The following is a 144,179-nucleotide window of genomic DNA, read 5'->3' as shown; positions in this document are numbered from 1 at the left end:
GCCCTGCCCCAGCTTTCTGCTTTTTCTCAAAAACAGGTAGCTCAGCCTGCAGTGATCTTCAAAACATGAAGAAAAGGTCATCATTCCCTTTGTTTCTCCTTCAACTCTGCAGGGTTCTTTAAAATTTTCGTCATCACTGATCTGAGTATTTTCACTGTTTTTTACACAGACTAAGAACACTGAGACTATCCTCCCAGATTAAATGTCAGAAGACTGAAGTCCTCTTCTCCTCCAGCCACCACTAACCTCACTCTCTGCCATCTATCTTAGGCTTGTACGTGATAAGGTAACAGCCTATAATTCAGTACTCTCCCCCACCACACAGACTGCAGGGCTGACTGTGGGGCTCTGCAGCTGGCTTGCCTGCTCACCACTTAGCAGCCATGTAACCTTGTATAAGCTCCTGAACTCCTCTAGGCCTCAGTGGCCTCAGCTGTCAAATGGGAATATGAATGGTACCCATCTCATAGAGGTGTTGTGAGGATGACATTAAAGAATCTACCTATGTAAGTTGCTTAGCTCAGTACCTACATTTGTACGTGCTCAATAAATGCTGTATGATTACTCCCAAAGTCCTTTTACTAAAATCTCTGCTTGTGAGAGGCCTTTTGATTTTGATTTTAATAACTGTGCAAAGCATGGCATTTTGATTTTAGTAACAGTGCAAAAATAACTGATACCTTGTATGAAAGAGTATGAGTTTGTTTCCAACACAATGATGCTTTCTACTCCTGGTTTCTGCTGGGGCCCCAGAGATTTGCTCTCCTCAGGAGCCAGTCTCACACATAGATGAATGGCATTAATTCTGTCAAGATCGCCCAGCCCTGTGGAAGTCAATCTTCCACCTACTTTGATCCCTGAAATCCATTTCTATTAAAGCGGAGTTCCTCATCACTTACTTAATATAATGCTTACATTGTAAAAATTCTCTTTCTATACATCCCCTCTGCCCTGGCACTAGGAACACTATGAACACAGGTTATCCTTTGTTTTCTTTTAAAATTAGTCTCAGTATCACTATAGCAAAAGTGGAGGCAAGAACCTGAAGGGGAAAAAAGTGTATACTATACATTCTTAGCTGTCTGACTATTCAGACAAAGATGGTAGCATCTCTCTTCCCTGTTGTCTCTTCTACAAGTAAGAGCCAAGGGGAAAAGGCCTTCTCTTCTCCTTGTGGTTAAACCCAAATAAACACAAACAGTGAGAACCAGCTAAGTCTGGTCTTTTGAGAAAGCTCAGCGGAAAGACTGACAATTCTATGCAGGTGGTACAAGGAAGACAGTCTGCCTCAGTAAAAGTTCTGACATTCTGCAAGCCAACCATGAAAATCTGGAGCGAGACAGGAGGAAGAAACTGCTGGCACTCGATGAACGCCGACCACTCGGACTGCCACAAAATCCCAACTCATATAAGCACACAAGATTTACAAGTATTTCAAACTTTTGACGGGACGTCTTGGCAGGGTCTGAAGAAGCTCCCTGTAAAAGTAGCTCAACTACAGAATCTTAATTTCTCCCGCAAAAGCCAAGGAAATTGGAGACTAGGAATGAACAGTTTAAAGATACTTGCAAACCAAACAATTGAAGGAAATACTGTGTATTTTTCTTAACTGTTTTAATGAGGGTTTCACCCCGTGGTGTAACTCTATGCACCACCTGGAAAAGAGGAAAGAGGCTTAAACTTTACTTAGAGAATATTGTTCTCCACTCTCGACCCAGCAGCTGTTCCTTACATCTACTTTTTGTTATTGTTGCTGTTGCAAAGAAATGTATCCTGCACAGGCGGAGGAATGTCCAGTGTTAAATAACAGGAAAAAGTAACAATTCAGGAACATTTACAGACACAGTACAGATTTTATTACCAGACCGTGGACCAGTACAGCCTCTAATTCGAGCTGCTTCCTTCTGTCCCTCTACTGCGGCCCCTGCCTCTGCCCCTGCCCCTCACCAGTTTTCCCCACAGTGAAGATTGCAAGCAACAGCTGTTTCGGGATCAGAAAACCTCTACTCCACTTACTATGTCTACTGTGTCTGCTGTGTCTACTGTGCCACTGGTTAAGAATAATACATATGATATCAAGACATCTCTTAATGAAAAGTACATTTAAATGTATTTTTCCTTCAGATTTTAATAACACCCTTTGAAGTGACCTTTTTTCAGCAAAACCGTATTGGGAATCACTAACATAGTATACATTCGTTGGATTCTAAATTTCCTCTTCAGGAAGCAAGTTCTTTCGGGGAAACATAACAGCTCTACAACCCCTGATCCAGCCTTCCCAAATCCCAAAAGCTCTGAAAGCAGAAAGTTTTTCATGACACAGTTGGCACCAACGCCTGCCCTGACCCATTTGAAGTCAAAACCTGACCTTAACTTGCATAAGCCTATTTATAGTTTTCATTTATTTCACTGTGTATTGTAATTGTAAGCATATTTTGCTGCAGAAATATTAATATGCTTTATTACCTACCTAGTGCTGCCCTAGACCTCATTTTACATACTATATGATATATTACCATTCTAAAATCTGAAAAAAAATCTTAATACTGAAACACATCTGGCCTTGCAAGTTTATGATTCGGAATCATGGTCCAATAAATATTTGTCAAATCAATACACAAATGAACTTAGGACTTCGTGAGTGCACAGTTTACCATGCTAGCCCAGGTCAGCTTCTGAGCAGTGACTATGAGCCCCTTTGCCATCTCACTGGACATTCTTCCAAACAGAGAGGAGCCCTGTGCCTTTGGCATTTGCCCACAGCTCCCTCGGTTTCTTCTGTCCTACAGAAATGGATGGAGGTTGAGCCGTGGCACCCGCTGCATTGTTATACTTCATTATCCACTGAAACACTCACTCCTCCATTCATCCACCGATTATTTATTAAGTGTTATCACTAGGCACTACGTTAGCATAAGAAGTACAAGGGTAAATGAGACTTACTCTGTGCCCTCTAAACACTCCTGTTTGTATACTGAGAGCAGACTGGTGGCTGCCGGAGCTCAGGAGTGGGGGATGGGCAAAATGGTAAGCGGGGTCAAGTGTAAAAACTTCCAGGTATACAGTAAGTAGGTCATGTACAGCCTGGTGGCTATAGTTAATAATACTGTTGTGCAGATTTGAAAGTTGCTAAGCAAACAGGTTTTAAAAGTTCTCATCACAAGAAAGAAAATTTGTAACTATGTCCTGTGACAGATGTTCACTGGACTTACTGTGGTGATTATTTATTTTTTTATTGTGTAAATGCCTTTATTTGAACTACTACATTGCTATCAAATTATATCATTTTTCAGACTTGGAACAATATTATGATCTTGAAAGCTATAGCAAACAGCTTGACAAAGCAAGAGTACTTAAGTCCTACATCCATGTTTTTATTTTTTAGTGACTGTGTTCCCTTGTCTTAGGTGTAAAACTAGGAAGTCTGTTGTATACTTGGCATGCTTGGCCTACTGCAGCCCACCTGCGTTCCGAGCAGACTTTCTCTTTGAAAGTGTCAGATGCAACAGCATTTTAAATCTAAAGAGAGAGTTTGATGGCACAGGTTTTAAAATTTATTTCATAATTATATAAATAGCAAATCATTTTGCTGTACACCTGAAACTAATAAATGTCATATGTCAACTACACCGCAAAAAATTAAAATTTTTAAAAGTGAAAGTAAAATCGTGAGAAAAAATGAAAACTCCTGTTTATAATATTAATATTATAAAACAGAATACTAGAGATCTAAAATTATCTTCTCTTATATAAAATATTCATTCTTTCTAACATACATTTATCCAATCCTACACTGTGCCAGGCACCAAGGATACAAAAGTGAACAGACCTTGTTGAGAGCACTGAGTATAGTGGAAGAGGCTGACACTTAGAAAAAATTGTCCTTTGCAGCCATCCTTACATACTGGGGGGAAATCTTAGCCAATCTCTGGCTAAGAAGTCAAAAAGCTTTCCAAAGGTGGTGATATCAAAGCCAGAGCAGGTGCTTATTGAGGGAGACAACCAGAGAAAGGACATTCTAAGGAGAAGGCACAGCATATGCAAAGCACTGGGCACAGAAATAGCTTGGCCTATAATAGAGTCCATTTGGAATGGGTGCAGTTCAAAGTGCTATGGAAATAGCCCATTTTTATATTGAAGGAGAGAGATAGATCATGAGAGGACTATGTTCTAATCTAAGTTAAAGAGGGTCCACATTTTCCTCTAGGCAATGAGGAACACCTGAGGAATATTTAAAGTACCCAAATGACAAGATTAGATTTGTACATGAAAGTCCTCAAATAGAGAACAGTTTGAAAAAGAACAAAGATACTGAGTTTGTTTCTAGCAAGATGCCCTTAGAATATTGAAGAAAGAAATATTTGTCTTGTACCCCTCCCTCACATACAGCATCACAATGAAGCAACATAGGTTGCCACACCCTGGTGAACACGTAAGGCTCCACCCCTTGCTACATACCAGGTGTGCAGAAACAAACAAAAAAACAAAAATATATGGCCTAAATAAAAAAAAAAAACAGGTCAAAGCTCCAGAAAAAATACAAGTAATTGACAAAAAGAGAGCCAATCTATCAGATGCAGCATTCAAAACACTGGTTATCAGGATGCTCCAGGAACTCACTGGGTACTTCAGCAGCATAGAAAAAGACCCAGGCATCAATGAATGTTGCATTATGTGAAATTAAAAAAAATCTTCAGGGAACCAACAGTGACAGGAAGGAAACCAGGACTCAAATCAACAGTTTGGAGCAGAAGGGAAAAAGAAACATTCAGCCAGAACAGAATGAAGAAACAAGAATTCAAAAAATGAGAAGAGGCTTAGGAACCTCCAGGACATCTTTAAACGTTCCAACATCTAAATCATAGGGGTACCAGAAGGGAAAGAGGAAGAGCAACAAGTGGAAAACTTATTTGAACAAATAATAAAGGAGAACTTCCCCAATCTGGCAAAGGAAATAGACTTCCAGGAAGTCCAGGAAGCTCAGAGAATCCCAAAGAAGTTGGACCCAAAGAAGTACACACCAAGGCATAAATGCTAGGTAGAAAACAGACAGGGGAAGGATAAGAATAGTATAGGAGGACAGAGTAGTATAGAAGCCAAAGATCTTATACATACAACCCATGGACATGAACTAAAGGGGAAGAACGTGAGTGGGAGGGGTTGTACAGGGTGGAAGGGAAAAAAGGGGGATATGGGACAACTGAAATAGCATAATCAATAAGTTATATTTTTTAAAAAATAAATATTTGACTTTTAGTACTGGCCCTAAGTAAAAGCTACAAGGCCCTAAGTGAAATCATAAAGAAAGCAAAGTGGTTTTTCACCACCCTTTGCCACCCTACTTCCCTGGGTCTCACTTCCCCATGGAAATTTCTCAGTGACACTGGCTTACCCAAACTGGCCAAGCTGCATTAAGGAAAAAAAATACAATCGCATTTCTTTTAAGTGGAAGGGTAATATACTTTCCCCTTGAAATATTTTCTGCAGCAACACTAAATAACATAATACCACCACCACAACAACAAAACCCATCATTTTCTCCTTCCTATTTGCTCAGTTACATTTCACACATTTTAAAGGCAGGGGGCATCCGAAGAATAAAGTGGTAACTATGGATTGTTCACATGCAGCCCCCCAAAATCTAACACAATAAAGTGACAAGTCAAACGATGACCTGTCAATTGCTTTTTATAAGTATGGAACAAAGGAGTATTACTAACTCTCCGGGTAGAGCTCAGAAGGCCCGAGGGGAAGGAAACATATATTTGCATCCTTTGATAGTACAGTATTTAAGAATGACAAATTTTATTTTTTATTTCCTGGTCTAAAAATTCTCTCTAGCCTGTTATGGGCTTCAAAAGGAAGGGATGTGATTGACAGGACCTTTCATGTCACTTAGTGTGGCTACAGTCACATGGGCATCTTAATAAACAAGATGAGGATACCGATACAGTTTAATCTACGAGGCTCTTCTGAATTCATTCTTTCATCTGCATACCATGTGACTCCCCTGAAAAGGAAGTTGGAATGTTGCCCTATTTAGGTGTCCCCTTAAAATTTATTTTTTTAGCTTTTTAAAATATATTTTATTAATTATGCCATTACAGTTGTTCTATTTCCCCCTCTGTTCCCCTCCACCCTGCACACCCCCTCCCAACCACATTCCCCCCCTTTAGTTTATGACCACGTATCTCAAGTTGTTTAGATTCTGTATTTCCCCTACTATTCTTACCCTCCCCCTATCTATTTTCTACCTACCATCTATGCTACTTATTTTCTGTACCTTCTCCCCCCTTCTCCTTCTCCCACTCCCCTGTTGCTAACCCTCCATGTGATCTTCATTTCTATGGTTCTGCTCCTGATCTAGCTGTCCTCTTAGTTTGCTTTTGTTTTAGGTATGGTTGTTGATAACTGTGAGTTTGCTGACCTTTCACTGTTCATCTTTTTTATCTTCTTTTTCTTAGGTAAGTCCCTTTAATATTTCATATAATAAGGACTTGGTGATGATGAACTTCTTGAATTTGATCTCATCTGAGAAGCACTTTATCTGCCCTTCCATTCTAAAGGAAAGCTTTGCTGGATAAATTAATCTTGGATGTAGGTCTTTGGATTTCTTGACTTGGAATAGTTCTCTCCAGCCCCTTCTTGCCTGTAAGGTCTCTTTTGAGAAATCAGCTGACAGTCTGATGGGAACTCCTTTGGAGGTGACTGTCCCCTTACCTCTTGCTGCTTCTAGAATTCTCTCCTTCACATTTTAATCTTGGCTAATGTAATGATGATGTGCCTTGGTGTGTTTCTTCTTGGATCCAACTTCTTTGGGACTCTCTGAGCTTCCTGGATTTCCTGGAAGTCTGTTTCCTTTGCCAGATTGGGGAAGTTCTCCTTTATTATTTGTTCAAATAAGTTTTCCACTCGTAACTGTTCCTCTTCCCCTTCTGGATGTTGGAACGTTTAAAGATGTCCTGGAGGTTCCTAAGCCTCTCCTCATTTTTTTGAATTCTTGTTTCTTCATCCTTTTCTGTTTGGTCATTTTTTTTCCTCCTTCTGGTCCACTCCTTTGATTTGAGTTCCAGTTTCCTTTCCATTACTATTGGTTTCCTGTGCATTTCCATTCATTTCAATTAGTTTAGCCTTCATATGTTCCTCTAATTTGTGACTAAAATCAACCAGTTTTATGAGCATCCTGATCACCATTGTTCTGAGCTGTGCATCTGAAAGTTTGGCTATTTCTTCATTGCTTAGATTTATTGGCTCTGGGGCTCTGAGTTGTTCTTGAGCCATGTCTTGATCTGTTAATGCCTGTTACTTATGAAGAACAGAGCTTTAGTTGTTCACCAGGGTGGGGCCACCCAGGTTGCTGGTTTCTGATGCTGTATGTGTGGGCGTGGTCAGAGAGGGGCCACCCAGGTCGCTGGTTTCTGACGCTGTATGTGGGGGCGGGGTCAGAGAGGGACAATGGCGGTTCCCAATGGCAGTTCCCTCTGCTGCTTCCTGCTGCTGGGGCCTGCGTGGTCCGTCTCACTGCTAGCTCCTTCACAGGTTTATCTGTGCATGAATGTGTGACTGGGATCAGTCCTCCGTGGGTCCACCGCCTTGCGCCCTCAGTGGGTCCGCCCACAGCTGCTGGCGCGCCTGGGTTGCACACCCTGGTCGGTCCAGTGGATCTTTCCTGCCTGACCCCGCTCTGCTGCTGGCTCTGCCCCTCTTACCAGTTTGGCTGAAGGGTTCATTGTTGTCAGACTTCCATGTAGTCAGACTTCAATTTTCTGTGGTTTGGCTGTGTTTTTGTTGCTAAAACTTTGTTGTTTTTAAACTTAGTTGTGCGAGAAGGTGCATTGCTTCCACCTACGCCTCCATCTTGGTGGAAGTCCTCCCCTTAAAATTTAGATGCCTTGGAATGAGTCCCACACAAATCCTCATCCAGTTAGTGACTTTGAGTCACACAGCTTACTTGGAAAAGACTAGAATCTAAAGCTTAATTTCTCATTTTCTATTTATCTACAGCCGACACTTCCTATCGCCTGGTTATAATCTCGTAAAGAAGCCTGAATAGAAAGGTGTTTCAAGACCAAGTTACATAAAAATGAGGAAATATTTATTGAGCACCATGCTGAATGCTAAACACTACCTGACGTAGCCCTCCACCTCACGGGCCTTAAAAAAAGCTGTAAAATGTCAATGGCATGAGTATAATTCTTTTTTGTTTGTTTTTTTAAATATTTTATTTATTTATTTTTAGAGAGAGGGGAAGGGAAGGAGAAAAAGTGGGAGAGAAACATCTATGTGTGGTTGCCTTTCATGTGTCCCCTACTGGGGACCTGGCCTGCAACCCAGGCATGTGCCCTGACTGGGAATCAAACCGGTGACCCTTTGCTTCACAGGCCCGTGCTCAATCGACTGAGCTACACCAGCCAGGGCATGTATAATTCTTTATATGAGCTCCAGTTGGAAATCACTCACCACTCCGTGTATAAGTGGGAAGCTCATGCAGCTCACCAAGTCTCAGTCTCCTTATCTGGGAAAACAAACAAAAAAATGAAAAAAACTTTTGTTAACTTCTCAGGATGATTACTTAGTTTAAACCAGGGGCTGGCCACCTGATCGGGCGTACCACCTGATTTTGTAAAGTTTATTGGAACATAGCCACACTCATTTGCTTCTATACTGTCTATGGCTACTTTCACCAATAATTAAGATCGTATGTACAGCAAAGGATAAAATATTGTCTATCTGTTCCTCTGTGGAAAACGTTTGCCAACCTCTCATTGAGATAATTGTTGCATGTGTGCAGAAATGTGTGATATTGCACATATATTTTATAACTGGTTCAGGAACAGAGCTCGGGCTGGGTGGAGGACCTGCCCTACTGGAAGATGGAACACCTTGAGCACCAACCTTGGACTGACCCAGCTGCCTAGCAAACACTCAGGACAGTCAGTGTCATCTTCCTTTACCTGGAGACTCTCCAGTGCTGCTAAGAGGGACCAAGAAGGCATCATAAATAAATAAATAGTCAACTTGGAAACAGTAGGGTATTACAGAATCTGACAGGACCTTTCCACCTGGTAGGCTGTGTATGTTCTGGGAATTACTTTAGACTGGGAACATGCTCCGAAATTGTTTGCACTGAGAAGTCCTCTGTATGCTTCTATGTCCAAATAAATGCTTTTAGAATTGAGAAAAGTACACAACTTTTAAGTACATATTTCAGTGCATTTTTATCTATGTATATCACTGAGTAACCAATACCTAGATCTAGATATAGAACATTTCCAACACACCAGAAGGCTCTTTGGAGCCCCATTCAGTTGATAGCCTCCTAAAGAAACCAAATATTCTTATAGTCTGTATTATCATAAATTAGTTATGTCTGGTTTTTAAACATCATATAAATGGAATCAGACAGTATAGATTCTTTTGTGCCTGGTTCTCTTGCTGTGGACAAGGCACATGAAGATCAGTCATTCCCTCTCTTGTCTGGGAAGGCAGCCAAAACAACACAGGAACAGCACAGAAACTGGGGTAGTCATCCCGCTGCCTACCTAAATCTGCTGTGCTGGTTAAAGGTGGATTCCCCCAGTGCCCCTAAGCCCATGCAAAGACCAGCTTGTCGCAGCTTTCGAAGGGCAATATTGCTCTGCTCCGTTATAGCTAAAGGCCGTAGGGGAAGGCTCTCTGCTGTCACCCAATGCTTGCCGCACCCTCCGCAATCTGCCCTCTAAGATGCCCACACATTTGCTGAAGGCCAGAACCTCAGCTTAGACCCTGGTGCCTACACCTCTGCCTCTAGAGAAGCATAACTGCCTGTGAAAGCAGCCCCCTGCCTGTGGACAAAGGTGCCAGAAGCTGCAGTGACCACCAACAGTGAAAATTGAGCATGTGTAGCTTTTAGTACAGAATCACCAACACCAAAGGCACCTGCCAAGCCAGAACCTCAATTATTTGTCCCTCTCACAAGCTGCACTTCTTGATAACATCCTAAGATTCGGTCCCCTGGTGCAGAGATGTCTGGGTCTGTGAGGTGGTCTGATAACTGAACTCTCCTGCACACTGAGTTCTGAACCAACTGGGAAATGAGACAGAAGAGTTAGCTGAAGGAGAGCCAAACTGTCCCATGTTTTACTGATAAGGCCTAGGTTGAGGGACATGGATCATATCTGAAGGAAAATAGACTTCATGATACTAAACCCTAGAATGAGCCCCTCACCAGCCTCCTGAGACAAAACTACATCCTCCCTGGCTGTCCTGACAACAGGGAAAAGCCGAGGAGAGCGTCCACTCCCTGTGGGCAGCTTTCTCTCATGAAGCAGAGGGATAGGAAGGAGCCCAGTTACATGTGCACAATATCTCCTCCCAAACTCCCAAACAGATTAAATCATTCTTCCTCCCCAGGAGAAGTGAATACGCGAGTGGAAAGAAGCTAGAAGTTTTATAGTGAGTGGAGTTTCCTCCACATAGCAGGAAACATCAGAAAAGAGAAATATGTATTCCTTCATTAGAAATGTAAACTATCAATAAACTATTAGCTAACACACTATTAGTAAATGTTAACAGCTGAAAATATTAAACCATACTAAAACATGGAGGAAATATTAATGAGAATGTTTTATTAACTAATTGAAAACCCCTCTCACTGACCATAAAAGCTAAGATGTTTTTATTTTTTACAAATGGTTTTAGGTGTCAGAACAATATTGGTTACAAATAGGGCATCTGTATTTTAAACAGGATCCATTTTCTGGATCCACTTTAAAAATACAACTTTTTTATCACTACTATAAAATAGGAGGTAAAGGCCTCATCATGGGAGAATTCAAACTTTACTACTTAAATCTTCTCACTACCAACTATTATCTTCCCTTTAGATGTTGTGTTTTCATTCCCAATTATCATGGGCGACAAATAAAAATAGCTATATCCAATCAAAATGTCATTTGCAGTAGAGTGCTATTTCAACAAGTCTACACTCTTCATTACAGTCTAGCCTACACAGATTTAAGAGACCTGTGATTCAACAGCCCCTAGAATATTACTTCACACCAGGGATAGTGATCATTCAAATGATATTTATAAGACATAAATTACCTTTGTTCAATAGCAATCTCTAAAAGTGGATTTTAAGAACAAAGCAGAGGGAGGACAAATGCCAAAATACCTAAAATGATGGATAAAAGCTTTTGTTCAAAACTAGAAAATTGCTTTCTACATGCGGGACAGTACATAAAAATGATATAACGATCACATTTTAAATTTCACAGCTCAGTTAGCAAGGTCAATTAAATCTTGCCTGTTATGGACTGCTTTTTCTAAACTAAGAAAAAATATATAAATAACAGTCGCGGTGCAGTTGTCTCCGCCACCATGCTCAGAGACCCCTCAAGCGTATTCCATATCTCATCACCGATAAACGGAAAGCGGCTCTAGGCCTCTGTTCACCTACACGGTCGCCTGCTCCAAGGCTGCAGCCCTCCGTCCAGCGAACGCGGCGGCCTGGAGCCAGCGCCTGGTCGCAGCCGCGTAGTAGGGTGTTAGCCAGATTCTCACGGCGCACTTGTTTCTAGTGCTCTCCCCACGGTGGTCTCGCAGATGCCCTCGGGTTTAATGCATTAGAGAGTCTGGGCGGTGCGCGTAACGTGGCGCCCAAAGCCTGGCCTCGCTCAGTGTGTCTCCGAAAAGTTAGGTCACTTGTCTCTGCCTCGATTGTTCTCTTGTCTTTTTAACCTGAAATAGTCCAGTGATGCCGACTTCAGCTGCTCTCTTCCTCCTTTTACCTGCAGTTTTGCTTCTGGGAGTTTCAAAAATATTTCAGTGGAAATCCCGGAAACAAACACCGAAGTTTTAAGCGGTCCGCCATTCTGAGTAGCTGAAATCTCGCGAGTCCTGCTCCTTCCCGCAGAGCCGGGACTTGAGCCTTTGTTGTCATGCGCCTGGGTGCTGGGTTCGCGCCCCACCCACGGTCACTCCGCAGCCGCCTAGGTTAGCGGGCCCACTGTGCCGCTAGCTCAGTGCTTGTGCCAAGTCGCCCTTACAGACAGTCGCCCTTACAGTCAAGTCGCCCGCGGCTGAGTCACCGAGCCCACTGCATTCACGCTCGTCGTCTCCTCCCACACACGGTGCATGTCTCAAGAAGAAAGGTGAGCACTGTACAGTAAGATATTTTGAGAGAGAGTGATCACATTTTCACATAACTTTTATTACGATCTGTTATGATTATTCATCTTGTTTTTATTATGGTATTATTGTTAATCTCTTATTGTGCCTAATTTATAAATTAAGTTTTATTATAGGTAGGCAGGTATAGGGAAAAATGTAGTCTATTTAGGGTTCTGTATCACCCACAGCTTCAGGCATCCACTGGGGGTCCTGGACGTATCCCCCACAGATAAAAGAGGACGACTGTATAGAAACATTAGTCCATCCCTTGTATATTTGCCCCATGTCACTGTCTTAGGACATGCCTTTGTCATTTCTTACCTATTTGCTCCTCTCCAGTTCATTCTGTACATCGTGCTAGAGAGATATTTCCAAAATTCAAATCTGCTCGCAACTCCTTTGGTGCTATTCCTGCAGTAAAGTGTGGCATATTTCCCACATCATTTCCGGGCCCTGCATTCCCACTTCCTTAGTTGTGGACCCACTAATTTTTGTAAGATATTAATGTCCCATGGTCAGGAGACTGCCAGCTCTGGCTCCAACTCAGCCAGCTCTGGGTGACTGAGAGCTGGGTCACAGTCCTGCCCACCCCACCCCCCCACCCTCGGTCCTCATCAGGAACAGGAAGTCAAGCAATTGCCATCTGCAAATCCCTTTCAGCTCTTTGACTTGGCAGAACCAGTGAAGTAGAGAGGAGAAAGTCAGATTTAGTTTTGAGTCCTGGCTTTCCCAATGATCAGCTGTGTGGCTTTGTGTGCATGATTAAAGCTCTCTGTACCATTAGTTTCACCACAAATAATATGGTATATAGCCATATTACATAAATATAGAGATGTACTATAATAGAGCTCCTCAGGTATAGAATATGAAGATATAACAATATCTTCTAAATTGAGGCCTTTAGAAGATAAAAGTGGTCACATTGTAATAATTATTTGTACTCTAATTTCTCTTTTCAATCACACCTTGCTTGTTATAAAATCAGTTTTCTGCCTTGTAGATTATCTGAGGAAACTCAGGGCTTTATATTCATTCCTACCACACAATTAAGCATGAATTAGCAACAGAAACATTAAGTTAGTAACAGAGTAGAAACATGAAGTGCTGTGAAAAAGTACTTGGGGGCCTCTCACTAATTTTCTAAACCTGACAAAAATCATTTTTTTAGTTTCTGTTATTTTAGATTATCCGTGCCTTTGTCTCTTTATTTTGTTGTATACAATTAAATGTTGACTAGCTTTTCTAAGTGCCAAAGTTGCTGTATTAGGAATGATTCATTCTTTAAGCATTTTTCGTGGGTGTCATGCCAGATTCTGGGCCTATAAAATACAGAGGTAGTCCAGGCCCTCAGAGAGCTCTCAGCCTGGACTGTTGGTTCATGGTAGGCAATTATGAAAACCATAGTTCTTTTCAGAGACTTGAAAACATTATTAAAATGGACAGTACAATTTTCACATCTGTGAGAAAGATACACAAGGAAGTTTGAACTAAATAATACCAAAATCCCTTCCAACTTTAAATTCTCATTTCAATGAGAATTCACTCTAATCAAATGCCAAAAAGTAACCTCAAAATCTGGAGCAGAATAAACCGATCTTAACAGTTACTAACAGGCTTTCCTGAAAGCTGCTCTTGAAGAAATAAATTTTATTAGCTCTTCTGGGAGAAAAGGAAGAGAAAGATATTAGGCCCATGCCACACGCGTCTAAACAGAAACCTTCATTTGGGAGGATTCCATTTCTTAATTGACATGTGAGAGATTTAAGAGTACTGTGAAGGGCCCCTCAACACCTTGCTCCTTGACCTACTTGTTAATTACAAACTTTAGGGACTTCTTGAAGGGCTTTATGGTTCTTATCCTGCAGAGTTAAAACTCTAGGAGGAGGTAATTTTTTTTGCATAGGTTCTATAAATTCATCTTATTAATACGAATTGGCAAAAATTAAATAAGGCTGTTAAGCACTCTCTTTCATAATGGAATAATCGCTTAAGGAATTGAAGAGTTAGTTACTCTGAGTAACAACATGCATGTGTGTGTGTGTATGTGTACATATGTATGATATGTATCTATATCTAAAGTTGAGATAGAAATAAAATTTGTGCCAGATTTATCCCAGATTCTGTTCTTCAGTATTTCCAGGTTATGTCTGTAAGTATATTTATGTCTGTGAGTAAATTTTAAATCAAGTCAGAACAACTTTCCCCAGAGAACAGCAATAGTTAGGTAATCCCTTTTTGCTTTCCAGAAACAGGTGTCCAAACATCTGTAGGTGTGTGCCAAGCAGTTGGAGGACCCAGCAGAGCTTAAATGAGGAAAGGAAAGTGGGAATCACAACTCTGGAATCACATGTTCGGTGTTTGAATTGGGCCTGAAGTAAAGAGCAATTGGAATAGACCAGCTTTAGCAGGGATGCACATGGCCCGGAGAAATTTGGGAGGAAACCAGACATGCCTTCTCTTGCTGTGACAACCAGTGGCCACCAGCCACACCCCACCCGAGTTTATAATGTATATATTTCTTCGATCTTGTTCCTCTACAACCAGCATTCTCTGGATGTACTTGAACATAAACCTGACATTGTCATAGGTATTTTGACATAGATGTTCAGAGAACTTGACTTTCTCTTTATTTTAGAGATAGGTTCTTTCAGACTATATTCCCAGGAGTTATTTATCCAGTAGCACTGATAAGTTGCAAAAACCCAACCAAAGGTTCACATGAGTTGTAAGATATGCTTAGTGAGGAAGGGGTCAGATATAGTCAAGGATGTGTGGACTTCCCTGGACTCTTCAAAGGGAAAGTTGGATCAGTTTCTTGAGCAGTTGTTGCCGAAGTAGTTTTTCCCATCAGGTTCACTTACATAATAAACACGAGTGCTTAATAGTGACCCAGTGAACTTTACTGTCTATTGCTAAAGTTCTTACAACTCTGTAGGTTTCCAGCACTTAGGCTGGAAATAAATATGTTTTAATAAAACCAAATAATGTCAACAAAGTTTAAACCAATTTAAGTTGAAGTATGACCCAGAGAAATAAGTCCTCTTTCCAAAGATCTGACACAAGATATGGATGTAAACTGTTTCCAGAGCATCCTTTTCTACATCTAAGGTAACTGGAACCTTGTAAATATGCGGAAAAATTGTCAGTCAATTTATTCATTTATACCTTGAACTGATTGTCCCAAAACATAATATGTCTTAGAGTATAGGTTTTTAAAAAAAAGTTTACTATGGTGGCAAAAGAGCATATAAAATAAAATTTACCACCTTAACCATTTTTAAGTGTTCAGTAGTAGTAAATATACTCATACTGTTGTGTAACAGAGCTCCAGAACTTTTCCATTTTGCAAAATGGAAACTCTCTTCACATTAAATGACAGCCTCCAATTTCCCCTCCCCTCCCCCCTGGCAAGCCCCATTTACTCTGTCACCTTGAGTTCGACTGCATTAGATACCTCATGTGGGTGGAATCATAGGGTATTTGTGTTTTTGTGACTGGCCTCTTTTACTTCACATAGTATACTTAAGGTTCATCCATAGTGTAGCTTATCAGAATTTTCTTCTTTTTGAAGGATACATGATATTAATGTTTATGCTTTGATGGACATTTAGGTTGTGAGTAGTGCCGCAGTGAACATGGGAAATGCTAATAGCTTTTCAAAACCCTACTTTCAATTTGTTTAGATATATACCCAGGAGTGGGATTACTGAATCGTGTTAGTGTTATTTTTAATCTTCTGAGGAACCTCCATACTATTTTTCACAAGGAATGGGTTTTTAATAAACTTTTCTCCAATCATCCCTCTGAAAAAAATGAGATGCACAATTTACTTCTCATTGAATGAAAGAGAAAAGCAAGAGGAATTAGATCCAACTGTGAAAGGAAATATGGTAAGAGAACAAAAAAATTAATCTAAGACTGTGAGCCTTATGTTCTTAGACCCACTCCCAAAGATTCTCATTCCTGATATTCATGACTCTGATGCAGACCCAGGTTCGGGAGCCATTGGTCTGGGACATTAACAAGGCAGTTGTCACAGGAGACAGGGTCACAGCTACACCAGGCACAGGTCCGGTGAGGCAGAGGCTAGTCAACGTCTGGTCAGAAGAGGCCAGACAAGCAGGACAGAATTTGGCTCAGGCAGTAGCCACTGGCTCCTTTTTGACAAAACGGCAAGTGTCAGGGCAAGCGGAGCAGCAAAATAACTGCAGGTCAGATCTGCATGGTCGGTGAGGGCTGATGGAAGAGTCCAGTACCCTGGATAGCTCCCTGTTGGCCAAATTGATTAAGCAAACCAGAGGTCTTTTTTTCTGAGTTTGCAAAATAAATAGCCCCCACCTGGTAAAAGTCCCACACATATAGCAGATATAGTTCCTGTAGTGTAAGCGAGTCTCACTATTCCACCACCACCCCCTCTGCCCCAGCTCTTGACCTTGCTATGAAATGGGAAGGACTCACAGGATTCCCGTGGGTGGCCATACCTCTGGGGATTAAATGGGTTAGTTTGGGTGGCACAGCACAAGGGAAATTTATCTTCCCAGGGTGCGTCTTTCCTAGGTGAATGCTAGATCCTACCACATGGTCCATCCAATGACTTTTAACACTGCCAGTAATATTGAAAACAGCTGCTAAATGAAGAGTGTAGATAAATTGATAACTGGATACTTTAACTGAGGATTCAACTGATTAAGTCCAATGACACCTTCATTTCAAAGGCAGACCTCCAACTAAATGAAAGAGACCATGGTATTGAAAAGACTCAGTGAAATATAAAGGGTATTTTCACTATCCTCTCACAAAAAAAAATTACTGTTTTAAAGGGACATCCATATGGAAGTCCAAGAAGAGGCAATGGTTTTCTTAACAAATGGATTACCTCAGAATCCAAAGTCTTAAATTCAAATGTATTATAGAGCAAAGATATTCATGATATTACTGCAATCATGACCTTTTATGTCATTTTTGTTCTTCTGACAGATGAACAAAACCTGCAACCCACAGGCTATGTGATGCAAATTAGATGCTAAGTCCTAGAATAGGATCGTTAATAGTAAGCTCTGACAGCCTGGGAGTTTTCAAGAAATATCTCAAGTAATAATTGCTATGTAGAATTTTACTTGAGGTAAGTGAATTGATTCCTTCAAGGATGCTTAATTTAAGTAAAGTGTTAATTTTCCCAGATAGTTACAATGTGAAAAGTTCTCAACAAGACATGGGGAAAAAGCATGTGTAGCATCTCTAACAAAAAAATGAATGATGAAACAGACCAGCCAAAAGCAGCTCATTCTCTTAGTCACACCTTCGTATACTTCTCTGTCCATTGTCCCATTAAAGCAAAAGCCCAGAAGAACCATCCTGCCTTGGATTTTGCCCCAAGCAGAACAAATTTAAATAAACAGGGAAAACCATAATCTTTTGCCTCCGGATTTTTTTGTTTGTTCACATTGACCCAGAATGACCATCACCTGGTGTGATTAGCTGAAATCAGGTGGTCGTACTGGGAACTGTCCCTGCCCTGTCTAAAACACACACTGATGTGTGTGTGCTGGCAGTGACGGTAGAGACACAGGACTGATGGTTGCCGAGGAGCACTGTGTGTACCCTGCTGCACATGACCTTGGGAGGGAGGGCAGAAAGGACTCGGGTTTGCTGTAAAGGAGTGACTTGGGAAAATGGGTCTTTTGTCATCATAACTGACTGATATATTCTTTCATGTATATCAACACTCATTGGCTTATTAATTTAAACAGCATCAGGTCCCTTGGTTTTTTACTATTTAAATACATCATTTAAACCCAATCTTATAATTAATGTTTTCAATTATTTACACATCTTAATTACTACTCAGTGATAAGAGGCTTATTTTTCAATGTTCTTTAGGGCTCTAAACCTGTTTCCAAGATAGTTATATTGAATGTAATCACCCCATCCAAACCATTTCCATGAATGAGGTTGTTAGTGTAACTTTGGGCTGGTTTTATGTGAAAACTGTGGTCTCGCAGCAGAGTGGTCCTCGAACCAGAATCACCCAGGAGGCTCGTTCCACGTGCAGACTCCTGGCCACTGCCCCAGATGTGAGAAATGAGGGTTTCTGAGCGTGGAGCCTGAGAAGGGGCCTGAGGAGGAGCATGCGCAGACAGCTCCCCAGGCGACGGCATGCGCAGGACTGTTTGAGACCCACCAGTAAGCGGGCTGGGATCGACTGTGCTCCTTCTCATTTCACCACTCCACTCATTCAATAACACTAACTTTAAAAAAATTTAATTACACTTAAACTTATGGTTGCCTTGGTGTTTCACTTATGTACTCAACAAATATGCGATTGTACAAATGCTGTGAACAAGGCACTTGGCTGGGCTCTGGAGAAACATCCGTGCACAAGACAGAAATATTCCCCCAAAGTACAGAGCTAATTCAATCAGGGAAGGCAATCAACGAGTAATTTCATAAGCACTTGCCCAGCTACAATTTTGACAGGTGCTACCAAAGAGAAGGGAAAGATACTACGACCCAGGGGCACTGACTCAGTCTGAGGGCTCAGCGAGGTGCCTCCGGGAAGGGATGCCCAGACAGGGATCTGCAGACTCCGTGGGGAAGGGCGGCCTAGAGCGCCTCCGGGTGGAGGGAGGCCGTGCCGGGCTCTAAGGAAGGAAGAACCAGAGGGAAGAAGTAAAGCAGCAAGAATGCAGCTGCCAGAGTAGGCGGGGCCAGAATATTCTAGCCTTTAGAGTCCTGGTGAGGACTTTGGATTTTAATCTAAGAACAATAAGAGGATTTTAAATACTGCCTGGTCAGTGAGTTCTTCGGTGGGGTGCTGAAGGAAGGAGAACAGGAGCAGGCAGGATACAGTGAAGGAAGGCTCAGGAGGGTTCTGCCCAGTGACAGTGGGGCAGGGATGCAAACTACGCAGTAGAAACAAAGCTTTCAAATGAAGATGTTCAAATTATGTCCAACGAAGGCAGGGCCCTACAACATTTTAAAAAGCTTAAAATCTTGACAACCTGATTTTACTAACTTAAAAATAGCCCTGGCAACATAAATTTTCCCTTTATAATCAGGGATAGTCATTCAAGAGACAAAAAAAACCAAGAACACCAGTGGACATTTCAATTGTTCATTCCATCCCACGCCACTGGGCTTTGTGTGAGTTGTGGCGGCAGCCCCTCGTTTTGGAAAGAGAGGTTGGATTTGGTTGGGGTCCTCTCTCTGGCTGGGCGCATAACCCCTGTTAGCATGAGAACTGTGGTCACGGGGCAGTGGAGGAACACAGCACTCAAATCCTGGAACCTATTTTTCTACAAAGTTAAACATAGGTTTAAGTTAAAAGAAAATTGTTGTTTTAAAAGAATCATCAACCACATTTTTAGTCAAAAGCACACAGGGAGTTAGAGTAACTAGAAAGGAGCTTCCAAGGAAACAAAGAATGAAATCATTTCAGAACTTCTAATTTGTGATAGGTCAATCTCACCCTTCATCCTGAGCTATAATAAACAACAGGGCCCTTTAGTTTCCTTCCTCAGCACATCAATGATGTGGTTTAAAACTTTGATTTGGATTATATGCTACACTAGTGATACTTTGAAAACACGGTCAGCTATCATTGAGGTTCTCTACAGACAAAAGTATTTATAGAAACCACACATCAAAAACAAACTTTACTTATTTGAATACCACTAAATCAAAATCTGTGAGATCCAATCTGATGTGATTATAATCATAAGTTTTGTAAGCAAATTTCTAACATAAACAAGATTGAAAGAAAAAATGTTTTAAAATTTCTTATAAAAGAGTTCAAGAGAAGTCACTGTAAAAGGAGTTCATATACTGTTCACAAGTATCATCTCTAATACAGTGGAGCCAATGTATTGGGGCCAACTTGAACTCTAATCAAGTTCCTGAATATATGGCAATTTTTATACTGCTACATAAAATCATTTACTTATTTATTAATTATACACTATAATATAATTAATTGTATATTAATCAAATACATCTGTACAGACTTGCCATGTATACTACAAATTGCCAGTTCTTAAAAACTGAATAAGAAAAAATATTATTTCCAGAGTATGAGCTAAATATAATTGAACCTTCTTTTTCTTGTTTATTCATGTTTTAAATTTACACACAATTTTTGGTGTTCATTTCTGCGAGCTACAACATATGCATAGATTCTTGTAATCACCACCACACAGAGCATACAGAACCACTCTAACACCTCAAAGAATTCCTTTATGGTGACCCTTTGTGGTCAGACCCTCTCCCCTCACCTAACTCGTGGTGACTGTTGCCCTATTCTACACCTGTCTAGTCTTGCCTTTTTCAGAATGCTATATAAGATGTATGCATACAATATATAATCTTTTGAACCTGGCTTCTTTCACTTAACACAGTTCCATTGTGACTCATTCATGTTGGTTCAAGGTCTTCTTTTGATGGTCCCCTAAGGGGTACTTCACAGCCCTTGTGCCAGCGATGTGAACAGCACTTATATATGTAAAGAGACAAACCCGCAGAAACTGTAGCAGACAGGGTGTAGCTGGTACAACTTTAATTCTTCTTTGTGTGAATAAGATCTCAGTATCAACTAGCTCATTTACCATTTGTTTCTTTCTAGTAAAGTGTCACATAGAAAAACAGTGGTAGTTATTTGACTATCACTCCTCTGCTAAACAATTGTTCAAGGCTTCCCCATTGCCTACGAACTTAAGTCCAAACTCCTCCAAAACCAAAAATGCTCTCAGAGCATTTTCAATCTTATCTCTACCAACTCCCTCAAGTCACCTACTTTCTAGCCAATCGGGGCCCTTCCTTCTTCCCCGATACCCTTCTCAGCTTTGCAACATTGTGCCTACTCATTCTTCAAGGACAGGTTCAAATGCCACCTTCTGCACGCAGCCTTTCCTAATTCCTCTCTTTCTTCCCTCAAGGCTACCCCCAAAGGGTATTTAATCTCCAGTTCACACAGCGTGTTTGAATGCCTCTCTATTTACATCCTGCCCTGTGGTGAAAGAATCTGTGTACGTGTCTTAACTCTTCCTAATTCCTTCCCCTTGCTTGCTCTCCCCTCCCCCCACTGGACTGTATGCTCCATCAGGGAAAGATGACAAAGGTGTCTTTGTCATCTTTGTAAAACATAGGGCCCCCAGCAAAACACCTTCAACTATTATTGAAGTGACACGGAAGGGTCATATAGCAAGTAAACGTCTGGAAGACACAAAGGAGAAAAGAGCAGACATCTGAAAACTGACTGAAAAAAAAAACAGGCAATGTGACTATAATGCCACTGGAAACATATTTTGCAGCATATTCCTGATTATAACCATATGACAGCAAGTTCTGGACAAAAATTTTAAACTTGTAACAGTTTGTCCATAGACCACTAGTATTTTGCATTAAATAAGATCCATATCTAGTTAAGACTCCCGATGTCTGTATAAGCCACGTACCCCATATTAAGAAAACAAAATGGTTTTTCTCTTCAGAGTGACTCATGCAAGCTGGTTCACCTGAGGACCAAAAAATGGGCTGGCCCTTAACTTCAAAAGCATCACTTAAGAGTTAGTTGTCTGTAAGACAGTGAGTCATCACCTTCTCATGGTTCCTTATGTGATTGTTCTGCCTCCCTCAAGAAGTTTGTAAACACTGTATAAGCAGGAATCACATCTCAGGCATATCGGTATAGATAGAGAGGAAGATGCAGAGAGAGAGTATGGTGTCCATTGAAGCCCTCCCTGTGCCAGCCTCCTCCTACCATGCACATCACTCATACATATACACTTCCTAGAAGAGATAAACTACATGTAAAAACCACCCTGACTCTTAAAACATCTGGGCATCTGAAGTATGATCCCAACCATTTCCCATTCCCTAAAGTCGCACAGCCCTGCAAGGGTGCAGCATCCTTCCTCCAGCTTCTCTTCTCTAACAGGCTTAAGGTACAGTGAATATCAGCGTGGCACTTGGGAAGGGTGGCAACAGTCAACTCACAAAACCAACAACAGCCAGAGAGATAAGAGAATAAGGTTCTGATTTAGCTCCATCACCAACTGGATATATGGGCTCGTGGAAGTCTTCAGACTGTCCTGGGCTTTGGTTTCCTTGTCTGTAAACTGACAGGTGAAATTAAATGTGTTACATCTATGCCTCATTCCAGTTCCAATACCTTCTGGCTCTAACCCTGGGACATGCTCACATGTCTAAGAGACAGACTTTCATATCTGGCATTGCTCTTCAGCTCCAACTAGTTTCTTGTCTAGACAAAGCTAAGCCCAAAGAACAGGCCTAGGGTTTTCTTTTTCCCTTCTCTGGCCTTGCTTGAACTAGGAGCACAGGAGTACTCTGTTCTGATGGTTCTACAGAACAACCTTTGGAGTAAATAATAGGATGGAGAAGTTCTATTTCTTTTTGTCCTGTTTTTGATGACGTTCAAGTCAGAAACTGATGATAGGCTGAAAGCCTCATCCATATTGCAGACACATAGCTCTTGGTAGCTTCAGATTTGAGTGTTACAGCTCTCCAATAGCCCAGCTGTAAATAGATAATAAAAATTATCAGACCTTGAATTTATGTTCAACAGTCCCTTTGACATATCTGGAACTCTACATAAACAATTATTCTCCCCAGTACTCAAGTCTTTGCCTGGGAGTGAAGGATCCTCGTGGGAAGATTCATTAATATCCACAGGTGCCTCCAGGGAGCTGTTTAGCCAGTTGTCCTGCTTATGTTCCAGCAAGAGAGCTCCATACCCCTTTTCTACCATTATGTGTAAGTGAGAGCTTCCAGCATTCTAGAGAGCAGTGGGGGCGCAGGTGTGTAGCCAGCCAAATGGGCGCAGGTGACAAGGGGCTATTCAGCTCCCTACCTCGCAAGGTCCCAAGCCCTACCCACTCAAAGAGTAGGTCTTGTCTTATTTTTTGACATACAACTGAGTGGTTTGACCATGACAAAATCACTTACTCTCCCAGACTCAGAATTTATTAATACACTTATAAGTTTAACCAAATGTGTATGTAATCAGGGTGCTGACAAGAATGCCATCTACTAAACTAACTCTCTCTCTCTCTCTCTCCCTCCCTGCCCCCTTCTCTGGGTAAGAACCTTTTGAAGACCTATCTACAAGGTGCGATATCTTCAGTCCTCTACACTCCTTTAAAGAGATGAAAGAAAGAATTCTGATGATGTCGAAACCTTAATGAAACCAGTTTCACTATTTTAGTAAAGGGCGGTATACTCTGTGCCAAGTGCTTTCAACCCCATCTTATTTAGTTCTCATAATAACTACCACAATAAGGAGTTCCTATTATCCCCAATTTTAGAGATGAAAAACATCTCTAAAAGTAAAATAATAATAATAATAGCCAACATTTGTTGACTATTTACTTGATTATTAAGTGCTTTTATGCATCAATTCATTTAATCCTGAGAACAGAACTATGAAGTAGGGGATTTTCTTATTATCCTCATTTTACAGATGAGAAAACTCAGCACAGAGAAGCTGAGTGATTTGCTGAAGATTACGTAACTAGCGAATCACTCCGGTGGTCTGGTTCTGGGGCCTGCACTCTTAACCACTAAGCTCCTGTGATAATGAGTCAGGGAGAAAGCAAGTAGAACTGCCAGATTTGGCAAACACAAATATAAGGCACCCAGTTAAACATCAGTTTCAGGTCAGCAATGAACAGTTTTTAACGCAAGCATCTCCCATGTCATATTTGAGACATATACTAAAAGAACTATTTGTTGTTTATCCACCATTCAGTTTAATTAAACAGCCTATATTTAAGCCAGCAACTCTATGGGGAAGGGATGCCTGAGATTTGAGCCTAAGCCTGTCTATAGAGAATCATCTCATATCTACTGCCATATTTAAATGCATGTTTCTGAGTTCAAAATCATGTGCCCATTCCAGTCCTGGGGCTGGACTTTGGTCAACCACTAAAAAGGCAAGCAAGCTTGGCCCTACATTAACAACAGAAAATATAGCAATGCTAAGGCACTATTATTTTCAGCCCTCTAAAACTCATTCAAATTCTGTGCTGGTTCATAAGAAAAACTCGAGTAGAGAACCAAAGAGATATTAGAAAAAATTAAAGGATAAGAAATGGGTCATTTATTTTTATATTCAAGAATGCCATTTTCTCAAAAATACACTAGTATAAAAAATCAGCAATGTTTTTCAAGTACTTAAGGAGCCCAGCTTGGAGCAGGGCTGACAATAAGAGTAAGTAGAAAATGCAGGCAGATGATCGTTGGCAAAAAGATTTGACCCACTTGTTCCCCCTGTAACTTACAGGCCACCCTCCCACCCTGAGGCAGAAAGATGACACTTGGACTTCTGCTTACAGGAGATGTTTGAGCGTTTACTCAGAACACATGCTCAGGCTCTGGACAGCTGCACTGAAATGTAGGGATTTTAAAAAAGTCATCGGCTTAGTATATTTTTGATGACTTCTCCTTTAACATTGGATGTTGTGTGTTCTCCAGGATTCAGGTAAGTTTGTCTGTGTTCCACATGGTTTCATGTCACACAGGTGAGTCAGCAGAAAACTAGCATGTTTACCACCTTCACATCTACTGACAATCATCCAGTTGTAATTGTCCTTTTACAGCTATAAAAGCTTTCCTCTCCCCTCCTAGGACAAAACATTTCAGGGGAAGAAGAGAATCTTGCCAAATTCTGATGTTCAAAATAAGGACAAGAATGTACAATTGAAGCCCAATATTACAGGGAAATTTTACCCAAAGGCTCAGTGATTTTATCCACAATCAGATAAGCCAATTGAGTAGAATTCCATTCAGGGAGACTTACTCTGAAGGGGGATTTAAATCACAGCTCCCCTACTTAGCAGCTTTGTGCTCTGACACAAGTCACTGAACCTTTTTCTCTAAGCCTGTTTTCTCACCTCTGAAATGAAAACAGTGTCAGGCTACCTCACAGGGTTGTCAGGAATGAATGAGCTAGTGCATGTGAACTGCTTTTGCATAGTCCCTGACCCATTTAAACACGGAATGAATGGTACCGGTGTCGTTATTACTATTGGTCATTTGACTCCAAACAATGTACCCATGGGCCCTCTCACTAGGTTCTCAATAGAAAAACATACCTCTGCTCTTGGGTCTGGTCCCTTCCCATCATAGTTCAACATCTTCTCAAGGTGACCAAGGGCGGTTGGCAGGTGCAGCTACTGCATAACTGAATTATTGGTATGTAAATATGTTTATAATTAGATTTCAGTGTTTTTAGGAAATAAGTTCTCAAGCCACAATTTGTACGTTTATTTTTAAAGCTGATGAATTCCACAGATACTTAAATATTTAAAATCTTCTAGACTAGTTATTAAAAGAAACAATAATTTTTAATTCCTTTTTATTTTTAATTGACTTTATTAGGATGACATTGATTAATAAAATTATAGAGAAACAGGCATTTTTGAAAGAAAAGCTACTTCCTTCCCAACACTGGTTATTAAATGTTTAGAAAATACATTAATTTGGAAGTGATTTTGTTTCTTTGTCACTTAGTTGAACACTTATATTTTGTCAGAATGATTAGATTAGGCTTAAAATTAGATTTTAAGGTGAAAACAATTCTCTGCCTGTAATGACATTATTTAAAATGCAAATTAGGTTGCAGATAAAAAGAATTGGAATTTTTTATAGCTTAAAAATAAATGGAATTCCAGAGTCAATATCATATAAATAGGTGTCCATCTGGCCAACCTTAAGATAGCCAAATTCTTCTTCCTTCAGTAGTTTCTTTGTATTTAGCAAGAATTTAAACAGCTCCCTCTTGTGGCCTAAAGAACCCTTGGCAATGCAGAGTTTGGTCAACTTGGGTCATTGTAGTCACTGCACGTTCACTTAATAAACTGCATTGTCTGCTAGCCGCAGTGGTGGAGGAGAACAGACACTGAGGCGGGACTAGTGTTGTTGCCTGACGATGTAGCTCGTGGGGATGGAGTCAGCCTGCACATTTCAGTTGGCATTCTGGCATCGTGTTTGTGCTGCTTCTAATTCAGAGGCTGCACTTCTCCAAAATGAAAGATTGAGCTTTGACCAGAGCAGCTTATAGAATGAATAGCTGCCTGTATTGATTGGCTGAACTTCAAAGAGCTCAGAAATCCTGGTATCCAATTTACCTATTTTCAGCTGAACAGTTTCAGATCCAGAAGGGGTAAATCAAAGGTCTCCGTAATACATTTTCTGTTCAACTTTTCTATAATCTCTCACACTTTCCTTTAACCAGTTGTTCATTCCAGGAAGATGTGGAGGCTGCCATCGCATACCAGACACTTGGCCAGACACTGGGATGCAACAGCAAATGAGACAGACACGGCCCCAGGTGCCCCCAGCCTGGCGGGACCACAGCCTGGCAGGAAAACCAGCATTGAACAATCGCACTATAACATGTTGGTTGTGGCAGTTGCCGCAAAGGAAAATGACAGGCAGTGCCAGAGGAAGGGGTGGGGGCACTAGGTGAAAATGGTGAAGGGACTGAGAAGCACAGATTGGTAAAAAATAGTCATGGGGATGTAAAGCACAGCATACAATATACAGTCAACAATATGGTAATACCTATACAGTGTCAAGCAGGTGCTGGAAATATCAGGGGGAGCACTTTGTAAAGTGCATGGCTGTCCAAGCACTATGCTACATTCCTGAAACTAATATAGACTAGTATTAAATATAAACTGTAATTGAAAATAAATAAATATTTAAGAAGAAAATGACAGGGAGATTGGATGTAGACAGGTACTTCAGAGAAGGCCATCTCTCTGAGAAATGACTGAGTAGGAATTTGCCAGATTAAGGGAGGGTGGAAAACTAGTTCAGGTAGGAAAAAAATAACACATACCAAGGTTGAGAACAGGAATGAGCCTGACTCTTTGAAGGAACTGAAAGCACCTAATGGGCTGGAGTCTGTGGCAGGAGAGGACTGGAGGAGGTGTGAGGTAGAAGCCAGGTCATGCCGGGCCCCCCAGACCACGTGTGGGCTTGGGGCGTTACCCTGAGCACATCGGGACTCCAGGAAATGCTTCAAGTACGTGACAAAATGCACTACTAATCTGCTTTTGTTTAAAAGTCATGTTGGATGCACATGAAGACAGGATTGGAGGGAAGCAAGAATGGACAATTGCTGTATCTAAATGTCTAATCACTGTGTTACACATATGACAGTGATATTTTTTTTTAAAAAAAGACAATTGCAACATTCAAGCAAGAAGTACTGCTGACTGGAACCTGGCTGATGTTTGAGGAGATGGCAGGAGGGAGCAAGATTTTAGGTATGTTTAAGATTACATTTGACAGGATTTGATGATGAAATAAAAAGTCACGAGGCGTGACTTTTTAAAGTCATGCATGAGGGGAAAAAGTAAGGCATGAGGGAAAAGGAGGTTTAAAGATGACTCCCAGCATGGCAAAGATAATGAATGATCCACAACTATACGCAAAAGTATGAACGAAGCTCACAAATAATGAAGAGCCAGTCAAAAGAGCCAAGCACAGTACAGCTCCCTGCAGCCCCCACCGACCAGCTCCCTTCTCTGAAGCTGCGGGGTGCCCACCAGGGCCTTCCCATGCCATCTGCCCTCCCGAGTCATGCCAAAAGAGCCAACATGGAAAAATCAAAGCCTAAGATTTGAACAGTAGGAGAGACCAACCAATGAAGAAATTTACGTCAAACACCTTGGATATTGAAGGCTCAGCTTAAGCTCTGAGCAAGACTCAGATGGGCCATGCGGGTCCTTTGGAGCATTATGTTCAACAATGTAACATAATGTGGACAGTCTGGTCAACAAATTAAGTGCAGTGAAAAACAGAGACTTCATTTATTTTTCTGTGAAGATAAAAATGCATAGTGTGAATATATGATGAAAGACCCTCTATGCCACGCCCAACTATGAGCAATATTACTTTGAATTTTCTGCTTATTTTTATGCCGGTTGTCCCACAAATTTTTTAGCTGTTCATATGAAATCAAAATAGATTTTCTGGCCCCAAAGCAGAAAGCTGCTCCTAGTCAAGAAAAAAAACACCAGCCTTTTAAATTATCTGAGACATAGAATTAGTTTGGATAAAGAGTCTGAGTCTTTCAGCAGAGGGATTTGAATGCGGGGGGGGTCGCCTGAGGACAAAATCTGAAATTTCCAATACAAGTATCTGACAAGAAGGGGAAGGAATCCAAATTTTTATTTAAAAAAGGAAATAAAATATCAAGAAAATAAGTTGAAATGTGTACTTCAGAGGCTTAATTCAGTGATTCATATCCAAGGTAGTTCACAGGAAAGTGTTTAGGCAAAATAAAAAATGAAACTATTTATTCTGACAGGTCCAAAACTGAATCAGAAATTTTATCATGTTAATCACATAAAGGGGAAAATGATCTTTATTACAGAAGGAAAGAAGTGTCCCGTCAGCTGTAGAAAGGGCATCGAATTGACTCCTTTCAGATTTTGATACATCGGTCTCATTCTTCATGTTGGTTTTCAGGGAAAAAAAGAAGTGCCAGACTATAAATCCTCAAGGAGAAGATAAGGAAATTTCACAAGTCAGACAGAGACTAATGATATCAGGACCCCATTTTGCTTGTAACATTCAACATCACAAGCTTCAATCCTCAGTGCACTTGCTGGTTTTAAACAGACTGCCAGAGAAGCAGATTTGAGAAGCAGCAGACAGCAGTGAGCCACCCTAATCCCCCTTCTGCCTGGGGCCCCACTCGCCTGGCTGCTTGGCAGCCCTGGCAGCTCACAGCTCTCATTTGAGTCCCCCTCTCGGGAAATCATTCTCAGGGGATAGAAGCCGGTTTATTCAAAGTCATGCTCTCTTCCTAGGGCCGGCCTGCACCGTACCCAGTGACTGGTTAATGTGGGGTATCAAAGTCCAACCCTCACCCCTAAAACCTGGAAATTCAAAAAGTCTTCGGTTTCAGCGCTCCTCTTGGGGATGGTCGAGGCCTTTATCAAGCGTGGTTCCATAACAACCCAGTGTCTTCCTTCACACAATCCTGCCGCCTTGGCTTCCTGCCCGCAGATGTAAATCCAGAGGAATATTCCCTCATCTACTTTCTACCTGCTGACCTCAGATTCTGCTTCCTGGGGGACACAACTGCCACACTGACATTGCCAAACTGGTATTGTTTTGTTTGTTTTCTTAGATGTACAGGTGAGCAGTGGGAGGTTCTTAAATTTGGCTCCTAATCTGTCTGCATCTTTCTTTTCTTTGGGGAATTCTAAGAGATGGGATTTCAAGAGGTTCCATTCAGGAAAACGTTCAGAGCCAACTTCACGTGATTATAAAGCAAGGCAATCCTCAGTCCTGCCTATTAGAGTTAACCTCTCTAATAACAAGGAATCCAAGCGTATGATACTGCCCTCCTTCCTGACATTCCTCCCCTGGCCACCAGGATGTGAAATACTCTGTTTCTCCTCCTACCTCCATGACCAGTCGATCTCGAGTGCTTCTGTTCTCATTTATTGAGAGTAAACTACTCAAAGATGTGCAGATATCAGTGAAAATATCAATTGTGATACAGAGCTATTAAAACTCCTCCTTTAGCATTCCCACAATGTTAAAAGGAAAAGTATATCTAAGTGTCCACTTAATTAACAACGATACATTGAATACCGCATCTGTATCATAGGTGGTTTAGAGTTTGGGGTGAAAATGAATAAGGGACATTTATGTGCTTAAGAAGTTAATATCTAGTGTAGGTAGTCTCAATTCCAAGACACCCAGCACCTCTTTTTAAAATAAATATGTCACCTTTATGATTATGATGTAAAGTTGATAGGTAATCCACAAATTCTTAAACCAATATAATGTCCTAATTATAATAAAAATTTATAAAATATAATGAAATTGTGACATATTTCACAATTGTAAACTGTGACCAAAAAGCAAATTGTAATTTTTAAAAATGTGGTTTACTATGTAGACACTGCAGAAACAGTCAGGTACTGTGGCTTACACAGTAGCAACCTCCAACCGTTGTGATAACCAGAAAGTTCTAGAACACTTCTGAAATGCTACTAGGAGCTGTTCTGCCTTCGCTGAAAATCACTAATTTAATCATTTAAGAGAAGAGGACTATTTGCTGAGTATTAGAAAGGTAGCGACTACTTCCAATATTTGAAGAATTATGTGTGGCACTTAATGTTTTATTCTAATTAGAACAAGACAGGACAGAAACATTTTCAAATAACACTCTTTTATGGGCTGACGGTGTCCCTGAAATATTCATATGATGAAATCCTAACCCCTGTACTTCAGAATGTGGATGTATTTTAACGTGAAGTCATAAAGGTGGGCCATCATATGACCAATGTCCTTGTAAAATTTAGATTAGGACACAGGAAACAGGGAGGATGAGCGCATGTGGACACGGTGAGAGGGCAGCCGTCTGCAAGCCGAGGAGAGAGGGCTCAGAGAAACCAAACCTGCTGACAGCTAGATCCCAGACCTTTAGCCTCCAGAATTGTAGAAAGTAAATTTCTGCTGTTTAACCCCCTCAGTTGGTGGTGTTTTGTTATGGCCGCCTTGGCAAACTGACTTTCCTCTAGGTGGGAGTTAGGGGTTTTATTTAATCAGCTCTAGATCTTGTGCTCAGAGCTGGTTAAAGTGAGAAGGACAATGAAAGAAATGGACTGAGAAGGAACCCTTGAGTGGAAGTAGCTGGGCAGGAGGCTGAATAGCTTTTGTGTTTAAGGAATCACGTTGCCTGCTCATTAAATTTAGCACTGTGTTCAACATTTGGAAAAACAAAGACACAGTTCTCATAAAGAAGTCTGTTAACAACAGTTTCTATGTCAAAGCAGTAAAAGAGAGCAATTGTGAGCAAAAATCCAATTCTCAACTGCATTCTCAAAATGTAGTGTGTCTTAGTGTATAATGAACACAAGGGAATTATTCAAGTAAGTGCCTAATAATTGCACAATTCGCAGAAATTTGCTCCAACAAGACAGGGAGAGAATGAGGTATACTTACTGTGTCAATCAGTAAGTATTTATCTGTAAAGATTTGTTTTCCGTTTCTGCATTCTGTTCTACCACATGTCCATTTTGATGCGTTAGTCTGTGTTACTCAGACCCATCAGCTGGTCGCTGCAGTCTGTCTGTCTCTCCTGATTCACATTAGAGCTCAGCTTGACGATGATAAGCCCTCACTCCCTGCTTCAATATTGTTAGCATGGCGCAGTGTCTTCCCTAGGATGTCAATACCGGCCATTCCAATGGAAGGGGCTATGTAAGGGGAGTAGATGAGACTAATCCCTTTTACAACGGAAATAGAACACAAGCAAAAATAATGTAAATGTACATGAACTGAATGAAGAAAAGGTTTGTTCCATTGCACTATTTTTTTACAGAAACAAATATTTATTGAACCTTTATTATGTTCTGGACTCTACTAAATACTGCAAAAATACCCATGAAGTATAAAAGCACTCTTGCCCCCAAGAAGGAAACTCAACACTAGCATATGTGAAGCACTTGTTTTTATAGTAATCAAGTAATCAAACTCTCAGATACTGATCACAGACCTACCCTGCCAGGCTGAATCAGTCCAAGCACCAAGAGCCAGCAGCTACATTCAGTAAGGAACATGACAGAAGCATGCCCAGGCCTCTTCATGCTTACGGAGCATCGGAATGACATCTGTTAAAGAATATTACATCACCGGCAAGCACAGAGGCATCAGTCACTGCTCCATTATCATCTCAGCTTTGCTGGCGATACCTGTGTCAGCATTTCCAGCAGCTGTTTTAATAATGGGTAATATCAAATGTAGAGGCCAAGGGCAGTAGATTTAAGGCAGCATCTATGAGAAAGAACCCTGGACCCTGAGTGGAGACAATAAGTATCTTTCCAGCCTGGTTTCTGGTTCCCGTAGAGAAGACCAATAATATGTTTAAAATCAAACATTCAGGGAACACCTGTGTGGTCTTAGAAGGAGGTAAAGACAAGATAACAAGAAAAGAAGTAGAAGATGTCAGTAGCTTTCTGACATCTCTTTTGTTGGTGTAACTGAAATTTCCCAAGGACCGGCCAGCTTGTGCGTAGTGAAGGGTCCTACCAAGTTTGCCTCAGGTTAAACTGATTCCTAGCTTTGTTCTTATACTACAGGGCTTTGACCTCCTCAAAAGTTCCCTTTAAGTATTTCTGGGAGTGCTAGGGGATGGCTTCTAGGTGCACAAATGGGCCTCTCTCAAGCTCTTCAACTCAGCTGCATTCACCAACACGGAGGTTGGTCCCTTCGTGAAATCTGTGCTGGCCCTGATGTTCCCAAAGAGAGAAACCCTGGAGGTAGGAAGCTTGGGGGTTGTCGCTGCACCAAAGTCATGTCATGTCCCTTAAGGTAGCAGGCAGATGGTTCTCCTTCCCTCTCTGGGTCACACTTTTTCAGTTGAAAATAAATGCATTGTTGCCTGTGTCCCGGGGTCTCATGGAGTCCTTCCTGCAGCCCCTATTCTTGTGCCGCTCGGAAAGCAGTCCACTGGAGTGGGCTGGAGAAACATAATATTAATAGCTGACATGCAAGAACACATAATATGTGCCATGCACTGCTTGAAATAGTTTATAGATGTTAATTCAAAACACCCCTGAGAGGCGTGTTTCTAATAATACCCCCATTTTACAAATGGGGTAGAAGAGATTAAGTACCTTGCCCAAGGTGATCACCAGCCCATTAAGTAGTAGAAGTGGGACCTTCTACTCCAGGCTCTTGGGCTGTAGAATCTGTGCTCTGAAACAGCTACAGCTTCACAAACATCAAGTGGTCCTCGGGATCCAACCCGTCTGTCCCTCAGGTGCCACAGACACAACTCTCCTCCAGCCAGATCTCCACGGAGAGGGGACTCCTTAGGGTGTTGGCTCAAGCTGGGACTCATGCTACCTCAGCACCTAACAGAGTTTTCTTTGCCATCACGATTTAAAAAGAGTTCTCTCAAGCCCAATGTCATGCATTCAGCCATTGACACTCACGAATAGCACGAGCTTGATTTCTGTCATTCTTCCTAACTGTTCTCCTAGCATTGGTAAGCTATCATGTAAGGACAGAAAAATCTGGACTAGGGGCCACTACCTGGAAATTACCAACTCTGGCAGGGCTCTAAAGTGGGAAATAATGGGAAGCAGTGGGGACTAGAGAGGCAATAACAAGCCTCAGATATGAAGGAAATTGGAGTCTTGGCCAAGTGGCTCAGTTGATTGGACATCATCATGTACACCAAAATGTTGCAGATTCAATCCCTGCTTTGGGTGTGTACAGACATCTCATATCAATGTTTTTCTTTCTCCTTTCCTTTCTAAAAAAATCAATAAACATATCCTCAAGTAAGGACCTTTAAAAAAGGAAAGGAAGTTGGAGAGATGACAAAACAAACATTCTCAACTTAGTTTCTACCTTTGGCCACTGGAACAGTGGTCATTACAATCCTACTGATGAACCTGGCCTCTGTGGTTGTTACTCAAATCCTCAGGTAGTAAAAGAAAACAAATCTACCTAGTTCCTATTTTTGTCAGCCTTCAAAATGCATCTTTTCCTCCCCAAGATAATCCTGATGAACACTTAAGTGAGAATTCACAGTTGTGTGATAACTTGGGAGCACTGGTCTCACAGAGATTTCAGGTACAGATAATATGGCAAAATCTCCAGAGCTTGCCAGAGGTACAACCTGTAAACTAGTTATAATAGCAATTCATTCTGTGACAGACACTGTGTGATGACTTCTCTGAAAGCTTCTGTTTGCACTGAATACCATGGCAACTGACAATGACATCCCAACAGAAACATTTTTTAAAAAATTATAATAGAGATTTGGAAGAATCAGAACTCTTCCGAGAGCCTGGTAAATCAGAGTGCTTGCTCCTGGCTTATGCTATGGTGCCCAAGAAGCAAAAGCTGGGTAGGAAGTCAGGGTGGTGGCTACAGGAGAAGATGAAAGGGATCTGCTGACCTTAAACGAATAGACAGCCAGATATTTCTCCTGCAAAATGGGTTGATTCTAAAGAACAACGAATTGCAATTGGGGACATGGCCCACATAGGGAACCACACAGAAGCCCCAGGAAACAAAGGAGAGGAATGCTCTTTTATGGATTTGGGAGGGGCTGTTGTAAAGGAAGAGTCCACTGGCAGAAACAGAAAATTTGGAGCATACTGACTTTTCATTGGCTTAGTTATGGCAGCCCTCCTCCCATTGGCTGGGCTGTTACTGGGCAGGTAGTTTTTTCTTGCTTCTGCTGAAACAGTAGTGTCCCTTCCCATTGCATTTGGTTGTGTGTGTGTGTGTGTGTGTGTGTGTGTGTGTGTGTGTGTGTGTGAGAGAGAGAGAGAGAGAGAGAGAGAGAGAGAGTTCTCTCTTCTGGCCTCTCCACTCTGCTTTCAATGAGGCTTCTGTTCATTAATTAATCTTCATGGTTCTATCACTGGGGGGTGGGAGGAAGAAAGGGGTGAGAAAGAAGTAAAAGATGAGAACCATGTAACCCTCCCACAGCAGCATTTCCTCCCTTTCTACAAGGAGCAGGTCATTCTCTCATGACTTTTGCTTCCTTCTGGTGGTTTGTATTGCCCCCCTGGCAAACATTTCTGCTTCTAGCTGCTGTCCCAAGGTCAACAGTAAACCTCATGGGCCACTTATGTTAGCAGCAGGACTCCTGGGGTAAAGTCGTACAACAACAATCTTTTCTCACCTGACCATTCAAATGCACTCTCTGCAGCCGGCTCTTTCTCTTGAATTTGGATACAAATTATTACACTCACTTTCAAATAATAAGAAGCCTTCTGGCAATGTCATGTCATAAAAAATTACAGTAATCTTGATTTAGTGATGCATATGTGCAGCCTGGTGCAATCAGTTAACATTTCAATCTTCATCAAAAGTTAACGTCTTGCCTCTCTGCAAAGGCCTGGCATGGGAAGTGGAGCTGTTGCTCTTCTATTCTGCCTGGTCCCCACCTCCCACACCTGGGCAGCCACTCACTCAGGTACTCTGGGTCCCTAGGAGCAGAATTTTCCAGAAATCCTCTTTACCCCTTCAGACACTTCGACACCTTCCCTGTAAGTAATGGATTAAGAATTGCAAAACTGGTTTTGACCACACCTAAATCAGGGGTTCACTCAACCAATTCATTAAACCATCCATTTGACTCTTTGATCTGTTAACTTATGGGCTGTCGGTTACATAGACAGCACTGTGCTAGATACCGCATAAGACACACTCTGCCATCCAGAAATGCCCCTGTGGTTCAGATGAGAACACATGCACACAGGCACTGGAACAAAAGACCACGTAGACTATGGCCCTGCGGCCATAAATGCTACAAGAAATTAACTAAGTATCCTCTCCTACACGGATTATCAGAGAAGACTTTATGTGGAAGCGGGAAGTGAATTTGAAACTTGAGGGCTGGGTAGTTCCAATAGCTCAATATGATGCTTTCTATGCATTTTATTCCTTAATCCCTTTAACAACCTTGTGAGGCGGGTGCTGTTATTATTTGCAGATACAAATGTGACAAAGCTCAGTCATATCAAGTCATTCGTCCAAGTACATAGCTGGGAAGTGAAGGATCAGGGATGCCAACAACCTTGTCCTCTTGAGGAGCCTGGGAAGAACTTTCCACTCTGGGAGGTGCAGGGGCAGGATAACACACACAAGGGAAGAAAGTGAGGGAAGGGAAGGGATGGTCAAAGTATGAGCTTATATCGTTCTCATTTTGAAGAAAATAATCTCAGGAGGAGGAAATGGAAGATGACATAAGAGTTGGGCGGGGTAGGGAATTTAATCATCTCTGTGCCTCAGTGGCCTTGACGAAGAACCTCTAACAGAGGAGCGTGTCTGGCAGGCACACGTCATCACATTCTCCCACCTCCCCTCAGTGCTAACCACACAAGTTTCTCTCAAGTTCAAGCCTCTGTTTATTTCTTAATCATGGCAGCAGGATTTCATCTGACATGCCTTTGCATGAGGAGGGGCTCCAGGTCCCCAGTCCTGTGTTTTAACCGTGTGCTGTGTTGGGACGGTGTGGAGAGACAGTAAAGAATCGTCAGTAGAGACACTTTACTGGGGAGTAAAGCGTGGGATGGCCTGCAGCGCAGAACTGTCAAAACGAAGAAAATTTGATTTATCTGCTCAGAGGAAGACGATCACTTATGATTTTCAGAGAACTGTTAGGATATGGGATATAAATGGCTATTTCCCCTCAAAGACGCCCTTTTTTTTTAAAAAAAAAAAAGTGCATGTTACATAGTGTTATGTCTGTTGATTTATAGTGATATCTTTGTGAAATGATGAGGAGAAGTCATTTTTCTTCAAAAATCAGCAGTTCAGAGTGCTGCTCCTTCATCTCTGCTACAAAGGGAGAGCCAAAAAAACCTGGAATTATCTTCTGGAGGGTGGGCCCCGGTAGTCCAGGCTTCCCTCCCCAGTTGAGTGTTCTAGGAACCCAGCTGCATCAGTGTTCCAGCTGTCGTGTTGTGAGAGGCTACATTCAGCTTCAGTGAATTGTTTTGAAGACTCTTTCAATACATTTGCCCATTTCACGACAGGTGATTTATGAGCGTACCTCCCTGCACTGAGTGTTCAGCCGATTTTGACCAAAAATAGCATGGCCCCATGCCTCACCCGCCCTATCCACCCGATCTCTCCCTGACTGAAATTTTTGTTTGTTTCCCTGGATGAAAAAAGGCCTCAAAGGGAAATGTTTTGCTGATGTGGAAGAGGTGAAACAAAAAATGGCAGAAGCGCTAAAAGGCATCAAAATCGAGTTCAAAACCTGTTTTGAGCTGTGGAGAAAACTTCGTGACAGGTGTATTGCACCAGACGGAGAGTACTTTGGAGGTGACTGAAGTTTAAACATGTAAGAATCCACAATTCTTCATATGTAAATTCTGGGTTTGGGGATCCCCCCTCATATATGACCATTTCTCCCTCTAGAGTCTGACCTCTTGTGCTTTTACTCCTCAAACATAGTCATATACATCACTGAGATTTCATATTTACTAGAGTCCCTGGTGACTTTTTAATTTTTCCAATTTAAAAAGAAACAAAACAGTACATTCAATCGCATTGACACCTGCAAGAGAATGAGAACTTCAAAACTCAGGACCTATAGTGTAATTCCTACAGGAGTTGCCATGACTTTTCCTGTGAAGGAGACACAAGACAAAATCTCAAAAGCATCAGGCATAGAATAGTTTCTATTTCCATGTGGGCTTTTTTCCCACCATTTCTCAGAACAGGTATGGTCTCAGATTTTAGATTCTCTTTTCAGGCTTTTTAAAAAAATAAAGTAACATTTGAAAACTTGCTTTTAGTCCCTAAAGAAGAGCCACAAATGTGCATGAAACTCCTGTCTAAGAGATTGAGAGTGAGGTGCTAGTAAGTTCTGTGGTAAGGAATTGTGTTCAATTTTGTTTCACCCAGAAGTCCTATATTTGTCTTCTTGGAATGGTTATCATCCTGAGACAGATGTTAGGAGGCACTGGTACAGGTAAAAATGAAGACATGAAGCATCTGGCCCGTCAGACTGGATTATAAGGAGATCCCTTTTGGTTGACAGGAAAAAGAAATAATGAATAGTGCATAATGGTAACTGTATTTTTCATGCACTAGATACCCATAAATTGCATATCCTGAGTATAAACCATTGCCTGAGTTTCAAAATGCTTACAATGAAAAGTAAAATAAATAAATTAGAGCTTAATCATTTCAAGTCTCGTTCTTGTGCTACTTCCCACAAATAAAATACATTCTAGGTTTCCAGAAAAATTATCTAGAAATTTTTAATGAACATTCTAGATGTCCCTGAGTTACATGCCTTGCCTTGTCATTTCACCTTTATAAATAATTATGAGCTATTGAAAATTGCAGAGATACAACTGTGAGCTAGGACCATACAACTGTAGAATTCGTACCCTTACCCCCAAACTGCAGTGGAATCCTCCTGTGGCTAATTTAATGCAGAAAAGTTTCCAGATCTAAGCAGAAAAACATGTAAAGAAATAGTTTTTACTGCAGCCGTAGCCATGACAATGTGCTTTGAGTCTGCGAGCCTTGGGAATAAACAGCCCAGTGAAAAAGACATATTTCCTTAGAAGAAGAAAATAAAGCCTAAGGAAAGGAGAAGAGTTTACCTCTTTATTCTGCGGTCAGCATCTAAAGCCATTCTCATCGATTTCATGCTGGTGGTTTACTGAAAGGAAAGACCGAGAATTTAGAAGCTATGTCAGCAGTGGAAAGATAGATGTACCCATAAGAAAGAAAACAACCTATTTTCATGACGCAAATTTTCCAGATGTTAAATGAAAAAAGAACTTCCTTTATAAAAGATTTTACTTATTCATTTTTAGACAGTGGGAAAGGGAGGGAGAGAGGAAAACATCAATGTATGGTTGTCTCTCATGTGCCCGCTACTAGGGACCTGGCCCACAACCTAGGCCTGTGCCGGACTGGGAATTGAACTGGCAGCCATTTATTGGGGCACAGGCTGGCACTCAATCAACTGAGCCACGCCAGCCAGAACAAAAAAAAAATCATTTCACTCAACCAAAAATAACTTATCCGACAGGTCTGTAGATTGAATGTTTGTCCCTTTCACCCACCAACCAATTTATAGGTTGAGAACCTAAGGCCTAAAGTGATGGTATCAGCAGGTAGGGCCTCTGGGAGGTGATTAGGAATCAGTGTCCTTGTTTTAAAAGAGGCCCAAGAAAGCTGCCTTGCCTCAAGTGCCACGCGGAGATCACTGTGAGAAGACCACTGCTGAAGAAGAAGCGGCTCTGGAGCACCGTGGCTGTGAAGATTGGAGTGTGAAAATCACTTTCATAATGCTTATTCCTCTTCTACCTGAATTACAAGAATAATGGCTATCCTATTCCCACAGGATTCTTCAGTAGACTGTGAACTCTGGAATATAGTAAACGCCTCACCTCAGTGTCTCCAGTGCCGAACGCAGATCTGTTACATAGCTGGCACCTCCACATCAATCAGCTTGGAACAAGAAGTGCAAGGCAAACAAAAGTTGTATCTGGTGGTATTTTTAGGAATTGCAAATCCAGGAGACAGAGATTTGGATAGAAATCCAGCTGTGTTCCTAGGGAAAAAGAAAGGGAAGAATTTACAAAGACAGAAAAAGAGGGTCTTCCAAAGAGGTCACAAGTTGCTTTCAAAGAGCTGTAATTGGTGTAGGGAAGTGGACTTACACCGTGCTATACCTGAGCAACTAATTAGTGCCTATTGCTGGGGAAAAGTTTATTTTTTACTAGAGAGTTCAGTGATGTAGTGCCAGTCCAGGAACTGAATCAGGATGCAGCCCTTTGGTTTAGCCCAGAGCACATGGGGCGCAGGGGGCAGGGATAGCCCAGCTTCCTGGAAGCTTCCTGGCTCTACTTTAGACTTCTCTCTTGACAATACCAGCTCTATTTACTGTTTGTCTTTCCCATAATAAATGTTTCAAGTGAATAAGTAAATGGATGGAAGGTGGGGTGAGTAATTAGTTAATGATAGTGACTGCAATTTACTAGTGAAGATCAGCCAATCAATTAATATTTATTATTCATTGTACATATTACGTGACAGTTTGTACTTGAAGCTAGATTCTAAGAAATTGTGGTAGAAAAAAAAAAGAGGATTGGTGAACTAGCTGGACTTTTCATCCAGTGTAAATGTGAAGATTTGGGCCCCTTTAAGACTTCTTAAGATGTCTTTGGATCATCCAGCTAGTGCTAACTATAGGCTGCATGGTCCCAGGGCTACTGATACAGATTAACTATTTTTGGGCTGACCAAAGCACAGTTTGGTCACTATTTAATGGAGTGGTTTGTCAGGTTCTAGTGGTCACAGATAGGGTCAGCATGTGGTGTCAAAGATTAATGCAACAGTTAGTTGATCTGCAATCATCAGTGTAGCAACCTCTGGGATCAGCCCTGCCTGAAGATCCTGAAGATTCTTCTGATTTTTAATCTGGCAGTTTAGACAAAAGTTGACCTCTCTGACATCTCCATTTCCTCTGGATTTAACACTCTCCCCTGGACCTCCCTAATTAGTCCCTCAAGATCAGTAGTTGCACGAAGAAGTCCTTTTTACAGAAAAGACTGAGAATCTGAATGCCCTAGGGGTCCTGGGCTTTCTCAAAGCAGATGCTGGCCTCTAGGGGTGGGCAATGACCTTAGTCACTGGAACTCATTTTATTTGATTGTTAGGATGGATGGTTTCCACCATATGGCTTAAACAAGTTATTTTAAGCTGTAATTCTTTATACATGTGCCACTTTCTGTGCTAATCATGCCCCAAACTCTGCTTCAATCTAAGAGTCTGCTGTACCCCAAGACCTGGAGTCCTGTCTCATGTTTAATTTGCAGCAGCTTTCATAACCAATACAGAAAGACGTGTTCATTCAAGAAGCCAGGTGGGACATCTGTGGTCTTGAAAGCAAGCAAAAGATTGGAAATAAATACTCCTGTTAACAAATGTCTCATTGATCAGGAGATTGAAGTTAGCTGACTACTACAATCAGTCACTCTTTTTTAAAAATACAGAGGAATGCTTGATTCCATTTTCTATGTCTTTTATTAATACCTGTTTCACTAACACCCTACTACCTAAGTAGTGGATCTAGTAACTTTTGGTTCTAAAAGAAATACATATATATATATATATATATATATATATATATATATGCATTTCATAGCTACTATTGTTGCAGTGTGCATCTTTTCTACCTGTGTTTGGTTAGGATCCTTGTCTTTTTTAAGCACTCTATTTGGCCGAGAAGCGTGAACTATGCCATCTAAACATTTCCCTTATTGTACTTGTCACTATATAGCAGTTCTGATAGCACAAATCTGGGTTCCCATTCTTTAGAATTCTACAGAATCATATCCATGTTCCTCGTTTGACATACATTTTTACAAAAAATGCGTGTTTAAAAAATATCATATAATTCTCTAATGGAAAATTAAAGGTCCTGGTAATCACCCATCGCTTCTGTTTTCATACAGAGAATTTTTCTGCAGAAGTCGATCAGCACCATCACTAACAAAAACATCTATTTTAAGGTATGTTGGTGATAATTGTTACCCCAAATTTGGCAGAAAGAAGAAGTAATCCAAATAAATAGGATTTATTTGGTCTATATTTATTGGTCTATGTAAGACCAATTCATTAGAGGAAAACAAAGAATTGGAAGGATAAAAAAATTGTAATTTCAAACCACACCTTCCGAATTTTGAGAACTTCCTGGAATCATCTAGACACGGGAAAAGCACCAGTCAGCCCTATTCAGCAAGAAGGTAAGGTATCTTTCCCCAAAGAAATAACAAAGAAATCCTAAACCAACTTAAGGCAGCAGAAAATAATGATTGCATGTACTTATTCTGTCTCACTGACCATTTGGAAAACAAAGGACCCAAAGTTCTGTCCACCTTCCTGATTAAAGGGAGGTTCAGAGGATACAGTAAAAAAGATGCATCCTTTAGATATGACTTTAATTGGTTAATTCAAATCTTATAAGAAATGCAAGTGGCTTTCTGAACTGTAGACCTTATTCAGTGCAATTACGTAATTGTATAAACTCCACTAATTGCTAGAGACAATGTCACATAGTGTTGAGAGTACTCTGTCTATCAGACTGTTCGGTTTTGAATCCCACCACCTGTGTTTGCTGTGTGACCTTGAACAACTCACTTAACCTGAGTCTTATGTTGGGAATGGCTCTGCCTGGTTTCAGGAATTGTAACTGCCCCCCATGGCTAAGGATGAGTGAGTGACCTCTGGAATGCGAGCCACAAGGAGACAAAGTTTGTCTCTGGTAGCAAACTCTGCCTCTGCTTCCTCCCCTGCCCCCAAAGCTTGGTCAGTTAGTTGATGATGGGTAAGACTCCCCAGAGAAGGGGCAACCCAAGCCAGACATAATCATGTGGCGGGCCATCATGGAAGGACTTGGGGGGCTGCAACAAAGAGGGGGTGATGGGCCCTCGCCCCCCGGCTATTCTGACATAGCCTGATGTCCTCTGGGAGAAGCTCTTCCTGACTCTAATCCACTTAAGCCTGAAAACCTGTGATGGGGGAACCGGTGCAGCCTCTTACTGGCTATGGTGGGATCCGGGTTAACCAGGCTTAGGAAAGAATTCCCAAAAGTCCTGTGAAGCCTGCTTTGCTAAGAGTGTTTTCATTAATATGATAAGGGTCTGAGCAGGAAATGAGTATGTCTCCCAAAGTTTCTGCAACCCCCTTTCCTGACAGACACTGACTCAGACTAAGCCCTCAGATTTGTTTGAAATGTTATCTACTGTTTGATCCTTACTGCCTGTATTCCTGTGTGTTACAACCCAATAAAAGCCATTGAGGAGGGGCTCTTGGCCTTTCTCCTCTGAGAGATTGGCCACCTCTCCTCCCCAAGCAAATCATGTCTTGGTAGTGTTACTTTCATCCATGGCGGATAGGGGGACTTGCTGGCAAAGTTGCCCCCACAGTCTTAGCCACCTTATCTGTAAAATGGAGATAAAAATAGTAATAACTTCAAGTCTTACTGCGAGAATTAAATGAGTCAAGATGTGGCCCTGGCTGGTGTGGCTCAGTTGGTTGGACTGTCCTTCTGCAAACCAAAGGGTTGCAGATCAGGGCAGAAGCCTAGGTCATGGGTTCCATCACTGGTCAGGGCACATACAACAAGCATTGATCGGTTGATCAATGTTTCTCTCTCACATTGATGTTTCCTTCCCTCTCTCTCTCCCTCCCTCCCTTCCCCTCTCTCTAAAATCAATAAGCATGTCCTCAGACAAGGATAAAAAACTAAATATATAAAACATATGAGTCAATATGCGTAAAGCACTAAGAACAGTACTGTTGCATAGTAAATACCAATACTCATATGCCAAATTTTACTGATTCTGTAAAAAAAATTGCTGTATTTGTGGCAGTCCCGGCCAAGATGGATGTGTTGGTAGAAACCCTTTGCTTCCTCACACAACCAAAAGGAGGATAACAACTAATCTAAAATCAATAAACAACCAGAAATGCCAAAAAATCAAACTGCACAGAGGCCCAACAACCAAGGAATTAAAGAAACAGTCAGCCAGAACAACCATACCAGTAAGAACCCACAGTGAAGCAAACAGTGGGCCGTGTGTGTGCAGCTGCCTGAGCAAACCTGGGGCCAGGTGGTGGACCACATGGGCAGGGCTGGCTGAAGGTGAAACTGAGACTCAGAGCTGACTGTGAACTATGGCGGTTGCTGCTGTGGGAGAAACTCCCAGTCTCACAAGAGTTCGTTGGAAGATGTGCTAGAGTCGAGCAGGCAAACTGCACTATTCCCTCTCTGGCCCCTCCCACACAGGCACAGCAAGGAGGGTTGCCCTGCCCCAGCAAATACCTAAGGCCCTGCACCCTTACAATTTCTCAGGTGCACCCAGGTAAGGAAATAGGGCCCAAATGAAAGAATAGAGCAAAGCTTCAGAAAGACAGCTAAGTGATGAGATCACCAACCTATCCAGTGGAGAATTTAAATCCCTGATAATCAAAATGCTCACAGAACTGATTGAGCTTGGCCAAAAAATGAAAGACACCCAAAATGAAATAAAGCAAAATATTCAGGGAACCAACAGTGACAGGAAGGAAACCAGGATTCAAAGTAATGATTTGGAACAAAGATAAGAAATAAACATCCAACTGGAACAGAATGAAGAAACTAGAATTCCGCCCCCCCAAAAAAAAGAAGAGATGCTAAGGAATCTCCAGGACAACCTGAAACATTCCAGTATATGAATTATAGGGGTGCCATAAGGAGAAGAACAACAGCAAGAAATTGAAAACTTATTTGAACAAATAATGAAGGAAAATTTCCCCAATCTGGCAAAGGAAATAGGAAGTCCAGGAAGCCCAGAGAGTCCCCAAGAAGTTGGACCCAAAGAGGAACACACCAAGGCACATCATCCAAGATTAAAGACAAAAAGAAAACATTAAAAGCAATAAGAGAAAAGGAGAGTTACCTACAAAGGATTTCCCATAAGACTATCAGCTGATTTCTCAAAAGAGACCTTACAAGCAAGAAGGGCTGGAAAGAGGTATTCCAAGTCATGAAAAGCAAGGACCTACATCCAAGATTGCTCTGTGCAGCAAAGCTTTCATTTAGAATGGAAGGGCAGATAAAGTGCTTCCCAGATAAGGTCAAGTTAAAGGAGTTCATCATCACCAAGCCATTATTATATGAAATGTTAAAGGGATTTATTTAAGACAAAGAGGATAAAAATATGAACAGTAAAGTGACAACAAACTCACAACTATCAACGAATGAATCTAAAAGAAAATACAAACAACGGAAACAAAAACTTAGCAAACAACTAGAACAGGAACAGAATCAGAGAAATGGAGATCACACAGGGGGATTTCAGTGAAGAGGGGGAAGGGAGGAATTGTGGGGAGGCACAGGGAAGAATAAGCATAACTGGTAGGCATAAAATAGGGAGAGAAAAAATGGTATAGGAAACAGAGAACTCAAAGAACTTATATGTACAACCTATGGACATGAACTAAGGGGGGGCAATGCTGGAGGGTTGGGGGATGCAGGGCAGAGGTGGGATAAAGGGGGAGAAATTGGGAAAACTATAATAGCATAATCAATAAAATATACTTAAAAATTGCTATACCTGTGCCTGCCTATATAACACACTTAAAGACACATGAAAAAATTATCAATAATTCTTTTGTTTCAATATAGTGAACACTGGACACCCTGAAGTATACCAAATTTGGTGAAATTTATCAATTTTTTCAAAATTGTTGTGGAATAAATATATTAATAGAACAAAGCATTAAATGTCAAATGTTGAATTAAAATTTTATTCACATCGACAAAAGTGGTTAAAGTCAAGAAAAAAGAAGATACTTGTTCAGGAAATAGAGAATCCATCTGAGGAATGAGGCACAGGACATTCCCAGGACAGCAATGAGAGAGACCCCAGGGCATCAGCTGAATGTACTGCCTCTCAAACCTTATTGTGCATAGGAATGGCTGGGGGCGCGGGGGGGGGGGATCGTGTTACAGTGCAGATTCCGATTCAGTAAGTCTGAGTAGGGTTTGAGATTCAAAATTTTTAACAGGCTCTCCACAGGATGCTACTGCTGCTGCTTCAGGGGCTACACTTTGCACGGCAGGCTGTCGAGAACGTTCCAAATTGTTACAAGATTGTACAGAGAAAGAAAGAGAGAGAGAAATTGGTTTGCTTCTGGGAGATAATGGATGATGAATTAGTGTCAGGCAATAGTAGTACAGTAGAAGAGGAAGAGGGATGAAACAGAGGGAAAGATCACTCTTAATTAAATACAAATCAAGCAAAAACACGGACTGATGGGGGAGGGCCCTGTCGTACTTGCTCCTTTTAAACACCTGAGGAGGAAGGCCGGACCATCTGAACGGAAACAAATTCGTGGCCATGGGGTCTCAGGAGCACCCCTGTAAGATGCTCTGGATGGTGGGATTAGCCCGTCGCATTGCAGACCCAGCAGGAAGCACCACCACCCTGAACCCGGGTAGTGGGCGGAGCCTCGCCCCGCCTTTAGGGGCGTGGATATGGGCGGAGCCTTCTCCCTAAATTGGAGCGTCTGTAGCGACGCAGCGACTGGAATTAGCGGCTCTTGAACCCGGAAGCAGTCGGCGGCTCTCGGAAGCTTCGGCGAAACGCGGGAATCGGCTGGTACTGGGCTTCAGGATGGTCGGCGGCGGCGGTGGGAAGCGGAGGCCCGGCGGGGAGGGCCAGCAGGTACTGCTGCGAGGCTGTGCGAGCCCCGCCTGAGCTCTTGGTGCTAGCCAGGGCACCAAGGGGCAGCGCATCGCACTGATCCGGTGATCCTTGAGCGCCTGCTCTGTCCCTTGACACGGGGGTTGCTCCGCCGACCGTGCTTGGGGCCGCGGTTTCCCGGAGTTCTGGTCTTCGGACCCAAAAGTAGCGCCTTTGTGTCGTCGCCTCGGCTCCCGGCGCGGTTCCTAGGAAAGCAGTTTGAGACAGTCAACAGTTGATTGGCTCGACTAGCTAAACTGACCTAGTTGAACCAGGCGCTGTGTGGGTCTTGAGGATTCAAGATGAATCCTGCCGCCCCTGCATCATCCCCAGCCAGGGAGGTGGGGCACCAGTGAATATACCTGTTACTGTAACTTTTTTGTTTGTCATTGTATCAAAAATGTATAAAACATGGAAACATTGAAAAAGCATTTAGCAAGTCCCTGGCGGGTGTTAAGGAAGCTTTTAAGGCAACTCAAGTTTGAGAGGGTTCTTGAAAACAGAGAAGTAAGGGGTAAGGAGTAAGTGCAGAGGATGTTGGGGCACAGGGCAGAGTTCTGAGAGGCTGGAGCCTGGGAGGTGAGAAAGTAAGGGGGGGACATGATCGTAAAGGCACTAATGAAGGAAGGGGGCATGAAGTATGTGCACATTCTCATACTTTTTTTTTAAAAGATTTTATTTATTTTTAGAGGGGAAAGGAAGGAGAGAGGGAGAGAAACATCAATGTATGGTTGCCTTTCGTGCATCCCCTGCTGGGAACTGGCCTGCAGGGAACCGGCCTGCAACCCAGGCATGTATGTGCCCTGACTGGGAATGTAACCACGAATATCTGGTTCACAGGCCCGCGCTCAATCCACTGAGCTACACCAGCCAGGGCCATTCTCATACTTTTAATTGATTTCTGAAGTTCTATAACCACTACACTAGTACCGATAAGGCAGCAAAGAACTGTCATTGTGATAAGTAGAGTTTTAGAAAACTCATTCTGGCTGTATTATAACCGAGTGGGGGGAGACAGGGTTAGAGGGCCTGATTAACTGGGAGAGGGCCGTAGCCTGGGCTTCATTGTGTCGGTCGTGCTTTCTAGGAACACAGGGGTAAAGTGCAGCCTCTGAAGGGGACAGCTGTCCAAAATTCTAGTTATTGGGGATTTGGAGATGCTCGACAGGTGTGTGAGATAAGGCAGAGCTGAAAAAAATTAGTATTTCCCTTTGGTGCAGTAAACCAGTTTGACAGAGAAATAGTGTTAGAAACAAAATACCAAACATAAAGATGATTCTGTAGAGACTACAGCTAACAATAGTAGCCACATTTATGTGTCATGTATTAGGTATGTTCTGTGTATTTTTATAAATAACTTACTCCTTATAACAGCCGTATGATATAGACAGAGTACTACATATGCCCTTTTTGTAGATGAGAAAACAAGGCACAGAGAGGTTAAGTAACTTGTCCAAGGTGACAACTGGAGATCAGAAGTCAGGAGTCAACCCAGGTAACCTCTCCACTGTTCAAAACTGCCTTTCAGCAAAGTAGATGGAGGCTTTCCTTTTAACATCTAAGTCTGAGGCAGTCTTTGAAAGCTTAACCAAAGGTGTTACTGAAACAGAAGGGAGGATGGGTCAGAACTTGGTATGTTCCAACCGGTCTATATTTGTAGTTGGAGAAGCACCGCGAAGTGGTTGAATCTGTGCACAGGAGCCAGCCCACCTGGGTTTAAATAAACCCCTGTTCTTTCATGTTATAGTTAGGGCCCTAGGGGAAATTACTTTGGCTTCCTTTTTTGAAAAATGTGGAGAGTATCATCTAGCTCGTAAGGTAGTTGTGAAAATTAAATAAATTAATTCATAGAAAGTCCTTAGAACAGTAGCTTGGCACATAGTGAATGCATAATAAGTACTTTTAAAAATTATGTATTGTTTTTATTGTTATTATCTTCATTACTGTTCCTTGCTTTTATCATCAATACCCATTTTGGTGTCCATATTTCAACAGCTTTTGGTTAAATTTAATTTTTATGATCTCAGACATATTATACTCCTTGGCATAATAAACTGTTACTATTGGCCAATACATGATCCTCATTTACCTTGTTTATTAATAATATAACAAACACCTATAAACCCACTGCCTGAGCCAAGAATCAAAACACTCAAAATAACTCTACACTTAACCTGCGTCTCACCTATCCTCTGCCTAACATCCTATCGCCCGCACTTGGTGCAGCTACCACCCTGGGTTTTGTTTTTCCTTGCCTTCTTTTTATAGCTTTATCCCCTATGAGTGTATGCCTTAATAACCTTTGTCGTTTTTGAACTTTATACAAAAGCTGTGATGCTGCATATAATCTTCAAGAACTTTTTCCTTCATTCAGCATTCCAATTATAAGGACTGATTTGAATCGCGTGCACCTATACTTCCTTCTCACTAAGTACAATATTACATTGTTTGGAAGTCCTGTAACTGTCCATTCTCCTGTCAGTAGGCATTTTCATTTACTCTCTTTTCTGCTCTTGGAAACAGTGCTATCAAGAACTTTCTCATATATGTTATCTTCATAGACTTTGAATGCTACCTCAAGCAACATCAATCAACTTGAGTCTACTGGGAAAGTGGAAGAATATAAATAGGAGAAACGTTTAGGTTAGAAGTTTTCAGTCTTGGCACTGTGGACATTTTGGGCCAGATAAATGTATGTGTTAAGGGGGCCTATCCTGTGCATTGTGGGATATTTGGCAGCATCCCTGGCCCCATCCCACTAAATGCTAGTAGCACCCCCCCCAACCCCTCTGCCCTGCATATTTGTGTGGAATTGATCCTGGTTGAGAAGCACTGATGTGGGTGGAAAGGAAGAATAAAAAAAGAACTTAATCCAAAAGAAAGGTTCTAGAAAGAAAAACAGATTGCTATGTACAAAACTAAAGATAAGTAACTTTCACCTAAGCATTTTATCATTATAGAAATTTGTCAAATACCAATATGCATTATAAAACCTGGCATAATTATATAATGAACTGCAAAGATATTGGAGATGAGTTTTATCACCTTGTCCTGACATTAAAGGGCCTTTTGTGAAATAATTCTTTAACTGGTAGATTCCCTTGTATCCAGTTGTTTCTGACATTTTACACTTGATGTGATGACTGAATCTAAACAAAAGGCACAGTGACATCCTGTTTACCAAATGAAGGCAAAACCTGCCTTTTCCTTACTCATCTTTTCCCACCTCTTACCTTTTCTCTTTACTTTGATTTTTTTGTTTGTTTATTTTTCTGTGTTTCCATTATTTTAGAGAAATAGATTAAAGACTTGCAATGTGGATCCCTCTTGCCACTATGTATTACAAACTCTTTTTTATTTGCCCAGAGAATCCCCATATCTTACTCAAATACCATTTATAGTGTTGTAAAGAAAATACATGTATGCCATAGAATTGGGTGAACAAAAATGAGCAGTGTTGCTACTTAAGGGAAATTACTGAAATTCCTTCTTGGAGAGAACATTTCATATGCCAACTTTCAGAGTGAAAAAGCAGTTGATGTGAAGAAGAGTAAATCCTGTGAAGCTGGTGTCTCCAGTGACCTTCGAAAAGAAGTAGAAAGTCATTATAAGCTTTCTCTGCCTGAAGATTTCTATCACTTCTGGAAGTTCTGTGAAGAACTCGATCCTGAAAAGCCAGCTGGTGAGTTATTCCAGAATCATTCTCCCGCTTCTGCCTTTGGAAAAGACAGTGGGGGACTGAACCAAGGTCTAAGCAGTTCATAGAAAAGGAAACTTTCCAACATGTGTCTAATAAGAGAAATATAAAATTATGCTATAATAACATGTCACTATCACCTGTTATCCTGGCAGGGGTAAATAAGTTCACGACATGCTTTGATGAGAATTTGAAGGAAAACAAGTACTTTGATATGTTGGAGTTTTAGTAATGACCTAGCGGTTCTACTTCTAGGAACTCGTCTTATGGATTGGGTGAACCAAAAATTATGTTCAGTGATGTTTTTGGAAATAAAAAATGAGAAATGGCCTACATGCTCATCAGTAATACATCATAGCAGTAAATGCTATGAATATTCAATGAGTATTCATAGTTTTAGAAGAATGGATCAGATTTTTAGGCAATAATAAAGTAGCATGCCTGGAAGATTTTCAAGTGAAAAAGTGTATAGAGTACACTGCTGTCATTAGTATTAAAAAAAAAAAGTCAAGTATGCACACACATCCCTATGTACTTTCTATGTGCTTATTACTGTCTCTGAAAGGATACACAAAAAAACATAATAGTTGTGACAGAGTTACTTTTCACTATTGCCATTTTACACTATTTAAATTTTCAGCATGAGGTAGGGAGAGAGAAACACTCATATACTATTGATGGGAATATGGGTAGATAACTGAATTTTGGCAGTATGTCAAAATACTTAAACTGTGCAGCAACTTCTCTAAAAATAATCATGGCTGTGTACAAACATGTATTAGCAAAGATGTTCACTGAAGCATTGTTTAGAATAGTAAAAAAAGTAAATATCAATAGTAGAATAGGTGTCTATAGTGGAATATTTGCAATTATTAAAATTATGTAAAAAATTTAATAGCTTGGAAAAGCATTCAGAAAATTTAAGTGGAAACAGGGTGGAGAACAAAAAAACCCTTACAAAACAGTATGATCTCCCTTTAAACTGTCTATATGATTACATTTGTTCACAGAGTGGGGGAAATGCTATCACTGTATACCAGACCATTATCCTTGTTATCACCAGCTAGCGAGATGGGTGGTTTTAGGTTTTATATTACTTTATAAAACAGTGAATGCTATCCTAACTTCCAGCTAAGCTGAATCGTTTGCCCCTCCAAAGGAACTGCTTTTATTCATGTTGTTTCCTCTTCTAAGAATTTTCTTCCTCTGTCCATCCCCACCTGACACACATCTGGATCCTGCCAGGAGTGCTTACCTCCCCCTTAGAGGAACAACAAGGACACATCTGATGTTGTAAAGATACACACCAGAGCAGACTTCATGACTCTGGTCTATGTAACACTCTCCTGTGATCTGGGAGTGGAGGAAAGGGACCACCCAGGATTAGGGTTGGCCAAATAGATTGTCGATGCAAAGGAATCCCATAGAGATAATTAGCTGAAGTGGAGGGAAGGGGAAAGAAATGTGTTTATTAAATACATTTTATTGACCTTCCTTAATGGACCCTCCCTTGTTATCTATCTTGTCTCTCCCTTATCCAGGTGTGCTACCATTATTTAGGCTCTAATATGTCCATAGGAATACAAAGCAGTCTTGCTTTAGCCCAAATAACAAACAGCAGGAGTAATTGAAATGTATGTAGTGGTAAATTTAAGAGGAAATCCTAAATGAAACTGCTGCATTTTTATTGCTGATTTCTTTTCCATTGAGTGTTTATAACTAACGTCTTCACATATAACTAAAGGTTTTTTTCTTTTGCTTTAGAAAGTTTTAAAAGACAATTGCTTAGTAATAGTTTACTAACAAAAGGCATTATGTCCAATCTGCTTTCAGAAAGCTGTTGTCTAAATAAACTTATTTAATTTATAGATTCACTCTCTGCAAGCCTTGGACTTCATTTGGTGGGTCCGTATGATATCCTTGCTGGAAAACATAAAATGAAAAAAAAACCAGGAAGCCTGAATTTTAACCTTCACTGGAGATTTTATTATGATCCTCCTGAGTTCCAGACAATTATTATTGGAGATAGTAAAACTCAGTTCCACATGGGGTACTTCAGGTAAAGGACCTTTTCCTCTCAGACACAGTTCCCGTCCTTCTAACAAGCGTAAACATTCACTGGTCTCACCCAAGGTGAAGGACTCATTTTCCCCTTATTGGTGGAAACATGGACCATCTGCTGTTCTGCTTTCTGACCTACGTTCAGGTGGGCAAACTCTAGGTTTAACCTCCCTAGTTTTTCCTTTGGGGTTCAGAAGAGCTCTTTTAGCTCCAGGAAGATAATTTAAAGCAGCTGCTGGGACTTTAAGATTAGTCACCTGCTTCCAGGGCACACAGAGGCAACCTGTAGTTAAGAATGTGCTCTAGTCAGACAGGTTGGAGCCCGACAGACTAGTCCTACTCTTCGTTATCTGGGTGACCCTGTGCCAGTTGTGAGCGATTGAGATTCTGTGACTCAGTTTCCTCTCCTGTGAAAATGAGGATAATGTACATCCCTAAAAGAATGTTAAGGGGATTAAGTGATATGTACAAGATGCTTAGAATGTTAAAGAAGTAGACGTTGAGGGGGAAAATACTTTGTGTACTGGTACCAGTGGAGATGTCTGCTGTGTAAAGTAGAGGTTAACAGGAAGTTAATGGAATAGTGGAACTAGAGGAAATACGCTGATGGAGAAGCATTGTGGGACAGTACAGCGCAGACAGTGCTGGGAGTTGGCTTCATGTGGAGTCTGCCTCTGGCTCTGCCGTTAACTTCCCAGGACCTGGACTGAGTACTTCCTCTCTCTGTGTTGGCTCCTTCAATTGTAAAATAATAAAAGAATTTGGTTGTATGTATATAAGTCAGATCCTTTCACCTGTAATGTTTTCTAATCCTCTTCATCCTGTTTACTTTGTTTTTCTACCTTTTTCTTTTTTTCGCAGAATATAGAACTGGCAGTGAGATGATGGTATATAATCTTCCCTACTTCTTTTGATAGGCCTTCTAAGTAGGTCCTAAGAATCTTAATTTTAGTTCCTGTTCTATAAGTAAGATTTGCTGTAGCTATTCCTAAGAAATTTAGAGCTTACACCTTGCAAATTCCAGTTTAACAAAAAATGCAGATATAAATTGTTGTCTATAGACCTAAAATACTACTTGCCTAATAATGTAAACCATGGGCAGCTAAACTGGTGATATTTTTTGCTTAATCAGGGATTCTCCTGATGAACTTCCTGTGTATGTTGGTACAAATGAAGCAAAGAAAAACTGTGTAATTGTTCAAAATGGAGATAATGTGTTTGCTGCAGTCAGGTAAGAAAATATTTCATTTCAGCCCCGTCCTAATTATAATACTTATTTATAATTTTTGTGCTATGTAGGGAATTGAGGAACCTAAAAATTCTAGATTTCAGAGATAATTTCTGACATTTGCAGGTAGTGTTATCCACATTCTGTTCTACTTTTCACCAAAATAATATACCTCATATAACCAATTATTTCATTTAATAGACCTATTACTTAATCTTGACCTTAGTTCTTCCATGACCAAATTAAAATATTTTCTTTAGTAAAAGATGGTGTTCCAAACACCATAATTATGACTTCATTGTAAGAACCCACTATGTAGCCCAAACAGCAGGATTAGATACAGTGAGGCCCGTGCTCATGAAATCTGTGGAAGGGCTGATGGAGCAGCCGAACCTCCTGGAGTGACAGTTGTGGCAGAACTGGCTCGCCTGTGGAGCTTGTGTCTCTGTCAGCATCAGAAAACTGGGACATCAGCCACTGCTGCCAATGGCAAGACGGTGTGCCTTCAGGACCACACTGTCTTTGATGTAACCTGTACGGTAAAATGGGTGCCCTGCCCTCTGCCTCTCGCCCCCATGAACCTGAGTCCAGGTGCTGTGGTCTCGGCTGCAGTCGCTCCAGAAAAGACGGCACCTCCACAGCCGAGCTCACTGGGGGACACAGCAGAAGCGTGGCCTCTGCCTGGTATCTCTCCTGCCGTTCGGACTTCAGAGTTGCGTCTGCTTTAGGGAAGCTAGGTCTTGTGTGGAGTCTGAGCTGGAGAATAATATGGGAAAAGATTTTATTTATTTATTTTTAGACAATTGGGAAGGGAGAAAGGGAGGGAGAGAAATGTCAATATGTGAGGGAGACATTGACTAATTGTCTCTCATACTCCCCCACCACCCAGCTGGGGGTGTGGCCCGAAACCCAGGCCTGTGCCCTGACTGGGAATCAAACCAGCAACCTCTTGGTTCACAGGCCAGCACTCAGTCCACTGAGCCACACCAGCCAGGGCCATCTTTATCATTTTAAGTACAATAAGTAAATCATGTGCCTCTCTTTATCACCTTACTTTTTAAAAAAGACTTTTATGCTCTGTGTTTAATCATGCAGATTTACATAAAGAATTCAAACTAAGTTAACCTAGTGCACCCACTAGACTGGTATGTAAATGTTGTACATACTGGTATATTTAAAGGGCAACTCACTGTAGATGTCCAAAAAAGATTATTTCTCTTCTGATGCCTCTGAGTTTTATGAAATGTTTCTTGTCTCTTATATAGGTCTTACACTATCTTTTTTTTTAAAGATTTATTTTATTTTATATTTTTATTGATTATGCCATTAAAGTTGTTCTATTCCCCCCCTTCATTCCCCTCTACCCTACCCCCCTGTCCCCACCATTACCTCCCCTTTAGTTTACGACCATGTGTCTCAAGTTCTTTAGATTCTATATTTCTCATGCTATTCTTGCCCCCCCATCTATTTTCTATCTACTGTCTATGCTACTTATTTTCTGTACCTTCTCCCCCTTCTCCTCCTCCCACTCCTCTGTTGCTAACCCTCCACGTGATCTTCATTTCTGTGTTTCCACTCCTGATCTAGCTGTCCTTTTAGTTTGCTTTCGTTTTAGGTGTGGTTGTTAATAACTGTGAGTTTGCTGTCCTTTCACTGTTCATGTTTTTTTATCTTCTTTTTCTTAGGTAAGTCCCTTTAACATTTCATATAATAAGGACTTGGTGATGATGAACTCCTTGAATTTGATCTTATCTGAGAAGCACTTTATGTGCCCTTCCATTCTAAATGAAAGTTTTGCTGGATAGAGCAATCTTGGTTGTAGGTCTTTGGATTTCATGACTTGGAATACCTCTTTCCAGCCCCTTCTTGCCTGTAAGGTCTCTTTTGAGAATTCAGCTGACAGTCTGATGGGGACTCCTTTGTAGGTGACTGTCCCCTTAGCTCTTGCTGCTTCCAGGATTCTCTCCTTCATTTTAATCTTGGCTAATGTAATGATGATGTGCCTTGGTGTGTTTCTTCTTGGGTCCAACTTCTTTGGGACTCTCTGAGCTTCCTGGATTTCCTGGAAGTCTATTTCCTTTGCCAGATTGGGGAAATTCTCCTTTATTATTTGTTCAAATAAGTTTTCCACTGGTGGCTGTGCCTTTCCCCTTCTGGTACCCCTATAATTCTGATGTTGGAGCGTTTAAAGATGTCCTGGAGGTTCCTAAGACTCTCCTCATTTCTTTGACTTCTTGCTTCTTCACTCTTTTCTGTTTGGCCATTATTTGCTTTCTTCTGGTCCACTCCATTGATTTGAGTCCCAGTTTCCTTTTCATTGCTATTGGTGTCCTGTGCAATTCCATTCATTTCAATTAGTTTTGCCTTCATATATTTGTCTAATTTGTGGCTAAAATCAACCAGTTCTGTGAGGATCCTGATCACCAGTGTTTTAAACTATGCGTCTGAGAGTTTTGCTATTTCTTCCTCACTTAGATTTATAAGCTCTGGGGCTTTGAGATTTTCTTGAGCCATTTTTGGTCTGTTCATGCGCACTAAGTAGGAGGAGCGGAGCCTTGGACTCCCAGGTCGCTGGGTTGTGACACTGTATGTGGGGGCGTGGTCAGAGCGGGGAAATGGCGAGCCCTCTGCAGTTTCCCACCACTGGGTAAGGAGCAGAGCCTTAGGTGGTTCACCAGGGTAGGGCCACTCAGGTCGCTGGATTATGACACTGTATGTGGAGGCGGGGTCAGAGTGGGGAAATGGCGGCGCCCTCTGCTGCCGCTGGTGCCTGCTGGGTCCTGTCCAGTCGCCCACTCCCTCGCTTGTCTATCTGGGCACGAATGTGTGACCACAGTCAACCCGCAGCCCTGCTCCCTTGCTGTTTCCCTGCGATTGCTTGCTGAGTTGCCCACCAGGTCCAACCCTGCGCCTGATTCCTCGCGCCCGAGTCCACCTGACCAAGTTTTCCTGTGCAGCCCCACTCCTCCAGCTGCTGGTTTCGCCCCTCTTACCAGTCAGGCTGAAGAATTTGTTATCAGACTTCCGAAAAGTTCAATTTTCTGTGTTCTGGCTGTGTTTTCTGTTGCTAATATTTAGTTGTCTCTAAACGTGATTGTGTGAGAAAGCACGGCGTATTCACCTATGCCTCCATCTTGGCGGAAGTCTCACACTATCTTCTCTTACAGTAACTTATAATTTATGTAGAATTTATAGTTCCTTTAAGCCTTTCAGACTTACCATTCCGTTGAAATCAGTGCCATCTTGTTAGAAACTGTTGTTGTTTGCTTGCCTTTGGTCTGTCTCTCACACTAACATTAAGTTTCATGGGGCAGAGGCTTTCTCATGCACAGTACCTGCCCCATAATAGATGTTCCTTAAATAATTTATTCATTCTACAAATACTTTGACAGGCAAGAACACCAAGGTTTTCATTAGTCTTATTAAAAAATCTTTTTGAAAAGAAAAGTTATAGTGGTTATCTAAAATAATCCAAGACTGTTTTGGTATTTTTTAGCTTTTTGGAGAACACAGAAAAGAAAAAGAAAAAAAATTCGTGATAAATTTATAATTTAGGTGAAGACCAGCAAGTAAGTATTTGAGTACCCTTTTCACTCAGATGTTTTCTGTCTCCAATAATTTATCTCCAACACAGAGGTAAAAAGATTATAGTACCTTTCAAATATTACAACTATTTTAGTTTTTAAAATCTTCCTTTTCTTAAAAAAGCTACTCACATTTAATCCACTTTATTCCTATATCAGCCTGAGTAAGGTCTTTTAAGGTCTTTTAAGGCTGTTTGTTATAAACAAATTATTTTTATGCCCAGGGAAACTAGTTTAATCTGTGCAAAATTGAATAGTAGTCAAAAAAATTGAAAATCACCCAGCAAAGATTAGTAAAGAATAAAGAATAATCATATTGTTTAATGCACATAGAAAACATATATATATATTTTTCAAAGTTTTCATTATCTTTGGACAACTAAAATAGAAATGAATTTCCCCCCATTCTGTTCTTTTTTTGTTCCTTTTCCTCAAGTAACTTTAGCAATACTTTGACCTCACAGACCCCCTAAAATGATCTCATGGATCTTCAAGGGTCCACAGTCTGTTCTTTGGTGACCGCTGTGCAGTTAATGGTTTCAATTGTGACTTCATATCAGAACCTCCTGGGTTACTGGTTAAAAGTACTTGACCCTGAGCTGTACAGGCCCTACCTCCAGAGACTCCACTTTAGCACATCTAGAACAGAACTCAGGAATGTTTTATGTATACATTCCAGTTAAGTCTAAATGTAATACAAATTATATTTTTCTAATTTTAATACTTAAGTTTTTAAAATTTATTTTCCCTGTTTTTAATGAACTCTTATATTGTGCAGGACCCCAAAACTATTTAAGCAGATTGAGTATTTACTAAAAGAATGAATGTACTTTATTTTGTCCAATATATCTGGTTTTGTGTGATCTTGTTAAGTAATCATTTTTCCCCTTGCCTCCGGCCCCCTCCCCCCACCGCCCTTCCCCGCTGGGACGGGTAATGTGGATTTACTGCACAGGCAGTGTTTTTTTCAACCACCAGCTCCAGGTAAAATTCACTAGCAACCCAGGAGGTTCTGATGTGCAGTTCTTATCAAAGAACCGTGTGTGGACCCATAGGGAACCTGGCACCATTTTGGGAGGCTTGTGAGACCAGAACAACTCATGGAAAGGTGTCATTTTGGCCCCGGTGGCCAGAGGTGATGGATGGGGATGATACTGTTTGCACTGTGATAGGAACCAAGGCAGTGGCACCGCATGAGCAGCCATGATGTTATTGATGGCAATGACACAAGGCACGTGTCATTTAAAATGTGGGGGATGGAGCAGTAGAAATGTTAGAGCTCTGTCACTGAGAACACGTCTTTAACATGCTGGGTGACGAAATGGGGTGTACGTAGAAAGCAAGCCCCTCTACATAGTCACGGGAAAAGCTCCTGTGTGACAGAATTGAGAGCTGAACTGTTTTCCACTTTCACTTGAGAGAGTGACTGACAAATGCTGGTTAATCAGACACGGGTGTTTGGCAGACATTTTCTCAACGGAACCAAAGAAAACAGTGGCTGTATTTGTTGCCAGTGATTAAAATTCAAGGTTTCGAAAATAAAAATTAGAATTGGGGAAACTTTCAACCACCACTGTGAGCTTGACAATGCCTCTCTCCCTAAGTAAGGACTTGTTTAATGTGACTAGTGGTGATTGTAAGACTCGAAGGTGATTCTTTCATGCTGTGATGTGTTGGAGGGAGGGTGCTGTAGTGAAGAGTCTCAGTATTTGGGTGTTCTGCGTCCTTCAGTGAACCCATACGTGTTCATTCACAGGGTTCATTCACAGTTCAAGGCACCCTAATGGATTTTAGTGCAACAGAGTACAAAATGTTCATGGTTATTATTTCAGTTTGTACTTGGCGATTGTAAGCATCCGAAAGCAAAGTATTAGATACTAAGTTGAAGCTGGGAGACAAAAGCTTCATACATTGGTGCCCAGGCAGTCATAATAACGTGAAGAGTGTGGAAGACAGCAGCTAAGTAGCAATGGAAGTCTTCATAGAGACATTTGGTCTAGCCCTTGGATGCCTAAGAACTTACTAGACAAAGTGGGCAGAAGGGTGTTCTAGGCAGGGTAGCAACATATGAATGAAAGCATGAAAACAAGAGCCACATAGTGTGTGAAGGCCTAAATGCCACCCAGAGAGATTGAGGTGGACTATGACGATTCTCCTCAACCTGCCGTCTTTAGTCTGCTGTTTTCCGTTAATATATTCTCTTGACACACAGCTGGTTATGACTGAAGGTCACAGTGCAGGCCTGTGTGCTGTCATCAGAAGACAATGACTAGGTGGTTTCGGTTTCTGTGGCACTTCAGTCTGCCCTTCCTAGCTGTGTGACCTGGGGTAAATTGATCATTCTGTGCCTCAGTTTCCTGATGTGCAAAATGGGGATAAGAATAATACCCACCGTAAACATTCTAAGCTTTGTACCACACCCAGTCCATAGTGAACTGTGCAGTGTTAGTAGTGACTAGAAGTGACTTTGCTCCTGGGCGTCTGGTAGTGGCCACAGGAAGTAGTTGACTTGTGTTTCCAACTGAGTGCTGCTTCCAGCTTGTTATTTTACCCTTGTCCTCCTGTTCTGCTGCTGAAAGCCTTAACCTGCTTCCAGTAAAACAGTTGTTTCCCTGACTGACAGGAACACATACCTTTAAAAATTGTTTTGTACCGTGCTTCTGCATAAGCTTATAAAGTAGCCTTGCTTTCCAATTTCATGTTTTCCAAATTTATCTTAAAACCAATTTGAGCCCTGGTTGGTGGCTCAGGTTGCAGGATCGATTCCTGGTCAAGGCACATAAAGGAATCAACCAATGAAGCATAAATAAATGGAATTGCTATTCATTTTTTGTTTAGTGTTTCTCTCTATGCCTCCCTCTGTAAAGTCAATAAATAAAAAATTAAATTAAAAATTTGAAGGTAACATTTAAAAAAAATCTGCTGTTTTCAGTATTGTAATAGTGTCCCTTGGCTCTTTAAAAGTAAAAATTCCCTTTTGCTGTTTATATACTGCTTCCTTCTGTTAAGCCAGGCTTCTCCACAGCAGTTTGTCACTTCTTAATAACAACAACTAATGCCGCTTAAAACTTGGCTTATTCTCAGCTTTGTAAATATCCCTTGTACCCATAGTGTAGACAGAGATAATGCAAATTTGAATCATGTTTGTTGGTATTGTGGCTGAAAGCTTTTTATCCATACTGCTTTTCCCCTGTTGAAAGAAATCTATTAGGGATTCTGAGAGAGCTATTGGTATAATTATTCTTCAGTCTTTTTGTTATATGGAAATTGATGGTTTTTAACTTAGCTCCCTTCACTTTCCAAAGTCTGTGTACTTAGAGCGATGGCTTATGGCATCATGAGGGCTTTTACTTCTTTTTCAGATTATTTCTGATGAAAAAACTTAAAGAAGTAACAGATAAAAAGAAAACGAGTCTCTTGAAAAACATAGATGAAAAACTCACAGAAGCAGCCAGAGAACTGGGGTACTCACTGGAACAGAAAACCAAGAAGATGAAACAGAGAGATAAGAAAGTATGATTTAAATGTCAGTCACTGGCTAGTTTGCTGTTTTAGTAGTGTTTTCTCTTAACTCCTCCCTACCTGTAGGTGTACCTTGTTTCCTTATCCCCTGCCGCATCACAAGGCGAGCTGGACGCCACCCCCAGGGGCCCCCTCCAGGGCTGTGCAGCAGCGGGGGTACGAGGACCGCACTGGAGATGGGCCTGGGTGGCTGAGTCGTGGGACAAGTCTCTGCTGTGGCTGCACAGCTCATGCCATTGTTTCCCACTCTCTTAATCTTGTTTGACCAGTTACTTATTTCATATAATTGGGTGAAAGCAGCTTTGTACGTAATGTTTAATTTTTTTTGATGGGTGGGGTCTAACACTAAGAATTGGTGCTCGGTGTCTTTGGGGGTAGTTTTGTAAAGGCACGCCTCAGATGCTTTACCTTGCTGGGACCGTGTACATAGAGATTTGCTGATTTCCTCCAGAATTTGTGGCTGTGAGCAGTCCTCTCTCCCCTTCCCTTATTGGTGCCATTTCCCATTAATGTTCCTTTGTGTTGCATCTCCACTCATGCCTGCAGCAGGAGTGGAGTGTTTTGTAAACAGCAAATACTTTGGCAAGGTTTTGGGTCCTTTGCTTTATCACTTACAACTTTCAGAGTAAGTTAACAAACAGACAAGGTAGAATTCTGCTTTGGGGTAAATGCGAATTCTATAGGAGTTTGTATTTATAACCTCTGGGGAGGATGGATGCTTGCCACTGGTTTGAGAGCACCCCAGTCTCCTTTAGCCTGTCTCCATTGTCTGCTGTGGCTGGTTCATTTGAATGTTCTAGGCCGAATGAAGTACTAGCTATTCCTGAATAAACTAGTACTGGTAACTAAGTACACTAGCGTATTTAGTTATAAAAAATCCTACTTCAGTTCCTTGACTGCTCTTAATTCAGTTGCAGGGTAAAAATTAGTCACTAAACTGCAGTATTAGCATTTCTTTTTTAGTCCTCAAGACCGGAAATAGCTTCTGAAATATATATTCGAATGAAACTACTTGCAGTTGGGCCCTTTAAAAATTGTTAAAAAAGATTTTGTTTCCCTTCTCATTTTCATAGGGTGCATCTCCCAGCTTGTAAGTAGAAAGAAGGGTAGCATTTTGGCATTTCGTCTCGTTATTATGTTATTTCTAATTCTTGACTAAAGACCGAGCTTGTACAGGAGAGCTGTTAGCAAATTCTTTCATCAGAGCCTTGTTTTACTTCTCTACCATTGACTATCCTTTATTTCAGAGGGGATTTCCTTAATTTTCCCCATAACTACAAATAAGATGTGAGTGGGGTTTAAACTTCATGGGTGTGTTTGTCCCGATCCCCTCTCCAGGGTTAAAATTTTGTTCTTACAAAAACAGCTGGTAAAAACATAAATACAAAGAAAAAAGAACCTATAAGACAGCCATGATTTTATCCTATCAAACACAACATGTTGAATATACTTTCAAACCCATTTGTTCTTTACTGTCCTCTAATCTTCATTTAACTCATACTTGTCTAGTCCTGAAAAATTCAGTTCCACTAGTGAGTTAGTGTGAGTTAGTGACTTTGTGCTGGTGTATGAGAGCAGTAATATATCCATTCTGGTAAAATAGATCACTGTGTAATAGTGGAAGTCACTGTTTTATACTGACACACCCTCACAGTGCTTTGGCGTGCAAAGTCCTTATCAGTTACCTCAGCTGACCCTCCCAGCCAGTCTGCAGACTAGGTGGGAGTCGTCGTCCTACGTTATAGGTAAGTACACAGAGGTTCGCAGAGCCTGCTCCTCGTCCAGAATCATGAGTGAGACAATTTCTGATGTTTAACATTCAACCTGTCTTCTTACTGGCTGTATGCCACTTTGCCTTTTTTTATTCTTAGATTATTAAAAATGAAGTTCGATTTAATGACATTGTAAAAAGAGGGCATATCATTTAAAATATCACCACCCTTGAACAGGGTTTTCCTAAATTTGTAATCCTATTTTCTTTTTTTATATTTTTATTATTTGTATATTGCAGATATTTTTCATGTTAGTTTAAAATTTTCGTTCTTGATTTATTCTTGATTGATTTTTTAAGTGTAGTTGCGTCTATAAGCATTTTCTTTCTCTGATCAAAAAAATGTTTTGTTTGCCTTTCTTCTAATAGTTTTATGGTTTTTACATTGAAGCCTAAAATCCAACTGCAAGTTATTTTGGCATAAGGAGTTGGATATGACTATAACTTCGTTTTTTTTCAAGTGGTGAGCAATTGTCCGTGAACTTTTTGAATAATCTGTCCCTTCTTGTGGCTTAATAAAAGATAATGGGACATTATGGTACAGTATAGTCCAGGCTTGGTAGAAGGTAGTTTATTTGGGGGTTTGTGTCCTTCTTCGCTGTCCATAATTTCACTGGACTACACAAAGAAGTGGAATATATGAAGGGGGTGGGTTTGTTTAGAAAGACCTAAAAATAATGTCACTAGTGTGAATAAGAACAGTGTAGACCGGAAGGGCTATGAAGGTGGCCGTGGTTGGGTCTGTTTTCGTCTTTGAAGATTACCACTTAGTAAAAGCTCGCTGGCTGTGTTATCTGCCTGCATAGTGGACACCACAAAACTAGAAACTGCCCTGCTTTGGGGAATTTTGCACATGAGCCTTAACTTTTTAGGTAAAAATAATAGACCGACTTTGGCAAGATGGATAACAGGAATTCTGTTCTATCACACCTTCCTGCTAACAAAAATATCCCTTCTGTCTTTTAGGTCCAGATATGATGCTTTCTGCCTAAAAGACACTTTGACCTTGGAGAAAACTAATTTTCTGGCTTGCCCCTATAATAGGGTGCATTGCTGTCCTTCCCTCACAAAGTACAAATATGCAGAGACATACTTGACAGACTTAGTAAAAGGAAGTTATTTCACTCCTTTGTACTTACTTGAAGTGCTTGACTTTTAGCTAATCTTAAAGAAAAAGAATATTAAAGTTATATTTTGACTGCAGTTGAGGGTGTTTTTGTGTGTTTTGTTGGGTTTGGGTGAGGGTTTGTTTTGTCTGTTTACCATGACTATTTTTTTCCCTTTAACTTAGGTTGTGACAAAGACTTTCCATGGTGCAGGCTTGGTTGTCCCAGTAGATAAAAACGATGTTGGGTACAGAGAGCTCCCTGAAACAGACGGTAAGGTACTGCTTGTGTAAACACGTGCAAATGTGAATATGCGTGTTAATTTGTGAGGGGGGAGGTTTTCCTCACTTACGTGTGCCTTTATTGGACAGTCACTAGGCATCAGTGATGAGAGCAAGCCCAGGTTTAAACCTGGGTTTGCAGCTGTGTAACCTTAAGCAAGTTATTTAATTGCACTAAGCCTTGTTGCTTTTATCTGTAAAACCGTTAACGGTGAATACCGCTTAAATGAAGGGGTTTTGAGAGTGTAAAAAAAAATGTGTAAAGTGCTTAGCACAGTGCTTACCTTGTAGTACTTCAAATACAGCATTTAGAAGAGTTTAGGGGCTTTTAAGCTATGTTACATTTTCTGAACTATCTTAAAACCTTCATTAATCAACATACTTAGTAGTAATTACTGAAATAGTATGTTTTTATGGTTTTTCCATCTGCATAGTTAACTTAGCATTCAGAAACCCAAGATCCTGAACTGCTTCATTTATAAGTATAAAAACCCTTTGAAAATGTATGATTCATACACAAAATACAATTACTACTGTTAAGAAAATCTCTCAATTCTTTTCCCTCCCCTTTATCCTCTTCTTTCCTTGAACATCCTGGGCCTTGCCTTATCTATCATCCTGTCCCAGAGAGCATACAACTTAGAAGGAAGTCAAAGTCAGCACTTCCCCTAGGAACTACCACGTGTTCCTGCCCAGCACGTGGATTTGGCCGTCCATTTTTAGAACAGAACCAATCAGCCGTGGCTGGCAGTCTCTGGGTTGGGCCCTAGAAATCGGCACTTTTAACCACGTCTCTAGATGTAGGAGTTGGCTTACATCACAGTTACTCAGACGTCATGTTTTGCCGGTTTCACACCACATCAGAGGAATCCCACGGGGAACGTGGAGAGAACGGCTGGGCCGTGCAGCACGGTGGCCGCCAGCCGTGCATGGCTGAGTGCTTCAGTGTGGCTAGTGTAACTGAGATGAATTTATAACTGGGATTTTAATTGTTGTTTAGCTTACATACTCAAGTGATTATTCTGGGTAGTTGGATTAAATTAAATCTTAAAATTAATTTCACGGTTTTTAAATATGGATGAGAAAAGGTTCAATTACACATGTAGCCTGCATTGTACTTGTTGGAGTGGATGCATCCCACTGCCCACAGCTCCTCCCCGAGTCCAGAGTAATCGGTGTCTGAGAAGGTGTGCGGTTCAGTCTTCTGCTCATACTCCCTTCTTCTGCCTCTGGGCACTGGTGTGTTCGAAGCTTTCACAGGTACAATCACTGTCTCATTCGGTGAGGGCTGAGGACGTCTGCTACAGAAACAGCAGTCTCGACACGTGGGGCGGTGGGTTTTGAACTGTGTCCTGGAGTATAAACCCTGTTACCCTGCCCACTCTGGGTGGGTCTTGGGGTTTTATGTCCAAGATCTTTTTAGTTTCCTTTTACTTTTTTCTAACATTCTAGACATTAAATCTTTCAGTGGTTTGATTACTTTGAATGGAAAATGGTAGCAAAAACGTAAGGACCTAATGTCTTGCTCCTGCCTCGTGTCGTTTCCCAGGAGGAGCAGTTGGCTGGCAGTTCGTTCAGGTGCGAAGTGTTCAGCAGATCACAGTTGTGATATTCGTTCACCAAAGTTAAAAACCATAGTATATCTTTCCTGCCATTGCTAGTCCTTAATACCTCACACTTGTAGTTATCAGTGGAACATTGTGCCTCATGCAGGTGTGGCACGATGATCACGTCGTCCTCAGGTGTGACTGTTCAGCCAGGCCCCGCCGCCCCAGCACGGTAGCCAGTTAAAGACGTGTGACGTGGGGAGGTGTCTGTCACCTCCATTCTTTTCATTACTGACTGAACGATCCCCAACGAGCTAGTTTGTCAAAGGGAAGTCTAACTGGATGTCCAGTGCACCTTCCTCCTCACACGCGTCCGGAGATAGGACACACTGGCACCCATCAGGCAGTAAGAACAACGGGAAAAGCCAAAATAGAAATGGTAAACCACTGTTCTTATTTAGATAAACGTTAGAAATTTCCTTTGTTCTTTCTCCAAACCGCACTTCTGCCATGGCTGCACTTCCTCCACTGTGTTAAAGGTTTAATTTTGCAATTTCTTTCTTTTAAAATTTTATTTAGTTATTTTTCAAGTACAGTTTTTTGTCTATTTCTCCCATCCCAGCCCCTCCTGCCCCGTCTCCCCCCTCCCTCCCACTCCCCCCCACCCAGTCCTCATCCCTATGTCTTTCATACTTGTTCCTCAAAATCCCTCCCCATTTTTCCCCTTAAATTCCCTTCCCTCTGGTTGCTGTCCCCTTGTTCTCTATTTCAGTGTCTTTGTTTTCCTTTTGCTTGCTTGTTTGTTTCGTTGTTTAACTTCCTGTTAAAGGTGAGATCATATGGTAGTTGTCTTTCAGCACCTGGCCTATTTCACTCAGAATAATGCTTTCCAGTTCCATCCATGTTGTTAATTTTGCAATTTCTTACCTGCTGTATTGTCTTTTCCTATATTTTTAAATGTGGTAGGATACGGCAAAATAGAGTCAACTTTTATGGTCTATTGGGATTTTGTTTAATCCAACTCCTAATAAAGACTAGCCCAGGGGTATGTGACATGTGGTCTCTATTGCCATACTCTTTCTGTTCCCCAACTTTTTAAAAAGAGAAACATTCTGAACTCAGTGGCCTTTAAAAAAGGCAGTTGGGCCGGGTTTGGGCCTACTTCACCAGTTCCTGGACTAGCATACTGAATGTCATTGAAAACTTAGTAAAATCATGATTGCAGCCAGACCCACCGTGAAATAATCACGTTCTGCCAATAAGAGAAATCATTCTGTTAGGCCATTGTTATGCTTGAATCTTAATTAGAAAAGTTATAAAACTGCCACTTTTAACACAGTGCCATCCAGTTATTTATATCAGTTGTATGAAAAGTCCTAAGAAAAAAAGCCCCAGCTTCTATTTTTACCTTTGAAGGTGGCTGTAGATAATTTTTAATGTTAATGTCACTGATCTCTTTCAGCTGATCTCAAGAGAATCTGCAAGGCAATTGCTGAAGCACCAACTGATGAGGAGAGACTAAAAGCTTTTGCTCCCATCCAGGAAATGATGACTTTTGTGCAGTTTGCTAACGATGAATGTGACTACGGCATGGGGCTTGAGTTGGGAATGGACCTCTTTTGTTATGGTTCACACGTGAGTAAAAAAATCACACCTCCCTCCTGTCCCGCACCCGTTCCCCCCCCCCCCACGCATGCACATTGCACCCTCAAGTCCTAGCATGTGTAGCATAGGTAGGGTAAGTATTCAAAGGAAACTTTCTGAAGTGATGTTCTGGCAAACGTGAATAACCAAGGTCATTTGCCTTTAGGCCTCCGTTCACGTGAACTTTCTTATTAGACATACTGGTGGGGCACACGCGCGTGCGTGGGTATGCACACATCCCTTTCCTGGAACTCTGTTTAATTTCTCATTGTTGTGGAGGCGGTACTTGTTCTTGTGCTTGAATTCCTCGATGAAGAATACATACTATTTTAAAATGGCCTTAAATTACTTAAAATATGAGATGCTATATTCCATTAAGTGTTTGCTAATTAGATAAACACCTCCCCAACAGTTAAGTCAGTGCTTACTCAACTGTGGTTGCCTCAAGGTCAAAGAGGCAGTAAGGTGCAGTGGATACAATGTGTTTCTAGGGCGGAACTGTTTGGTTTTAAATTACTTCTTTCCACTTGCAAGCTGTGTATAAGGTTGGGCAGTTTTTCCAACCCCTTTGTGTATATCCTTACCTATAAAATTTGTCTGCACACAGACCATTTAATTGCAGTCAAGCTATGATGTTACCTACGAAGCACAGAGACGTAAACCACCCTGCACAGGCAGTCTGGTTCTGGAGTCAGTGTCTAAATCAGTAATTCCAGAATTAAAGATATTGTTAGAATGCAAGCTGTTTCAGTCGCCCCAGGGTGAGACCTGAGATGCTGCGTTTCTGACCTGCTGGGGGGGGGGGGTGCTGCTGCTCTACACCCACTCTGAGGAGCTGGACTGGACCAGCAGCTAACTAGCACCCACCCAGGCCATCTGCAGGGCTGTTCAAACAGACGGGTGCACCCCCCCCCACCAAAGTCTGAGTTCATGGGTGGGTCCCGGGAATTCGCATTTCTGACAAGTTGACCAGGTCTGGTGAGCCTGAGAACCACATTGCTGTCATTGCCCTGCCTTCCTCATGTGGTTAGGAGTAAAACAAAAAATCCAAATGTTTAACGACAGCCCTTGACCAAACAGAATAGCACTTGGCCTGCCAGAAGATGGTCCAGCTTAATAAAAAACATGATTGGTGTAAGAAATTAAATAACATAGAATATATGGAGCTTTTATTATTAGCACGGTACTCAGCACACAGTGCTAGTTAATGTTTTTCATCAACAAAAGCGTTGACAGTTTTTACTCCAGGATATAACAGCAGCACAATAGGCTAAGTCACTTGGTAAACCTAAGGCAGAGACTTACGGGACGGAGGGGTTACATGGTGGGTGGGCGAGAAGGAATTTGAAAAGGACGTGATCTGAAAACTCAGATTCAGCCTACCTATTCTTACAGTATCAACTCAGGAAATAATTATTAAAATCTTAACTGGTGGGGATACACAGGCAAAAAACCCCAAGCAATCGATAACCTTATGTGAGGGAATAGAGAAGCTTACATTTTTAACCTGGTTTTCTTCTGAATTTCTTCCAAAATACACCACTGGTCCTTTAGAGCTACAAGATTGCCCCTTGGACAGAATGGCAGGTGTCTGTCTCGGAAGTCACTGGCCTGGTCAACTGAAAGTAGCTAGCACGGTTAGGGGAGTGTGCTTTGTCAAACAGGTGCTTTTCTGAAGTACTTTGGTACTTATAGGGCATCTGCTATATTTTCTGCTTACTGTTATATTTTTATTTTTCAGTATTTTCATAAAGTTGCTGGCCAGCTTTTACCTCTTGCATATAATCTGTTGAAAAGGAATCTCTTTGCAGAAATTATTGAAGATCACCTGGCAAACAGAAGTAAAGAGAACATAGACCAACTTGTGGCATGAGTGAGAGTTGGCTTTCCTTGGTGTACTATTTTAAAGCATTAATATTAAACTTGTGATTTTTTTGTTTGTTTTTAAGGGGTACAGAAAAATAAATCGATGGAAACATTTACTGAAACTTTTGTAAGTCTCTTCTGGCCTGGACTTCTTTTTTATATGTAAATAAATGGTAGTCAAATCATCTAAATGGTGAGGCCCTGAAATCACATTTGAAAGAAAATCATCATATTATCTATCCTCTCCTTCCAGGGAGTCTTATTTTGGTATTTAATACGGGCAACTAAGAATTTAGTCCTAAGACTTGAGTTAATAATTGCTGTAGACTGACGGACTGGATTTAAGGAAGGCAGGAAGGGCGTAAGGGAAAGAAACTCCTGACACTGCCCAGCAGTCTCCCAGAATGGAGTGCCTGGCCTCGATCCAGTGAAACTGCCGTGTTAACCACCTCCTGGGACTCATGTGTCACCCTTCAATCAGTGCAGTCACCCCACGTGGAATAGTCTTTAAAACGATTCTCCTTTGACTCAGTCTGTATTTACTAGTCAATATTGCATAGTCTATTGATAGAGTATACAAATCAATATAACAATTTAAAATTTGGTATTTCATTGCAAATTACTTCACTGGACTTGCAGTACAAATCTGTGGATAGCTGTGTTTTTACCAGATTCAGATCCTCATTAAATCTGACAAAATGTGCTTCACTTTAAAAACAGAGCAAACAGTTCTTTGTTTGCAAACAGCAAACTACGTGGATTAGGCTAAAGAGCATTATTATAAGCTCTTTCCCATTCAATGTGAGGTTCAAGTTACCTAGTTTAGTGCCCACATTGTGAAGACTGACTCGACTTACCCGAAGGATTTCTGTTGAACAGTTTCCAGTTACTTACCCTGTGAGCTGTGTCCTTAAACAGATGTTAGGAGAACTTTTTTTAATTGGTAGAAGGAATAAGTGGACTATTAAAACACTTGCAGTCAGGATTTTAATTGAGTGGCATGCCTCACCTCCAGTTATTTTTTTTTTATGTGTAGCCCTCTCAGGACCAAACCTTTGACTATATGTGGCTGGAGGGAAAAAAAAACCCGTAAAGATGGACGTGCAGCTGCCCATCAGTCCTACTTCATGTCTTTCATGCAACCCTCCATCTTCAGTATATTTCACTAAGAAAACAGCCATCAAAGTAACGTCCACGGAATCTCACCATGCTCCTAACTGCCCACTGCTCAGTCCTAGGCTTGTTGCCAGCGTGCCGCCACGGGCCTGCGGTGCCTTCTCCCCACTCTAGGACCTCTCTGGGCCCATCCACCGTCCCTCCCACACATTCACACCTACAACAAAAGCTCTAATGTCCTGCATCCTAAAGCACTCTGTTGTGCGTCCCCTTTCTGAAAAACTCAGGAAGAACTGTAACACCTGCCTTTAATTCCTCCCAGTCTCTGGCAGACTTCCTCCAACCAGACTTCCACATGACCCCACTGGAACTGCTTTGGTCACACTCATCGGTTACCCCGCACTGGCCAATTTTCAGGCCTCATTCACTTGATGGATCAGCAACATCTGACAATTGAGCCTCCTTAAAACCATCATTCATTTGGCTTAGGGGACTATCCTTGTCTAAATGGCACAACTCCGCACCCTCCCTCACTGGATGCTCCGTCTTCTGCTGTCTCCGCATCTCCCATCTAAACATACACACAAATGCATCAGTGCTCAATCTGCTTCTGTCCACTCAATCCCACGGTGTCTCATCTTGTCCCAGAGCCTCTCCCATAGTACTGAGACCTTAGACTAGACCAGAGGGTTTTGTCTGGGCCTGAGTCTCATGTATACAACTGCCTACTTGACACCCCATTTGGAAGTCTGTCATTTAAAACGATGCAGAAAACCAAAATGGTTTTCTACAACCAAAATGGTTCCTCTGTACACATCCCCAGATCTATCCGTGATGCCTTCCGCACTTCAGTCAGTGGCCATTCCATCCATTGTTCTGTACACAGGCCAAAACCATGGCAACCTCCCACACGCCTCGTCTCACCACGTTCAATCCCTTAGCACATCCTGTCCGTTCCACCTTCAACACGTCGGATCCAACCACTCTAACCGCCTCCACCAGCTCGTCAGGTTCAACCTCTACCGTGGTTTACCCCGATTATTCTAAGAGCCTTCTAACTGGCCATACAGCTTCTACCCCTGCCCCCTTATTTCCAGCAAAGCAGCCAGAGAGATCATGTCATTTTCTGCCTCACTGGCTTCCCAATTTATTCAGAATAAAAGCCAAATTCCTACACACCCAACCTCTTTCATCCTATGCTCCTCCGCCTCCAGCCACACTGACCTACTTACGTCTTCCCTGTGCCTGTGGGGCACACCCCACACCGCAGGGTCTCAGCTGTGTTTCTGCCTCTGAGGACAGTTCTCGCAGACAGCTGCATCGTCCCCTCACTCTCTCCAGGTCTCTGCTCAAAGGTGCCCTTATCCCCGAGACCTTCCTCGATCACCCTCTACATATAAAGCAGCATCCTCCCCATTACTTTTCTCTGTGCAGATTCTGTCTGACTTACCGCATGCCTATGACAACGTGCAGCACAGAGGAATCAGCTTTTAAAATCCGCTGAATTCATGGTTTTATCACCTTCTGACATATGTATGCATCTCTTTCCCTACTGGAATGTAAGCTTCAAGAACACAGGATAGTGCCTAGGTACACAGTAAGTGTTCAATAAATTCTTAGTGAACGAGCAAATGAAATGAATGATACAAGATCTATCTTTGAATTTTTGGAAAAGTGTTCTCTTTACTAAAAGTTTAATATTAGAAGACTACTGAAATCTTTTAACAATTCACGTTACCACCTCCTTTTAGGTAGCTCTATTAGCAAATTTCCAAGGTAAAATTTAAAATGGAAATCATTTACATGTTTTCTCTTCATGCAAATAGCATAATATTTCTTTAAAAAGGTTAAAAAACCACGGTTTTGAAAGTAAACCAAAACGAAATCTTTCAATACACCTGCAACTTTCACTGCAGTGGAGGCTCCGCACTGTTGCTACTATGTACTGAGTATGTATCTTGCTGTTCAATCCAGCATCTGCTGTGCCGTGGCTCCGCGCCTGCCAAGTGCAGACGTGGCTTCACACAGACCACCCTTTGAGGCTGCATGTGGCAGCTACTGGCCTACGCTGCACAGAGCAGTAACGTGGGAGGACTGTCACAGATATAATTAAAGGCCAAACCACAAATTGTCATACAGATTTTAATAGATATTCTGATTAACTCATCACAGTAATCATTTTTACTGTAATGATACGCAGCTTTGCTACACTAGTATAAATGAAAACAGATAAATACAGCTCTAGGCAACATCACAGATTAACAAACTAAGCGTTCTTCATGAACCAAACTGAAAACAATTATTAAGAGATGCTGACAGCCTTGCCCATTCTCATCATACCTTCTCAAAAAGGGTACTCAAATAAGGCGCTCCACTCACTCCAGCAGTCAATTTGTCAATCAGCTAGGCACATGTATTTCATGGTCTCCACTATTCATGGTTTGGTTAAAAAGCAGACACCTCAACATATCAAAAAGAAAAATGGGACAGATCAGAATACCAAAGAAAACCACTGAATGCATAAAAATATGGCACTTTTCCTGTATTTCAACTGTAAGACACATCAAGGTGGAAACAAATCAAGGAAAAAATTACTATCCACCCTGAAATGTCAGTCTCTGAAGCAGGATGGGCAACAAAAGGAGATCCCAAAATCAAAAAAGAAAACATGAAAAAAGAAATCCATGTGAAGTTCAATGTTATGAAGCTATCTATCTGCAAAGCTCATCTCTCCCTTGACGGCTTGTAACTGAGGACAAGCAAGTTATTCAGTAGCCGGTCCTGCGGGGCTCCCACTCTAGCAGTGCCTTGCACACTGCAAATGCACTCAGACAAACTGGAGGTAAGTTATACAGGACTATCATTTAGAAGTTATTCCAATCTGCATGGTCAAATAAACTTGGAAAGGCCACCAAGGAAACCGGAAGTCTGCCAAAGTGGGGAATGTCTTGGAGAAAATTCTAATTTTAGGCAGCTAGCAAAACTAAGCATGTTTCACAAAATTGCTAAAATTTTGCTCAACTTTCAACTGTTATTCTAATATGGCTTCATGATCTTATAAATCTTCAAGATCTTACAGATATATTATTATCATTAAAAGCCAGGAAGAGAGATATTTCCAAAGAGCAGCTCATTGCCAATTGTTTCAGAAAATGTCGGTCTGCAGAAATTTCACTTTCTGACCCAGAATGCATAATCACAGATATTTAGGCCAGTCCTTCAGGTAAAACTGCCTTTGCCAACAGTGAACTCAGATCATGATTAAGACAGACATTTCCAAAAACAAAAATCCCCAAAACACCCCCATACCTTTTCAATTCATCCTGCGAAAATGTGCACTGTGGCCAGTCAAAATGTCACCGAACAGAACACTTCTGGATGCGATGTACCCAAAGATTCAAAGCTTATGTTCAGATTATGATTTTAACTGCTACCTTTGCAATTTTATTGTTTCCACTTGATTTTCTTAAAAGGTAAACACTATTTAACATTTGATTTTAACCTGCAAAGTGATGTGTAGTGTTTCCTCACTCCAGTTAATGAGTCAGAATGGACAGGGCGGAGGGTGGCAGTGAAGACCAGAGAAAGGGTTATGTACACACTGGACCAGAGAGAAGCTGCCACCGCCTCACGTACACCCTCCTTCCCACTGTAAACTTTGTTCATATCTCCATATTTGTAAGTCTGAATTAGTCTATAAAAATTGCATTAAAAAGGTAAAATTATTTAAGTGAAATATTAACTGATCTGTATTTTATAAATTTTAATCCATAAAAATATAAATAAGAATGGTAAATTTTTAGGAGAAGAAATATACATTTAGTGCAAGTTATGAATTACATTTCTTCAGTGTCAGCAGTAAAATATCTTGAGGAAAGAAAAAAATGACTGATCATATTTCAAGAAAAAAGATTCCAGTGTTTAAACATGCAGTTAATACCGATACAGCTAGACAGGCTATTTCCTTCTCTTTACCGACAAAGCAGCAACACTGTCTCCTTACGCCACACTGCACTTGCATATCATAGTAGTTTTAGAGACAGGAAATATGCGTAAGACCAGGCCACATTACCCATGAAGTCTGAGAGAAAAAAAAAGAAAGAAGACTTTATCCGTACAAGTCACGTTTCATTGTGGATTCGGAACCACACGGCACACGAGCGGAGGGGGGTCGTTCATGCTGCACTGGAGAGTTTCCCTGTCTGGTCAGCCTCTGCTGCGGTGCCTGCGACTGCTCCAGGCACTCGGTGATGGTGCCAGCGGCAGGGCTAGCGGCACAAGAAACACTCCTTTCTTGTATGAAACCTCAGTAAAATCACAGTTCATCTCAATATGAGAAAGGACTGCTTCAAAGGGTACACCGATTTAAAGAGGCTTTGTTACAGCGAGAGAGAGCGAGAGAGAGAGAGAGAGAGAGAGAGAGAGAGGGGGGGAGGGTGGGAAGGGGGTTGGGAACTCTTCTGGAATGTAGAAAGGTAATGCTTAACTATACAATTCATGAATCAAACAGAACAGTTTTGATTTAAAAAAAAAAGGGCAAGACCTGCAGTCTTACAGATGGCTCAATTCAAAGTTATCCCTCCAGGAACAGGGACTGATTTCGTGTCTTTGCGACGGTGGAGTAACAGGCCAGGCGCTCAGAGCTGGGCTCCAGGGTCCTCTCTGCTGGGGCTCAAGCCTCACTCTCAGGATACATCGTCCTCGGCAGAAAACGCATCCATGCAGAACAGGAGTGGGTTGGCTGCTCTACCTCACTCATTTCCTTCTTTCTCCTTCCCCTCCTCAAACAATTCCTTTATTCCAGCAGCACTATTCACAAACCATGCTGCAAAAGCCTGGCTTTTATATCTCCTTTTTGTTTGTCTGTTTGCTTGTCTAAAGGAGAACTGTAAGCAGACGCTCCCTCGGGTTACAGAGTTGTGCTGTTCAACAAATGAACTTCCTCTTCTGCCTCCTCTCTCTCCTCATCCGTGAGATTCAGTTGAACATGACTGAGGCGGGGTCTTGGTTTGCCGTCTGGGCCATATGACGGAGGATATCTTTTTTTGTTATAATGCCAAGGAGGCGCCTGAAAGGGATAAACAAAAGATGGCCATTAAAATAAAAGGGAAAAGAAAAAGAGAAGCAACATTTACAGCTAAATCCTTTTTGTTGACAGCAAAAGAGCAAAGCAAGCAGCCTGTGTTTTTATTTTCAAAAAGCATTTTACTGGTAAAGATAATCAAATTATCCAACAACCATTCTTTGATATAAAAAGTAGTATGGTCACTAATAGTACAATGTCCTTTCCACTGAGACTCTCATTGAAGTAGGTCTATTCTGATTAATGTATGCCAACGAAAAAGTAACAAAAAATGGATGTGTGAGCAAGAAATGATACTGGTCCCATTTGAGAAGGAATATTCATTTCCATGACACCAACAAAGCAGTAAAGTGTCTGATGACCAAATCCCCTCAATATTCCACTTTTTTTAAAACCAAAACTAACTTGTAAAAAATAGAGACTGCTCAGTTGTATGCAGAATCTTTGTGAAAACACATACAATTGAGATAAAACAGTCAACACAGAACTTCGATCGCAAACTTCAGAGCCCCAAGAATAAATCTATAAGACAACACAAGTTTCTAGTACATTCATCAATGTTTTCCTTTTTTGATTTTGACCAAAAAAGTTAAGATACAGTGTTTTTACGAAAGTTTTAGTTGTTAATGCTTACATTAAAAGATAGATGAAAAATCAAGAAGCAGTCCTAAAATATTATTATAAGTGAAGCACAAAGCAGAATGACGAGTAGCTACTTATTATTCTGGTTAGTAGTTTTTAAAAAGGATGCATGAACAACTTGTGAAATATTAGCATACAACAGGAATATATCATCAGTTGTTTTTCAACCAAACTGGGACAAGTTTTATACAGGTATGACAACTGCAAGGCAAAGTAATTTCAGGCATCAATTGCTAAAGACAGACAACTTTTAGAAGTTAAAATAATAATTCAAAATTTACCTTCAGTCATTAAACCACTAGGACATAGAGCCAGGCAAAGCCAATGCATCTGACCCCAAAAGCTGCTTACGGCAGTCTAGCAGCCATCTCACACAGGGGCACACACTCGTCTAGGTCACCTCACTAATGGAACGGCAGGACACACATCACTGACTGGGACAGTGTGGGACGTACAGAGGGTACAGCAAAAAAAGGACTAATGCTATGATCATATATAGATATATACATACACACATATACGTACGTATACACACACGTACACATTAAGCTCTAGTTAGTGTGCCCATAAAAAAATCCATTTAACTGTCAGCAGTTCTAACATTGCTAAAGCTCAGTTAAAATGATTTATGAGCTTAGATTTATCACAATATCAGAAAACATCTTTTATTTAAAATGGGGGGAACTGGGGGGTGACGAGGTATGCATTTTTAACCAGTCCGGTGTCCTTTGAGACTGTTGTGACTGCTACGGTAGACAGAGATACTGTGTTACTTTAAAAATGTCCAATGATACTCAGTCAACTACCAATTCTTTATAGTTCTTAAATTGCAACTAATGATTCTAATGAAATGTTCACTTTTGTTTACATCCCATGAATGGAATTCACACATTTAAATGTATCTTACAGACATAGTTTATGAGATGTAAGTGTGATTGGCAGCATGTAGGATTTTTTTGTTTAGCGGGTATCTGGGAAAGAAAGAACTGACAGTTCACAAGTTCCATGCTTCCTGACTCCTAGGGTCTAGGAGGAGAGCTGATATATCTAATCACCAAGGGCTCGATGCGCTGCTTTAGTTGCTCCAGATGTTCTAATATGTTCTTCTTTGTGATGATCCCCAAGACAATCCTGAAACAGATCATGTTATGCTAATAACTGTGAGAAATTAAATTAAAAGAGCTTCCAATCATAATGATAATGAGAGGAAAAAATAAAAACATGAACCATAAGAATGCTTTTAAATGAACTTTAGAAAAATATAAACAAAAATGACTTGAAACCCCCAGTGCCATTTGCATAAATTCTATTCACTTTCAAAAGTGACATACTGTTATTTTTAAATATTGCTGGGTTGTTTTCCTTTTTAAATTAAAAATAAAAATGATAAAAAGTTCAGAGTGAAGATGACTACAAAAAGTCCAAAAATATTAAAATTATAAAATTTAATATAAATGAAATTGTAAAATTTAAACAACTATAAAATTACAAAATTGTTTCATTTTTCAGTGTTCCTTCCTTTGAAGAAATTATTTTTCTATTATCTAAAATGCCACAATGCAGCAGCTATTTTGTGGATCTACTTCAGCAATGAAAAGGTAGAAGTCTTGGCTTTTATTACCTATAAAGAGATTCAAGCAATCCCTTGGATTTTAGTATTATTTGGAATTAAAATGGAAGGGAATGTGCACCAAATAAATAATGCTGACCAATACAAACACTCCCTAATTTTCAGGACCTGCAAATGCTACCTAATAAGACATATTTAAGGTTAGGGGTCAAAGTGACTTTTACTTTATACATTTTTCTTGAAATGATTATTTCTCCATTAATGTATCATTATTATAACATCAAGTAAAATAATGGACATGTATTTTCATAAGGATACTTAAACATAATTAAACTTTTAATTATTAAAACAAAATATTGGTTACTGATTTTATACTGAGAGTCAATGAATTCAACTACAATATATGGCAATATAGACAGTGAATGTCAAAAACCTTAGAAAGCTTTTAATCATTGAATTCTGGAAGCCCATCCAGATGCCCTTCAGAGTAACTGAACACATCTCCCTGGTGATCAGGTTAAGTCCATTAAACTGTACTATTAAACTGTCTTTGAACGTTCTGACTTCTTACCGGGGTCACCAGGGGACTTCGCTGAGTCAAAGCAGGCTGGCCCTACAGATGTGGCAGTTATCAGTTACTTCGGGTGACGGCTGGGAGTGGAGGTGGGGAAGCGGGGAAGGTGGGGAATGAAAACGGCATAAATAGGTTCTCTGCTAATGTTGTTTCATTATTTTTGCTTAATTTATTGATTTTACAGAGAGAGGAAGGGAGAGGGAGAGAGACAAGGGGGAGAGAGAGAACCAGGAGAAGAGACAGCGAGAATGAGACAGAGAGAGAAAGAGAAACATCAGTATTTGTTGTTCCACTTACTGACGCATTCATTGGCTGATTCTTGTGTGCGTCCTGACAGGGGATCAAAGACGAAACCTTGGTGTATCGGGACAACGTTCTAGCCAACTGAGCTACCATTATTTTTTAAACACAATATACTGATCACTGAGAACAAAGATAAACTGAAAAGTCCTCAGAGCATGGGAGCAAGTCCTTTCTCCAGAAAAGCCGAGACACTGCATTACGTAAAATATAAGCACTCAGTCATTCAGCAGATGTTCTCCCGACTAAACATTTGAGGTCAAATAAATAACAACAAAAAACCCTATCAATTCACTTGAATTTATACTTGTAGTCAGGAAATGTGAAAATCTTGACAATTAAAATAATTCCAGTCTAATTCTTATTTACTTTTTCTAGCCAATTATATACAAGAATTAATTTCAGTTAATATGTTAGTAGGCTCTGCCAAATCATAAGGTACACAGTGAGAAAAAATTATACTTTTTAAGGACCAAATGGCAAATTAGAGATTTACAAAGCAATGTTTATATTTACAAAGTAATGGCCCTAAAAAGGTGGAAATAACATTTCCTCTCTTTGGTTAATAGAGAAGAGTGATTTGAGAATGGTAAGGCCAGGTTCTGCGCTGCTTTGTGAATTTCAGGAAGTGTACAGAAAATCGATGCAACGTGGGACTCATATAAAGACTAAGTTACTGTTTCCTTGTGGGCTAACAATGAGAGTTAACAGAGCATGACCCAACAGCTTCCCAAAGTGTGTTCCAACACCAGTCAACGAGAGTTCTGCCCCCTTCCCTCCTTCAAAAAAAAGGTCTGATATTAGAGCAAGTTTAGAAAACTGTTTCTATTATTCCATTTCAAAATCAAATAATATCAACATTGTATAAGTTCTATGAAGTTTCATAGTAAATAAACCTCAAATGTATTTAATCCAATATTTTACTAATTTATATGATCACAAAACTCTTTTGGAACAGTCCTAGTAACACCCCGCTACTTCCACCAAGACTGAAAGATCCCGAGAAATTGTGCTAATTAAAATAAAAATGTGGGAACATCTACAACAGACATCTTTACAGACACACCGTCCCCTCTTATCTCCCTGCTCTCATCTTCTCCTTCCACCCACGGTTCCAGGTTTGTTACAGCTCCTCCCCCGAAGAATCAGTTTCCACCTCTGACAACCAAGTGTAAGCAACTGTCTAGAATATCGCAGTCCACACAGACAACCCGAAGATGTAATTTCTTTTCGGGTTTAAGTCATTTAAGTGTAAGTAAGAATACTTTCTTACATATTTCAAGCCAAATGTCCCAGGAGCCACCACCCCGAACGATCTCTTTTTTTTATCTATCAACGTTTATTAAAGGACAGAATAAGGAAAGTATAATCAGTGCAATTGAACATACTCTTTCAGAAAAATCCAACCCCACCGGAAGCTTTTTTATAACAAGGAAGTATCATAAGATTTTAATTAACTATTCTCCCCTTCCCTCTATTTCATTATTTTCACACTTTCTTCTAAATATTTTCCTTTCCAATGTCAGTGCTGCCAAACCCCTGAGAATTAATCAGCAACAGGAAATACAATAATTAACTCACACAGCTTTGTAGTCACAGTTAATTAATCATGACTACAGAATGACAGTATATTTATTTGGTAGGACATAAAAGGACAAACCATTCCAGGCATGGAGAACACCTCAAAGCAAGTAAAAGTTTGTAACAAGTCACCTTAGCTTCCACTGAGCCATTTATAATTAAAAAGGCCCAAGAACTGGTAAAGCTTTATGAAAAGTTACTCCATTTAACATGTTTTCATTAAGTTTTTAGTCAGTGAAGTTTGGCACTATTATTTTTAAAGTTCAACAACATTAAAGAAAAAAGTTCTTTTACTACATACATCTCTTCTCCAATCGATACCTGTGATATTTAATAGTTATGATCTCCCTGCCCTTAATCAAGACCTTTATCTCTTTAATGATTTATTTCCTATTACCTAGAGTTATTTTAACTGGTTAGCCAAAACGTTACACATGGATCTAATTCTCTAGCTTTTATGTCTATTCCTCACAATAGCGTCTAATATATTTTCTAAGAAAACAATAGTAGTTTAAGAAATCACAAAGGAAGATACATTCTATCAGTCACTTACGGGTAAAGCGATAGCAAGAGACTGGGTTTTAAAATTGGAAAGCTATTTCGTTCCCTGATCTCTGACTTGCTTAACACGTGACTAGGAAGTTATGAAGCCTCTTCGAGCTCAATTACTACATCTGAAAGTTGGGGATACTGCCACCTGCTTTGCAGAGGGACTGCAAAGTTAAATGAGAAACATGAAGAAGGTGTTTATTCATTTATTTATTTATTACACAGAAATTTTCTTTCTTTTTGGTCCTTCTTTCTCCTTCCTCTAAATAGGAGTCGTGTGTTCTGCACAAAACGATGTTTTAAAAAACCTGCTGTGATACTCTGAAGTGTTTTGCATTCCATTTCACCCTGTGTCTGCAGTTTATGCACAATCCTTCGCTTCTCATTTCGATCCTTCCTGTTATCAGCCTTCAGGCAGAACAATGTTTTTAAGTATTTCAGCTAGGAACAGTAATACGCTGGGAGAAGGGGGGCTGCAAACAAAGCCCAGTCAGGAGCAGAGGGCGCATGGGGGGCTGTGACTGAACGCGTCCGCAGCGACATCCTGGCACCCTGTGCGTCCCTCCCCACCCTCCCTGTGACCTCTGCCAAGCCAGATCGTCCTGTGCTCCCATCCTGGAGAGACGCTGGCAGTTCATGTGTATAAGGCAAAAAGTAATCGATTTACACGTTTAAAATACGTAGTATTTGTCATTAGCAGTTTATGTAAAAGGTTTGTGAGAAGAAACAAAGCATCTGCTAAAGGAGGTTTTCCACTAATTTACACATTTCATTTAATTACACATTATTTCTCTCATTACACGACAAATTAAATAATGGATGACACAGTAAACAGCCAAATATCTAGAAAATTATTACTGTACTAGAAATATATGGTCTAAAACGGAAATCCTGACAGAAAGAAACAGGTGTTTGCAGTGGTTCATGCAGGGCAGGGCCACTACTCAGCTAAGGAAGGGAACTGCTCAAATACCACGTGCATGCTGGCGTCTCTGCCAACCCTCAGGTGTTCCTGACAAATGTCACTACATTTGTGGGGGGTGACATTTCTCTTACTCTTTCTTAAGTGTCAATCTGACTGATCTTTATTTATAACCAAAGTAAAAGACACACGTTCCCACTTGGGAGCTGATTACACTCCCTCCTCATAACTGCATATGAATTCCAATAAAAAGGATTAAAAGTTCTGGTAAGTGAACTGCCTTTTTTTTTTTTTAATGAAACTTACCCATTGTGAGTTACAAGGCACTGCCTCAGACCCAGCTTTCGGAAAATGTCCACCACGATCTCCATGGGCGTGTGGTCTGTCACTGTGAACGGGCTCATGTCAAGAATGCTGCGCAGCTTCAGGGGCCGGGGGCTTTCTGCCGGAAGAGACGGGGTGTGCTGGGCAAAACACACACGGGAACTGCCCACGATTCCTTCTTGTTTTTTTCTTGCACTTTCTGAAGAGAGTGAGAAGACCAGAATTAAAATGTGATAGGTTGTATTGTAAATGCTCATTCAGAGATTAAACAAATAAATGCATCCATGACTTTTGGTCCTTTCGTTTTTTTCCCTTTCTCCTTAACCAAGAAAGGAATCAACTGAACAGTCACAGTAATTTCTTATGTTTAACAGAATCAGAATCCACGACAACAAATCATCTCCACATAAATAAAATATTGTTGGTATATATTTTATGGAGCTAAAGCTGTTCTCCAAGTTTGGGGGGTTAAGGAAACATGGTTGGAATATGAGATTTTAAAACCTGCACAAATTAGAGAAATCCATCATGGAATACACCTGCTGTGCTAACAGCCTCTTGTCCTACAGTGGAGGTGGGACTAAAGAGAGCTTCATCCTTGCTTTGACCTGCATGTCACCACTGTGAACTAGCTAGTTCTCTCTTTTTTCTAATGTTTGAGTTTAATATTCTAGGTGAGTCCAGAGCACTAAGAGGTGGGTTGAAACTATCATTATTTGCAAAGGCTGTTAACTGCTCCCTCCAGTGAGCTCTGCTGCCTACGCCCACCTCTGAAAGTGCTAGACAGCGGTGAAGATGCAGAAAGCTACAGAGGAAGAACAGAGGCCATGGAAACAAAAAGGAAAACCATGAAATGGAGAAAATACAAAAATAAGATAGCTTTATGCTTCTATTTTGAATTAGTGTATATTCAAAACTACCCTTTAATAAGGTATTTTATATGTTATAGACATATAAAACCTTGCATACAGGTCTACTTTTACCATTCAAAAACTTGAACTTTACAAATATAGGTGGGTAAATACTTAAGGTGAGTTCGAAAAGTCATGTGGCTAGCACTTCTGATGACGTGGCTTGATCTCACATATCACGAGTACCACCTCCATTCCCTGACATGAATGAATACCATCTGCTAACTCAACATTCGATTTTTTAAGCCAGAAACAAAACTAAAAAATACATCCGCTGAATCAGGGGGAATGTAATTCTTAACTCCTTCTTAAAACCTGGAGCCTTTCTTTAATTTCAATGGAAATTCCAAAATTCCTATCTTTTCTGTTTCTTTGCCTGGCTACCATTAAAACCTAAAGAATGGGAATCTAAACAACAGAATTCTTCTCTGACTGCAGGTTTGGCCATGGTGATGGCATAGAAGCTAAAACACTTGAACAGAGACAAGTCTGACCGCATATTTTGCCCAGCCTGGCAACTACTGTGTTAAAGCAAAACCTGGAATGATGGGATTGCCAGTTTTAGAAAACGTCTTCCAAAAATGTAAGCCTTTTCCTAAACTGAGTAAGATACTAGATACTCTCTGCAGGCTCTTTCTTTCTCTTCCTCCTCCTCTTGTCCTTTAATAGCTCTTAGAAACTGAGTTTCCAATCTGATTTGAGAAACACTTCCCATCTATACTGCGCAGTCTTCCCTCTTCAAGTGGAACAGGAACTGAATGTTTTACTCCCCTTTTGCAATGGCCACAGGGACAAGTTAGAAGGGAGATGACAAGCTCACAGAAGTAACTACTGGAGACAGACCAAGTGCTGGACTGTCAGCTCAGGGTCCTCTAAAAACTGCAGAGTACCAAAGCAATAGCTTGATGAAAATATTCTCTATCACCTCTGGGGGTTGAGGGGAGAGGGGCTGGTCTCCTGATTAAGACTCTAGTATTATTGGGTAAGAGGAAAAAATAATTTTGGAGGAGCACAATTGCTTCCTTCTTAGAAAAAGTTTACTTTATCTCCATGAAATAACATAGTATAGCTGATATCTTTAAATGATATTTTCAGGAATCTCAGCCCAAAATACAATAGCAATACAGCTGCAAATACCATAGCAATTGTAATGACAATAGAAAATACAATTACTTCCATACCTTTCAACCTGACATTTAACCAAAAATAAAATCTCAATGATTTTCTCACTTTGCATTAAATATTAGAAGTCAATGTTGTAAACCTTAATCCAAAAACTAAGGAAGTAAAACCTTGTGAATCTGAAACAGACCAATGAATATGGGATTTTCAGTGACTTGCACTCAAATAAGCCAACTTTATGAAATATGAGAATGTATTTAGCTGGAAGCCCCAGCACTTGCTAAGGCCTTACATAACATGTTACTCAAGAATAATATCAATTTAACAAGGTTTATCTGAGTGGTAAAAAGGAGTATGACTCCAAACTGATGATAATGCCAAGTCAAAAGATAAAACTATTTTTAGCAAGAAAACAATCCATGGAAGCATACATTCCTTTCCTAAAGAACATAAGACCTCTGCCCCCACCAACCCAACCAATTAAATTTTATTGCTTTCCTTTCTTCCAGAAATCTATTATATATCCATGTCTATCTACCTAGATACCAATACATGCAAGTGTGTGTGTATGTGTATTTTTCCAAAAGGTACCTATTGCAATTGTCAGATCTCTTCTGAGGGCAAATCCCACTAATCTCTGAGATTCTTTTGACATGATGACAGGGAAGCCATTGTAACTGGTTTCATTAATCATATTTTCTATGTCATCCACTGTCATATTGTCCTGGGTCAGGACGGCCAAGGGAGGATCATTCCTTCGAGGTCTCATGACATCAGCAGCCAGGGTGGTATGAGTGAATTCTTCTTTTGCATCCAAGAAAGGGTATCCATTTAACCGAATGTGCGCTTCATAGATGCCTTCCCTACCAAAGGCGTCTCCAACCCATTTACTGGTCATTACTGCGGCCATAAGGGGAACAATATACTCCAGGCCTCCAGTGAGCTCAAAAACAATAACCACCAAAGAGACGGTCATCCTTGTCACACCACCTGAAAACAAGAAGCACCACTGGTCAGGAGGAAACAGATCCACATCCGTACATCCTAGTAGAATCTGTGCACCAGGCTGCTTGACATACATTGTCAACAGAACTTAGTGAAAGGGATTATCATCGAAAACTACTATTAGGACAAGTATCACTAATTAATAAGTAGGCAGAAAATAGATGGGGGGGGCAAGAATAGTAGGGAAAATATAGAATCTAAAGAACTTGAGACACATGGTCATAAACTAAAGGGAGGGAATGGTGGGGACGGGGGGGTAGGGTGGAGGGGAATGAAGGGGGGGAATAGAACAACTGTAACAGCATAATCGATAAAAAAATAAATTTAAAAAAAAGATCTAGAAGAATGCCAATCATCTTTGTTTATAACACAGAAGACTTGAAATAACATTTCAAAACCTGTTTGCTTCATATAAAAAAGAATACCTGTCCAACCAAAACAAATATGTCATTTTGGTTACAGCAAAAGACATAATTTCTCCCTTGTAAAAGATTATTATTGATTCTTAAGGAATCTGGTGAAGCACATCAGAGCTATCTTCTTCACCACTAATTTATACATTAAATTTATGCATGGGTAGAATATTAATTTGATTTATCTCTCTCCTAAATCTTTCCAAAGTGAGTAAAATATTTTGATGCTTTGTGGTTCATGGTAGCAGTATAAACTCTCTTCCTCGGAAAACTCATGTGTTCATTCACCCAAATCACCAGTCTGAACCGTCTTCTCTACGTGGATGATTCCCCGACACCTCTGCGTCTACTGCTGCATGTGTGCCCTGTCTCCAGCTCGGCAGGCCTTATCTTGTGCTTGTCTCGTTTATCTGTGAAAACACCGTCACAGAAAGCACTACACACTAAACACTAAACTCCTCTGCTTCCCGAAGAGCCCCCACTCCAACTCCCCTGACTCCAACAGCAGGCATGACGTTCATCCTGACAACCCAGGTCATCGTTCTTGCTTCATCCCTTTACTTTATCCCAACATCTATGCTCACTGAGTCCTCTACGATTTGCTTTGCAAAAGACCTGTGGGCACCTTTCTCAACATTCTCACTGTTACCAACCTAGTCTGGACCCTCAAGACTTTGTTCCTTAATCTTAATACTCTTTTGTGTTCACCTCCTTAACTGCAGGCCTATTACCTTCAATCCTCTTTCTAAGCCGTGGTCCAGGTTAATTTTCCCTAAGTAATGCTTCCCCCATGTTGCGTCTCTGCACAAAAACCTACCAGGGTTCATCAGTTCATACTATATTAGGCTTAAACTCTTCCTTTTTGTTTTTTAACCTAAAAATAGAAGGGAGAAAGGACTTTTCATATACTACATATCTGCACTATGCTAGACATGTCCTGGTCAATTTACAAAGGCATTTTTAAAAATTAGTTTTAACTAAGCAATTGACACTATGCTAACAGTTTTATACACATTTTTATCTCGTATAATCCTTAAAACAACTGTAGCAGATAAGTAATTATTATTTCCATTTTAAAGATTTTTTAAAAAGTAAAAGAACTTTCCCAAAGTCATCAAGCTACATGTGGCAAAGCCACAACTCTGTCACAGATCTGGCCAATTCCAAACACGAACTCATCCTAACACAAATTGTGCTCCATAATCTGCTCCTTCTCAGCAATCCAACTCTTTTCCCCAAAATATTCAAAATGTACTCTCTTACTTCAACACTGTCAGTTCCTTCAGAGCCCCAAGATTATTAAATCTATTCCTATTCTAATTTCTTTGTCTTCACATTATCATAGTCTTCAACAAAGTCCTCTGTCCCTTATATTCTACTAATTTTTTAAAATAAAGCTCATGCTCTACCCTGCCTGAATTACTTCAGTTTTTTCTCTTGATTCCTACAGTTTTCACAGACTCTTTCAGCACCGTATGCAACCACCATCTATTGCTCACTAGTATTTTCTCAGTGTGGGTCTTGTCTCCCCAACCTGACTGCAGTTGAGGTTGGTCCATGTTTTATCCTTCTTTTTCTATCACTCAGTGCACCTACCAGAGCCATTAAACAGAAAGTGGATACTTAATAATACTTTAGTGAAAAATGATTCTGTCCTTCACCTGCATTTGATATTGCACTTCTGCAGATCAATAATTACTTCATATACTTTTGATCAACAATTACTTTTGATGCATGAACAAAAGTAAGTCAAATACTAACTATCATTAAATATGCACCCAAAGTTCAGCTGGCATGTTAAATATAAAATAACTACTTTTCATGACCAAAGGGACAATAAATAGACTTTAAGTATTTTTTTAATCTTCACCCAAGGATATGTTGATTGTCTTTACAGTAAGAGGAAGGGGTAAAGAAGGAAGAGGGAGACTTCTTCCCTCTTCCGGGGGGAAGGGTGGGGGAGGGATTGAGGGGGGAAGTGGAGAGAGGGAAAGAGAGAAAAAGAAAGAGAGAGAGAGAGAGAGAGAGGGAAACATCAATGTGAGGGAAAAACATGGATTGGTTGCATCCTGTATACATACCGACAAGGATCAAACCCTCAAACTTTCAGCAAACTGGATGATGCCCCAACCAACTTAGCTACCCAGCCAGGACTAGGCTCATAAGTATTTAATGCAAATAGTTTGCTTTTCTTTATTAATAGAGCAGTTACCTTTCTCATTTTGCTATAAATACACCTTAATGGAAGAAGGCTGGTAAAGAAATCTTTTACTAAGGCTAAAAATAAATCACTGCAGAGCACAAAGTAAAGCTATTCTGCAGCTTTGCTAGCACACTAATCTCAGGAACCATGCTCTGGCTGGTATAGGTAAATCAAGATCCCTGACACTAAAAAAAAACACAAAAATCTGCTTGGACAGGATTCAAATTAAGCCTGTGCTGTATGGAGATGTTTTCTGTTATAGAGCATTGCGTGGTATTACAAAAATGCCATATTAAATTTTTGCATTAAATTTTCAGAGACAAGTAAATAAAACATAATGCTATATAATACCATATAATGGTAGTACTGTTTAATTTCTGCTAAAACATTCTCTTCCTCTGTCCTGTACCCCTCCCTCACCCCAACCCAGTTAAGCACGAGCAGAGTCTTCCTCTGTTTTCTTTCAGATTCACAAGCACCCAGCACAGACAGGCACAGTGGCATTACCTAAGCACGCAGCAGCACCAACCATGGCATAAAGGCCAGGAGTAATGCAATCAGCCCCGACCTCACACCACTCCTTAAAGATAAACCAGTCATGGTGGTAATAGGCAAGCTGCTCCACGGCAATCCCCACAATCCTTCCTGCAATGGCCCCAATGGCCATGCTGGGGATGAACAGGCCTGATGGAACCTGTAACGAAATGAAGTGCTTATTAATCAGGCAGAGGTCCTCTACTTGCTTGCCTGAAATCTATGTTCTGTGGATTGCTTTCTCACACTTGATTCTTTTCACATTTACATAGCCAAATCCTAGTATAAACTAAAACTTTAAGCAAAATATCATACAGTATTTTGACAATTCCATCAATTACAAATTTACAAATCACATTCTCTAGACCAAAGAAAAAATACCCAAGGGTCATTTCTCCTTTACCTCAGGGGTTCCTTAATGCCAGTCCCTAACAAAATTTTCATTAGTCCATGTAAAATGTGAGACCAAACAAACAAAAAAAACCCCACAACAGTATGAAGAAGTATGAAGCACTTTCCATAACTCTAAATCAACTCGGTCTGAAATACTACCCTCTACTCCAAGACTATGTCCTTCCTATGTATGTTTCTATCAAATGATAGAAATACTAGATGCTATTCCTCTTAAGTGGTTCAATGTAAAATGGCCAATGTCATCAGTCTCCCAATGTTTTTTAGTGAGTATATATAGGTACATATATTTAATAAAAACGCGAGACTTCCGCCAAGATGGAGGCATAGGTGGATGTGCCGTGCCTTCTCACACAACCAAGTTTAGAGACAATTAAATATTAGCAATAGAAAACACAGCCAGAACACGGAAAATTGAACTTTTCGGAAGTCCGTTAACAACAAATTCTTCAGCCTGACCAGTAAGGGGCGAAACCAGCGGCTGGTGAAGCAGGGTTGCACAGGTCTCGGTCAGCCAGTCAGCCGGACTCAAGCGCGCAGAATGCAGACGCTCGGAATCCAGGCACAGGGTTGGACCTAGTGACTGACCGAGTGAGCGACCAGGCGAGCGACCGCAGGGGAGACACCAGGTAAGCGGGGCTGCGTGTTGACTGTGGTCGTGCATTTGTGCGCGGGTGGACAGGCGAGAGAGTGGGCGGTTGGACCGGGCCGGCGGGTCCCCACGGCAAGCGGCAGTGGAGGGCACTGCCATTTCCCCGCTCTGACCCCACCTCCACATACAGCGTCATAACCCAGCGACTCTGAGTGGCCCGGCCCAGGTGAACCACCCAAGGCGCAGATCCTCACCCACCTGTGAGAAACAGCAGAGGGGGTCGCCATTTCTCTGCTCTGACCACGCCCCCACATACAGCGTCACAACCCAACGACCGGGGAGTCCAAGGTGCCACTTCTCACACTTAAAGGGCCAGAACAGACCAAAAATGGCGCAAGAAGATCTCAAAGCCCCAGAGCCTATAGATCTAAGCAATGAAGAAATAGCAAAACTCTCAGACGCACAGTTTAAAACACTGGTGATCAGGATCCTCACAGAACTGCTTGATTATAGCCACAAATTAGACAAATATATGAAGGCAAAACTAATTGAAATGAATGGAATTGCACAGGAAACCAATAGCAATGAAAAGGAAACTGGCACTCAAATCAATGGAGTGGACCAGAAGAAAGCAAATAATGGCCAAACAGAAAAGAGTCAAGAAGCAAGAATTCAAAGAAATGAGGAGAGTCTTAGGAACCTCCAGGACATCTTTAAACGCTCCAACATCCGAATTATAGGGGTACCAGAAGGGGGAAAGGCACAGCCACCAGTGGAAAACTTATTTGAACAAATAATAAAGGAGAACTTCCCCAATCTGGCAAAGGAAATAGACTTCCAGGAAATCCAGGAAGCTCAGAGAGTCCCAAAGAAGTTAGACCCAAGAAGAAACACACCAAGGCACATCATCATTACATTAGCCAAGATTAAAATGAAGGAGAGAATCCTAGAAGCAGCAAGAGCTAAGAGGACAGTCACCTACAAAGGAGTCCCCATCAGACTGTCAGCGGATTTCTCAAAAGAGACCTTACAGGCAAGAAGGGGCTGGAAAGAGGTATTCCAAGTCATGAAATCCAAAGACCTACATCCAAGATTGCTCTATCCAGCAAAACTTTCATTTAGAATGGGAGGGCAGATAAAGTGCTTCTCAGATAAGATCAAATTCAAGAAGTTCATCATCACCAAGCCCTTATTATATGAAATGTTAAAGGGACTTATCTAAAAAAAAAGAAGTTAAAGAAACATGAACAGTGAAAGGACAACAAACTCACAGTTATTAACAACCACACCTAAAACGAAAGCAAACTAAAAGAACAGCTAGATCAGGAGTGGAAACATAGAAATGAAGATCTCAAGGAGGGTTAGCAACAGGGGAGTATGAGGAGGAGAAGGGGGGAGAAGGTACAGAAAATAAGTAGCATAGACAGTAGATAGAAAATAGATGGGGGGGGGCAAGAATAGTATGGGAAATATAGAATCTAAAGAACTTGAGACACATGGTCATAAACTAAAGGGGGGGTAATGGTGGGGATGGGGGGGTAAGGTGGAGGGGAATGAAAGGGGGAATAGAACAACTGTAACAGCATAATCAATAAAAAAATTTTTTTAAAAATAAAAAATAAAAACCCAATCCCCGCCTTTTAATTAATTTGCATATATGACATATATGTATGATTCTACTCATACATATGTCATATATGTGTGAATTAAAGGGAGAAAAAAGTTATTGCCCCAAATTTAATAAGGATAATAGGAATAGCAAACATCTTAAGCAACAGCATTAAAAGACTGACAGCTATAAACTGCTCTGCACATGAAATAAGATGAGCACACAGTGGTGGCATGTTGAAGAGTATATCAGGATCATGAAATGGATATGCAACTAGGAGGGACCAAAGTATGTTCCACACTCTCCTGCCAGGCAGAACCCCTTGGCCAGAGCGGTGGGGTCAGGACAGGGAGAGGCCTGCCAACTGCCTCTAGTTTCCTGCAGCTCAACTAAGGGTGAGAAAGTGGGGTTTACAGAAAACCAACTTACTATAGAAATAGGAGGTTTAACAACTCCTTTAGTTTGATTCACTAAAAAAAAGTAAAATTTCGAGGTTTTTAAAAATTATTTAAGTCATATTTAATTAATATAATGTGGACTAAGTACAGAGGACAATAGAAAAGAGACAGTATTTCAAAAATACCATTTCTATTTCATTAAAATTCAGCTGTTCTTCCACAAAATGTACAGCTGTGAAAGCACACTACCACCAGAGAACATGAACTATAGGTACAATAGTTTAAAGAAAAGGACTAGCGGACATCTGATTCCCCATATGCGTTACTGACAGTCGTATAATATATTTACTGATAAATCACTAATTAACAAATGCTATTCTTGCTTTTGTAAGTTCAAAAGAAGCTATGTCCCAGGGCATAAGGCCTTAAGTCCTTGATGGAAAAAGGCATGGTGTTCATGGGCCGAGTAATTTACCTCTTGATCTGAGGTGTCCTTTCAAGGTAACAACCTGTATCGATATGGCGAGGCAGAAAATCAGCTTCCTAAAGATATGGCTATCCTGATTCTGGGGAATTCATTATGCTATGTGGCAAGGAGGAATTAAGGTTGAAGAAGGAATTAAGATTGTTAGCTGACCTTCAAACAGGAGATTATCCTGGATTACTTTGGGTCCAAAGTAATAATAGTAATAATGAAGGTGTTTTAAAAGTGAAGAAGGATTTGGAAGAGTGAGTTGCAGAATGATGAGATAAAACAAAGACTGCAGCACCATTGCTGGCTCTGAAAGTGAAAGAAGAGCTAAGCATGTTGGCAGGCGGCCTCTAGAAAGCTGGAAAAGCAAAGACTCTCCCCTAGAACCTCCGTAAATCCCTGTGAACACCAGTGAGCCCATTTCGGATTTCTGACCTCCAGAACTATAATAAAGTTGGGTGACTTTTAAATCAACTAAGTTTGTGCTAATTTATTACACCAGCAATAATCACAAATTGTCTGACACTCCTTCTACTAAATGGAAGAGTGTGTGTCCCTCCCCCTGTACCTGGGGGGAGGAGGCTCTGTGACTGTCTAGACAAATAGATTACAATAGAAGCCATGCTACTTGACTTCTTCGGCCAGGTTAGAAAACGGTCCTCTTGGCACACTTGCTTCAGAACGCTGAGCTACCATGTAAGAAATCTAACTACCCAGAGACCGCCAAAATGGAAAAACCACAGAGTGAGATATTCTAGGAGCCCAGATGTTCCAGCCCCAGGTCTGAGTCTTTTCAGCCCAGGTGCCAGACAAGTGAATGTCTCTGAGACAAGCAGCCCCAGCCATGTCTGATGACAACTGTGTGAGACCAAAACATGCCCAGATGAGTCCTTCCCAAATTGCTGACCAATAAAGGTCAAAATAAGCAGTTACCTTAATATGCTAGGTTTTGGAGTAATTTGTTACAAATTAACAGATACTATGTCTCAAGCTTACCTCCTAATGAATTCTTTTATTCATTCCTTAAAATTAAACCCAAAAGATAAGAACTTTCTCAGGCAACAGTTATGAAACAACCACATTCACCTCTCATTCCACACACAAATTTTGGTCATGACCAGATTACCTAAACATCACCCCACATTGGCACTTACCTTGATACCAAAAGTGAATACTGTCATTATGATTTTAAATATGAGGGCTAAGCATAACTGCCATATAGCTGAATATACTCCGAGGCCTGCTGGACGGTCAGGAATATCATCGACAATTTTACTGGCATTCATGTCATTTTTGTAGTCACAAAGAGAAGAGGATTCCAGGGGCCCGCAGTCTGTAAAAAGCTCTCGAATCAGTTCACTGGTGTTCAGCCTCGTATATGGATTAGGAAAGGCTATCACAGCAGTAATGGCTGCAACAATAATGACTTCAAGGACAGGATACTTTCCAAATTTGGTGGATTTGCGTCGACGACACCAGGCAATATTTGCCCTAATGAAAAAGGCTCCCCAAAGCCCTCCAAATACCCCGAGGAGAATAAAAGGAAACAGTTCAAAAAGGTACCATGGTGTATGGTATTCCACATAAAAAAGAACCAGACGGCTATTTCCAAATGGATTAATGGATCGCAAAACAAATGCAGCAACTAAAGCAGCAAAAAACGATCTCCATAAAGTTTTAAGAGGAAAATAATAGCTAACCTAAAAAAAGGAAGAAAAATTAATGATATAATTTTATAAAATGTTTCTGATATGTTATAACTTAAGTGGTAAATATCATAGCTTTAAATTTTGCTACAGCTAGAATTTACATAGAACAGATTTTACTGTAGTGAGGAAAATATTGATTTTTAATTAACTTTGACTATCACCTCATTATACATTCACAATATCAACTAGTCATAAATGTCTAATAATTATTATAATACCTAACATTGATTTATTTTCAAAAGGAATTTCACTCCCAATCATAGCAGTTAACAGTAAAATGTGCTGCCACTAACTCACGTTACCTCATAAAGAAGTATTTAATTTACCTCTTCTGTAGTAAATTAAAAAGAATAGAACACAAACAACTAGAAAAGTTAATTTCAAAACATTCCTAGTCATATTTTTGTGTAAATATGTAAAGTCTTAAACACCAAAGAGAAAACAAAAACAAAACATTCCATAAAGTGACTAAACTTTCTTAAACACCAATAACTGCAACAGAAATAATCATACAAGAAAACCTTACAAAGATGATTTAGTAATTGATTAAAAATTTTAAAATAAAAAGGCTGAACTTTAGCCAACAGAGATAGACTGTTTTAAGTATTTCCTATGAAGTCAAATTCATACCTCCTTAATGTCAACAGTTAATATTTAACCATAATTAATGTTTTATACATAAATCATATTTTTAAAGACTTTTTCAAGGTAAGGAACATATACACTATGCTACAGCATGCTACCTGTTATGTACTAGTGGAAAATAATTCTATGAAAACAAATTTGTAAAATTAAAAATAAAGTCTGTACCTATTACACTCGATATAAAACTGAAAAATGTGCCAAAATATATGTGTGGTGGTATTTATACATAATTTTAGCTGTTGCTATTTCTTTTTCACGTACCTCTTCCAGGCTAAACAGAACTCCCCCAATCGGTGCACCAAAAGCTACAGAAACACCTGCAGCTGAGGCAGCTGACAGCACCTTAGAAAAAAATAACGTGGCTATTTCATGTTTTTATAATTCAAATAGATACCAAACAAAACTTCTTCCTGTTACTCAAATTTTTCAAACGACTATTTGGAATTTAACTCACCTCTCTCCCCTCCCCAAGCAAAGGCAGATTTTTTTTTTCTAAAAAGATTTTTTTACTTTTCTGCTTTAATTGAAAAGTTATTCATGTATTCAATATTCAGTCAAAAAACACTTGGGTGAGATATACTAACGTAACTGGGACATAAAGAAGAGGAAATAAATACAATCAACTTACAAGATGTTTGTGAAGACCAATGGAGAGAGTGGTAACTGGGATAGAATTTCTTCCGATTTTAGAGCTACATCATCGTCAATAGTTACTCTATTCTGAATCCTAGTAAAATACCCAGGGAACCAAAAGCCTACTGAGTTTCCCCGTATTTCCAGTGCCCTACGTCCTCTGAAAACACTGCCGCTGCCAGCAAGGAGAGCCTCACCCTGAAAGCACAAACAACGGCTGCCTCCTGACACAGTGCCACCAACCAGGACGGACACAGTGGAACAAACTCTCTCGTGGCTCTTCTCTTCAATGTCCTGGTCTGCCACCTGGCACTGCCCGACCCCACCACTGTGCAGGCAACCGCACACATTAATTCACTGGGCATTTGTCTGTAATTACTTTTCTAAGAGTCTTGATTCTTTTCACTACTTCAATAAATATTTGAGGCTACAAAAGCATTTCCTCAAACGGCCAATTTTTACATTTCTGAAAAAAAAATTAGAAATCACCCAAATTAAACTGTAAATTATTCACAGCACAAACTACATAGGCAGGTTTCTGTTTGGTAAATTAAAAATAAACAAATACTTATTTTAATTAAATTGTATCTGGCTTTAAGGATGTAGACTCTGCTATTTTGAGGAAGTCATGAGAGAAAATTTAATTTTTTTCCCCCACAAATGCAACTGCAGACAACCCAATTAACTGAATTCTTTAATTCTACATTTAATAGAATTTTATGATAAAGCTAACATCCATGAACCTATAACTCACATTTTAATCTCTTTAATAAGTAATCTAAGAATCATATAATTAAAAAATGTCAGCGGAGTGGGTATAGAAAAAAGACAAACTATAAGGTTTTAATGCATTCATGAACAAGGAAATGCTAGACATTTATGTACTAAGGTGATGGAATAAAATTAATGTCATAAACATTAATAATCATCACAGTGAGTAGTACATTAAAATTTAGGTGAATTTAATTTCTGCAACATTTTATAATAAATTACATTTTGCACTTACAATGAATAAATAAAAATCTTACCTACAAAATATCAAGCTATAATAGCAAGTAAAGGAACTGAACTGGGGAGAAACCAATATAGTTGTGTCTAGCCATTGACCCGATGCACTACAGCCTAGCTCGGGGCTTGCTGTGGACAAACAAACATGTGCTCACATAGTCCTAGGAGGAGGAGGAGTAGAGTAGTTCAGAGTATAGACTTTAAAGTGACTGAAAAGAACTTTTAATCCACACTCTGACACTCTTCTATGTAATCTTGGACAAGTTAACCAAGATTTAGTTTAGTTCCCTATCTATAAGTGAGAACAATAGTGCCAGGTTAATAAGATTATTGTGGAATTAAGTTTTAAAATGCAAGTAAAAAATGTTCACAGAATCACAAACAATAGTTAATCAATAATGTTAAGTATCTTTGTACAGGATAGTACTGAAATCACAATGACCAGAGATGGAACAATGAATGATGCTCTGAAATGTCCCACTTTTAGACTACTGCTAATAATGCAAGGACAATGTTTTAGTACTAACATTAAAATGAACTAGAATTATTTCAATTGAGGAATTAAACTAGTTTCACAAAAAATACTCCACTTTTTTCACTGCAGCATAAAAAAAAACAGGACGAACAGTCTCTTGTGCTAGGGCCAGAGACCCCTGGGTTCTCAATATTTGATGATATGTAAAAATATTGTACCTTTAAAACCCAATAGCTCTGTACCATCTAGGGCTGCAGATTAGACTGGGAAAACAGAAAGGGATTGGACCTCCAAAATCTAGAGCTAACACAGATGATTTCAGGAACCCACTTTCCTTCTGGAAAATATCCAGAGCCACCTAAAAACATCATGGAAACTCTAAAATATATAAAGTTTACAGCTCTCCTAGACGATCTCAGGCTGGCCTAAAAAATGGTACAAGAAACTGCCCTGAACAGCTGAATACAGAGGAATTCCTCTATCTCCTTTCATGTAAATCTCTGATTTAAACCCCAGGGGGCCTTAGAGGCCCTCAGAGCTTCCCCCTGGTGCCAAACAGCTCTCTGCAGATGGCACGCAACTCCCCTTGCATCAGACACCTCCTCCAGAGGAAAACACCTGTTCAGATCTCCCAACCCTGGAGAAAAGACTGATGGTGAGAAATAAGAGTATAAATAATATCGTGTTTGAGAAAACACTTCAGAGGAAGGGAGGTGTAATGCAAAGCAAAAACAAGTGGAAAGACCTTTGTAAAATTCAACTGGAATTGGGACACCATGTAGTCCATCTAAAATTTCTCTACAATAGACAATTAACTGAGCAGCACTGGGGATGGACTGTAGAAAGACATTAATGATTAATCACAAAAAGGAAAAGCATAAACAATTTTCACATTAAGTTTTTCATCTGAATACAAAATTTACCCATAAAGTGTGATCTTTACACTACAAACGTCTTCACTGAAATAAGTGTATATGACAGATATTTACATGTCAAATCAACTACAAAAGAGACTTACCTCCCTTTTTTTAGCTTCATTTGTGCTATACTTTGGAAAGAGGTAGGAGAAGATATTTCCACAGCAACAGGCAACATGTACCAGGGGACCTTCTTTTCCTAAACTCAAACCTGATGCCACAGCCAGTACTAATGTAATGGTTTTAATCATTAAAGTCCATTTTCCCAAGTAACCCCTGATGATGAATCCACTCAAAATAGTTTTAATCTAGAAAAGAAAAATCAAGGAATCTTAATTTGTTTTTTTAAAAACCACAAGAACTTAACTAAAGTAATAACTTGTTTTTTCTCTTGTTTTACTCAGAAAACCACTTTGCAAATTTTGGTGGACTATGAATAACTCACAATTATTTTTTACAGGTTTTAACAATACACTACATATAATAACTTCGTATTATATTCTAACACCCTTCCCAAGCAAGGATAGAAGACAACCCTGTCTCATAACTAAAATATCAGGCCACGTTAAAAGGAATACAGACCCTCCGAGGACTGTAATTACATAACCAGAATAAGGTGAAATTGAGCATTTGTTATAGGAATATAATACAGTTACATTTCAGACTTTCTGTGTCAGAAACAGATATATGCCTTCTCAGAGTTCTGTCATTCTGTGTGACTTTCACCTACGTGTCAGGAAGGATGAGTGACAACTGCTAAATACTGCATGACACTGCTACTTACTGAAGACATTCTGTAATAGACTTTAAAAGGCCCTATTTAGTTTTTATAAGAAATGCACGAGAAAAAGCTGATAAATTATTTAAAACAGAAAAAAGGAGGAAAGAATGAGTTAACATCATGTTCAATTCTTATAGTCTCCTTTACTGTGGATAAACAATAAAACCCAATGTTTGTGCCATTGACTCCCCATGATCAAATGTTCACTTTAAAGTATAAAATGGTTATAAATATTATCTTCTAAATTCAAAAATTAACTATGTAATTAAGATATAGTTATATACAGAGAAGGAATGTATTTAAACAAGTTCATAAGCAAAACATCAACTGACCCATCAAATAACTTTAGGTCACAAGATATTTTTTAGGGCTCTTGGGGTTTAAGTAAGTCTTCTGATATTTGTTTAGCCAAGTAATAAATTAGTGGTGAGAAAAAAAATCAACCTCCACAGTAAATGATGAAATGACTACAGGGAGGAATTTCTTTCAATGATGTTTACAATTAGCTTACACTTTAACTTTTCCTTTTCATATTACAAAAAAAAAACATTTCCCCAGAAAAACAACTGTTTTTCCCCTAAAGGAAAAAAGATAAGCATCTTAACAATTACTAAATGTCTAATGATACTAAATACTGCATGGCTTACCTCTGGGATTCCAGAGCCACAAGCATATGGAGCAAATACCTTTACCAGGGAAACTGCCAGAAAGGCAAAACTCAAGGCCCAGAAGATGTACATTATGTAGTTCATGATGTAAGAACCAGGACCCTAAAAAGCAAATAGTTCAATAGTATGAATTTAATTTATAGTGCACCTCAAATGCAAGCTCTTGCCTTAAGAAACTTGAGTGAAACTTGTAAAGGTTCCTGGTTTATTTCCACAATAATAAAAGGTTTATATAAACAAAACATTTAAGTAGAATCCAAAAACATATTTATATACATCTCAAGGAGCCTTAATCTATAATATTTAACGTTTTTCCTAACTTTTTCTTGATCCCTAAAATCTTGCCCAGAATCTCAGCTGTACTTCAATCTCTAAAATTCAGCTAAAACAAAAAAATGTTTTATATTTAAAAACATATCCATATATGATCATGTAACATTATACAACATTCTGACTCCTAAAATGTTACAAAGCATCAAATATAGTAAAATAACAATTTCAACACTGCAATGCCATGAAGAAAAATCTATGGATTTCTCCAAGGTACTTCCAGTTAGAAGGCTTATTTAACTAAATTTTTGGTAATTCATGTCCCAAATAATCGTGATGTAATATGTTAAGCAGTTTTAATAATCTGACTCGATAACAACTTTTTGTGGTTACACAGATCTTGCTGCATTTCTTTTCTACAACAGGAAACACATTTCACATCATAGTCCGGGAGACTCATGTGTGACTGCACAACTAATATAAGTTTTTTGAAACGATACTTATATTTTACTTGCTGCAAAGTATCCTCATATTTTCCATTCTATCCTATTACATTTCTTTCCTTTTTTTCCTTAAATACAGGTTGCAATCAATTATTACCTCATCTTGAGAAAAAGCACTTACCTCTGCCTGACCAATGATTAATTCTGCCCATGTTTTCCACTGTGGACATTTATCCCTCTCCTCAAATGTGGTCTCACTAGACCCCCAACAGCACTGCTCATGGTTGTACCACAATGCATTAAGGCAAATGCCCTCCTTTAGGTCAGTCATCCAATCGGCAGCAATGTCTATTAATCCAGCCAATGCCCCTACAAAAGCATGTTGGAGATGGTAAAAAATTAAGTCATTTTGGGGGAGTTAAGAACAATCATGTCAAAAGGGCCAAGGAAAAGAGGGGACTCCCTACAAATAGAGTCACACAGGAAATATCATGTGAACTTAAGATTTTCAAATCTTCGTTACCAATTTTTATTACCTTTTTAAAAACTGTAAATACCTATTCTTTAAAACTAAATTAAAACTAGCTACACTGCTCAAATTAATTGTAATTTTAAACAAAGATGTATAAAAGATACTAAAACATCTTCAAAAGACAGCTACCTGGCAAGAGGTTCACAAATCTGGTTACTGAAGTCTGAGTTTTTACTAGTATGTTTCAATACAAAACTTAATTAATAGACTTACACATGATCTCAATCTCATTAAAATTTAATGTCCATTAGAAATAATTAGTGAAACTCATAGCATTAATGAAATACTTTGATATTTTCATCTTTCTTAAATAACAAAAGGTCAAATATATAATGATTGCTTACTGACAAAGTACAAAAAAAAATACATAAATTTATGGTCAAAACCTAGGTCCTTCTCATCTGATAAAAAAGATCAATGAGTCACATACACACAGTGGCCACAAAAATTCTTGTGCATGTCACTCAGTGATATTAGTAGTTCCCTCTATCCTCTACACAAATTTTAATTTTTTCTCATGTTCATCTGAACAGAATCTTCCATGAGAAGCTGAAAGTCATTAAACAGTCCTTAATGTCTGTTTTCAGATCTTCAATGCTATTCTTAAAATCTCACATGTTGAGACTTTGGGGTTACTCTAGCATGGTGGTTGAAAGCACAGGCTCTTGAACTAAACTGCCTGGATTTAAAATCTTTGCTTGGCCACTTACTAGCTACAATATATGACCTTCGTCAAGTTAGTTAAGCTCCCTGTGCTTCAGTCCCCTCATCTGCAAAATGGTGATAACAATAACACATATACCAACATTTTCAAATGGTGTGCCACGAGAATTTTTAAAACATGCAATACCTGACTAGTTAGGGGCACTGACCTCTTTTCCCTTATACGGTCAAATAAAAATATGATAATAGCCAATACGACAATAGGAGTCCAGCATGAATGAATAAAAAATTTATCTATTATTTTGTTAGATGAGCAAAAAACATGTATTTGGGCGTGTTGCTAAATTTCAGTAGCTAGTTCATGTGTGCCACGAGAGGAGACAGGTTGAAAACCGCTGCTGTGCACCGTCAGACTCCCAGGCGGTTCACACACCCACAGCTTTGAGAGCAGTCCACGACATGAAGGGAGTGCTCACTAAATATCACCTCTTTATTATGAAGTCACCATTAAATGATACTTTATTCATCACCTAGTCCAAACCACATACTTCACAGATACAGAAACTGAGCCTGGAAAAATGGAAAAAAATTTTGATAGAGCCAAGATTTGACTCAGAAGCCTCCTACCTTCTAGTCTTATGCTTAAGTTTTAGAAGGAAAGAAAAAAATAAAAAATGCTTTAAAAAACCCAACAGTCCCTGAAAAAAATTGTAGAGAGGAGAGAGAACTATTTATGATTCTGTTACTCATAAGAGGATTGCAATAAAAACTTCTTTACCCGATGCCAATCCCGTTAGTGTTACGACCAGCCATCCTGACCATGCGTCATATAAACTTTTTGTCATTTCCCATGCTGATTCTTTCTTTTTGCTGTTGATCTGAAATTAGAAATGTTCATGCTTCATTTCTGAAACTAAAAATAGAAGCTACAATTATAGACTCCAACAATATTTCTCAGTTATTATACATAGCACAGTCCTTTCTACACTAAATAATAGGAAAGGTGGGTTTGGGGCAGAACCAATACCAGCTGCTGTACCTGTAAACCAGATGACAAACGTTTACCCAGAGACATGAATTTTAACAAGAATACCTCGGAACTAGAGAGCAAGGAGTCCACAAACCACACAAAGTCTGGCCCAGACTGGTCTAAATTATATCCAATTTAGCTTGTACATGTCTTTTATATTAACAGAAATAAGGCATTATAGCTTAAAACGTCTATCATGCCCTAGTCATTCTCTGCTCCTGGGAGTTAAGTGGATTATTACATTGTTTAAAAGGTGAGGTCAGTTTATAATGGTACCATGCCCATAAATGAAGTATAGAGTAGTCATATGAATAAACTGGGTATAAAATAAATTTATAGCCCTGGCTGGTGTGGCTCAGTGGATTGAATGCCAGCCTGTGAACCAAAGGGTCACTGGTTCGATTCCCATATGCCTGGGCTGCAAGCCAGGTCCCCAACAAGGAACACATGAGAGGCAACCACTAATTGATGTTTCTCTTCCTCTCTTTTTCCCCTCCCTTCCCCCATCTCTACAAATAAATAAATAAATAATAATAAATAAATGTACAAATACATTTGTAGATCTATAAACATACAGAATGAAGAGCTCCAATCCCACAGGTGGGGCTCAAGGCTCTCCATCCCTGTGTAAGGCAGAAGTGTTCTTGACTTCCGCCAAGATGGAGGCATAGGTGGAGATGCCATCCTTCCTCACACAACCAAGTTTAGAGACAACAAAATATTAGCAACAGAAAACACAGCCAGAACACAGAAAATTGAACTTTTCAGAAGTCTGATAACAACAAATTCTTCAACCTGACCGCTGCCTGCGAGAAACAGCAGAGGGGGCCACCATTTCCCCACTCTGACCCCGCCTCCACAAACAGCATCACAATCCAGCAACCTGGGAATCCAAGGTTCCGCTCCTCATACTTAACGGGCACGAACAGACCAAATATGGCGCAAGAAGATCTCAAAGCCCCAGAGCCTATAAATCTAAGCAATGAAGAAATAGCAAAACTCTCAGACGCACAGTTTAAAACACTGGTGATCAGGATCCTCACAGAACTGCTTGATTATAGCCACAAATTAGACAAACATATGAAGGCAAAACTAATTGAAATGAATGGAATTGCACAGGAAACCAATAGCAATGAAAAGGAAACTGGCACTCAAATCAATGGAGTGGACCAGAAGAAAGCAAATAATGGCCAAACAGAAAAGAGTCAAGAAGCAAGAATTCAAAGAAATGAGGAGAGTCTTAGGGACCTCCAGGACATCTTTAAACGCTCCAACATCCGAATTATAGGGGTACCAGAAGGGGGAAAGGCACAGCCACCAGTGGAAAACTTATTTGAACAAATAATAAAGGAGAATTTCCCCAATCTGGCAAAGGGAAATAGACTTCCAGGAAATCCAGGAAGCTCAGAGAGTCCCAAAGAAGTTGCACCCAAGAAGAAACACACCAAGGCACATCATCATTACATTAGCCAAGATGAAAATGAAGGAGAGAATCCTAGAAGCAGCAAGAGATAAGAGGACAGTCACCTACAAAGGAGTCCCCATCAGACTGTCAGCAGATTTCTCAAAAGACACCTTACAGGCAAGAAGGGGCTGGAAAGAGGTATTCCAAGTCATGAAATCCAAAGACCTACAACCAAGATTGCTCTATCCAGCAAAACTTTCATTTAGAATAGAAGGACAGATAAAGTGCTTCTCAGATAAGATCAAATTCAAGGAGTTCATCACCACCAAGCCCTTATTATATGAAATGTTAAAGGCACTTATCTAAGAAAAAGAAGTTAAAAAAAAAAACATGAACAGTGAAAGGACAACAAACTCACAGTTATTAACAACCACACCTAAAACAAAAGCAAACTAAAAGGACAGCTAGATCAGGAGTGGAAACATAGAAATGACGATCTCAAGGAAGGTTAGCAACAGGGGAGTGGGAGGAGGAGAAGGGGGGAGAAGGTACAGAAAATAAGTAGCATAGATAGTAGATAGAAAATAGATTGGGGGCAAGAATAGTATGGGAAATATAGAATCTAAAGAACTTGAGACACATGGTCATAAACTAAAGGGGGGTAATGGTGGGGATGGGGGGGTAAGGTGGAGGGGAATGAAGGGGGGAATAGAACAACTGTAACAGCATAATCAATAAAAAATAAATTAAAAAAAAAGAAGTTGCTGTTATAAAAAAAAGAAGTGTTCTCTACTGAATCTAGTGGAGCAGGCGAGATTAAGAGGATGTCAACCGGTTTGATTTTCAGGTCTCACTCTATTAAGACCCAAGCAGCCAAGTCTTCCCTCTCCTAGTACAGAAAATAAGTAGCATAGATGGTAGACAGAAAATAGATGGGGGGGGGGGGAGAATAGTATGGGAAATATAGAATCTAAAGAACTTGAGACACATGGTCATAAACTAAAGGGGGGTAATGGTGGGGACGGGGGGTAGGGTGGAGGGGAATGAAGGGGAGAATTGAACAACTGTGATGGCATAATCAATAAAATAAAATAAAATAAAATGTAAAAAAAAAAAGAATGTACTTGCAAAACTAAAACCCTAACCTTTTCTGTTTTACTAGGATGGCTGTTTCCGAAAGCCATCATTCCACTCAGATGTAGACTCCAATTAAGAAAACAAACAAACAAACAAAACTGAGACAGACCCACAGATGGAGAGCATGCTGGCAGCTATTGTGGGGAGAGGGTGGAGGTTGGGGGTCGGGTAAAGCGACTGAGTAAAAAAGAACAAAAAGAGAAAAAACTCATGGACAGGGACAACAGTGTGGTGACTGCTGGGGGGAGGAGGGGCTGGAGGAGGTAGAAGAGGGTAAAGGGGGATGAATGGTGATGGACAAAGACTTGACTTGGGGTGGTGAACACACAACAGTGTACAGATGCTGTGTTGCAGAACTGTGCACTTGAAACCTGCACAGTTTTGTTAACCAGTGTCACCTCAATTAGCTCAATAAAAAGGAAAAAAGCCACATTCTAGAAACTACATTACTATTAGGTACTACCAGCACACAGATAACATTGGCTAAGAAACAAGGGGGAGGCCTGAGCAATGTGCTCTGCCTAGGACTTCAAGTCTCCAGTGTCCCACAGGAGGGCTACAGCTGGAAGTCGGTGATCTGGTCTACTTAAAATATCTGGTCTATTTTAGGTCCCAAGGCCCATTCAAAAGACCTAGTAAGTTCTAAGTTAAACAACACAATTTTACTCCTTCTATTCTACTACCAATCATAGATATTAACCACTCTTTAGAATTGAAGGTGGATAATTTTTCAGAAATAATCTTTAAACTCATGCTGCCTTTTCTCAAAAATAACTGGAATGTTTAATAAGATGTTATTAAGTAAAAACTCAGGAATTTTTTAAATGTTCATTAATGTGTTATTAAGTAAATTGCAGTACATCTATGTAATGACAATTTCTGCAGCCATTAAAAGAGAATACGACAGATACAGTGTCACACAGAGGGAAAAGCAGAGTGGGTAAAAATGTGTATAGTATGCCACAGTTTATACAAGAAAGGTAAGTATATAAATACACATGCTTGTATTTTAAAAAGTAAAAAGATAAACCATAAGCATTTAAATGTAAACCATTACTCAAGAGGAAAGAGGCAATAAACTGAAGAAAAAAAAAAAGGGGGGGGGTTTAAAACAAAGTCATAGTATGTACAACCCTAGTGGGATAAACACTAAGGACAAAAAGTATCAGAAAAAAGGAAAAAGAAAACACTAAAACTCTTCAGTAGGCATACTGCTGGCGATGGTGTCGGTAATATTATTCTGAAACTGTTGTATGTGTACTGTAATGCAAATCAAATGACTATATGTGATGTGGAGATTTATCTCATGGATGAAAGGTGATCCAGATTTAAGAACTAGAGGTTAAGTAAAAGCCCTACAGTCCTGGATTTAAATGAGAAGTCTGCTGTAAACTTAAGAGGCTATCAATGACCAATTCAGAAGCAATAAGTATCTCTAGTGCCCACACTGTCTCTAAACCATTTTTCTCCAATGGAACCAGAGCTCCTTGGAGTGATGGCTGACTCCAGGTTTGGGGCAGGGAATATGCAAGATGGGCTAAAGATCATCCCATTTTTCTAGAATACGTCAAAGTCTCCTAAGGATGTGTCAAAGGATACATGCACCAACCAAAAGAAGCTCCCACTTGCCAAAATGGAATAACATCAATAAGTATAATAATTCCATCCATTCCATCAATGGAATAGACATCAATAAGTATAATAATTGTGATGACTAAGACACATCAAATATGTTTAAATTTGCAAGTGCATAAACATACAGAAACAAAAATCAAGCAAACAAACAAAAACCTCATCAGTCAACTTTGGAGATGCTTGGGAACCATATAATTTCTAACTTTTTCCTTCTGTCTACAATTTCACTTATGGACATCCAAACAATTGGTATGAGGAAGATTCTCTTTATAGAGATATGCAGGGTAATAAATAAAGAAATGGCAATCAGATTGTCACCATTTTGCAAAATACTGAAATAGTAGTGTATCTGAAATGTTATAATAATGTTGAATTGCTTCAAATACTGTGGTGCAGGAGGACCTACAAGTACAATAAAAGGTGGAGGAGGAAAAAAATTAGGTATATGCACTGACGTGGTTTTTTTAATGTTTTAAGAACAACAGTAAAAACATCTATGTGTAAAATTTCCCAGCTTAAAAAAATTTTATTAATATATGAGCAAAGATGAAAATATTAAAAACATTTGACTTATCTACAGAGATGATTGATATGATTAGCTATGACACTTACTATTTCATAAAATACTACATTATTTGAAATGTTTTCAAGGACTGTGGACTACTTTTATAATTGGAAAACAGGGGTGTGCTGTGGTTTCTTTTAGTTTCAATTTTCTCTAAAATTTTATGGGTATGGTGTCTTACAGATATTTTCACAGTGCCGCACTTTAAAATACATTTAAACCCCAACCTCAATATGCTACTTTTAAGTACAAATGTATTTACCTAACAGTGACATAAGATACAGGATTTATAGTGTGTCTGATTGAGGTTCATTCAAGTAGAATAACGGTTCTCATAGTGTGGGCCACAGACACCCTGAGATCTTCCCTAGGGGTTTTCAAGGTCAAACTTATCTTCATAATAATACTAAAGCATGATGTGCCTTTTGCATTGTGTTGACATTTTTACAGACAATGCAAAGGCAGTAACAACACTGCTGGCTCCTCAGCACAAACAAAGGCAGTGGCATTTAAATGCTACTGGTCATCATATTCTTCTCTGCCACATAACCCAGCAAAAAATAAGTGCCATTTTCACTTAAGAATGTCTCTGAGGAAGCTGTAAAACTATTGTTCTTCAATCACTGAGTCTTTTTAATATTATATGTGATGACATAAGTGTTCTGTCCCAAGAAAAGGCATCTGTGTGATTTGAGTCGCAAATAAACTGGACATTCACATGGAACACCTTTTTACTTGAGACACCAAACTATGGTTTTTCAGACTTACGAATTTCACAGGTATTTTCTCAAACATTAAGCCAAGTAAGCCTGTTGTTTCAAGTAAAATAAGTATGTATTTGTTTCCAATGATAGAATTTGAGCTTTCAAGTAAAAACAAGAATTTTAGAACACCTGTACCCATTACTGTAAGGATGACAGATTCCCAATACTTAAAAACTATCCTGAAGAGATGAATACTGAAATTAACAAATGTGGGGTTTTTATTATATTAAGTAACAAAAAGTTTCAACACTTGAAAGAAGTGCATAAATCGGTGAATCAAGTATCTCAAATGATCAATCATTGCATGATGTTAAAAATCATCTATTTAAAAGTTCAAGGTGAACCAGTGGATTTTAATGTAACAGAAGACAGAAAGTTCACTGATACAGTTTCAGATTACGCATGGCAACTAACCTTTAAGAAGATAACCATTTGTCATTCTGGTGCAGTATCAAAAAAGAGTATCAACAATGATCTATATGATTATTAAAATATCCCTAGCGTTTACAACTGTGAGGTTGCATTTTCTTCATACACTTTAATTAAAACATTTCAAAAAAGACTGAATGCAAAAGAAGATATAAGAACCCAGCAGTCTTTATTAAACCAGGCAACAATAAGATTTATAAAAATGTAACACAATGATGTCACTTGCTAAGTATTTCTTTTATTTTGTAAAATAGTTATTTTTCATAGTGTTTTTATGTAAATATGAAATGGGTTTGTTATTTTTACTTTTAAATATATTATTTTAAATTTTCTTAGTTTTCATATTTAATATAGTAATATCAATTAATATAACTACATATCCTAAAGTTCCTTAGGCATCCTCAATAATTGTTTATACTTTAGAAAGGACCAGAGACAAAAAAGTTTGAGAATCACTGGATTAGAACATTGATTTCATGTATTGTATCTTATTTTCAGTTACATCCTATTTTCTGTTTCCAGAAAAAAATATTGACTGGTGAATCTCAGAAGCTGTACTACTCATAAACAATATAATATAATTCCAATTTCAGGTTTAAAATCAATATATCCATTAATATTCAAAGTCATAACTAATGTGTACAAGCAGTTACTTTCATTAATGCAAGTAAACTTGTAAATGCAGACCCCAAAGTTACAAAGTGCTTTTTGGAATTTGAAATTTTACTGTCAAAGAGATTTTTTTCTCTTATCTTAAAAATAATTTATTTTTGGATAATACCAATAACTCACAATCAATACAACAAGACCCACAAGTTGTACTTTTTAGTAAAAAGTACTACTTTTTTGAATAGTGATTCATTACAATACTCAATATTAATTTGAGAAATATCTCAAAATTTAAAAACTGAAAAAAGGGAGAAAAAAGAAAATAAACATAAACCAAAAAAAGAAATAAAAGAGCAAAACCCCATAAAACTATCTCCCCAGTAAGTTTCTTCTTTTTGAATAAGGATTATGTAAGAAGTTTCTTTCCTCTTTGGCATAGCTGCTGGGCTGACCAAAGCCAAAAATCATGTAGACTTCCAAATCTTGAACTTGGCTTAATCTTCCCCCCAAATCATATGTGGTATCTTCCCTTTCTATTTTGTCTCACTACATACTTTTTTGTTTTTATTTTAAACTACCTCAAATCCTTTCTGGAAAGATGTGTGGTGTAAGTAAACTAAAAAAAAAAAAAAAAAAAAAAAAAGCTTAAATATACTTTAATGTCTGTCTGAGATCATTGGCAAAAATATATTACTAAATGATCTAATTATGAAATATACTTTTTAAAATCACTGAAAATACTTACCCGTCTATGCCTTTCTCTGTCTTTACATTTCTCTCGCACCCAGTCAATAGTATGGAAATCATCATATGTACCAACACCTGGAATTGGTTCATCCAAAAGATCCAGCAGGTGTGTAGAACTGTTAATGCTGCCTCCATTTGTCATTGTGTAATGAGTTCCTTCAAAGTAAAAGAGGAACAATGATTATGTTTTATGAGAAACAATGATGAACTCTGTGACCTTCTAAGAAATTCATTAGTAATAGTACCACTAGAAATAATTATAATAAAATAGAGAAAATGAAAATTATCCAAAATCTGGAAATCAGGCAAAGTGCTATGGCATGTTCTTTCAAACTCGTACTACAGTATCAAAAATAAGCCTGCCTCATAGATTCTAGTCCTAGCCAGCTAAATAACTTTGGGCAGGTCATTGTTAAATGTTAAATACCTTCATGAAATATGCTATACCTTATAAAGAAAAGAAGTATTTGACATTTTTCTAAAGCCCTAAAAACTTAAAAAAGCTGGTACATATTTTCAAATAGGTGGTTTTGGCATGAGTGATTACAAGTTACATCTTCAAATTATGTAGCATAATATAGGTTTTATGCCAAAAATAATTTAGAAGTGTAATTTTAATGGAAATGTAACTAATTTATATAGAATATAAAGAGTGGCACTAATGTTTAAACAAATATTGTAAAAATAAAACACAAGAAACCTGCTTATTTTACTCTATAACTTTAAGACTTGCAGTCTGATGGTTTAAAATGACTCATTCATGTTTACAGATAAACTATCATAAATATTAAGTCACTCTACAAAACTACCTGGCAAATTTAGAATCTGAACTTTCCCCAGTCACTATAAATGCTACCTAGATTAGAGCAAGAGATTATCATACATCAATCAAGGGAGAAGGGGAAGGGTGAACTGCAATAAAAGCAACTCTAAAAACTAACTTTATTACTGCTAAGATAGAAGCCAAATAAACAGTACTGCAGGTTTCTTGGTAATTCAAAGAAGCAATGGAAACTAGCATTAATATAGAAAGATTTAATATTTTAAACAATATAAATACTGAATATTGTACTACTAAACTTAAATGTCTATTTACTTCTACCCATTAAAACAGGGTACTCACTTATCTCTCTGTTCAATACATTTGAATATTTGCCTTGGAAAGTTGTAAAACTTCTAAAAGGAGAATAGTATATTGATTTCAATGTTTTGGCAGAAGTACTCCAGGAATAAATAATTTATCGTTCCTGACTGAGGGTTTAAAGGCCCAATCCCTGCAATGGCCCATGTTCATCCACATAAAACATACACTCTAAACCTTACACTTAAAGTGTCAAGTACACAAGCCCTCTGTTCCTCCCCCTATCCTGATGTTATTCAGGAATTTCACTGTGTAAAAACTAAAAAGCCACAAATTTTCTTAAGAGAAAGTAACTGGAGAATAAATAAATATAATAAGAGTGTGCATACTATCTTGACCAATCTGAGAATGAATCTCTGACTCTACTTTCCACGTAATGTAACTGGTGATTCAAAAAAATGTTTTTGGAGGGAAGTGTCAAAAGCCTCTATGGACTTCTGGTATGATGACATCACTTCCGTGGTACTCTAACCAAACATACATGAACTGAATCTTACAAGGAAAAACAAGATAAACGTAAACTGAAGGAAATTCCACAAAATAGCTGTCTTGCATTCTTCAAAAATGTGAAAGTCATGAAAGAAAAAGTTTGACTGAGGAACTGTTTTAGGTGAAAGGAGACTTTTGGATTATCATATCAGATCCAGGACCAGGATAAAAATGTTTTGGTTTTTTTTTTTCTCTTATATTAAAGAACACAGTGACACAACTGGCAAATTTGAAAACAACCAGTACCTTGGATAATAGTACTGATCACTGCCAACTTTCTGGTTTTGAAAACTGTGCTGAGGCTGTGTGTAAGGGAGTATAAGTGCATTATGTCTGCATCTCATTCTTACATGCTTCAGAAAACAATAATATGTGCACATGTATATCTATGCATTAGTATATATTATATATTACACAGGTAATAGCATATATAACATCAAGAGACAGAACTAACAAATGTTAACATTTCAGGAATCTGGTAAAGGGAACATTAGTTTTCAACATTTACCAGTCTGAAATTATAAGAAAATATTTTTTAAGTATACTATGAAAAAATGTTTTGAAAATGTACACTATGATATATTTTGCAAACTTCAAACTTTCCCCACTGTATACCCTTATCTGGTTAGAGTTTAAGTGAAAAGGATTGCTGATCTTAATTGTTACTCTTCTATGCAAAAAATAAAAAAGCAAAATTTCTATACCACTTCGTGTGCATCCAAGACAATGTTATCAGCCCCAATGTTTGCACCAATGTAGATAAATAGGAAATGAAGCCTGTATTCCTCCAACAGACTTTGGAACTAGGAAGTAGAAAAGTAGAGACTATCAATCTCATGTTTATAAGGTAGCAAAAGGTATAGCACCATCATAAACTTTTATATTAGCCATGCGTCTTGCCTTCAGTGACTTTCAAATAATTACTCTGTAGAAATTACCCTGACATCTAAACTATGTACAAAGTCCTGAATGAATGTATGATTTTGACCGAACATATAGCCCCCGCACTCAATCCAGTTCCTTCACAACATGCCCCATAAGCCTCAGCTCTTTCCCTTAACCTCCTGTGACAGCAACAGGAAACAATGGCCAGACCCTAAACTAATGGTCACAAGTTATCGCTTTTCCTTAAACTGAAGATAACACCATCCCTAAGTTATGTTTCAGTTCCTAAGTGAAAGGACCCCTGCCTGCGTCCCCATGAAACCAGACCGAGGGACCCTGAAGCTCACCTCACGACCTGAAATGGCGATTTGCTTCCCTTACTTCACTCTAGACTAATCACCCAAACCCCTTATTCTCCATGGCATGGTTTTTGCTCCATAAAGCCTCTCATATGTAAACCACTGGGACTTGGATATTTCGGAACATGAGCTCATCCATTCTCCAGACTGACATCAATCCTAATAAACTAGTTCTTTTCTCCCCTGAAAACTCCTGCCTGTACATTTCTTTGAGCCTATGTGTGCTGGCGGATGAACTCTCTTCCAGCTTAGTAACACACACGTGCATTAATTCTAAACATGTAAACACTAGAAATAAAAGACTCACACTTTTTAAACCAGAGGATCCTGTGATTCAATATATTATGTTTTGTGGCTTTTATGTTGTGTCCTTTGGAATTTCTAAGGCTGCCACTGCACATGTTAAGATGGAAATCAGCCAGAGCGCTTTGTGTCCCCAACAGACTGCTTAAAGGTCAGTCTGTCTGCTCATGCCTATTTACTTCCGCCTGACATAGCGATGAGGTTTGAAACCGTGTAGTATACAGGGAGATACTGATTGATCTTCTTGGTTTTGAGGGAGCCCACAGAAACCAATTTCCCCTCTACATTATTTCTAAAAGAGGTTTGGGTGCTTCTTATGGCCATTGCTATCAAATTGGCTTGGACAGTAAACAAGATAGATTTTGTTACGAAAATATAAACTTTTTGCTGAGATAGAGCTGATTAGAACATTTCTTGGACTCTGATAAATATAATTAAATGGAAACTCCAGGAAGAGGATGGCAGACATTTCAATCTGGTTTTAACCTTTCTCCTTTTGTCCTGTTTCTTGTTCATTTTACTGAATTATTACTGACAACTGAAAGGTATCATACCGAATGTAATGTCAGTAAGCATTTTTAAATCTAAAGTCTGTTATTGCAGAATTGCTAAGTAAAATTTAAGAATCAGCTGGCCAGTAGAAAAAATATTCAGAGCTGCTTTAGTTTATGTGTGACACTTCATATACTTTCTTTTACAGCGTGCTCTGCCAAACATGGAAATCTGGGCAGTACAAAAGAGAATAGGAGAGATTTGCTACCCTACTCTAAACTGGGCAGGGAACATTAACTTCTAATGGGAGCACAGGAGTGCTCCCATTATGTCCCACAGTAAGAGTAATTTTAAAGGTATTATGTTTCCTAACCTATCATTTCTTTGTGTATAGTTCATTGCAACCTAGATTTGTATAAAGTCTAACTTACATGTATTAAAATGAGATCAATACAAATAAATTATATGTGTTAATTAAAATGTTTATAAGCAACAGTACAAGTTAACCAAGTTCAGCTTCAACTTGATCTTATGCACGACTGAAGCAAATAATCTGTGCATTACCCCACAAGCACAAATTAAAGTTCTCTCGTGTATAAAATACAACTCTCTCTCTCTTCCCCAAATTAATATTTCAAGAATTGGTTAAACTATAACACGGCTTTCCTACAGCAGATATTGGAAAGGAGTTCTCGAAGGCCTAGAGGTTTATGGAATGAAGTGAAAGCGGTGAGTGAGGCTACACTTCCTTGATTACACCTTTCTTTGTCCTCAATAAACTCTCTTCTTATAGTGGAATTTTACTAACACAAGATGACATAATCTGCCCAGGACTTCCCATTGCACATGCGGCTCTCGCTTATTTATCTGTGAAGTCAGTAACAGAGACTTACTGGAATACTTTTTGGAACTATAATCAACATTCCCCACCCCACCACCCATTTCCCCCTACAGGTCTGGGAGGCAGCCACGGCCACAGTGACAGAAATACACAGCAGATCCTAGAGAACAAGATTCAGTAACGTGGCTCCTGAGTTTCAAATTTAGACTTTTGAATCCCATATAAAAAACAAAATCTTAAAAGGCAGTATCTCTGAGTTGCAAGTGATGGGCTTCTGAGTTTTAAAAGGTTTTATGTAAAAAGGCTTATTAGAGTTTGTACATGAATTAGTGTCCTTGATTGAAAAACAAACTGATGAAAAACCAATTCCACAAAGCTACATAAGGTTTGCTGGGGAAGTACAGACAGGAAATTGGATAAACAAGAGTTATAACAGACTGGCAAGTGGTTTCACCTTTAACATTTTCTATAAACAAAAAATACAGATGAGGTTATACTGGCTACACTTATTTATAAGTTTTTCATTACCGAGCATATTTTCATCACTAGGCATACTTTCTAAAGCCATCCCAAATCATTAAATACATATGCACATCGCTTTCAATGTCCTTCAGATTATTACATTTAAATGTTGGTACATACTATATTTTAAACAAATTTCTGGGTTAGTTTTCATTACAAACAGTACGTGGAATGAACATATGTGTAGTATACTACTTAGTCATCCTCTTTTTCAATTAATTTTTAGAACTTTAACTTTTTTCTTGTTCTTACCTTTTTGTCCTGGACCCCATACTCACATTTAATATTTATTAAACAGTTATATCTCCAAACTTCAAATAAACACATTAACCAGTAACTGTCCTCTGATTAGGGTTATTATTTGTGTAATGGACCTTTGTTTCTGCCAACTGGTAACCATTTCCCTTCTTCCTACAACAGAATCCAATTACTTTTAGAAAACGTCTATTCCTCTACTGTATGCAATCCTGGTGAGGGCTTCAGTCAAGGTACCGTCCCTTCTCCAGCTAAGAAAAAGGCACTTGGTTCAAGTTAAACTAATCAAACTCGATCTCCTAGAAATGTAAAACCTTGAGCAGATGATACAAAGACAGAAGGAGTCTCTTAATTTTAACAACTGAATTTCAAAAAGACATAGGATAGCTCCTGCCACCTAGGTTCCCCAGGTCATGGATTGTAGGAGAGTGTCATGAACGTAGTAGTTCCCAAATTTAACACAAGAGAAACTCTTCCAAGAAATTGTCTAGAGGTCTGACTACCAGATGCCAGTGACTGTCCTCTACCACTTGTCTGAAAAACAGCAACAAAAAAGACTGGAGAAAAGATCTTTTCAGAGTCCTAGTACAGAAATTCCATGACCTTAATGCGTTTCAGGTCCAATTCCAGTCTGCCACCTATTAACTATGTGATCCAGCACGAGTTACTTACTAACCCTCTTAGGTACCTGGGTTTTCTCATCCACTTTAGGAATATGGTATATGGACTGGAAATAAATCGTGTGTGTGCGTGCGCGTGTATGCACATCTGACAAACAGCAAGAAGCAATAAACACAAGCGATTGTTTCTGCTCAAATATTCTGGCATTTAAAACTTCATCAGGCTGCATTATATAACTTGAAAGTTATTAATCTTTACTATAATACTGACAATATTACAAAGAGGAGGGGAAAATCTTACAGATTTGACTAACGAGTTCTGTATAATGAGCAAAAATCCTGGAGATTTCTAGTAGATAATGTAATTCATTATCTCTGACATGGACAGAGAAACAAATTTCCAAAAAGTGTAGTCAATGACTAGCCTTTCTGTAACTGAACATCATGCAAATCAAATGTCACTAATAGTATACTTCAAGTATCACCAACCCTAAAATGCCTCAGCAAGCAGGAAGAATTATTCAATTAGTGAGCTGTGACTGGCATGTAGCTTTCTTGCAAAAATAATTTTGTTGATAAAGACTTTATGGCTTGTTTATTTTTTCCCAGACATGGAACTTTATAAAATTCAAGCATACCTATATAACCACAAATTCATTACATGCTAATACTGTAATGTAAACAAAAAGTTTTTATATTATCTGTAGGAAAAATTTAAATTATTCATTATTATTTAAAGTGATATTTTCACTAATGGGAAAAGAACAGTCTTTTAAACAAAAGATGCTGGGACAACTGGCTACCCACATGCAAAAGAATGAAGCTGGACCCTACCTCACACCACACAGGAAAACTAACAAAAAATGTATCAGACCAAAATGTAAGGGCGGAAACTATAAAACTCTTATTAGAAAACCTAGGGCTAAATCCTTGTGACTCTGGATTAGGCCATGGTTTTGTAGATAAAATACCTCACACAACTGACCAAAAAAAAAAAAAAAACCAGACTAAACTAGACTAAATAAACTAGACAGAATTTAAATAATCTTTCCCACCTAGAGACCAGATACTGTTACTGTCTAATAATAGTAACAATAACAACAATAAATAATAACAATAAACCAACTAACATTTACTGAGGACTTGTGTGCCAGACATGTTTTTAGTGCTTTACATGTATTAGCTTATTTAATCCTCACAACACCCCCATGAAATAGGTTCACTATCTTATTTTATAAATTAGAAAAATAAGGTACAGAGTTAAGAAATATGCCCAGAGTTACAAAGCTATTAGGTAGCAGAACGGGGATTCAAACCCAAGCAGTTTGATTCCAAAGGCATTTCTCACTACTATGTAATAGTGGGGAGAAAAATTAATTTCATGGTTTGTTTTCTTGTGTATTGTAAGATATGTGGACACTCTCCTCTCCAAGTTAGGTGGTGCCTTCTCCCAGAACTTATGAACATGCATTCAGCTTTCGGACAATTTAATACAATCCTACTCATCACCACCATCATGCCTCTTTGCCTCTGGTGCCAAACCACTTGTCCTATAGTATTTAAAAAATATTGCAATGAAAAAAATGTTGCAATAGTAGCCACGGGCACTGCTTGGTTCCCAGCAGTCACATCCCTATGCTTTTGCAGACAGCAACACACCCTATTCTCATCCTCAGACTGTTTTAGACTCATCTTAGGACACAAGAAGCCTACCTTTACCCGAGAAAGAGTTAACCGCCTTACTGGGTGTATACTTAAGAAACTGGTTTCCAAACTTGTTTGACTGGCCCACTGCAATAAACATTTCTCAGTGACACAGCATACAGATATACCTAAGTAAAACCAAAGTTTAGTGTACTTACTATTTAGCATATGCTTTAATACTTTCATTTTTTTCTTCATAATTGATCATAACCCAATTGATTTCATAAACAACATATTACAACCTGAAATTAAAAAAAAACTGAACTAGAGAATACAACATTAATGAAATTATCTGCTTTCCCATAAATAAAAACTTTATATTCCCTCCACTAGCCTTAATATCTATTTGGTGAACTGGTATCTATTAGTATCAGTTTGGTATAAAACAGTACCTAACAGGTAAACCTTAATCTGAGCATATTAGTAAAGTTACACATTTTCAGTGGCCTACATCTTTTTTTTCCAAAGGGAAATATCCAAATAATAATTTTACATGAAAAAGTAGGTATATATTTATTTTCTTAGAATATTACTTACCACCTCTGGGGTTAATCTCAGAAGATGTGATGGCAGTAACTGTTACCATTTAAACTCATAATGCAGATTACTGTCCCACCACACATGCATAACACACACTCGATTTTATTAAATTATGGGAGGCGGCAAACAGAAATCCAAAACTCTACATACTCCCTAACCCAGTTTCTTTTGTATATGAAGAGCAGGAAGTCGAGTCCCCAATGTATTCCCCTCTCTCTGTGACCTCGCTGATAAGAAATGGTCATCTTGGTGAGAAAGGGGAAAGTAAATGTTGTAAATTGATAAAAGAAGTTTCAGAATGTCAGCAGACTCCCAAATGAAAGATTAAAAGGGAATGGCAAGCAAGCACCATGCCTAGGACTTAGATGGTGGTCAATTAAATGTCTGCTGGATAAATGAATAGGATAAATAAAGTACATGCTCTTTAAAACCTGTTCTGCCGTCCAGTCTTATTTAACTGCCATCTATTTAAATTGCAAAGATTTGGAAATTAAAAACAAATCCCACAGGCATTGAGCAAGGATACAAAACCAGTCAGTAGCAATGCTGAACCCATTACCCAATTTACTGTTTCTTTTCTGATCTATTACTACTTCAAGATAAAAAGGCACATCCTTAGGTAGAGATAATAAAGTGGATATTAAAACATCTATATGTTCCATGTTCATTTATTATCTGTGCATAAGATTTACATATTACATGAATAAAAAAATTATGAAATTTGCTCTCTTAAAGGAAACAAAGAATAAATTACAGAAGCTAAACTAACTCCATTTTTATCTAATTATGGTTGTAAAGGACTACAAAAATTACAAATTAAACATATGTTTATTAAAAACATAAATAAAACTTTAAAATACAATTTAGGCTACCAGTCTCCTCGAACTTCCTGCAGGCACAAAGATCAGACTTTAATGCTGGAAAAAAGAGCCAAGTTTACAAACGTAACCTATGTGAAAGACCTGCTCACATGAAAATCCTGACACACAAAGCATTTCTGACTTACAACAAGTAATGTGATGGTATAAAATTAACCACAGTAAAGTGTAGGTTATTTTTAGAAAATAGAGCTAGAGATTGTAATACGAACCAGATTTTTTTGAAGATTTTAAATTCAGAGGCTGTAGGCAAATAAATTTAAAGACAGGCTTTGTTTTATACTATTTTTGACATCAAATAAAGAATCTTTATTTGTTCTTTTAATTCATAGGCACAGAGGAATTAATTTTTTTTAAAAAGATTTTATTTTCTAGTTGGCTAAAAGATTGGAAGTAATAGAAGTATAATAACAATCTGATTCTTACAATCATTTTACAAAGAGCCTATGAATGTCCCTATAGCAATAAAAACATCATCTAGCACCTGATTTCCAAATAATGTGCAAAAATATGCCAACTACTAATACTTTTATGAGGGAATTAAAAATGAACAAATCCATGTTATACTAAGAACAAAAAAACTACTTAAATAGATTTCTAAACTAATAAATGTCAAGAAATGATTTAAGGTAGAAACTTAAAAAAATAAGACTCCAAAACTTTCATTTCAATAGGAAGGTCACACTTTATGGGGTTTAAGACTGTTATTAGTCTGGCCTTCAAGTCCCCCCTAGGATCCAGGACCCTTCTACCTTCCATCTTTCTGTACTCCCCCTCTATGACCCACTGAGATACCACAAAACTGACCAGGGAGTACAGGAAGCATTCACTCCCACCTGAGCACGTACTCATTCTACCCTCTCCCCCAGAAACCTTGTATCAAATTCCCATGGGTACTCAAAGACCTGGCCTACTTTGAACAAAACACTTGTCAAAGGGAGAACCATCTTTTCCTCCCCCAAGTCCAGGAAAAGAACATCTAGTCTGTTTCATTCACTAGAAATTTATTAACTTCCTTGGGGTTTTGTTTGTTTTTAAATTTGAGAAGCCTTCTCATGTCCCTTCCAGGTTCAAAATGCACATATATAGTAAAAAGCAGAATATACCCACGATAAGAGTATAAGCTAAATCATCTGGATCAAATCCTGACTTTTATCACTTCCTTACCTCAGTTCTGTCAACAGAAATATGAGAATTAAAACAGCACCTAAACTTCTCAAGTCTGCAATGAGGATTAAAATGAGTTGCTATATATTAACTGATACACCTAAATCTTACCCACCAGCTCCTGGTGGTAAGATTATGAGAATTATTTTCTCCTTTATGCTTTCAGGTATTTCCCCAAATATTTTAAAATTATATAATTATTTTATATATAATAGTATCTGGCAAACAGTGAATTCAACACTAAATATTAGCTATTACTGATATTACTATAACTACCACCATCTCTCTCCACATCACCAAGTAGTGCTATATATATATATATGTGTGTGTGTGTGTGTATTATATATATATAAAAGCTCAATAAATTGTTTGAATGAAACAATTAATATTAAAATAATTTTTGAGATTACTCAGGGAATAAATGGAGGCTCAAGGCCCAAGAGAGCAAATCCATGATAGGGTCTGGTAGAAGAAAGAACTGAGCATCCCAAATTAATTAAAGCTCTTAAATAAATTAAGAAGAAAGTCAAAGCATAAAAATGATAATCCAAATAAAGCAAGATTTTTTCCCTGATAAAAATGAGACATTTTATAGAAGAACTTGATAGTTTCTATATAGGAAAATTACACCAAGAGATGGTTAATTCTAAAATGTCATAATTTCTAATCTATCAATAAAACATTAACTAATTCTATTTTTAATCTACTGACATTTCCAGGCTCTAGTCACTTAAGTAGGAAGCTACATCATTTACCATCTCACCTAGAAAGGTAGTATTAAATTTAATTTACTCCACAAAGGTAATCCCTAGCTCTAGAACTCCGGGTTTCAGTTTACTTTATTGGTATCCTTTACAATTTCATTCGTCCATTATCTGCCTCTTTGCCTTTTATCAGCCTAAAGAGGTATTTCTAGTCATTGTAATTTTGTCCTGATTCAGTTTTCTTGATTTATGTTAGCTGCTTATCTCCACATCTCTAGTTCCTTTGTGCTGACCCATGGCTACAACAGCTTATAAATTATGAAAAACAATAATCTCTTATCCACAGATACCAGGATACTGCAGTACAGTCAAGTAAACCTACTAACTGACTCTTTGGTACTATAAAGACATAATTTTACTTTCAAACAATATTAGCTTATATCAATTGAGTAAGTCTCATCCAGGAACAAGGAAAACTATTTGGGCTGCCAAGAGACATTATGCAAGATTCCTAAGGGATTACTTCTGAGTATAATAGAAATAAAAAGCTTGTATTTTAGTAATAACCATTATCAGTAACCATGCCTATTCTCACAGAAGCTTTGGCTTATTTCTTACTATTTGCATATCTTATACAGAGATGAACTCCACAAGCAAGTTCTGTCATGAATTCTGTTAAGACTGTTAGCTTACTACTTACTGGTCATATAAATTTCCCAAGCCTGGGCCTTCTGGTTTGTCATCATCAAACAGATGTTGTAAGAACTCAAAGAAAACACTCTGCCTTGTTTTACAGTTTACTTACTAATTAGCAAATACTGTGACATTTGAACAGTCACCATTCATCCGAGTTGTTTCCTGTTTAAAGAAATCACTACCAGAAAAGGGGTGATGGTAACACAGGGAAAAGTACAGTTAATGAACACATTAAGAATTAGGGGGAGGAAAAAACCCCAACAGCTCCTGGTGGTAAGATTATGAGAATTATTTTCTCCTTTATGCTTTCAGGTATTTCCCCAAATATTTTAAAATTATATAATTATTTTATATATAATTATATATAAATTTTATTGAAAGGGCAACTGTAAGAGAAGCACAATACTGAATATATAACATAAAAATTCATACAATTTTTCTCAAAATCTGAAGAGCAAGTTTTTACTAACACAGAATATACTATGGATATATAATGTTATAACTGTTCAGAGCCTAAAATAGTATCCAGTAGACAATGTAACCAATAAATATTTGTTGACTAAATTAACTTTTTAATTCTAATGGAACTTAACACTAAAAAAAGTGTATCAGAATAAACTGTAAATAAAACAGGCTGAATATACTCAGGAAAATCATGACTGTATATTTCGTAAATTCAAATTTAGACTAAACCATAAAATAAATTTATAATACTATAAAGTAATTCAAATTAATGTGGCTCATAAAGTCATCCATCTAAGATAGCTTTCTTTAAGTTCAATTTTTCTGTCTTTTTTTCCCTAAAACAATTGCCAGTAGTCTATTTTTAGTATAACCAGTTTAAGAAAATTGAATAAAGGTAAAAGCAGTTTAGTTAACATGTACTCAGTTTTAAGACCTTAACAGTACCTGCCAAAAGATTTATATGAACGCTGAGTGCTTTCCTGGTTTTTCAAAAACTATTGACTATTATTTTTCTGACATGTAAAAAATTACTCTAAAAATTTTTATTATATCAATCTTTAAAAGCTACCTATGTTAAGACAATGTAGTTAATGTTGATCAGTTAAAATGCATATTATATGAAAAATATTAATATAACAATGTGTTCATCTTTATTGCCATTTCAGTGTTCTAAAATGCAGGTAGAGCTTTTACTATAAATTTACTTTGTGGTGTGAAAGCTACATGGTAATTGGCAGCAGCTGAAATATAATGGTACACAGACACACACTTGATTTCTCGTGTAAATTAAAGGAAATGTTAAGTTTTCTGAAGGAAGTAAAACATTATTTTATAGGTGTCAACCAATACCACGTTAGGTAGCTGTAAAAGAGGATTAATTCGTTTTCCTAATTAAATAGAAAGAGGATTTCACACAGAACATGGAGTCGGAGTCCGATGTGATCTGAAGCAGTACTAATCTGCACAGAGAAAACGATCAGGACTACACAACACTCAGAAGGTTTCATTTGCCCCTTACTAACAACCCAGGTCAAATAAACAACATCTGCAATATTTAAAGGGCAATGGAGAACGTGTTTAAATTAGAGAACCACCCAGCCGCATGCAAAACATACCAACAGAAGATTCATAGCAAAGGGATGGTATTACCTCTTTTATGTAATTCCCTCAGGGGAATATAGTCTCCTCCCCCGTCATAAGGCAAATAAGGATCAGAAGAGGCATCCATGATTAGAATTTTTAAAAAGAGGAAGAAAAAGAAAAGCTTGCTAGCTTAAAAAGACAGTGGCATTTCTTCCACCCCTGCTGCAGCAGGCAAGGGAGATGCCATATTTGATGAGGGTTAGAACTGTATGTAGTTCAATTCGCTGAAGCAACTGTGTTCTTCCACAGAGGATGATGTCATCAAAGGGAAATTATTGCAGCCTCGTTGCTAGTGGCTACAATCTAGCAAGGCTTAGAGGCGGAACAGCCTTCTTAATCAGATCCTGCTACGTATTATGATGACTAAGCTCCAAGTATAACAGACAAAACTGGTTTGAGAATTTTAAAGCACTCACAATACAGCTTCCACAGCAGCGGTGGCGACTACAGTAAGACAACGGAGCATTATTTCTTTTTGACTTTAAGATAAACATAGAGAAGAAAAAAATTTTAATATAGAGATGTGAAAAGGAAATTCTGGATATAGACAATGCCCCTTTTCATTTCAAATGTAGGAAAATAGGAGCAGCACTCTCATAAGGTTGTGTGATTTTATAATATACAGTCTCGTCATGTGAGTCATAAAGAACTAGAATATATCAAAGGCTTCAAGAGGCTTCTTTTAAAAGTCAATTTTTAATGATCTCAGTGTACTTCAGACTTCTTTGTAGGTTAGGGGTTGAATGGTGTTTTATCTCACTAATCCCCTTCAGCAGGCTAGTGCTTCCTTCCTTCTTTCAAGAACTAGTAAGACATTCTAGCTTTTGAGGAGAAAGAAAACCTATCAACATAATAAGTAACTTGGTTATTGTTTGAGAGACAGGCGGAAAGAAATTTACTAGGGAGGGGTTTTCCTACTCTATCTCACTACTTTCCCACCTCACAAATACTTTGTGCTTTAAAAACAACAAAAGGCTTTTAGTAAAATGTATCTCAGGTTAACTTCTATAATGAAATTCAGAAAAACAGCAACTCTTTTTGTTTCAAACTGCCATTTAAAAAAAAAAAAGCTAATGCTCATAATTTTTATAGTTACCCTGAGGTAATTCCTTTGGACTAAGAGATTCTCCTTCTGAAATAGCAGTATTGTTACAGCAACACTAAATAAAAATGGGCTATTCATTAGAGGCAATTCCAAGACTCTTAAGAGGTTCTGAAAAATTTGTCTGCCTAAGTATTGAATGAGACAACCTTAAGGTCCAGTCCAATTCAAAGCATTCATATTAAGAACTGGGGTAATGAAAAAAGAGTAGACTCAGAGGGCAGTAAAGAGAAGAGAAAGTCTATTCACTTTGTCTAGTACAGTTTAGTTATTTGGGGTATTTTTAAATTTGGTTAAATAGAGTTTTCATATTTCAAAAAGTATGAACCTCAGAAAGACATTCTCATAAAATCCCAACTGGGATTTGGGGAAAAGGGTTTTAAGAAAGGAATATAGACTAGATTTAATGCCATAGAAATATTGTATCTAATTCTGATTCTATTAATATTTATATTACTGTTGTGATTTTTTTGTTTTTTATATTTTTTGAATTTTCTTGGAAATAATTTTTTAAACAAGGGAAGCTTTAAAAAAGAGCTATTAAATATGATTGTTTGTGATAAGTGATCATATAGTAGAATATAAACTATATTACTTGATAAGTAAGTTCTATTATAAAACTTAAAAAAATATATGCTATATGGCACTGATATATAATTTTACTTTTAGGACACTATTTACATTCTTTCATGCCTTTATATAAAATGAAAATCTATCTACAAGTTCTCCTGGTATTTTTAGACAGTGTCTTGTTTTTCCTGATTTACAACTTAGTCACAAAGGAAAAATGGAAATGATAGCTAGATAGCACTAACTAGAGGGGGAAGAATATCTTCCCCATAAAATACGATGGTATTGCATAAGTAAAAGTTTTGTATCATAAGTAAATATTTATGCATTATTTTTCGTTAACAAAATATGTGTGAGCATTTATACAATATATAAATTGTACATGTTTTTATGGAGTTCAGTTTAGAATGAGACATACCAAACTTAACAACTGTTATCGCTGAGGAAGGAAAGAGGTGGAGAGTGAGGAAGATGACGGCACATTTAGTTTTTACTCTATATAATTCTACATTGTTTTAAAATTTTAAACATATATCACACAATTAATTTTTTTAAAGATTTTATTTATTTATCTTTAGAGGGGAAGAAAAGAAGAGAGGGAGAGAAATACTGATGTATGGTTGCTTCTTGTGCTTTCCCAGCTGGCCTGCAACCCAGGCATGTGCCCTGACTGGGAATGAAACCTCAGTTGTTTGGTTCGCAGGCCCGCGTTCAATCCACTGAGCTACACCAGCCAGGGCTCACATTTAATTTTTTACATAAATATATTACTTTTGTAATACAACACATCTGTAAATTTTAATATTTTCAAGAGTAAACAAATGTCCACGTTTTTGGGGCCCATGGCTGCCACTTTTTCTTAAAAGGATTATTACTCAGGGTGAAGTGCTTCCCAATTACACTTTAGAAAAGGAAAGTAGGCTGGAATGTGTGGCCAGAGAGGACTCTGACACACACGTTAGATACTACCAGACTAATAAGCTGCATGACAATGAGCGTGGGTCTGAAGTGGAAAGAGAACAGAAGACAAATTCAGGAATCCTAGATACAGCTGGTGAAGCCTGGGGAGAAGCTCAGGATGGAACTTCAGAAGAATACACACACACACACACACACACTGAAGTGGTCGCACGAAAAGGAACTTAAGATTCACAGGGGGGAAGGTATTTCCACTTCCCCATGCACTTCAGATTCTAACTTCAACTTGACGTGGGATACTGGATTAATCACAACCTCTCTGAGGTATGTAAGTCAGGGAGGCTAGAAAGATGACAACAGATGATGGGGATATTCTAACTACGTAACTATAGAGCTATACGTAGAACATATATCAGGACTATAATATTATAACGTTCAAATGTTAAACCCTTCCTAAAATACATGATCCAAGAAATCTACAACATTAGAATTACTTCAAAAAATTATTTTTTGCCTTTAGATCTAACTACCAATTTAAGGAAATACAGAAAACACAGAAACATGTTAAATGACAGCTCAGGAACTTAAACCCAAATCAGGAAACAAATGACCAAACTTCTTCAACAAATAAATAGTAAGATAAAGAGGGAAGGGGAGGCAGGGTGCTACAGAATTAAAAACAAACAATTTTTATGAAACAATTGGGGAAATGTGAAATAGACAAGATATTTGATTTAAAAAATTATTTATATTTTATATATGATAATAATGTTAAAAGAATTCTTATATTTTAGACATGGAAAATATATAGTCAAAGAAAAACCAGAGCTGGACAGTAGTTAAAACAGTAAAAAAGGTTTTATTCAGGACCATTGCAATGGGGGAAAAGAGAGCTTCTTATAGAACTTGGCTCAATTGCCAATACAACAAGGAAGTAGGAATTCAGAGCCAAGAAGGGAATTAGGGGGATTATCAATAACAAAATACTAAGAGGATTTGAACTTAGGATAATGCTGGCCTTGAAGAATAAGTTTGGGAGTCTTCCCTCTTCAGATAGGTGTTAGTTCTTCTTTAACTGTCTGGTAAAATTCACCTGTAAACCAGTGTAGTCCAGAACTTTTGTTTGCTGGTAGTTTTTTATTACAGCTTCAATTTAATTAGTTGTAATTGGTCCTCTCAGATTTTCTGATTCTTCCTGATACAGTTTTGGAAGATTGTATACTTCTAGGAATGTATCCATTTTGACCAGATAAAGACAAAGACGACTACAAAGAAAGAAAATTATAGGCTGATAACCCCGATGAACACAGATGCTAAAATTCTCAACAAAATATTAGCAAACTGGATCTAGCAACACACTGAAAAGATCATACACCATGATCAAGTGGGATTAATTCCAGCAATACAAGGTTATTACAATATCCACAAATCAATAAATGTGATATACTACAAAAACAAAATGAAAGATAAAAATCACATTATCATACCAACAGATACAGAAAAAGCAGGTGATAAAATCCAGGACTCATTTATGATTTAAAAAAAACTTTCAGCAAAGTGGGAATAGAAGGAACATTCCTCAACATAATAAAGGCCATGTATGACAAACTCATAGCTAACATCATACTCAATGAGCAAAAACTAAAGGTGTTTCCCTTAGTATCAAGAATAAGACAGAGATGTCTGCTTTCACCTCTTATTCAACATAGCACTGGAAGTCCTAGCCACAGCAATCAGACAAGAAGAAGAAATAAAAGACAACTGAGTTAGGTAGGTGGAATAAATATTTTGCATTCATTTATCAGATAAAAAAACTGACAACCAGAAGTGATGGCACTGACTAATATTAAGGAGCTAAATATTAATATAACCTGTACCTTCCCTCCTGTGCCTTTTTCCTCCTGAATGGTACTCTCATTTTGGTGGGTCCCTGGGCAATATAGTTGTAACAATATGGATGAGTGATACAGTTCCTGTTACTCCACTGAATATCCCACTAGCTTCATAAGCACCCAGTTAAATCGAAACTTTTCTACATATACCTATATTAGTTCAATCAATAAAAAGGACAAGACTCCTAAAAATTATAAAATATGACTAAATATGTTAAATAGATGAACATTCTACAAAACAACAAGCTTTTAATGAGTGTCTACTGTGTGCAAGCGCATGTATTAAACATTGTAAGAAGGGTGGGTGAAATAAATTGCGTATGAGGGGATTACTAATATCCCCTCCCCACAAAGATTAGAAATAAGAAAAATCAGATTGCTCAAGAGTTAAAGTATATACTCAATATATAACAGAGCAGCTCTAAACAGAACTATGCAGACAATATAATAAGTAACTTATACTTTTGTAAGCCAACAAGAATTAGTAGAATTATACTAAAGAATAATATAGTTAAATCTAGGGGGACGGAAGGCAATAAACAAATAAGACAAATAAGGAAAATCAAGAAAGCAAACAGAACAGAAGCAATGCAGTTTACTATACAGAAGGGGCTCCTCCCCAAGCCTGAGAAGTCAGGTAAGGCTTTCTAGGGGAAATGAGGTCTAACCTAAGAAGCAATGTACAAGTAATAACTGGTATTGTAGGCAAAGGAAACATGTAGAGAGACCTGAAGATATGACAGACGGGCACATGCCCAAAGCTATTATCTACAAGGGCCAGGGCAAGAGTGTAGTAGGCAGTTAGGCATGAACAGAGTAGAAACACAGGCCACATATGGAATGTCACGAGGCAGAAAGCCCTGGGTGACTAGCAATGGGCAAAACTGGGAAAACAAGGTCTCATCCCCAGGGTGATCTTCCCCCCCAGCCTACTATTTAGACCCCTTAACCTTTCATATCATTGGTCATGCAGTTTGGACTCTCCCCTGACCTCTCCTCCCCTGGCATGTGGTTAGTCCTGTGGTAACCTCCTTAGAGGAGGTACAAGGGGGCCAGAGAATAGTCTCATAAGACTCCCATACAAGCCCATGAATGACTACTCCCTTAAGCATTAGGCCCTCAGGATAATGCGGTTCACTGGCATCAAGTATTCTGAAAAACGAAGCCTCCGATGTGTGTCAGCGTTTTGGTCAAACAAGAGATGACATTTAGGCCTCCGTTGTGTTTCAGCTCCAGGCCTGGAAACCAGACGCGACTGCACCATGGCTGGCATCAGGACCACATGCAATGTCCACTAGCTTCCCCTAGTGCAGACTAATCAGTAGAGACCACGACTTTGAAAGGACACACATGAAAAAGCTGATGACCATTCCAGTGAGATAATCCCTCAGGACCTCAACTAAGATCCCCACCTTCAGAGAGCACATAAAAGCCCTTAGGTCTAAGGACCCAGTACTGTCTCCATCTCTTTCTCCCCCCCCCATTCTCTCTCTTCACCATGCCATCTTCCTTTAGGTGTGTCCCTTTGCCTTTACTTCTCCTACACTCCAAGGGCCCTTTTTTCTCCAGCCCACACAGCCCAGGTGGCTCACTTCTTCCACAGCTCACTTATTCTACCTCTGTGACTTCCTAAATAAACTTTTGCTTACATTTGAGTCTTGGCTCTGACTTCTTTCTTAGCCAGAACTCAAGTAACGAGGCTGCCGAACCTAGCTCCAATTGCTGATAACATGCGGTGCGGTTCCACTGCCAAAGAGTACAAAAAACGTCCACTTGCCATATGACTAAATATCTGAAAAGCATAAAGTTTAAAAGCATAAAGCATTAATAAAATGTTTTCTGGCCTCCTACACTGAAATACCTACTTTGTAATAACTTGAAAGTTTTGGCTAAGTTTCATAAATACAGTTTTATAAACTGGTGACAATTTGGAAAATACTGCAAAGCATTAGGAAATAAACACCCAAATTCTAACACCAAGAGAAAAATCCTTATTTTGATATATTTCTCCCATCAAATGTGTGTGGGTGTATATAACATTTTAAGAGAACTGGGACCATATTACATAGACAGATTTTTATCCTTTTCATATAAGCCCTTCCATCCTATAACTTATATTACAACATAGAAAGTCACCTTATTTAGTTACCCAATGTGCATTTTGCAGTTATGTTATTTTAAAACAAAGCTCTCTGGTCAAGTGTACTTTATAGGCCTCTGGAGATCCCCAAGATCTATTGCAGGGGGTCTATCAGGTTAAAACATTTTCATAAAAATACATTTATGTATTTAAGTGATATATGTTATCAGTTTCCCACTGCTACTGTAACAAATTACCACAAACTTCATGGCTTAAAACAATACAGATTATTCTTTCACAATCCTGGAAGTCAGAAGTCTAAAATCAAGGTGTCTGCAGGACTGTATTCCTTCTGGAGGCTTCAGGGGAGAATCTGCTTCCTTGTTTTTTGTCCGTTTCTGGAGGCTGCCTACATTCCTTGGCTCCTGTCCCCTTGCTCTTACCACTCTAACATCTTTCATCAGACTCTAATCCACCCTCTTCCCTCTGTTAAGGACCCTTGTGATTACCAGGAGTCACCCAGATAATCCTGGATAATCTCTCCATTATCTCTTTATTAAATCAAAACCACTCAATAAATCCCTTTTATCTTGTAAAGTCACATACTTACAGATCACATAGATACATTACAAGTAATGTAGATGCCATTATGCAGTCTATACAATGTTGTTTGTCTTTTCATTCTATTTATGGTATTACAGCAATAGTGGGTACAATGGCTTGCATCTAGCACAAATCAAAGCAGTAGCACCAAAATATACTAGTAGTCATCAAATACTTTTCCTCATGCATGCCCCAAAACCAAAAGGCCTGTGACCATTCCAAATGTCCTACATAAAAATATAAAAATTTTCATTCTATTAAATGGCAACTCTTGAACGTACATCCTTTTAATATTCTGTGTGATAGATGGGAAGAATACGTAAAGTACTTTTGCTTATACGGTGGAACAATGGTTCCATCTTGAGAAAAATCACTCGTGGATTTTGGAGTTGTGGCTGCTTTTTTCATGAAACATCATTTTTATTCAAACACACAACTGATACAGAAACTACAGTTACTTGGACCTTAGTTTCTGGCAGACATTTTTCTCAAAATGAATCAAGTGAAACTGTCTCTTCAAGTAAAACAATAAACAGTATTTGTTGCCAATAATAAGATTTGAGCTTTCAGGCAAAAATTAAATTTGGAAATCTTGTATTCACCACTGTGCACCTGACAGCTTCCCAACATTTAAAGACTTATGATGGGACTGTGAGATGGGTGGCAATATTTAAAAATATAATGACTTTGTGTAATAAAATGTGTGAATACTAGCAAGATCTGAATAAATGTGCTATATGCTCAACTGTGCCCCTCCGACACTCCTACAATAAAAGCCCTCACACTAAGTACCCAGAACGTGACTGTATTGGAGACAGGGCCTTTAAAAAGGTAGTTAATGTTAAATGAGGTCACTGAGGTGGGCCCTACGCCAATATGACTAATGTCCTTATAAAAAGGGACTAGGACACAGATACACACAGACCATGTGAGGACACAGGGAGAAGACAGCCATCTACAAGCGAAGGCCTCAGAAGAAATAACCCTGCCGAGACCCTGATATTGTGCCTTTAGCCTCTAGGACTGTGAAAAAATAAATTTCTGTTAAGCCACACAATAGATGGTACTTTGTCATGGCAGTCCTAGCAAACTAATATATCAGTGAATTGATTTCCAAATGACTAATACGTGATATTATAAAAGCATGCATGGGTAATAAAATCCACTCAAGAGCACAAGACAGGCCAATGCATTTCAATTTCACGTGGCATAAAATGCTCATTAATATGGTTTCAGTTTCCACACTGCAGTTAACCTTTAAGAAATTACTATTTGTCGAGTTTTGGTTTAGTATTAAAGAAGAATATCCAAAATGATCTGAAAGGACATTTAAATGATTCTTCCTTTTCGAACTATGTATTTGTATAAGGTCAAATTTTCTTATATACTTCTTACAAATGCATACTGGTATTCTCATACAGTTGACCCTTGAACAACTTGGGAGGGGGCGTTGTTAGGGGCACCAGCAACTCTACTCCACCCTACAGTCAAAAACCCATGTATGACTTTTGACTTCCCCAAAACTAATAGCCTGTCTGATGTTGACCTTACCTATAATATAGTCAATTAACGCATAGTTTGTATGTATGATATATTGCATTCTTACAATAAAGTTGCCTAAAGAAAATGTTATTAAGAAAATCATATGGAAAACAAAATATATACATATTTTATGCATTCATGACATGCCTAACTTTTTCTTAATTTTTTGATTTTCCTAGTCTACATACTTTTTGGTTTTATCAAATCTCAAAAGAAATCTTTCCAATATATTTATTGGGAAAAAAATCCACATACAAGTGAACCTGTGCAGTTCAAACCCACTTCGTTCAAAAAGCAACTATATATGTGTATGTACATGCATAAGCACATATTTCTTATATGCTCCAACCAACCAATGTATCACAACAAATCAAACACAGAAGCAACAAAGACTAGTTTTCTATCAGGCTAGCCGTTACTTATAAAAACGTGAAACAATGCCACTCTTCTCTTATTTTTATTTTGGAGAATATAGTTATTTATAAATATTATTAACATTATAATGTACTGAGTTAATGTTATTTTAAAATGAATTAATAAAGTATTGAAATTTTTCTTTAAATTTTAAATATGGTAAATATTAATAGCTGTAATGTACATTTTTTAAAAAAGCTTGTTAGAGTCTTTAGTAGTTTTTTAAAAAGATTTATTTATTTATTTTTAGAGAGAGAGGAAGGCAGGTAGAAAGAGAGGAAAGAGACATCAGTGTGAGAAACATCAATCAGTTACCTCTCCTGCACCCCAGGGACCCAACCTGCAACCCAGGCATGTGCCCTGACCCAGAACTGAACTGGTGACCTTTCACTATGCAGTAGGAGGCTGAACCAACTACGCCACAACAGTCAAGGGCTTCGGCATAACCTTTTAAGAATAAAGAGATTTTGAAAACAAAAAGTCTCAGAACTATTTACTCAAAAGATATAGTCAAATATTACTCAAAGACAGGCATCTTGTGGATACTGGGAGAATGCTTTATTCTTTTTAAATGTCTGTGATAACTACTTCCTTTCAAATTTATCATAGCTAAAATTATCATGACCTTGTCACATGGAATATAAATTTTAGACCTTTTATTAATCTCTTATATCTTCTGGTAGATACAAAATTATTTTTTAAAAAAACCTCTGGTGTTAGGTCAACTAGTTCTCCATATCGGAAAAAAATGAATCTGAACCCTTAACTCATATCAATACAAAAATTAATTGCAAGTAGATTATAAGTGTGACAGACACAAAAAATAAAACTAAAAGAAAATGGGAAAAGATCTTCATGACCTTGAGGTATGGGAACATATCTGAAAACAAAAACACAAAGAGAAAAGGAAAAGATTAACTAGATTTTATTAAAACTGGCAACATATTCATTAAAAGATACTACTAAGAGTGAAAAGATGTACCACGGACAGGTAAGAAATTTGCAATACATATACATGAGAAAGAACCCATAATCAGAATGCATAAAGAACTCTTTCAAAATAGGCAAACAAAACCCAAAAAAACCTGGAACGAGCACTTCAAAAGAGGCGATCTAAAAAGCCAATGAACACACAGAAGGCACTTCAACTCATAAGCCATCTGCAAATGTAAATTAAGATCAAAATTCAAGATGACTGAACCCACACTAGAAGAGCCAAATTTTTTTAAACAAGAACTTGTGAAGACGTGGAACAAACCAGGCGCTCCCACAGGAGTGGTACCGTGTGTGTGCTGCAAGCGCTTTGGAAGCATCTTCGACAGTATCTGGCAGCACTACGATCCACATACCCTGTCACCTAAGAATTTCATTCCAAGACATAAATGCACAGAACTGTCTACATAATGTGTGTGAAAACATATGTACATGAAAATTCACAGCAGCATTAGTATTTTATTAACAACCACAATCTGGAAAAAAACCCTCTAAATATCCATCAACAATGCAGAATGGATAGAATAGATACATTGCAGCATGTTTACACAATGGGTACTACAAGGCAATGAAAACAGATTAACTACTGCTATAGTCAACAACATAGGTGAATCTCAAAACATTGGTAAAGGACACTGGACCCAAAAGTTTATATATAAAATTCCATTTATATAAAAGTAAATACCTGAAAACTAATGTACAGCAATAGAAATCAAAATAGTAGTTACCTTTGAAACTGGAAGGGGAAACAAGGGAAGATTCTGGGGGTCCTGATAATGTTTTCTTTCTTGATAGAGGGGTAATTATATGAGGTGTTCACTTTGTAGAAATTCATCAGTTTCCACACTTAAAATTTGATGGTGGTTGTGACAGTTAATTTTGTGTGTCAACTTGACCAGACTAAGAAATGCCCAGATAGCTGGTAAAACATTATTTTGCATATGTGTCTGTGAGGGTCCTTCCAGAAGAGACTGCACTTATTTGACTTGGGAGACTGAAAAAACATGCCCTCACCAAAGAAAGTTGCCACCACTCAGTTGATGGTCTGAATAGAACAATGAAGCAGAAAGGTGAATTTGCTCTCTGCTTGAGGTGGCACATCTGTCTTCTTCTGCCCTAGGACATCAGGGCTCCAGGATCCAGGGCTCAATCTGGGACTTCACCACTGGTTCCCCTGGTTCTCAGGCTTTTGGGTTTGGACTAGAATTATACCAGCAACTTCCCTGGGCCTCCAACTCACAGGTAGCAGTTCATGGGACTTCTCAGGTTCCACAGTCATGTGAGTCAATCGCTCATAAGTATCTTCCTACATATCAGTATTAATCCTATTAATTGTTCCTCGGAGAACCCCGATTACAGTTGTGTATATCTCTGCGTCACGTTATGTTTAAATTTTAAAGTTCATCCAAATACAAGGCTTTCTTTTGGGGTAATGAAAATGTTTGTTTGGAACTGGAAAGAAGCAATAGTTGCACAACACTGTGAGTGTGTGAAATGCCACCAAATGGTACACTTTAAAAGTGGTTTTACACGGATCACCTCAATTTTTAAAAAGTTACTCAAAAAACGCAAACTCAATAAAACAAAAATATACAGGTTCATAGATTATCATGACTACAAATATGAAGAGTTGTAAAGCCAAACTTACCAACTACTGTGTCACCATCTAACAAGTTGTCATCTTCAGAAGTCTGGAAGTCCATAATGACACCTGCTCCATCTAAAAGCTCCTCATCACTACTCGCACTGGTTATGCTGTTATAGCTGTTTCTATAGTAACCTCTATGGAACAGTTGCTCAGACTCCATTGAGCTGTCTGGTTATCTGAAAAAAGGAGAAAAATTGTTTAAACATTTTCTCAACCCATAATAAAAATTATCTAGTACATGACAGAAAGAAACTTCTGATATTTGTATTGAAAAAATATTAAGTTCATTCACTGTAACAACGGCTCAACATCTACCATGTTAAGTCTTTTGGGATGATTTAATAATTCTATTTTCACTGTGCAGCTGTAAAATAGAATTAAGAATTTCTTTAGGCAGAGGTATATGAGTGAAACAATCTCCAAGATCGACTGTTAAGTTGAAGAACAAAGTACAGAGAAGTGTTTACAATACACTACAACATATGTGAGGGAGGGGGTGAATGCAGTGTATCATTGCAGGTACAGACTATCTCTGGAGGGATTTCCAAGAAAGTTGTCCTCAGGGGAAAGGAACAAGATGGCTGAGGTACCAGGTCTGAAAGTGTACCAGGTCTGAGGGTACCAGGTCCCTTGGCATATTTTAAGAGAGGCAAGTACAAGTTTTAAATGCTGTAATTTAAATTACTTTAATATTACCTTCATTCTTTTTTCATTAAAAAATTTAAATCTGCAGAGCCCATTGTCAAATAGCAGTCATGGAAAATATAATATGTAACAATTCTCATGTTTTCAAAGCAGGTAGTACCAAATAACCATACGTTTTTATTGGTTTACTCATAGTTTGATATTTTAAAAATGCATCTACCTACTTGCTCAACATCAAAATGGTACACATTAGCAATCTACTTGGAAGGTTCATGTGTAGGAGTTGAAAGACAGTCGTAAAAATAGCCAAACCAGTAAGCCTTGTAAAACAAGACTTACTACATATGTCATAATAAGTATATACAGGAAATAAAAGATGAGAGGAACTAAGCATACTCTAATTTTAGCGCTGAATTCTAGGAGTGAAGACTTAAAGTGTTTTTAAGACAATCTCTTGTCCTCAATAAATTTTTCTTCTGCATATAGAAAATAACATCAAAGAGCTATAATAATTTAAAAAATATTTGTAAAGCTTTTATATATATTTTTTAGAAAAATAAAATATCACTATTTTAAACAGATTTAGCCCTGGCTGGCATAGCTCAGTGGATTGAGTGCGGGCCTGCAAACCAAACAACCGAGGTTAAATTCCCAGTCAGGGCACATGCCTGGGTTGCAGGCCAGTTCCTAGCAGGGGATTCACAAGAAGCAACCATACATTGATATTTCTCTCTCTCTCTCTCCTTCCCTTCCCCTCTAAAGATGAAAAAATAAAATCTTTTAAAAAACAGATTTAATACATCCATTTCCTAATTTACAGAAAGTAAAATTTTGAGAGCTCCTTGGAACATATCTCCATTCTCAGTATCTGGTGGTGACTGGTACATAATACATAGATAATAAATGTCAAATTATTTATTCAAGCAATGAGGTAAACGATCAGTATTAACCTGGTCTTGGAACAATAACAAAAAGCTAGCACATATGTTACGAAGTGTACGACACCATTCTGCGTGGCGTGGGCCCAGTGGCCAGTAGCAAACATTTACTGCAAAATAACTTCCTAAAATCCATGCTGAACCTTCCTAGGACCAGGGTAACCGGTCCAATCACTTTTGCCCTTTTCATTTGCAAATATCCCTCTTCTGTGATGTGTGTAGCGACACTAGCTCCTGTTTCCTGTAAAAGGTAACCACCTAAAGTGAACTTGTGCATAGTAAATGAGGACCACCATGTAATGTGCTGAGAACCCCATAAAGGCCTGTCCTGGCAAGAGCCACTGGCTTTTGCTCCCCTTGAGAGAAAAGCCATGCTGTCCCTTTCCTTCCACCAGACTCGGTAAGTCCGTGTGAACGTCTCATTTCATCTATAATGACGCGGACACTGCAGGCCGGTGTCTGCCTCAACAAAGAAAAAATTAAATATGTACTGCTTTATAACTTCATTAATGTCTTATGGTTACCTCTACCAAAGATGGCCTATTATTACATATTGACATTTTTTAGAATGTACTAATTAAAGCAAGAGTTTAATATTTAAGGTAAATGTTAAGACAGAATAGAATGAAAATAACCGTAGTAAGATTTTTGCAATGTCCAAAAAAGCAATCAAATTAAGTATTATGGCTCTTCAGTAAATAACCAAAGGCTTTTTAAAGAAATAAGCATTAATAGTTTGAGAATCATTTTAATTTTGATGTATCAAAGCATGAAGGCTAAGATTTTGCAAAGAACAGACATTCTATTCCTCCCTTCTTTACCTGATAATCCGTCTAGAAGGCCTTTATACATATAACGTGAATCAAATAAACATTAGTTACAGGTTTCATATCACTGAGAAATCGCTCTAAAATAACTAAAACTTTCTATATACTGAGACCTCAATCAGCAAGTTCCAACATATATCCTCCATTTTATTCCTAAAAGCTCCTCAAAAACCCTAAGTGTGGCAACTTAACTCTTTCAAAATGTTTAAAAAAACTTCATTTCACTAACACCTCTGAGATATCTAGAACTCCACACCTTTCTTTATAACAAGAGCAACCAACTCTGTTCCAAAAGTTTATTAAACTCACGGCTGCATAGGTTAGTATTTCCATAAATCTGATAACTTAAAAAAACACACCAACTACTCCTATTAACCCAGAAACCTTTCGACCTGCACTGTCTGTTCAACGCAGCCACTAGCAGGGAAACACGGCCAGTCCACACTGAGATGTGCTCTAAGGTAAAACACCCCATGGGTTTTTAAGACTTTACAAGAAAAAAAATCAAGTATTACATTAATAACTTTATAATGATTGCATGTTGAAATAACACTTCAGATATATTGGGTTAAATAAAATATATTATCAAAATTAATCTCATCATTTTTTTAACCTTTTAACGTGGCTCCTAAGAAGTTTAGAATTGCACATATGTGGCTGACAGTTAAAGCACAAATGTTTTTATGGGCAGCACTACCGAAAAGTACTCAAAACTATGACAGCATAAAGGAAATAGAAAGGAGCAATCTGGAATCAGTGTTACATCTTTTTAAGTTCTAAACGAGATTCCCAGGCTGGTCCCCAAACGCTATTTAAATCATAACACAGCACCTGAAATTTTGCATGTGAAAACAATACTACAGCCATCTTTTCCTTTCTAATTGTCCAATACATATTCGAAACATTATGATAGACACATAAGAGCTTGCAAATATTTTTGGAGAGTTATGAAGATTATAGCAATAAACTGATGAAAATCTCCAGGGATAAAGCCTGGTTTGCCACGTTAAATTCTGGCATGATCTTTGCGAGCTCTACATGGTAGCCGGTGTGGTCTTTTCTAAACGCAAGTCTGACCAGTAATCTCTCCCACTGGGAGAGATTAGTCTTAATCATTTCTCACCACCCTTAGCAGACAAGAGGCAACTAACTGACAAAGCCCTATGCAGCCTGGCCTCTGCCTAGTTCTCCAGCTCCATTTTTTTTTTTTAGCGTGTACCTCTTGCAGTATTCTTGGCTCACTAATCTTTCTCTCAGTCCTACCAGGCTTTCCTGTCTCTAGCCTCTACTTTTATTGATTCCTCTGCCTCCTTCTCCTCTTTAATCAACTCTCCTGCTCATACTTCAGGACAAGTATCCCTTTATTCATTTAACAAATTCTTAAACAAAGTTTACATTAAGCACTAACCTATACGGGTCACAAATTAACTCATTTGATATTTGTCTTTAATGCAATCACAACCCTAAAGTTTAGGTGCTATTATTATTCCCATTTAACAGAGGAGGAGACTGAAGCACAAAGAGTTTAAATAACTTGCCCAAACCATGCAGCTAGTAAGGAAAATCTCCCTTCATCTACTTACTACCTGGGCAGACCTTTCCTGACCAAACCAGATTTTCACTGTTACTTCTTACAGCTCTCCTTTTCTCTTTTTTGGCACTTATCACAGTTGTAATATTGTACTTATTTATGTGATTATTTAAATAATGTCTGTCTTCCCTTCTAGAATGTATCATGAGGTCTGGCACTGTGTCACTTTTTGCTCAACATTACATGTTCAATCGTTTGCACAGCAACTGGCACATACCACTTCTTTATTTTTTTTCTTACGAAACTTTTTGAGATAATTGTGATTCACATGCAGTTGTAATAAATAATATAGAGAGATCCTCGTACCCTTTACTTAGTTACCAATAGTAACTTGTAAAACTATAGCATAATATCACAATCAGGATACTGACATTGATAAAGTCAAAATACAGGGCATTTCCATTTCTTGTTGTCCTTGGACAGCTACAACCACATTCTTCCAGCACCCCTCCCACCTCTTCCTTAACATATGGCAACCCGTAATCTATTTTCTATTTCTGTAAGTTCACCATTTAAAGACTGTCACATAGCCCTGGCTGGTGTGGCTCAGTGGATTGAACGCCGGCCTGTGAACCAAAGAGTCACAGGTTCAATCCCAAGTCAGGGCGTGTGTCTGGATTGCAGGCTGGGTCCCTGGTGGGGGGGGCACGTGAGATGCAATGACACATTGATGTTCCCCTCCCTTTTTACCTCCCTTCCCCTCTGTCTAAAAATAAAATGAATATAATCTTAAAAAAAAGAATGTCACATAAATGGAACCATTCATTATGGTACTTTTGGGATTCACTTCTTGTAGTCAGAATAATTGTCTAGATTCATGTAGGTCGTTGTATGTATCAATCATTCTTTCCTTTTTATCACTGAGTGGTATTCCATGGTATGGGTGTACCAGTTTATTTAACCATTCACCCAATGAAGATCCAGGCATGTGTCCTGACCAGGAATCGAACCAGTGGCCTTTTGGTTCATAAGCCAACACTCAATCCACTGAGCCACACCGGCCAGGGAACACATCTCGTTTTTTTAAGAAACTGCCAATTTTATATTCCAACAAACAATGTATAGGTTTTACAGTTTCACCATGTCCTTACCAGCACTTGATGTTGTCACTATTTTTTATTTTAGCTATTCTAATAGGTGTATAGTGATCTCTCGTTGTTTTAATTTACATTTTCCTAATGACTAATAATGTTGAACATTTTTATACACTTATTTGCTATCTCCATATCCTATTCAACGAAACGACTGCTCATATCTCCTGCCCATTTTTTAACTGGATTGCTTTTTTACTGCCGAGTTTTATATTTTAAAATATATATCCTAGGTACTAGTCCTTTGTCAGATATGCTGTTTGTGAACATTTTCTCCCACTCTGTAGCTTTTATTCCTTTTAAGCAGGCCTATCACAGATCAATAGTATTTAATTTTAGTGAAATTTAATCTATCAATTCTTCCTTTATGGACAATGCTTGTGGTATGAAAACTAAGAACCCACCTCGCAAAGATTTTCTTCTGAATTTTTTTCTAAGTTTTATACTTTTATATTTTACATTTAACTCCATGATCCACTGAAAGTGAATTCTGACATAAGGTTTAAGACATAGCTTGAGATTTGTTTTGGGTTTTTTTGTTTACTTATTCTGTTTTTTGACATATGGATGTCCAATTGCTTACAGCATCATTTGCTAAAAAAGTTATCTTTCTTCTACTGAATTGTTTCTGTGCCTCTGCCCAAATTAGTTGTGCATATCTGTGTGGGTCTACTTCAGCATTCTCTGTTCTGTTACAATGATCTATGTACCTCTACAGCAATACTACCGTCTTAATTATAAGTTCTGAAAACGGATATATTAATTTCTCACTATTTTTATGTTTCAAAATTATATTAGCTACTCTAGGTTCTTTGCCCTTCTATATGAATTTTAGAATAATCTAGTCTATATCTACAAAATCTTTCTGGGTCAATTAACATTTCTAGCATGAATGAATAACAAATGCATAACAAATTCATGGCACACCTCTACTTAGATGTCATATGGGAACTCAAATTCAGCAAGACTGAATAAGTATTTGCCCCAAACTTACCTGCCCTCCTAATCTCCCCATAGGAGTTTACAGGATCACCATCTACCTAGTAGCCGAAGTTAGTTTTCAGAGATGCTTACTAATTCATTTAACAACCATTTACTCATCAGTGAACATATACCAGGCACAAAGCCAGGTGCTGGGGTAATAAGTAAGATATGCTCCCTGTTCCCAAGGCAGTGAAGTTAAAGACAGACAAATAACCACAGCATAGTGTGTGAGTAGTACCACCGGAGAGCTATGCACAAGGTATTTGATAATTAACACTGAAAAGCAATAGCATGCTGCCTGGGAAAATTTGTGAACAGGTAGTAACAGAGGGAAGGTTTCTGTTGAGTACTCAATAATAAGAATGAGTTACCTGGTCTAAGTATAAATAGAGTCAATATAGGCAAAAAAAATGTGCAAAAACAGCAGCATAGTAACAAAACCTGCTTAGGTTTGGGCTTATGGAAGAGAAGAAAAAGGGGACTAAAGAGTAGTGGGAGAGATGAATACAGGCCAGGTCAACTCACGTCATGCTAAGGAACTCATTTCATTTTTGCTCATTTATACACTTAGAAAACCATTAAAAGTTTGAAGAGAGAAACCACACATCAGATATGAACTTTAGCAGACCAATGCTGGCAGTACTGTGAAAGACAGATAGAAGGGCAAGAGACTGAAGGCTAAAGATAGGGAGAGAAGTTAGGTGAGGTGATCCTTATTATAGTGGACCCTTAAACAATTCCAAATATATAAAATATCAAGGACATACTGAAATAAGGCATAGCAACTTGGAGGAGTAGAAAGATTCTGAGAAATATTTAAGAGGATATGGTAACTAATAAAATGTAGGGAATAGTAAAGAAGAAATCTTTAAAATGGTAAGGAAGAAGCATTTTAATATAAGAAGAGTTTTCATTTTAAGAAATATGCTAAGTACTGAACACATTAAAATGTGACAATAACTTGAAACAATAATTTATTCATTTACTAATGTTTATAGAACAGCTACTAATGTACCAGAAATTGTAAAAAATATTAACACAATTTCTATTATTAATAGCATATTTGTACACAACTTACAGCTTTCAGTAACCTTCAATATAAATTACTTTACCATGCCCAAAAGGGATGTGATATTTTCCCATAAATTACTACACATCTACATAATAAAAGGCAATGTATGACGTATCACAGAAGACACAAGAATTGTTACAAGAGCTCAGAAAAAAGATCATATTCCACTGTATTTGATGATGAGAAACCTTCTTTGGAAAAAACATGCATAAGTTGGACCTTAAAAGGTCAGTGGGATTTTATGGGGCAGAAATGGGTGAAGAGGTTGTTAAATAAAGCAAAAGTATTGGCTTGCATCAAACTATAGAGCCAAGAAGGCAACAAATACACTTGGAGATGAGGATGTGCACAGAGCACAAATCCAGTCAATGGTTTCATGCTCAAATAAGCATGAGTAATAAAGCATATCTGCATCTAGAACTGCAATAGTTAACAGTGTAAGAATGATTCTTGAGAAAACCTGTGATGAGCATTAACTTCCTAAACAAAAATTGTGAAAAGCTTCTCAAATTGATTTTACCATGGCACAACGTCATGACACTCAGGTTGTGACATCACAGTAGTTAAGAATTTATTGACACAAACTGTCGATTTATAACTGATTTCTCCCAAAAGTTAACATTACTTGATTACTGTCATTTACTGATTACTGTTAATATGAACTGTTAAGTTAGCTGGATGTCCAAATTGCTATGCCTTATATTTTTCTTCAAAAAGGTATGAAATGGATAACTCCTAAAGGAAGTAGTTGTCTACTCTGAAGAAAATTTCCTTGATTCATAAAGAATATTAGAGCCATGCCAAAGTTAAATGCCAGATGATTTTAAAAGGATAAACACACAAATACAAGGCTCAGACTATAACAAGGGAAAAAAGTAAACAAAATCCAATAAAAAGGTGCCATGGAAGGCTTACACTTTGAAAACCAAGTAATTTTCACAATTTTACAAGACAAAATGTTCGACTACTTCCCATGAGGTCAAGAAATATATTTAATTTGGTGCCAAAGTTGCAGATCAAAATCTTTCCATATTTTAGCAATGCGGATGGCCAGTTTCCCCACATGCTTTCATCCTCCATTTTATATTTAACTAAGAAACACTTATCTTTAACAACCAAAATGAATCAAAGGTACAGTGTTTATGTGAATGTGCATATGACAAAAATGCAAAAACAGGGTTTATTAGAGTGGGAGAATGAGAGTTTTAAAGAAAAAAAGAATTCCAGAGTTTCTGTAATTACTTTTATAACTGAAAAATAAATTAACCCAGCCACCTCTCTCATCCTATCTTTTCTTGTAGCATTTTAATTAGTCTTGCCAGCATTATAATGTGGCCATTGAGAGCAAGAGCTCTGAAGTCATACTGCCAGGCTTCAGTCTCAGTTCTAACACTTACTGAATCCTTGGGCAAATTAATTAAATCCTGTACGCCTCAGTTTCTGCATTGGTACAATAGGAACACTGGAAAGGGCCTACTTCATGGAGTTGGTGTGCGAACTGAGATACTGTAATCTACAAAAACCACTTAGGAAAGATCCTGCATCACAGAATTCACTCAACAAGTATTAACACTTACTATGTCTTAAGTTTTAGATCACTGCTAACAAGTTTGATTAGAAACTTAGCTGAAAGTTCTACAAAGCAGTCATAGTAGCCAAAACCCATAGGATACACTGGATACTGCTTTGATATATGACCCACCACAGAGATCAAATCTGGCTTCCTGAGAGGTCTGAAAATTATTACTATCATGTCACAACAGGAAATGGAAAGCCAAAACACCAACGTGACCTGAAAAAATGCCAGTTTACTAACAAAAATCATAACCTCAGCAAATCTGCTTCCCTGAACTGTCTACATCCAAAATGTGGTTAAATATTTGCATTCCTATCAAGCACCATATTGTTGAAAACACATGCTAGAACAACTTCCAAGTAACGATGTACGTACTAAGCATTCAGACACTCTCCTAAATCATTTGACCCATTTTTCAAGCAAAGAATCAAAGTCTTTGAGTTATTAAACATGTGGTGATCACATAAGGTATATAAATGCAGAATAAGGCACATAAAACTGACATTGGTTAAATCACTTCCATACAAACCTCATCAAGAAAAAATTTCTAAATTAGCTCTTTGAAGATGAAAAAATCATTTTTGGAAAGATTTAATAACCAATGACACAAGCCACAATGATAGTGCAGTAACTGAATGCATAGATCAAAAAAGTTTACATAGTTTGCAGAAATGAACTTCTGAATTACCAAAAAAAAACACCCCAAACCCTGGTATGCTCACTGTTGACTCAATTGTAATAAATGTTCATATATAAATGTAATTGTTTTCTATGTGTTCCAGTTTTAAAATGTTACACAAACGAAGCACATGCAAAATTAATTTGACATTCTAAGGAAGCTTCTGGTCCAAGATCAAAATACAAACGTTTTACATATACACATCAACCTAAAGAAATTAAAACTCGATATGTACTTCAAATTTGGGCAAATTTAGAGAAAGTAAATCCCACTCTCTGAGTTCAAGTTTAATCTTTTCCTGCAACCTACTTCCATTCTATTCAAAGGTCCCTCGATGTCCCCTGGACCAAACGGGTGAAATATTACAGTGTGTTCGAGGGTATATAGCTCATCGGCGTCGATTTAACATCATGTAGGTACATTTGTTATACATAAACCAAGATAACAGCCTTGGCATCACAGTTGACCCAAAAACCGTGAACAGGACAGCTAACGAATTTTCACTCACAGAATGCAACTCACCTTGCAGCTCAGAGGCATAGCAAAATCGTTGGCTGTTTTCTGCACTGCCTTTGGACTCTGCATCTGTTTCAAACCCAAAACCTAGCTAACCCTGGGAGCTCCACCTGAAGAAGCTTGACACAACAAGAACTATCGCAATTTTTTAAATACCTGGAGTTTTCTACTGAAGAGGTTATGGAAATTTTGCCAGGTGGGACTTTTTTTTGGTCCTCCTCCAAACACAGGAGCAGCATAAAGTTAAATCACCTTGCGTTGGGCCCTGGGGTCAACCTGCTGCTACCCCAAATTAAAAATAACCTCCAACATCACTTTCTTTTTAAGAGACTAAAACTGAATCCATGGTCTAACTCAGGATTTAGTAGAATGGCGTTCAACCCACCACACCCTCCTCCCTCAACAGGCAGCCGGATTCCAGCCGCTAGCGAACTTAGACTACAGGAAAGGTGCCGCTGGTTCCGGAACAGAGCGGCCCCGACCCACGGAAGGGAAAGAAAAGCCGCAAAAAAATCCACAGCCCGACAGGTGCGCCGGCGCGTGACGTCACCGCGTAGACGTGAACGGCCGCTCGGCGTCCGGCCGCCCCAACACCTCCTCCTCCTCCGGCCAAGCCAGCTCCGCAAAGGCGCCTATTGGGCAATGCGGAGACAGGGGGTGGGGCGCTAGGAGGAACCGGCCGCGGGAGTGGGGAGCACCCGGCAGGAGGCCGCTCTGGGTGTGAAGCTTTTCCTGTGGGTCGGCTAGCGTCACTCCTTTTTGCTGTTTGCCCCGCTGGTGACCTCGTGAAGGGACTGGAGGCGGCTGCCTCCGGAAAAGGTGTTTCCGAAGTCTAGAGACGCGCGCCTCCAACAGCGCCCTCGAGGAGCTGCACTTCCACGCTGGGGAGAGAAGACAGCGTCCCAGAGCAGCGCTTGAAAGGCCGGCAGGCGTCGATCCAGAGACTGAAAACCAAATGCAGCCGTCGCCGAGTGCTAGTAACTAACTCTTAGACCGTGAGAAATGTGGGCCGTGGAATTCAGACGAGCAGCCCGTGTCGTCTGTGCTCACAGGTCGCAGGCAGGGAATGCAATGGGGTCACGTTGCCTTGTACGTCGCTGCAGGCTTTGTGCCTAATGTACAAGTAAAGAAAACCGATACCCCAAATTTAGCCATTATGCATTTTCAGAAATAATGCTGGCAAAATATATATTTTGGAGAAAATATATACCTTTTTTCAAAGTGTAAATTCAACTTATTATAAGTGAATATGATATTGAACGGTTTGCATCGTGGGCATGACAGGATGTCACCTAGATTCAATAAAGCTGCCATATTTGCGTCATTTATATTTGGGTGTATTTTGCCCCCTGAAGCATGTGGAAGTAGGGTGTAGACATAATACTTTACCCCCTGTATACTTTTGTATGCATCTACTAAAAATAACAATCTTTTCAACACAATCAGAATACTATTATGGTCTGTGAAACTAAAGGGCCAAGTTATCCGCTTCCAGTACTCCTAAAATACAGTGGTTGAAGAGGCAAAAGGTAACAGTTGTAGGTTTTCCAGTTCAAAAAGTAGTAGAAAGGAAGATGGAGTCACTGTTCTCAAATGCACAGCCACCTAACACAGGTGATGAGAGAGTGCCCCTATCTTCCCCATTACAGTAGTTGGGAG

General features: G+C 39.0%; 2 protein-coding genes and 1 long non-coding RNA gene across 7 annotated transcripts; 1 reads left to right on the top strand and 2 right to left on the bottom strand.

Annotated features, from left to right (window-relative positions):
- Positions 1-36,481: 36,481 nt before the first annotated feature.
- Positions 36,482-45,679, bottom strand: LOC119040847 (uncharacterized). 2 transcript variants are annotated; one of them, XR_005080936.2, is made up of 5 exons: positions 45,525-45,679; positions 39,087-39,250; positions 38,292-38,350; positions 38,079-38,135; positions 36,482-37,703 (listed from the first exon to the last, which is right to left on the bottom strand). It is a non-coding gene; the product is annotated as an uncharacterized LOC119040847 (long non-coding RNA). The 2 variants fall into 2 exon arrangements; XR_008390288.1 differs by lacking the exon at positions 38,079-38,135.
- Positions 45,680-45,771: 92 nt separating this feature from the next.
- Positions 45,772-68,365, top strand: LOC119040885 (histone PARylation factor 1). Its single transcript, XM_037133989.2, has 8 exons — positions 45,772-45,914; positions 49,455-49,614; positions 51,499-51,688; positions 52,823-52,921; positions 59,865-60,015; positions 63,087-63,174; positions 66,192-66,364; positions 68,115-68,365. Exons 1-8 carry the CDS (start codon positions 45,864-45,866, stop codon positions 68,244-68,246), a joined length of 1,044 nt encoding a protein of 347 aa, XP_036989884.2. The 5' UTR covers positions 45,772-45,863; the 3' UTR covers positions 68,247-68,365.
- A 3,118-nt stretch (positions 68,366-71,483) lies between these two features.
- On the bottom strand, positions 71,484-142,992 carry CLCN3 (chloride voltage-gated channel 3). 4 transcript variants are annotated; one of them, XM_037133968.2, is made up of 14 exons: positions 142,527-142,992; positions 132,602-132,777; positions 107,634-107,791; positions 100,093-100,192; positions 98,301-98,488; positions 97,386-97,508; positions 96,059-96,265; positions 93,186-93,266; positions 91,725-92,270; positions 87,062-87,248; positions 83,525-83,923; positions 80,883-81,099; positions 76,136-76,211; positions 71,484-74,423 (listed from the first exon to the last, which is right to left on the bottom strand). In XM_037133968.2, the coding sequence occupies exons 2-14, from the start codon at positions 132,759-132,761 to the stop codon at positions 74,265-74,267; spliced, it is 2,601 nt and encodes an 866-aa protein (XP_036989863.2). In that variant the 5' UTR covers positions 132,762-132,777; positions 142,527-142,992; the 3' UTR covers positions 71,484-74,264. The 4 variants fall into 4 exon arrangements, with proteins under 4 accessions (XP_036989863.2, XP_036989874.1, XP_036989868.2 ...); XM_037133979.2 differs by lacking the exon at positions 76,136-76,211 and having other exon boundaries at positions 142,527-142,990; XM_037133973.2 differs by lacking the exons at positions 132,602-132,777; positions 142,527-142,992 and adding an exon at positions 120,846-121,075.
- Between the last annotated feature and the right edge of the window lie 1,187 nt (positions 142,993-144,179).

This window comes from Artibeus jamaicensis, unplaced genomic scaffold (assembly GCF_021234435.1).
Source record: "Artibeus jamaicensis isolate MK-2021 breed Jamaican fruit bat unplaced genomic scaffold, CSHL_Jam_final scaffold_537, whole genome shotgun sequence".
Lineage (NCBI taxonomy): Eukaryota > Metazoa > Chordata > Mammalia > Chiroptera > Phyllostomidae > Artibeus > Artibeus jamaicensis.
This window is presented reverse-complemented; position numbering and strand designations above follow the sequence as displayed.

Excerpts from the sequence above, each read along its gene's own strand:
- LOC119040885 (XM_037133989.2), top strand. The coding sequence starts at position 45,864 with ATGGTCGGCGGCGGCGGTGGGAAGCGGAGGCCCGGCGGGGAGGGCCAG. Across the intron at positions 51,689-52,822 it reads TTCCACATGGGGTACTTCAG|GGATTCTCCTGATGAACTTC; the intron begins GTAAAGGACCTT and ends TTGCTTAATCAG. Across the intron at positions 60,016-63,086 it reads TGAAACAGAGAGATAAGAAA|GTTGTGACAAAGACTTTCCA; the intron begins GTATGATTTAAA and ends CCTTTAACTTAG.
- CLCN3 (XM_037133968.2), bottom strand. The coding sequence starts at position 132,761 with ATGGAGTCTGAGCAACTGTTCCATAGAGGTTACTATAGAAACAGCTAT. Across the intron at positions 98,489-100,092 it reads ACTAACGGGATTGGCATCGG|GGGCATTGGCTGGATTAATA; the intron begins GTAAAGAAGTTT and ends ATGCTTTTGTAG. Across the intron at positions 92,271-93,185 it reads TTCTGTTTAGCCTGGAAGAG|GTTAGCTATTATTTTCCTCT; the intron begins GTACGTGAAAAA and ends TCCTTTTTTTAG.